Source organism: Pinus tabuliformis, chromosome Q, assembly GCF_031772625.1.
Source record: "Pinus tabuliformis cultivar Carrire ecotype Pingquan chromosome Q, CPIR1, whole genome shotgun sequence".
Lineage (NCBI taxonomy): Eukaryota > Viridiplantae > Streptophyta > Pinopsida > Pinales > Pinaceae > Pinus > Pinus tabuliformis.
The window spans coordinates 1000407467-1000551645 of NC_142296.1; the positions used below are offsets into that span (position 1 = coordinate 1000407467).

At 38.1% G+C, this 144179-nt stretch overlaps 1 protein-coding gene across 3 annotated transcripts; it reads left to right on the forward strand.

The window, feature by feature from the left end:
- The first annotated feature begins 7099 nt into the window (after positions 1–7099).
- ATG2 (autophagy 2) lies at positions 7100–105878 on the forward strand. 3 transcript variants are annotated; one of them, XR_016249447.1, is made up of 15 exons: positions 7123–7682; positions 8867–9981; positions 10147–10295; positions 12659–12945; positions 13055–16426; positions 16569–16681; positions 43292–43499; positions 44146–44259; positions 45321–45428; positions 45651–45783; positions 65204–65406; positions 104650–104846; positions 104940–105035; positions 105128–105224; positions 105374–105878. XR_016249447.1 is itself a non-coding variant. In XM_089385652.1 (13 exons), exons 1-13 carry the CDS (start codon positions 7515–7517, stop codon positions 105019–105021), a joined length of 6249 nt encoding a protein of 2082 aa, XP_089241778.1. In that variant the 5' UTR covers positions 7122–7514; the 3' UTR covers positions 105022–105040. The 3 variants fall into 3 exon arrangements, 1 of the variants encoding a protein (XP_089241778.1); XM_089385652.1 differs by lacking the exons at positions 105128–105224; positions 105374–105878 and having other exon boundaries at positions 7122–7682; positions 104940–105040; XR_016249448.1 differs by lacking the exons at positions 104650–104846; positions 104940–105035; positions 105128–105224; positions 105374–105878 and adding an exon at positions 64412–64584 and having other exon boundaries at positions 7100–7682; positions 65204–65314.
- The last annotated feature ends 38301 nt before the right edge of the window (positions 105879–144179 follow it).

Below are 144179 nucleotides of genomic sequence, written 5' to 3' on the forward strand. Positions count from 1 at the left end.
AATGGTGAACGTAAAACATGGCATCGCAAAGCATGTACCTTTTGTGGATTACGTAACCATACATTTTCAAACTGTTGGAAAAGAATAACAACACAAACAAAGATAAGGCGTGAAAGACCCTCTCAGCAGCAGGCAAAGAAACATGTTAAGCAAGTTTGGAGGAGGAAGATGTATTGTAGTCATTGCGACAAAAGTGGCCATCAAAGAGCCACATGTTGGAGGCTCCATCCAGAGTAGTGCCTTAAAGACAAAGTGTCGGTGCATGAACTAGGTGAAGCAGTTGTTCTACAAGCAAAACCACCATAAGGAGGTGACCCATTCACATTGATAAGTGAAAAATGGTTTCTAAATATGTTGTCTTGTCATGGTCATGCTTTTGTAAATCATTTGTTGCATTTTAAAATGTAAAAGTGATGATGTTTTCCATCACTTGTTCAACAAAAATTATGTTTGGTATTACTTTGAGTAGCATGATAAACTGTGAAAGTGATGTCATTTTTCCATCACTTAACAAAAGAAAAAATAGTGTTTGGCCTTATATTTGTAAATCATGTGTTGTAGTGATGAAGTGTTTTGCATCACTTGTTGAAGCAACAATGATATGTTGGCCTTGTTTTCGTAGCTAGGGTATTGCGTCCATCTTGATGTAAACTTGACCACCGAGTATGTGTTATAAACTCATGGCAAGTATGGGATGCTTGGGTCATTAGTTGGTCATGAAAGTCAAGCATGTAATTTGCAAAACAATATACTACAGGTTGCAGAGGTTGCAGGTGTCAACTCATCGCTTAAGGCTCCGAAGAACAAAGGTGAAGGAGAGGGAAGCGAGACCTTTCAGGACGATTTTGGTGCAGACAAGGTATAGAGAAGTTGCAAATTATTTTTTATGCTTTTGGAGGACCAAAATCTCCTCAGTGGGGAGGATTGATCCAGGTGGCTCCAAGGACACACAAAGGACAAAGAGGGATGATGGAAGCTCGAAAATCAGAGTGATCAGAATGCTATCAAACCAAGACCAAAGGGTAGATCTCGTCGTCCTGATCACGACGGTGTGAATGGTTCATCAATCCGAGCTCGTATGAGGGAGAACGAGCCAGTCAAAGATTTGGTTGACTTTTACTCACTGGGCAAGCTTAAGGAGGCATCATTTTGGACAAAATCCGGCCATCGGATTCCAGCCAACCTGGGCTAGATTTCGAGCGAATTTGTGGCCTGTTTAATTTGACTCCTTCGGTCAAATTTTGAAATTTTCAAAAAGGCCTTATTATTATTAAAAATTAAAAATATATATATATATATATAAAAGAGGTGGTGGGCCACCACCTCCACCACCCCACACCTCTCCATATTAAACATTTATATATGGGGTGGGTGGGCCACCTTCGATGGACCTGGCCCACACCCCCAAAAGCCATTAAACAACATGCCGTATATATCTGGGCGGCAGGAATCGATCCCACTCGGCAACATGGTTGGCTCGCACCACGAGCGGCCCAACAAACCATTAAATATACACCAACCCAAAATGGTAATGTATGTTTCAAACTTCACCACTTTCAAAACTCAAACCATTTGTAACAAAAATGTAACCATGCCTCTATTTAAAAAGGAGAGTTATGGTTAATGCGCCAGGTTTGGCATGGGCAGGATTTGATTCCCCAACCCCATGCTTTTCATTCCTATTTTTTACTATTAGGCCAGCGACCTATTCCTTGTTTAATCCGCTAGTAAAACTTATATAAACTTATCATTTGTCAATGCGCCCAAGCATGGAGGAGCAGGAGCTCGCACGAAAATCGAGGCGATAATTTTTAATTAATTTATCGCAGGGGGAACCATGATTGAGCGAAATTTCCAGGAGGGTGAAATTTTTGTAGTGTCCAAATTGGACAAACTTTATGTTGGTCTTACACCTCTCAGTGACACGAATTCGATGGGGCAGTCAATTTCCTGATCTGAGCAGCGAATTTGCAGAGGACTCGAAGGAGGTAGTCTTTTAGGAATCTAGGGGGAATCTAAAAGATTCCTTGAGCCCTAGATTTCCACTTTCTCAGAATTCAGAAATTTGACAGTCGATTTTGCACTATTCGACGCCACAAATTTGATGGTGTGTTCAGATTTTCCATTTGCTCATTTCATTTTTCGGCCACTTTTCTAAGTGGAGTACAGGTGTCAGCATTCAGCGTACGAGCAGTCATTCCATGAGATTTGACGCAACGAGGTTGATGGCACGACCAACTTCAGCAGTTTGACATCCTTTTCTTCGGATGGCCCCTGGATGTGAGGTATATGCAGTGTGTTCATGTGCTTCTTTTGCTATGCATTATGCTGCACAGATCCCTGTTTGATGTTTGATGAGGGATCTTGTTTCTTACTTGTTTTCATGATTCCTTCTTGATGTGATGCAGAATCATTTGTGGGATGTACTTGTTTTCATGATTCGTCATGTTTTATTTGAGATCCCTTTGTCGTCATGTTGATGGGATACTCATGTTGTCACCATTTATGTTTGCATTGAGATCCCTTTTATGCCATGTTGGCGGGATGCTCATTATCATCATGCATGAGTTTTATGTTATACTGATAAGAGTCCTTTGACTGTGAGTTCCTGTAGCGGAACATCTCTTGGAGCCGCTCCTGCGTGAGGGCATTTTCCTTGTATGATAGCGACATCACCTCTTATGTACATCATCACTATTGAAAACACTTAATGCAACGGCTTACACCATCTTGACACCGGGGCTTGGAGACGTAGTCCCTCCTGGACGAACTCCGTTATCAACGACTTATGTTTTCATGTGCTAATGATTGTCATGTTCCTCTTCTTGACAACATGCATATGTATTCTTTTATGTTCTTTTAAAAATGCAATTTAACACATCAAGAAAGTAAAAGGTCTTGGAAGGGTCCTCTGTTGACCAGCCTTGTAGTAGGAACGACCGTAACTGAGGAAATGATGCATTGCCGCATGACCAATACTATAGTGCTGCTGGAGGGGGCACTCATTACAGAAAATGAGGCCGACAGGCCTATGGTCAGTGCACTAAAAGGAGTGGGGATCAACATGGCTATGCTCCCTCGAGAGACGCTCTATGTTCTGCAGGATGGATTAACTGCATAATTGCGAGCTAGGGAGGGTCGCGCACTACAGGTGTTGAGTGAACAATGAATTAACATGGAACAACTAAGCCTGCAGCACGATGAGGTCGTATAACAGAATAGGCAGCTAGTGCAGGTGGTTGAAGAGGCTTGCCAGATGGTCCCTGAGTTGGCCATCCCAGCAGAGGCACTAGTAGAGGCGTGCATTCGGAGGTTAGCAACAGGCGTGCACGAGGTGCGAGAAGAAATGGCTAAGGTTCAACTGGAGCTTAACCTTTAGATAGTTGCGTTGCAGTTGAAGGCGCAACCTTCAACTCCATTAGAGGTGAGGGAACAACGCACTAGCGCCATCACAATGGGAACAAAAGAGATCAACAATGCAGTGAAGGACTGCACCAAACTTTTGGAAGAGTCGTTCGAGGTCCTCACCACTTTGCAGGAGGACCCGAACATACAACGCTTAGAAACAAAGGTGCGTGAGCTGCAACAAAGATACGATGATATAAAAGGGACCGCACATACAGTGGCCCTTACATAAAGGCTCGCGAGGATGTAACAGGGAAAAGTGCTCAAGGAGTAGGTAGACGCGACGCGACATAAGGAAGCAATTTTGAAGACGCATACAACCTTAGATCGAGGCATGCATCATTACAGCCTCGATCGAAGCCAAGCTCGCGCAGATGCAGCGAACACAGGAGCAGATGCAGGGAAGCAGTTTAGGTACTGCAGTCTCTAAACAATGCGTCCAAGAGGTACAACAGGCAGTTGCTCAATGCGCTGTCGACCTTGCAGCAGTTCGGGCAGAGTTGGGAGGTCTCCACACGAAGATATCCACACCGACAAAGTAACTCGAGGGCAAGTCACGATGTTTGTGTTGGGGGGCTGTTGGGCGCGGGATCCCCTAAGGGAAGTTTTGGGGCTTAAAGCCCAGATTTTGACTAAATCCGATGTAAAGACTCTGCGTTTTGTGGGTGCGGAGCGCGAACTTGTAAATGAGTCATAGGGTTGTTCGCCCTCATTTTTGTAATGTAATGTCGGCTTTAGAGATCTACCCATGGTCCGTGAACCATGGGATTGTATAAATAGAGTGAGGCTCTAAGTTGTAAATCAGTGAAGTAGAGTCATGAATGAAGAATGAAGAATTGAGTCTTATCTAAGTGTAGAGTCGAGTCGTTGGGTCGTAGAGTAGGAGAAGGTTCTGCAACTAAGTGTGCAGACCCTTGCAGTTGAGTGCGCAGAGGCCTAGTCGTCTGCAGCTGAGTGCGTAGGGCAGGTTGAGTTTGTAACTGATTGAAGCATTAATAAAGAAGTTTTATACCATTCCTATGTATTTATTTACTGCTTTCTGCATCAAATGTATTGGGTATAAATTACATTTCTGTTGATGTGCGAACATATATGATTGTGTTGATTAAGTGAATATAAGATAAAGTATCTGTTTACGCGAAGTTAACTAACAATTATAAGAAGATAAGTAAGATCCATGGTATAACTTGGGGAAATAGCGCAGATCGTTGCCTTAGCAGCGCGAAAGCTCCTCAACCCCTGGTTAGGGCTGTGAAGGTGATTATAACAGATCGCGAAGGCCTCGCAGGTCAGGGCAGTGTGCGAAGTGACCTGCGTGAAGCCATTCACAGTTGGACTAAATCGACCCCTCAGACATCTCAAGGGTGCGGAAACTTGGTTCCAGCATCCCCCCATATTGCTTCGAGTGAGACCTCAGTCCGCGCTCCGCGGGCTGTTGCCGAAAGGGCCAGTAGTGTAGGGATTTGTTTGGCTAATTAACTCCGAACCTGGGTCAAGCTCCCTCAAGCCAACATAAAGTGTTGAAGAACAAGTAAATAATGGTGGACAATAACTCATCATAAGTATATTTATTTACATTTGGTTATTATCCATTTTTGTATGCAAACACTTGCTTAAATTATGGTGGACAATATAAATATGTTATTTACATGAGTATGGACTATTTTTAATGATTTTAATTTTGGATGGTTTTCCTATGAAGCTTAACTATGAAAAATCACTGCACAAATATCTAAAAATAATGGAATAAATATTGCAACGGTATCCACAAATTATGGCAAAAAAATATAAAGGAGTTATCACATGGCATTATATTGTGCAAAAACTCTACTAAAACCTTCTAATCGAATGTTTGATTTTTTAAAATAATATTATAAAATAAATATTTGTTTTCCAAAATTAAATATTATAATAGAATTTACTAACTTACTTTTGTCAATGCTAAACAAATAGTAACTAATAAATAAATCAATTCCTAATATTCTATTTTAATATAAACTAATAATTATTTTAGTAAATTTAAAAAAAAAAATATATTTTTATTATAAAATTAATATTTCAATTTAAACTTAATATTGTTGTTTAGTAATCCATAAATAAATCAATTCTTAAAATCCTATTTTAACACAGACTAATAAATATTTTATTAAATTTATTTTTATTATAAAATTAATATATTTCATTATTTACAGATTAATTAAATTATTTTCAATTTAAACTTAATAACAACCATACAAATTTATTGAAAATTCTTTGGATGAAATCAAAGAACATTTTAAATACATTTTAGTAAATGATTATCTTATAAAATGTTTTACATGAAAATTGTTGGGGGTGAAATCATAAAACATTTTAAATACATTTTAGTAAACGATTATTTTATAAAAGGTTTTACATCCTAAAATATATGTAATAATTAAATTATTTTCGATTTAAACAATAATAATTATAAAATACAGTAAAAATATTTTAGTATAGATATTTTTATAGTTAAAATTTATGGAGAATTGTGTATTGTGTTTATGGATTAGTAGAAATAGTTTTAGTGAAATTAAAGAATATTTTAAATTTGTTTTAATAAAATGAATATTTTTAAGGTGATAGGAGGGGGAGAGGTATTCTATGGTTTTTAAGAGGATAAAGTGTTCACCTATTCATGGAATCTTGGTCATATGATAAATATTAAGCAGACATATATGGTCTTTACCAAGGACTTTTGTTAGCCAAAGAACATTAGGTGGACGCATTATGGTTATGGGAGATTCTCTCATAATGCCACATCATCTAGTGATAGGCTACCTCATGAAGGAGAATCCTTGAAAAAGATTATGAAAAAAATCAAGAAAATTGATGAGGATATCCATCCAAAGCATATTTCCATGTCCTAAAAGACTTCAACAAAGAAAACAAATATGTTAACAATTTCCTATTGACAAATGAAGTCTAATATTCCTATTAAACAAGAGAAACTAATTAGAAAATTTAAATAAATTAACTTTGTAATGACAAATATATTTACTACGAATTAATTACAAAATTATACCGTAAAAATACTCTTTATAATTAAAAAAAAATATTTTATAAAATATATATAACTAGGTTTTTAAAAATTTAAAAATAAAATAATTATATTAATTTATAAAAATAAATATATTATAAAATGTAAAATTTAATTCCGATTATAAAGGCAACAACTGTTTTATTTTAACCATTCGAATCCTATAATCAATATAAAAATAAATTTATACTAAAAATATCAAATTAAATTACATTAATTAAAATAAAATAAATTTATGCTTAAAATATCGAATTAAATTATATCAATTAACATAATTTAAAATATCAAATTAAAACAAAAAAATATTGTTCATAAACCCTAAGAGCCCATGCATTCTCGACCAACGATCTGCGCACTGTATGCTGTAAATGTCATGAGATCCGCTTCGCAGATGCCATGTACCGTATTAGTGTCAGAAGACGCCCATGTGTAGAAATCAATTAATATTACAATATTGCACGCATGTTAACACTGGAATCTGATCATGTATGCGTTGCTACTATTGAAGATATTTATTCCTGTCCAACGAAATTTGTTTGAAGTTACAAACCACCCAGCGTCCATAGAACCATAGTCCAACATTAATAATTTATTACCCAGGGTCATTTCAATCCGGAAGAAGACAAGAATTGACGAAGAAAAAGAGTGGAAACTGCGCCCACTTAACCTGCTAGCGGTTTACGTATTCTACCAGCAGCCTCATGGGGCCCCTCGCCCTGCTTTTCCTTGTCCCGTTCACTTTCCTTTAGTTGGATCCATTTTTCTCTTTTATTCCTCTTCCTTCCCGGAGCCCTAGCTTCCACGGTCAGATGGATGGAAGAGCGCAGAAGACTATCACAGCACCCAAAATTATCGGGTATTTACTGCAGGAAGGAACAACCGGTTTCCGGTTCGAATCGGGTGAAATTGATCAATCCTGTGGATGAAACAGACGAAGTAATCTTAAGTTTTCTCGGATTTTCAGTTTCTCCTGCTGCTGGGACGGTCTGTTCGTGGGAGTGGTTGACAGGGTTTGCAGGCTATCGGTTGTCGAATCCCCGGGCGCGTAAACATGTTTCGAGATTGGGCAGCCAAGCGCGTGTGCAAGTTCTTCCTGAAGAGGTTGTTAGGAAAATTTATACGGGGAGAGCTTGATTTGGACGGCCTCGAGGTGCAGCTAGGTGCGGGGACTGTCCAGCTGAATGGCCTTGCATTAAATACCGATTATCTCAACGAACAGGTGCGGTTGTGTGAAAACTTTGGTCTCAATTTTGTTATTTTTCATGGGAACAGTTCAATTTCTGTTGGAATTGCACAGCTTGTTCTGGTGGTTTCAATCTTGGCGAACTGAATTGTTTGGCTGAGGTTTTATGGAAACATGGTTTAAGCTAGGGTTCGTGAAGGTCGGTGATGTAAATGAAGAAATATTTTTCCTCATATTATCGGCATCAATTTTGTAACTTCCATGTAGGGATGTGAATTGTATGTTGGAATTGTTTGTGAGCTTAAGTGTAATTTAGGGTTTGTGTAAATTGGCTTAATTCAGGGCAGGATTTTCCCCCATCGTTTTATGATCGTATATGGTCTAACTCGAATCATATGGTGGAATTGGTAATAAAGTTTGTCAAACTGTTTGGTGGAATTATTAGCACAGTTTAGTCTAGTTCAAGAATTTTGGAAGCATGTTTACGTAATGAAGTGAAAATTTTATATAGGGACGGATTTTGGCATCTCATTATCTTAGTTTAGTTTTGGTAAATGCCATTAAATTTTGGCTCTGGGAACCTCCACTTTTCATGGTTTCCCGAGTGAAAGTCTAACTCCTTTTAGGTTTGGGCCTGGGCTTAGGATAGCTTGCTATGATAGGTTAGTTTTGGTGGACGTGAATTGTATGTTGGAGCTGTTTCTGAAACTGATCCAGGGCTTGCGAAAGTTGCTTCTTCATGGGTGATATTAGTGGAGGGAGGGTGGGCCCTTTTCAAGGGCTAGGCTCTGGGGGCCGGTTCTGATAGATTTGTTGGCAAATGCGAACTGGAAACTGGAACACAGTATTGATAGTTCGATGAAATAGTTAAACCCAGTAATATCAGATAGCTCAAATTGAACATAGTAATAACAGTATTATATAACATATCTTCACTTGTGTTTTTGTCTTCTTGAATATCAATATTTTTTTTGTTTGGAAAACTGCAATCCATGTTTTCTAATGACCATATTACTGGCAAATCAGAGGTATCTTGTATAAAAAACGTGTTGTATATACTTACGAACTAATCTGTGAATTCAAATTTTAAATATTTTGTTCATGTAGCAAACGCAGCCTAAGCATCCATGTTGCATTACTTTCGCTGCTTTTTGTAACAGTCTGTATAACTATATATGATATGTCTACGATACTTATTAAAGATGCTTGATCTTTGCCAGTTGGGTGTGACACCGGTGATTATCAAAGAAGGATTTATTACCAGCATATCAATCAAAATACCTTGGAAAGCACTGGCAGCTGAAAAGTGTGAGATTAATGTGGAGGACTTTGAGCTGGTTCTTGTTCCACGAACTGAGTTCAAAACATCCAGTAGTTCTGAAGAATGTTCTACTTCAGAAGTGTACCCCAGTGCGTCTCCTTCTCAGCGGAATTCAGAGCAGGTAGAGGGCTGTGGTATCCATGTAAATGGGGGTTCCACCTATCTTGGTGTTCAAGATGGGGTTAAGATGATTGCCAAGATGGTGGAAAGGCTGCTGCTTGGTCTCCATGTTAAAATAAAAAATCTTATTGTTGCATTTGAGCAGGCAACAGAGACTTGTAGTACAAACTTGGGGGTTGAAAGCAGCTGTCAGTCTCAAAGCATTCTTGTCCTTCGAGTGCTCCAAACAGAATATGGAACAGATGTGTCTGGAGATGCTTGTGAAACTGCTGGCCTTCATCCAGATGATATAACAGGACTTGTTATGTTGACAAAAGTTATAAACTTTAATGGTGTAAGCGTTGATCTCTATGATGTGATAGGCAAAGATGCAGAACCAGGATGTTTGAGACCCATTGCATCAGTCTTAAGTGGTAAGTCTGCAGGAAGTCAGCCTGGTAAGACTCCAGTGCCAGTTATAAATGGAAATGAAGGTGGCTTCTCGGGATCGGTTCAGCTAAGCATACCTTGGAAAAGTGGTTCTATGGATATTCCCAAAGTCAATGCTGAAATTCATTTTGATCCTATTAAGTTGCAATTGCAGCCATGTACAATTCAAAGGCTAATTTCTCTGTTGCACTCTATAGGTGAATGTAGAGATAAAGGCAGTGAGCCTAGTCTCCATTCTAGTAATAGGCAATCTTTTGGACAGAGTATGGGATTTGAGCGTGATTTGCATAGAAGTTCTCATCTTGAGGAATCAGTCACAAGTACAACTGATGTGATGTTTAGTGCATTTGAAGGATCATTTTTGGACTTGCCTTCAGCAACCAGGGAAGAAACAGCAAATAATACTTTGATTCCTGATTCCATGATCATATCTAATTGGGTGCAAAATGTTGACTTAGGAGAAAGGTATTTATGACAAACTGCTTACTGTATTGTAGTTTGCAGTTTCTCTGTAGTTTGGTTTGTTGTTGAAGCCTTTTTTTGTGGTTTTACTATTATTATTATCTTTCTGGATAATTTATGAGAAGCATGAAATGCTTGAATTACAAATCAAGTATTGCCATTTTGCAGCATTGACGAATTCTTTGAGTGTATGGATGGTACAAGGAGTTTGCATGCGGGTCCTGCTAATAGCGGTTTGTGGAGTTTGACTTATTCTGTGTTTGGTGCTATTACCGCTGCATCCACCCTTGCCTCTGGATCGGTGCTCATACCTTCTCGTAAGTTTTTGACATTTTATGACAAGGTCTTATCTGTGGTTGGTTGTGCTTACATAAAGCAGTGAATTTTATTCATTAAAAAAATAGATGATTCGACATGGAGAAATATATGTACATAGCACTTTGTTGCAATGCACTATAATTCATAAATAATGATATTTTTTAATTTCTTTTAACATACACACATAGTATGTGTGATTAGAATCTGTTCTCAGTTTCAAAGTGATTGATATTTATTGTTCAGAACCTGTTCCAGGGAACCTCTATATAGCATTGAAAGTAAGTATACATTGAATCCATTCCTGACATGGAAAGGTGTTGGATTCTGAGCATACAGCAATCAGATAGTTGGGTAGGCTACCTGTGGATGGGAGTATTAGTACCATCTGTATGCCATTTGTAACGAATATCCTAAACAGAGCTGACACTGTCACACTTTGAAAATTGGAGTTCCCCTTCAATGTTGAGCATCTATAGTATTAAAGGTGGAGGTCTAAGCCTTGCCAAAAATATTGAAAATGGATGCCTGTGCCCTTTTGTTTGTGTATGAACTTATAAAGTATTAACTTGCGAAAATCAAAGAGAGCTTGGAAAGCTTCTCGCTGATTTTTTAGATCACAGAAACAATATGTTGAACCATATTATGTAATTTCCATTTTTTATTCTCTGAAGGCCCGATAGATCAAAGGTGGTCTTTAGTGGATTGTAATCATCAGGCCTAAGCTTTGCCAAAAATATTGAAAATGGATGCTTGTGCTATTGTTTACTTGTATAAATGATCTGTAAACTGCTGTGAATATTCCACTGGACAGTTCGTTACAACAGATTTGAAAAAAATATACTGAAATTCGAAATCTATACTATGAGGGTTAATAACTTAATTATCCTTAGATTTCTGGATTAATTAATTTACTGTTTTCTCTGCTTATGCATGCAATAGACAAATTGTGGAAAATAGAGAACAGTGAAAAAAACACACTCCAATCACAATGAACACCAGAAATGACCTGTGAAACTCTTTTGGGAGAAAACCCAGCTGGAAGGTGAGGCTGCTCTGTTCTCTCTTTCGCTGAATGGAAATGATGCAAATACAAAAGAGTGAGGCCTATGGTCTGTAGGCTGCTACAAGAGATAAACCCTCTCTGTTCTGCCCTCTTTTTATCCACTCTCAGCTACTCTGCTCTATTATGGAACAAAATACACTCAAATAGAAATGGAACCCCTTTTTCTCCTAGCGGCCTGGTTATAAGTTATAACACAACCCTATAGCCAATAAGTGGTTAAATTTGACCTGTTCAACCCTAAATATGAGTTACAATTCAACCCTTCTAGAGTATTCTTCATAATGTCCACGTGGCTAGCCCCTTTTCCATGAGCAATGGGGGTTGACATGACATCCTCTCAAATTATGGTGGTCAATCACAATAGGTCAATTTCTGGGAAGCATAACTTTTGCGTCCGAATTCTGTTTGATGTGATTCTTGCACTGTTGGAAAGGTCCTTGAGTGTAGAATAACACCAGGGGCTGCTGTGCAAAGTTTTACCTTCAACAAACATTATTTTAAGGCCTCAAATTTGCCTCGGAAGGTTTCTAACCCAATTCTCCAAACTGGGTCCTGCCACTAAAACTGCTCCTGTAAGCTGATTTCTCTGTTTTTTCCACCCTGAAAGCCATCAAGATGGATGACAAATAATATAATGATCCAGTCCAGATCAATGAACTTATAAAGTATTAACTCACGAAAACAAAGAGAGCCTGGAAAGTTTCTTTGTGATCTTTTGATCACAGAAACAATACGTTGAAGCATATTATTTAATTTCCATTTTTTTCTTCAGGTCCAATAGATCAAAGTTGGTATTTAGTGGCTGGTAATCATCATCATCATCATCATCATGATATTAATGATTTTCTAGTTAATCTAAGTTATTCATAAGTATTTTGACAAAATATCACATCATTGCCATAACTAGTATAAGTAGGGTAAATTTATTATTATTTTTCTTACTGCTTATTTCTGCTTTTCCATATTGTTATGCCATTTTCATTGATCCTGCCATACTGTTATTGGGGCTGGTGTTTAAAATATTGTCATTTTAACATGTTGATGTTTGTGTGGCATGACTTATCGATTTGAAAAATAAGTGTGTTACTGTTTATATTTGCTGATAAATGAGGCTAAAAATTGCTTGATAGCCCCCTATTCTGAAAATAGCGAAGAGATTGGATTTATATTAATCAATTCTGGCATGTCATTTGCAAGTCTAGATTGGTTTGATCTCTATATACTTGGATATACCTTGAGTTAGAACGTGGTAGTTGAAAGGCAAATGATGGGTACATGGATTATCTTGTTCCTATGCAGGACAGCAACGGGTGGAATGCAATCTAAACGTTAGATTGGATGGTGTATCTATAGTACTTGCATTTGAAGATCACATTCAGTGTCTCAAAAATGATTGCCATGATGTTTGCACGAGGGAGTGTCCACTTCCTAGAGAATTGGATGTTTTAATGGTCAACTCTGTATCCAATCTTGTGTCACACCTGGAAAGTTCAAGGGCTGAATGCTTGCAACGGGAGACTGGCTCCTTGGATGAAGAGGAAATCTATTTAGAAGCTAATATTGAAGATTTGAGTTTTTCTGTTCAAGTAAGAAATATTACTATTCTATTTTTTTGGAGGATTCTTATTCAACTAATATAGTTAAGCAAGCTTGGAGGGAAACTGAATTTAAACTAATTGTTCTTATATTTGACAGGTCTCTGCTCAAGAAGTGAAGTTCAATACAATGGTGAAACAATTTGAAATCTTTGAATACCTTCTTGATAAAAGTGGAAAAGGCACAGAGTTTAGCTTGTCAAATTGTGGAGAGTGCAGTGAAGGCAGTATGTTTCCTATCAGACATTTACAAAGAGCAATTGAAGATGCCCTTCCCCAGTTTCCTGTATCACTTTATACTCCCGAGGAAGTAGATGAGGTCACTAACATTAGAAATATTGATGAGGTATCGCCTTGTGAGGCTATGGCTAAAAAGAGTTCCAATGAAAAGGAAAGCACATCTGGCACTTTCAAGAAGTTTGTTAAGATCAAATTATTAGTTTCTGAGTGTGACTCTGCTCATCATTGCTCTCTGAATTGTCATTTTGGTAATATGAAGTGCAATGATTCTTCGATTAGCTGCACAAAGTTTGAGGCACAGCTTCAGCCATTTGTTTTGTGGTTAGATTTCTATGTAGCAAATAAACTGTGCCAGTTAATTGAAGGCATTGAATATCCCTCCAAGAAATATAGCAAAAATTCAGATGAATCAAGAGATGGCTGTTCTTCCAGTGGCGGAAATGATGCTCCACAAGCATGTGTACAGGGTAATGTTTCTATATCTTGGGGAAGGGTTATTCTGTGCTTCCCTGTGGAAATCAACAAGGATATGAGTCCATATTTTTTAAGGGACAATTTCATTTGTGTTGATCTTTATGAGTCTGCAAGTGCACAGAAATGTCAGCAAGAAGGGCTGCTTAAAGAAGTTAAATCTTTAAAAGACTCTCATTTTCCTTCATCCAGTATTGTCAATCTGAAAATGGGAGGGGGTGCCTTATTTCTAGTTTCTCCTTCAAAGGGAACTAACGATGAGAGTATCCATGGTCATTTGGATGAACTGCATTTTTCTACTCGGAAAGTTTTCAGCATCTTAAAAGGAAAAGAAAGGGATCATTCCATCATTGGCATCCAATGGCTGAATATTCCTGGGAAAGGGCCGAGAAATGTGGAGAGAGCATGGGAAGAAGCCAATGAACATTGGACAAGAGGAGCTGGAAGTAAAAGAGTGAGTGGAAACAATTCAGAATTTCTTGGTGCAAATACCACAGGAGCCTTAGAATTTACCGATGGTTATGATCGACACGAGATGATTAGGAGCTCTGCTATATTGATTCACTTCTCGTTACCGCATGCACAACTTGATCTTTATGGCTCCGAGCACATTCTAGTAGCTAATCTTCTAAGTCTGCTCACTGATTGCATTTTTTTTAAAGGCGACAAAGAAATTTGTTTGAATTCAGAAGGAAAACCTGTGAAAGAAAGCCTTCCTTTTGCAAGTAATGGTTCTCACTCAAAGGTATCACAGTCTTCATTTCTGTTTGAGTGTAAAGCTGTTGATATTGCAGTTCATTTGAGAGAGTCAGGGAATATAAGGGCTTCCATGGAAAAGGAACTTCCTGGATCATGGGCCAGTTTTCGATTAACAGTTGGGAATTTAGAAGTCCTGTCTGTATCAAATCTTGGAGGTGTGTCTGGTGCCAGCTATTTTTGGCTAAATCACGATGAGGGGTTATTGTATGGATCATTAAGTGACAAAATGGAGCAGCCACAATCTGCTGGTAAAGTCAGAGAATTGTGTTTACTGTGCTGCAAAACTAATGTTTTAGGGCGTGGTGATGGGGGAGGTACCAATGCATTGGCTAGTGGAAATGCAGGAACAACAATTATACATCTGGATAGTCCACAACATTTGCAGAGTCTTACATCTGTTACAATCCGATGTGGTACACTTGTTGCACCTGGTGGTCGGCTTGATTGGTTGCCTTCAATCATTTCATTTTTTAGTCAGTCTGTTGATGATGAGCAACAAATTGCTGATGCTGGTCCGCAAGAAGACCTTGTCAAGGATGGGAATTCTTATACTACTTCCTTTTTGCTAGAATTATTAGATATTGCTGTGAGTTATGAGCCTTTTATCGATGCCTCAAGGGTAAGCAGTTCCTCTACAGATAGTCCCATTGAAGAAACATGTGCACCAGTGTCATGCATTTTAGCTGCAGCAGCAATGAGGCTTTCAATTAAGACAAAACCTAATACAGACAACAAAAAGTACACTATCTTGCTGGAAGATGTAGGTCTTCTTCTCTTGGATTTATCGAAGAGAAGAAACAATAAGCATGCCTATGATGCGGAATCCTTACATTCAAAAGGGTATGTGAAGATTGCTGGAGAGGCAATGATGAATCTGGAGGTTGAAATTAATTCCCAGGACAACTTACTTTGGACAGTTACCTGTACGGAAGGCAACATTTGCCTGGATACTTGCCATGATACAACTGCAGCTCTTATCCGCTTGGTTGTGCAACTTCAACAACTTTTTGCTCCTGATTATGAAGAGTCTGCTGTTCATTTACAATCAATGCGAGATATTGAAAAGCAGGTTAATTCCTTTGAGGTGAATGATGAAAATTTTGATGAGACATTGCAAATTTACAGAAATAGTGTTGTCTTTCCTGCAAACAAGGAGTATTCAGATATCCACCATACTTCTGAAACCACATCAGTTGGGTTGATGGATGTCATAGTGGAGAATGCTTTTTCTTCAGGAGATGTCGCAAGAATTAAAAATGAAAAGGCTCCAGACTCTACAGTGAATGGTCAGTCGTATTTTCTATTAAGTGAACTTATACTGGAAGAAAGCCGTGCTTTCGAAGGAAGTGTATCTGCATCTGTTTATGATGTAGATCCTTCGTTGCAAGAAAGAGCATGTTGTGAGCTTGCATCAAGCACTCGACCAGAGGATATGCATGCCCCAAGTCAACGGGAGACTTGCTTTTCATTTATAGAAGATTATTATTTTCCTGATTCATTCCCCATGTCACAAAGATTTGAAAGCAAAGAGTCAAAGGTTGGAGATTCAGTTAGCCCTAGTAATACCACCGTGGTTGTGGGTAAAGATGTTTTGGATGGAAAGGGTGGATGGTATGAGGACAGCTCATTGAGAATCTTGGAAAATCATATTTCAAACTCTGACAGAATGCAAGACAAGGTGGTTGGCTCCCATAGTAGCTCTGGAAGTTCAACTTCTGGAGGCAACAATATTCAGCCAGTTGGTCGAATTTCTCTCAAGAACATAAGGGTCACATGGAGGATGCATGCAGGTTCTGACTGGCCTGCCTGGAGAAAGTGTGATTCCATCCCAATGCAAGGTGACTCTGCAAGAAATGCAAGTGCACTTCTGGAAGTTGTGTTGTGTGGAATGCACTTCCAGTATGATACTTTCCCTGAGGGCGGGCTTTATTCATCAAAACTTGCTGTGTCAATACAAGACCTAGGGATTTCAGATCGTAGTGAACATGCCCCTTGGACAATGGTATAAATATAACTCTGGAATTATTCTGCCCTCTGGTTTTGAAAGTTTGCACTAAATAAATACAGGTTTTTTCTCCTTTTTCCTCAATATAACATGTTTACATGATACATCTAATGCATTTATTACTGTTCATTTTTCGAAGGTCTTACTTGATTATCATTCAAGAAAGCATCCGAGAGAGTCCTCTGCAAAAGCACTGAAATTAGAGCTAGAAGCTGTAAAACCTGATCCTTCAACTCCTCTTGAAGAATATAGGTCAGAAATCTTTGCTTTTTCTCTTAATGTGCTTTTTAAAAGTTTGTGATTGTGAAAATGCCTTTTTTGTTTTGAATTTTAATGGACATTTTCCATGTTTTTATTTCATGTGAAAAGTTATGGATGTAACTTCAGAGAAGTTTTGAAGTAGAAACGAAGGAATATGTTGCCATGTTACAATCTATTATCGTAAAAAATTATAATGAAAAAAAAATATAACAGTCTCCCATCAAGGAGAGATTGCTTGACAGCAATTAGCTATGGCAACTTTTGTATTTTAGCAGTTATCTCATTCAATCACAGGGAAGCTTTTGGTTCAATGTGTCTCACAAGGGATTGTTTTTCTCTTTGAAAAATGTCTACATTCCATGGCTGACTGTGTCTTAGCTTGTCTTGACCAACTATAACCTTTCTTGAGGCACCATAATCTATATTTGAAGTTAATGGCTTGAATTCCTTTTTATTTTTTCACACAAACATACTAGTCTGGGTTGAGTAACACACTTTAGGCAAGGATGAATTTGATGTTTTATTGTTTAACCTTTAGTCTATGACCTGACTGTTGTGAACAATTCTTTTCATCAGGTTTATGTTCTTGATGGAGGCTTGGTAGTTAGCATTTGAGATCATGCCTTTGTTGAAGTGCATATCATGAACCCTTAGTCAAGTTGCTGTACCTGTTGCCCTCTGTATTTCGTTGAAATGTACATGAGATAGGATAGGATATACCTTAGGCGCTCCCTTTTGCAGACCATTTTGAGCATGATTTTAAGTTATGGTCCCACTTACCATTTACACTTTTATGATTTGCACAACTTCTATCACTTTTCAGGTATTTATTTATATTATAGTTTGTTTAGTTGAATTGAGATGTTTAATCTTTTCTTGGCTATTTCTCCCTTCTCTTGTGTTCTTATTTCCTCTTGGAAAAAACCGTCACTTCTTATTCATAACAAAGACCATTTTGAGCATGATTTTAAGTTATGGTCCCACTTACCATTTACACTTTTATGATTTGCACAACTTCTATCACTTTTCAGGTATTTATTTATATTATAGTTTGTTTAGTTGAATTGAGATGTTTAATCTTTTCTTGGCTATTTCTCCCTTCTCTTATGTTCTTATTTCCTCTTGGAAAAAACCGTTACTTCTTATTCACAACAAAGAAAAAAGGTTACATTATGTATGCTACACGAGCATTTCACAAGGACTAGGAAGGTGAAATTCCCTATATTTGTTAATTTAACATAGAAATATGCCAGCAAGCACAGCTTAATTTAAGACTAAATATAAGAAAAGAGAAAACACGTTGGGTACTAAAGATGAAATAATTCCTCAGTCCCGCCCCTTCCCCTTTCTTCTATATGACCTCAATCCACCTCAATGATGAAGGTTCCATGGTGACTATCTGTAATTCAGAGGTTGAATTTCCAGAATTCATGGAAGATACTAACTGGTAGGCCAAGATGGTAACTCCCAAATTTGGATGGCTATTGCATTAATGAGAATAAGCTTATATAACATACGAGTGTGGCCTTTGGGTTTCATCTTACAAGGCCGGTTCCTATTTTAACTATTCATATTTTCTTTTATTTATATTTACAAATTATTTGCTCAATTCTGAGGATTAAGTGTCTAACATCCTCCCCTTAATCCGAAGGGGTATTTGTGAGTCCAAGCATCATTCTGAAAATTTTGAACTTTTATCTTCCAAGTGCTTTGGTGAAGATGTTTGCAATTTGCTCGTTTGTGGAATAATGTCTTAGATGAATAGTTTTGGCCTCTACATGATATCAAATCAAATGATACTTCGTGTTGATATGTTTGGTTTGATCATGGAATTTGGGATTATTGGCCAACTTAATTACAGAAGAATTGTCAATTAGAAGGGGAGTATAATTCACTTGTTTCTTTTGCAAGTCTTCCGGAATTTTCTTGAGCCACACAGTCTCCTTTGCTGCTCATGTATTTGCAACATATTCTACCTCTGTCGTGGAATCTACTGTAGTTGATTGTTTGCATGACCTCTAGGAGTTAGCTCCTGATTCAAGGCTCATAAGATAGCTTGAAGTAGACACTCCATTTTCCTTATCATTGTCAAACTATGAATCAAAATATCCAGTCAAGCTGAAGTCATCCACTTGTGAATATTTAAGTCCACAGTCTTGAGTACCTTTCAAGTACTTCAGAACTCTTTTTGCAGCAGACCAGTGTGCTTCACAAAGCTTTTGCATGGATCTGGAAAGGATTCCAACAACGAATGAAATATCTGGTCTAATGGTGGTGAGGTAGATAAGATTTCCCACAACCTGTCTATACTTAGTTGCATTCTCAAATTCATTTCCCTCTTTAGATATGAGCTTCAAATTTTGTTCCATTGGAGTAGACAATGGACTGCAGTCAGCCATGCCGAACTTGTTCAACAATTCTCCATTATACTTTTGAGAAAGGAATATATACCTTGGGTGTTGGGTTACTGCAATGCCCAAGTAGTAGTCAAGGTGTCCCAAGTCAGCCATCTCAAATCCTTTCTTTAACTCTTTCTTTATGGATGCAATATAGTTTTCATTGTTCCTTGTTATGAACAGATCATCGACATATACCACATGATAGACAACAATTTTTCCAATTTTCTTGACACACAGAGTTGTGTCATCAAGATTAAAGTGTTTGAAATTTAATTTTAGAAGATGCTCAATCAACTTCTCATACCAGGTTTGCGGCGCTTATTTTAGGCCATATAAGGATTTGATGAGTTTGCATGCTTCTTGTTCTTGTCCCTTCACAATAAAACCTTTTGGCTGAGACATGAAGACATTTTCTTTCAAATCTCCATTCAAGAAAGCAATCATCACGTCCATTTGGTGAACTTTCCATCCGTTTTGAGCTGCCAAGGCAAAGAGAGTTTGGATGGTGGCCCATTTTGCTGCGGGGGAAAAGGTCTCTTAATAAGCGACACCTTCTTTTTGTGCAAATCCTTTTTCAACAAGCCTTGCTTTGTGCTTGTCAAGTAAACCATTTGATTTGTACTTGTTCTTGTAGACCCACTTGCAACCAATTGTTTTGGCTCCAAATGGAGCGTCCACTAGCTTCCATGTCCCATTCTTTATGGGAGCTTCATACTCTGGAATTGCTTCCTTCCATTCAATCATGAGAAGCAACTCTTTAAAGGAAGTTGGTTCAAAGTTTTTTTTTTTTTTTTTTATTTATTTATTTATTTTATCTATTTATTTATTTGTTTCCAAGGAAAAATCAGCAACTTTCTATTAATAAGAGTTACATAGAGTAGATGCACAAAACATTCAAGAATTGTCCCAGGGGACCAGTGTTATGTGCTTGACATAGTAGCAAAACTACAAAAAAATAAAAAATAAAATTACAATTTTCCAGATAAACTGGACTTTTCTTTTTTGCCTTTTTTCTTTTGGACTTTTTGCCAAACCCCAAGTGATGGAGTAGTAGTAACAATTGCCAACTCGTTATTTCTTGTAATGTTTGGGGCTTCTTTATTTGAATTTGAGCTCTCAGATACGTGAGATCACTTAGTTCCTGTGCCTTGATTGTTGTTCTTTCCCTCGTTTTGGTTTTCAAGGATTGGAACTATCGCTGAGTTATTTGGATTCTCTACTTGTTTGTTCTGTTCCTCCTTCTTCTCTTCTCCCTCCTCTTGAGAGCCTTGTGGTTTTTGTGTCTCCAGATGTTGCTAGGTCTCATCCATTTCTTCGTCCTCATCATCTGATGATGGAGGGTCTGAGAATTGCCATCCTTTTTGCTTTTGCGGTCTCTTTGTTCTTTTATTTGCTTGTTTGCATGTGTTAATATGTTATGCAAGTGCCCTGTTTGATGGCAAACTCGGCATCTAAAGGCAGTGTTTTCAAAGTCTAACCACTGTGTCCACTTGAAGTCTTAAGTTGGTTCAAAATTAGTAGACAAATTCAATTCAATTCAATTCACAATCATAAGAAACATTTGTATCACTAATTGAATTAGAATTATGTACATCAGCTCCATCTTGTCTGGTGGAACTTTTGGTTCGTGTCTTTTTGACCTCATTAGGATGAACACTTAAGTGTTTTGGTGAGCCATTTTGGGGGACTTTTATGAGATGGTCCAAGTTGCTCCACCGTTTGAGATGAGGTTGCATCAAGATTCAGTGTTCCAATTCTCTCAATCACATCTCTTAAAGGGTCTTCTTGATTTGAAAAAGTGGCCAAAACTACATGAGCGGGTGACAATGCTTTGGAAGGGGATTCCACAGATTGATCCAATAAAGAGATCCTTCCTTCAAGATGTGGAATCTCGTTATCAAATTCATGATAAATTTTTGCATGATTAAATCCATCCAACGATCAAGCTGCCACTCAATAGCGTTGTTAGTCTTGGAAGATTAAAATAAAATTACATCTCTAGACAAGACAAAGTTTTTATTTACCTCATCGTAAAGATGATATGCTTTGGTGGTATCCGAATACTCCAAGAAGATGCATTTCCAACTCTTTGCATCAAGCTTGCTTCTTTGTTCCTCAGGAATTAAGGCATAGCAGGTAGAACCAAAGATCTTGAGATGCCTTACCGAAGGAATGTGGTTATACCAGATTTCATAAGGAGTCTTATTTCTGAGAGGATGAGATCAACATCTCTTTTTGACATATAGTGCACATAGAACCGCATCAACCCAAAACATCAACTTTACATTTTTGAAAAATATCATGGAGCAAATCATATCAAAAATAGTCTTGTTCATTATTTAAGCTACACCATTTTGTTAAGGATTGTATGGAACAATAGTTTGATGTTGAATCCCACGTTGGTGAATATAGTTTTCAAATTCATTAGAAGTATATTCATTTCCATTATCAATATGAAGGGAGCCAATATGTGATTGTGCATCATTCTCCATCCATGCATGAAAAGTCTAAAAAGTTTAAAAGCTTCTGATTTACTTCTCAACAAGTATACCCTACACATATTGGTGTAATCATCAATAAAAGTCATCATATCTATTTCCAATTGCCGAAGGCACAAACATAGGGCCACACAAATTAGAATGAATCAGTCGAAGTATTCTACATGCTCTAGAAGTAGAATCATGAAATGGTTGTTTACTATGTTTTCCTAGGATACAAATGTCACATTACTTTCGTTTCCTTGGAATAGTTGGCAAACCAAAAATACTATTCTTTCAACAAACAAAGATTGTCATAATTAAGATGTCCAAATATTGCATGCCATAAAACACTAAATGGAAATGCACATTCATTGTACTGAGAAAGGCATGCCGAATTCTGTGCACGAGCAGATGTTCATTGCAGCCTCGGTAGTCTTTCCTCCTCTACTCCATTCATAATAACTGTGTTGTCAGATGCTTTCCTTATCTCTACCTTATCCATCAAACATGTGAATAGAGTGTCCTTGTTGGCAAATGTGAACAAGGGACAGTAGGATTCTCTCTAGTTTTGGAAGGTGGAGTACATCATGCAAAATAAAATCAGGAAGTCTAGGCAGTTTAAGCTTGATGGTGCCAAGTTCAGATGGCTTAAGACTTGACTTGCCTGCAAAATGCACTACTCCATTTACATTACACTAAGGTCTTCAAAGATGTCTTTCCGAAAGGTCATATGGCAGGTTGCCCTTGTATCTAGTAGCCATGCATCTCTCCAAGAAGCAAATGAAGTATTAAAAAATCCTCGGTTACTCCAATATTGCAATGAACAACAATACAATGAGCAGATTCAAGCGCTTTGCCTTTAGGTGGATCTGATGTTTTACCTTTATCTTCTTTCTGGTTTCGACTATCTTTGATTTTCTCCTAGGGGATTTTGCATGTTGTCGCATTATGTCCATCTTTGTTGCAGTGAATGCAATGAAGATCAAATCTTTCTCCTTGATGGTGTTTACCCCCTGCGTCTGAAGTTCTTTCTTGCACATCTTCTTATGTTGCCACTTTTTTAGGAGAACACATGACTGAGTCTTCTCTTTTTGAGCAAGGCACAATACTTCTTTAGAGGTTGGAGTTGTTGTCTTCCTTTTCCTAAAAGCTTTCTCTCGTTCTACAAACTTCTCCACAACAGTGTCAAAAGTAATGGCCTTGAGCTGCGCACTAGCTTGTAAGGATTTAAGAATGTGAGAGTATGTAGAATAGAAGGCCTTAACAAAGACTATGAGAGGAATGCCCATTTTAACTCCAGTCCACATGTACATCATGCATGATGGCTCTAAACTCTGAGACTAGGGCCAAGAGTCATCGTTTTTCAAGTCAAGGTTGGCGAGTTTGACAATCAGCTAAACAACTTCTAATTTTCAGTGTGATTCATATAGATCGTTTAGCTTTTTCAATACACCAAAAGAACTTGTAATTGAAACAATACGATGACTCACCTCTTCACTTAGAAAAGTAGCAATTAGGGCATAGGCTTTGGTGTCCTTGTTCTTCCAAATGGCTTGCTCTTTATCTGATGTGGGTTTGGTGGGTGTATTATCATCCTTGCCTTCAGAGGCCCCGTTCCATAAGTCATTAAAAATGAGGTTATGCCTGATATTGCGTGACAATTCTTTATACTTCTCTTTGCCAGTTAGCACCACGCCAACAATGGAGATGAGGGAATGCATATTTAGCAACTACTTCCACAACAAGTTGGACACTGAGTTATAAGCACTACTAAATTGTTTTTGAAGAAACAATATGCATATATGTTGTGTAAGTACACCAAAAATTCGACACTACTTCCACCAACAATGTGCATATATGTTATGTAATTAAACCAAAAATTACTGCAATAGAATTATAGGATGAACACCATGACAATATTCCTCTCCATTAACAATTATTGCTTGATTGCATACTAAATGGAAATGGCCTCATGCACTTTTCGACGGAAAGCTACATACAAACAAAATGGAATTGCTGAGGGAAATGGCCTCATTCACTCCTTCACGAAAGCTATAACTCAGACTATAAGTAGGGGTGTTTTGTGCACTCAAGCTAATTGTGTGAGCGAATGGAAGAATATATGGTATTTTGAACCTAGATTCAAGATGTTGGAGAATGAAACATCTAAGGAATATAATGACACAGAAGCCAAGGAGACTGGGCCAAGCTTTCACTGTACACAAATCTAGTTGAATCTTCAACAAGAAGAAAACTAACCCTAAATCGAGCCACTCGGGGTAGCTAACTTCAAACTTTCTGCACTTAAGCTATTCATTGAATCTCCCATTATGGTCCTACTTGAATCAAGCAACGAACAAGGTCACACCCTTTGATCTGGTAGTGCCTCTAGTATGCTAAGTCATGTTGTCAAGCACATAACCAAAGGAGAGATTATTCTTAAGAGAAGAAATAGGCAGGCTATGGTCGCGTCCTTCGGGTAAGTGACCTTGGATCCATGGGCCACACCCTTGGTTAAGGCGAGCATGGAGCCATGGGCCCAACCCAAGCATTTGTGTAGAGGAGAAATCATGTTAGGCTAAGGCAAAGGCAGAGGTTGGACTAACACATTATGGAGAGTGTGAAGAAGGCATGGTCGAGGTTGAGACAATGATAAAGACCCAGGCCTGACCAAAACAGACAACAAGCTCGATTCACTGTGTCCTTGGCGAGAGAGAAATTGATGGGGCAAGGACAAGTAATGGATCTCAAGAGGTGCAAAACTGTGCTGATAGACAGAGGGAATATAGACAGATCTAACAAGCTAGAATGACAGAAAGATAGAGATAGATAGGTCTGAGTGGGTGGCAGAGACAGAAGAGGAGTTACATTAAGGAACAAAGGTATCTAAACTTGGCTTTATATGATGTTAGGTCATGATGGTAACTACCAAATTAGGATGGCTATTGCATTAATGAGGATAGACTTATATAACATACAAAAGTGACCTTTGGGTTTCGTATTCTAAGGTTGGTTCTCTAACGTCCTCTACGAATATAGGACGAGTGGGACGAAGTAGGCTATCAATCCCTGTAGGCTATAGTCCTCCAAAAATGGGAAAACCCCCAAAAATTCCCACTATTGGGCAAGTTTTGGGGCAACTGGGCAAAGAAACCCAAAACTGGGGCTTGGAGTAAAGATTACTCAGTCATTTCAGATGAAGAGCCCCTTTAGGAAATCTATAAATGTGAAAGGGATGAATTCTTTTTGGATCATCAAGTGGGAATCAATTTCATTGTTCTTGAGCATTAGCTCTGAAGGTTTTAATACCTCTCTCTTTGGTCAATTTCGGTGATGAAAGATCCCACCCAGTTTGACATTTTCCTAATTTTCCTCTCTAGTATTAGCAAAAAAATTCTATCTAATGTTAGACTCTCTCATAAAACAATAATAAATCCAAACATAAATTGATTAATTAAATATTCCAAGTTGGGAATTTGTGCCTAACTCTTGGGTTGTTCCTCTAAGATAGGAGTTAGTTTAGGTAACTCCTATATTGGTGTGTCTGGTGAGAAATTATCTCAACCAAAGGAGAAATTATCTCAACCAAAGATGTCCAAGATAGCACGCACTATCTTGAGACCAATATCTCTCATCTATTTATTTGTAACACTATTTCAATTATTTTGAGGTAATAATGAGAGAGAAAGAATACATGAGGCTTCAGCCTTTTTCCGTCAATATTGTGTCTTTGATTTTGTCTCTGTGATTTATATATTTTTCTGAGTTAATTGCTTTTTCAACATGTGGTATCAGAGCCAGTTTAGCTGGTTTGTTGTGAGAGGCCTGTGCTGTGAGCCATAGCTCCACCGTGGATTTATTGAGCGCTTTGCTGGAAAAGAAGCATGGTTGTGGCGATCTGCCGAGATTCGGTGTCAATTGAAGGTTTACAGTAGGAGGTAGAGTTGCTTCGACGTGAAAAGTCTGCAGTGGATGAAGCTGCTGCACGTGCTACACAGAAGCCAAGCTCGGGTGGAGTTTGGAGTTGGATTGCAGGAACTCGGATGGTTCCAAGCGTAATTCCAAGCGTGCATGCCATTTTCGTATCTGTGGATCGCTCAATTCAAGGCGGAATATCTCGGACGAGACTCCCAATCTCACTCTTTCCTTCCTCAACTTTGCACTCATACTGGATATCCACATAGGCATGAAATGAGAGGGCGTTCAGCCACACATCAATTTTCAGGCCTTTGTAGCCATAGATCTTCCCATGTTCCCCAACAAAATGTTGCATATATTCTGGGTTGAATGATAAGCTTTGATCCTCCACTCCCTCTGAATCTCGCATTTCCTCTGGGGTGCTCACAAGATGAAGTGATATGCAGTCATTTGCTTCAATTCTTGTGTCTATGGCGCACGCTACTTTCCGGCGCTTCGGCTTGCCTTCGTTTTCTCTGGTTCGATCCTCTTGACGGGAGCCATTATTTCTTATCAGAGATTTGAAGGCCGATAAAATGTCTGATATTTATCTGTTATTTATATATCGAGGCGCAAGGGGTGACGAGGGCGCGTCAGGGCGTTGCTAATAATCGATTGAATTGAGAGACGGTCGAGGGATTTGCCCAAGTTCCCACGGCCACGTTCTTGCTCACGTTGGCCCCCATCTGGTCACTGTATAGCACAGGGTCTTCCACCACTCGCTTACCGAGGGGCTCTTGAAGCTCCGGTCCGAGATCGAAAGCAGGAAGTTATTTATATATTTTTCTGCGTTAATTTCATTTTTATCGCTGTCACGTTTTTCCTGTCAGTGGGCGACTGTTGAATTGGGAGGAGAAGTTCAGTTGTGACAGTGCATAGCCCGTCCCTACATCCGTCTCAAATCTAGCGAATGTTGGATCTGTTCTTATCAATGTGATATCAAAGATACTTTGTAAAGGAAATTTCAGAACATATCGGAAAAATCTTTAAAGAAACTCAAAACTTGGAACGCTGGAAAGGTCATAAATCATCGAAGCGCTGGAGTTAAAAGGCTCACTTCAAATATCGTGCATAAGACTGCGATCATGTGCATGCTGTTGAAAAGGTACGTGCTGGAATTACATGGATGAATGTAAAGTTTAAACAAATACAACCGTAATTCACTTTTGATAAAGTGACTTTAAAACCATTAAAGTGTTTTATGGACCTTTAAAAAGGAGTATATTTTGTAATGAAGCGTGGTAATTTTTAATATATGATGAGAGATAGTAAGTGGAATGTGAGAGAATGAGTGGGGTGAGAATGATGTTTAACCCTTAATGTTTCATGAACTTTAATGGGTTAGAGTTAGTGGAGATTTTATTATGTTTGAGTTTTAAGAGGGCATGACTTAGTTAAAGTGCTTTTTGGAGAGATAAGGAGTGGATGATATTTTTCAAATTTTTGTAATGAGGTATCCTGTTTAATGTGTAAAAATGTTTTTTTTTGGAGTGCTTTGGGGAGATATAAGGAGTGACATAAGAAAGAAGCTGAGTGGATAAGGTGCATTACATTTTGTAAATTTGGAAAATATTTTGTGGAGATATAAGTGATTTTGTATTTGGAGTGATAAGGGAAAGTTGTAATTCAAAGTATTGTCGTGTCATTATCCATTCAAATTTTGAAGGCGAGTTGTTCTAAGCATTTGTCAGCTTGGCATTATCATTGCTTCAGATGTACTTCATGATTAATAAAGATATCATTTTTTGGTGTTGATGTGTCCTAGATCCGCTCGAAATTGAATAAGGGGATCTTAGGTACACGAAGAGTGTGTTGATGATGGTGCATGCTTCATGTTTTTTGCTTATGATTTGTGTCTAGTTTTGACACATAAATGATCTCATTTCATGCACACATAAAATACAAAGAGCAAGCACAACACCTATATCGAAATAATTGCAAGGAAGGATAATTAAGCTCCACACATACAACAACTCATCAAAGTTTTCAACATCGACATTCTACTTCAACAAGCAAATTCAATCAAGTTAATGCATTTGTAAACTTCACTGTTTCAAAGCAAAGTCTACATCAACATTCTTGCAAACAAATTTAAGAACTTGTGAATCAAATTCCAATTGAGTTGTACGGGTGCATTCTCGGTTAAATTCGACACCCACGTTTTGATTTGATCAGAAGTCAAGCACTTAGTCAAATTAAGACAAGTGAATTCCTTGTTTTATGTGAGTCATTAAAACCATTGTAAGCTTTTTGGGTGCATTTTCGACAGTGTTCGACACCCTTTAAAGCACAATCAAGTGAGTCCCTGAGTTTTAACTCCTTGAAACAACCATCACAGCAAACACAACAAGTTCAACTCTAACACCAATCAAGCAAGTTGAGATCAACAAATCAAGCGAGCGTGCCAGTCAAATCCCATAGCAAGCGAGCCTGTTATTCAAGTAAAGTGAAATAGTTCAAAGCACGACATCTACGACAAGAGAGCCTGACTTCAAGTGAGCAAGTTCAGATGGTGCAGCATATTCAGTTGTTAAACATTCTTCACAGTTTGATCATCTCCAGTAATGAGGACATGGTGCATGTCAGCAAAGAAACTCTTGCTGATATTTCACGGCATCTACAACAAACGCATGAAACCATTGAGTTTCTTCAGCTTGAGTCCCAACTTCAAAGGAATGAATTGCAAGAAAAGAGTGATACTTTCAAGTCCTTGAACCATCCAGATGATAAGTCATTCATCCCAACAACTTCAAGTGTCGAAGTTGTTCAAATTTCTTCCAAAGCCATCATCAAGCCCTGGGAAGAAATTCAAAATAACAAGAATAGACGTGGCTTAGGATATGTCCCTGATGACACCAACTTACAAATCCCAGATTATTCCAAGCCAATTAAGTTTGTGAGTGCAGGATTTCTTGAACCACTCACCTCAGCAGGTTCTGAGAAAGTTGTAGACAAACGAAATTGCATGCAACCTGAAGTTCATGTTCAACCGAAATGCTCTCATTGTCAAAGAGCCGGTCATATGGAAGAGCAGTGTTTTGATCTCCATCCGTGTTGCCATTGTGGCAAGCCCAATCATTCCTCAGCAAAATGTCGCAACCACCAAAAATCAGGCAGATTGAAGATACATTATGACTGGATTGATCCTTGGGAATGGTCATCCACAGTCAAACGGTTGTCTCAGTTCTACAACCGACTACAATCATACATAGTGCAGCCAGCAGTGAACGGATGATGGTACTCTCATGCAATTGAATGAGGGAGTACAGCAGTGAAACTCTCTTACACCTGAAGGGGGGGAGTTCAGATATATTTTGGCGAAGATTGTCTCTCCTTTCAGCTGACAAAGGGGGGAAAATGTCAATGAAATTGACAAGTGGTTGTCAGACTGAAAGTCTCGACAACATCAGCGAAGTAGCCAGTGGGCATCTTCATCAGCCAGTGGGCATTTGTCATCAGCAGTGAGCATCAGCAAATTCGCCAGTGGGCGATCGACAGCTAAAGCAGCAGTGAGCAGCTTTCATCATCGCAAAAGCAACATTGAGTTGTTTTTCGACATCTTCAGCCAGTGGGCAATCATCATCAAATTGTGTCAGTGGACACCGGATGCTGTTTTCAAGCAAAGGACAGTTGGATCCTTTTGCGGCTTGGCACATGATGGAGTTGTCAAGCGTCCTTCAGAGATGAATCAAGCATGCAGCTGATTCATGTTCTCTTCAGATTTGAGTTTTTTCCAGCATCCAGTTTTGGCGGTTTTTTCAGGCAATGTTTTTGAGGATCAACATGAGAACTTGGAAGATGGTTCTCGTTTTTGGATTTATCATTGAGGGGGGGAATGTTAGACTCTCTCATAAAACAATAATAAATCCAAACATAAATTGATTAATTAAATATTCCAAGTTGGGAATTTGTGCCTAACTCTTGGGTTGTTCCTCTAAGATAGGAGTTAGTTTAGGTAACTCCTATATTGGTGTGTCTGGTGAGAAATTATCTCAACCAAAGGAGAAATTATCTCAACCAAAGATGTCCAAGATAGCACGCACTATCTTGAGACCAATATCTCTCATCTATTTATTTGTAACACTATTTCAATTATTTTGAGGTAATAATGAGAGAGAAAGAATACATGAGGCTTCAGCCTTTTTCCGTCAATATTGTGTCTTTGATTTTGTCTCTGTGATTTATATATTTTTCTGAGTTAATTGCTTTTTCAACATCTAATGCATCAAGTTCTGTGAAGGTTAATCACTGTTTTAGGCCACGAATAATGTAATGAGCAATCTTTGTTTGGGTGGCGAAGTTCTCTGAGACCCTAGCTCTTGATTCTGGGCACAATAGAAGGCCACGATGGTTTCTTGTGAATTTTTTCTTTGGCGCAACACTAGCTTTGAAGGCGACGAAATTTATGGTGGGGCTGAGCTTTATCTAGCACATGGGTACCGTTTTCTGTAGTGTGTCATCACTCTTTTTGGGTCGTCAAGTAACCGAGGCATCAATAACATGGGATTTGTGAAAGTCTGCCAAGTTCGTATGCTGAGGACGAACATCGATCTGTGGATGACACCTTCTGCGTACAATAACATATGCTAGTAATCGCGGAATGATAACGGTCTACCTGTGACACGAATCTCCTTTGAGGCTCACAATCTTGCCATGGGGAGGTCCTGACGGAATTGAGATCACTGGTCCCAACCAGGATAACATCGAGAGTATATATTGTAGGTCAATCGACTAGTTAGAAGTTGGTGTGTTAAAAATTATCTTGGTTATCATACAAATTATTTTATAGTTGTGGGTATTCATAACTTGGTGGATCTGTGTTTTGTACATTTGTAGGCATTCGTGACTTTGTGGGACCGCTGTTTTCTTTTAAAAAAAACTGGACTTGACAAAATTAATGTTTGGTTGAATGTTTCATTGTGTTTTGGTTATATAAAATTTTGATTTTTACTGCATTATTGAGAAACTCTATTATCAAACAAACAAATTCTTTAATGGTAGTGAGTGAAGGAAAATATTGGAAAAACCCTAGTGTCTAAAGAAACATATGGAAAAATTATCATAACACTCTATAGTGGAATCAGAGCAAGCATCTTGCCAACTTGTGAGTGCATGAGCCTTGTATGCTTCTTGAGGATACAAGCAACATCACTGTAAGAAGAAAGAGGGGTACTCACCATTCATCCATGGGGGATAGAGAAGGGCAAGGAGAGCACGACCCTGGAATTTTGTTGAACAGATTACTCGATGGACAACATCTAATGAACCAACAATTGCAACAAGGGAAACAAATGATTCAAGGGCAATGAGAGATTGCACATGTTTTGGCTCAAGGACAACACCAACTGCTAAACTAATTGCTCATCTCATAGGACAACGAAATGTTGCTACCAACAATTGAACCACCACTGAAGGTAGTGGTAACCATAATCTCGGTCCGCCCAATAACTGAGCAAGTAGTGGAAGAAATCACCGACCATCACTTCCACAATTCACAAATAATCAAGCAATGGAAACCCAAGAAGCAGTTGAGCCAAATCAACTTCTTAATGAATATGTTCGAGATTACGCAAGATTGGAGGAAAACACTTGAGCAACCATGACCTTCAATGAATACAACAATTTCAGATATAGAAATAGACCCAGGGGACAACCAAATGCTGAATTGGCATGAAAGGTGAGTAAACTTCCTCTACCCTCATTTGATGGATCATCAAAATGTACAACAAGGATTTGGTTGCAAAAATTGGACACATCCCATGGGGGTAGCAAACGCAATCCAATTTGCCATGTTACATCTAAAAAGGGAAGCGTACAAATGGTGGTATCATGGTCTAGTAACATTGGGGCATGCCAACATCACTTCTTATGAATATTTTATGCAAACGCTGATAGAATGATTTGATCGGAAGAACCCAAAAATCCACTTTAGAGAATTGACAAATCTCAAACAGACAGGATCACAAGAAGAATTTATTGCAGAACTTGAACGAACCATTGTCATGGTAATAGATATATCTGAAGAGCGATTAGTCATGCTTATCATTGGGGCATTAGCCAAACCCTTACAAGGTTGGGTCAAGGCATTCAACCTTGCCACCCTTTAGGAGGCTATCAAGAAGACTCAGGATATGGGAAATGCGACCACTAAGTCTAAGGCTCCATCGAAGCCTTTCATTCCTCTAAAAGATAAGGAGAGAAGGAAGGAAGGAGAAGAGGCCACTCCAAGTAGCGAAGAAGAGCAACCATTGAGGAAAGCAAAAGAAGAAGAAAGGCCTAGCAGTTCCAAGGAAAGACTGTTAGTTTTTGTAGCATCAAAGTTGTTCTAGTCTCGAAACTTTGTGGAGAGGCTAAAACATAGGAGTTCACCATAACCCACAAATAGTTTTTGGAAATTCCACCTAGAAGTATCTCAATTAGATTATTAACCAATTTTTAATATTTCTTAATTGTAAACTTAGGAAATATGGTTAATTTATCAATATTAATTGAGAAAGGTGAGAATTATCGAGAAACTCACATGGATCGATCCAAAAATGATCTCAGCCATCGATTATGTTTTAATCTTCGCTGTTGGAGTCCCAACTGGAGATTATAAGATAAGGTCGATGGGTAGATGGAGAAACACACCAGTGACACTTGAGATCGATTTCCTTGGGTTGTTCGATTTTCCATAGAGTAGCAGTGGTTGCCAGAAGAGTTCGAGCCAGAGAAGGGAAGCAGAGAGGGGCAAAGACAATGAGTCCAAAGGAATTCTTCCAGTTCCAGAGAGTTAGAAAGAGGAGGCTGAGATTTTCTCGAAGAGGTTGCGCAGAGCCTCAAGAGGGAAATTCGATCCAGCAGAAGTTGAAAACGTTTTTACTTCTGGAGGCTGGGAAAGTTTTGCAAAGGGACGGAGAAGCATTTTCCTAGTCAGCAGTAGGCAGAATGGCTAGATTGGCAGCTGATTCAGGCAGAGCATTTGAGGGACTGCACTAGGGTGATGTAGGGTTTACACATAGCTAGTTGGATGACTAGCTTTTTAGAGGCAGTCAAGTGGCGAGATTTCTTGGAGAGGGTAATTTCCCTCGAAAAATCTTGCCAGTATTTCTCTTGGATAGATTCGCTAGTTTGGCGATATTTATTGTACCTAGAATTTCTCATTGTTGCTTAATAATAAAAACCCTTAGTTGCTTCATCGGTTTTCCCAAGTTGGGTTTTTTCTAAAGACTTTTGTCCAAAAATAACAGTGTTATATTTTTGTGTGTGTGTGCCAGTATTTTCGCGGTTTCCAGTTTATCTTCCATAATATTTTTATTTGTGAAAATTGTAGTGTGATTAATTCGTTGTTGCTGTAGCAATAAATTGCTAATTAATTAATAATTAGAAGAACTAATTCCAATTGTTGCAATAGTTCAAAATTTTCACAAGGACCACCAAAAGAAGTGAAAAGTGAAGAAAGGGCTAATAATAGAGAAAATAAGTCTTGTCCCTAAGTCAAGATTGCAACCCTTTCATGTAGACCAAAGTATTACACCTTCAGGGTCAGGGGAGTTGTCAAGGGGCAACACATTACAACACTAATTGATGGGGGAGCCACACACAATTTCATTGATGCAAGGATGGTGGCCAAAATAGGACTTCCCATTAAAGAGTTCGAAGGCCTAGATGTAATAGTTTCAGATGGATACAACTTGCATTTCACCCAAATGATACCAGGGTTTAATGTAATACTCGATAATTATACTTGTACTAGTGATTTTAATGTGATAGATCTTGCAGAAATTAATATGGTTTTGGGGTTCAATGGTTGTATTTGTTGGGAAAGCATGCAATAGACTACCAGGAAAATGGCGGCCCACAGGTTGTTTCAGCGAGAAGAATGGAAGCTATCTTCAAACACGGAGATGTCGCATATGCAACAAACTACAGGATCATGAGCCAAAAGATCCCTACAACGATAAACCACAATACAAGGCAGATATTCAACAAATTATAGACAAGCATGCTTCAGTGTTTGGTGACATTCCTCCAGGATTGCCTCCCAAGAGAGGATTCAAGCACACTATAGAACTATAAGAGGGAGCTAAGCCTGTGATCACGACACCTTACTGGCACCCGAAGAAATGCAAGGACGAAATAGAAAATACCATCCGGGAAATATTAGAAATGGGCCACATTAGACCTAGCTCTAGTCCCTTTGCCTCATTGGTCTTGGTAAAAAAGAAGGATGGCACACGAACACTTTGAATTTTTGGTCATGTCGTTTGGGCTAATCAACGCCCCTCGCCACGTTCCAATCCTGTATGAACAATATCTTTAGCAAGCAGCTAAGGAAGTTTTTATTATTATTCTTTGACGACCTTCTCATTGACAGCAAAACATAGGATGATCATTTGGGGCATTTGGATACAATTTTGAGCATTATGCAGGAGCAGTTTCTATATGCCAAAGCATAAAAGTGCGAGTTTGGGTTGACGAAGATTCTTTATTTGGGACACATAATCAACACAAAGGGAGTACAGGTGCATCAAGAAAGGATTCAAGCAATATTGGATTGGCCTACACCCAAGAACCTGACAGAATTGCGAGGATTCATCGAAATTTGCAATTATTACCGATAGTTTGTCAAAAGTTTCTCTCAGCTAAGCACACCCTTGACAAATCTAACCAAAAAGGGGGCATTCAGGTGGACAGGTGAATTCGACAAGACATTTAACAAGCTCAAAGAAGTGATGAGATCATGTCCTATGTTGGCCTCCCCTGACTTTAGTCAGCCATTTATATTGGAGTGTGATGCTTCAGGAGAAGGCATAGGGGCTGTCTTAATGCAAAAGTGTCACCCTATCACATTCTAAATTCGGAAGCTTCAGGACACATAGAAGCTTTATTCCATATATGACAAGCGATGCCGGTTATCATGCATGTGCTGGCAAAGTTCAGGGAATATTTGGTAGGAAACAGGTTCATAATCAGGACATACCACAACATCTTGTGTCATTCCTGGGGCAAAGGGACCTGAATGAGCAACATTAGAAATGGGTTTGCAAGATCCAAGCTTATGATTTTGATATTGAGTATGTAAAGGGAAAGAAGAATATTGTGGCCGATGCACCTTCTAAAAGACCAACAACATGTGCCCTCATGGAACTTGCTGAAGATTGGAAGGCTCGCCTTTCAGCGGAGTATGCTAAGAATCAGTTTGTTTGCGCAATTATCGACCGAATCATCGAAGACAACATGTACAAACTAGTTGACGGGGTTATTTATTATAAGGACAAAATATACATGGTTCTTGGGTCCGCACTCAAGGAGAATATTTTGAAGATCACACCTGAAATTCCATCGGCTAGACATTAGGGTTTTTTCAAGATGTACCAACAAATTCGGGAAGAGTTTTCTTCAAAGGGTCTGAAGAAAGATGTGATGAAATGCATCAAGGAAAGCATGACATTCAACAGAATAAGGTCGAGCATACACATCTTGCAGGTCTTCTCCGACCTCTACCTATTCTTGAACAAAAATAGGAGAGCATCTCAATGGATTTCATTACAGGGTTGCCCAAAGTGCAAGGTAAAGATTGCATTTACACTGTGGTTGACACATTGACCAAATTCGCACGTTTCTTTCAATCTCATTTGAATATTCGGCCATACAAGTAGTGGAACTGTTTTTCTGAGAGGTCTTCAAACTGCATGGACTGCCAAAGAATATAGTTAGTGATCACGACAATAAGTTTATGGGTGCTTTTTGGCAGGAACTCTTCAGGCTAGTTATCATCTGTAGATAGATGGTTAGACAGCGATCGTAAATAAATGGATTGAAGGGTAGCTACACAACTATGTGATGGGTCAACAAAAGGCATGCATCAAGTGGTTGTACCTTGGGGAGTATTGTTACAACACCACCTACCACTTATCCATTAGGATGTCACCATTCAGAGCGTTATATGGGTATAATGCACCATCCTTTATTGACATGGCTTTTGGAGACAACAAAGCACCTATTGCTAAGGATTGGATACAGGAAAGTCAGGAAAACATGCAGGTTTCTCAGAATCGATAAAAGTTGTACGCAGATAGACATCAGACAAAACACAGTTTTGAGATAGGAGACCTTGCCTTATTGAGATTGCAACCCTATCGATAGTCTACCCTTAAGAAGAGTGGCGCTGAAAAGCTGAAGCCTAGGTTCCATGGGTCATACAAAGTCATCCAAAAGGTTGGCAAAGTGGCTTATGAGTTAAAACTTTCGAGAGATAGTAGAATCCATAATGTATTTCATGTGTCGTGCCTCAAGAAGGTCGTGGGGTAGCAAGTCACCATATTTGTTGAACCGCAGCCCTTAGACGAAGAAGGTCAACTAGAGTTAATTCCAAAGATTATCATGGCTGTGCCGGAAAAGAAGTTAAGAGGAAGAGTAGTTCTAAAATACCTTATCAGGTGGAAGAATTTGCCAGAGAAGGATGTGACATGGGAAGGGGAACGTATTTTGCAACACCCGAATTTGCAATTGCTCGAGGGCAAGAAATTTCAGGCAGGGGGGACTGTAATGTCCTCTACGAATTGAGGACGAATGGGATGAAGTAGCGTATCAATCCTCGTAGGATATATTCCTCCAAAAAAGGGAAAAACCCTAAAAATTCCCACTACTAGGCAAGTTTTGGGGCAGCTGGGCGAAGAAACCCAAAATTGGGGCTTGGAGTAAAGATTACTCAATCATTTTAGAAGAAGTGTCCCTCTAAGAAATTTATAATTGTGAAACGGATGAATTTTTTTTGGATCATCAAGTGGGAATTAGCTTTGAAGGTTTTAAGACCTCTCTCTCTTTGGTTAATTTCGTTGGTGAAAGATTCCACCCTAGTTGACATTTTCATTTTTTTCCTCTCTGGTATTGGCACAATAATTCTATCTCAGGCATCAAGTTTTGTGAAGGTTTAATCATTGTTTTGGACCACGAACAAGTAATGGTCAATCTCTGTTTGGGTAGTGAAGCTCTCTGAGACCCTAGCTCTTGATTCTGGGCACAACAAAAGGCAGCTAGCTCTTGATTCTGGGCACAACAAAAGGCAGCAGAGTTCTTGTTGAGGATAATCTCTTGATTTGGGTACAACAAAGGTGCGCGAGGGTTTCCTATGAATTTTTGCTCTGGCGCAGCGTTAGCTCTGAAGGTAGCGAAATTTATGGTGGGGCTGAGCTTTGTCTGGCACAGGGGTGCCATTTCCTGTAGCTCGTAATCACTCTTTTTGGGTCGTCAAGTAACTGAGGCATTAATAACGTGCAATTTGTGGAAGCCTACCAAGTTTGTATGCCGAGGACAGACGTCGATCTGTGGACGACACCTTCTGTGTATAAGAACGTCTGCTAGCACTCGTGGAAAGGTCTACCTGTGACGCGAATCTCCTTTGAAGCTTGCAATCCTGCCACGGGGAGGTCCTAACGAAATTGAGATCACCGGTCCCAGCGAGGATAGCATCGATAGTAGATATTGTGGGTCAGTCGACTAGTTAGAAGTCGGCGTGTTAAAAATTATCTTGGTTATCATACAAATTATTTTATATCTGTGGGTATTCGTAACTTTGTGGGTCTGTGTTTTGTACATTTGTGGGCATTTGTGACTTTGTGGGACCGCTGTTTTCTTTTAAAAAAATTTGGACTTGACAGAATTAATGTTTGGTTGAATGTTTCATTGTGCTGTGGTTATATAAAATTCTGATTTTTACTGCATTATTGAGAAATTCTATTATCGAAAAAAAAAAATTCTTTAATGGTAGTGACTGAAGGAAAAGATTGGAAAAACCCTAGTGTGTAAAGAAACCTAGGGCAGAATTATCATAGCACTCTACATGTTCCTATTCTAATTGTTCATATTCCCTTTTATTTATATTTACAGATTATTTGCTCAATCTCAAGGATTAGGTGTCTAACACTAACCCTTCATCAGAAACAGAGGATCAGATTTATGAAGTCTCTTCATGATGAAGCATCCTTAACAACTTCCATTCCTGGAGGAGAACAAACTTTATTCTGGATTTCTTCTCTAGCCACTGAGGGGAGAGTTGTTTCCTCAACTGGTACTTCTGGACAGTGTGTACTAACCTTCTCAGAATCTGTTTTTTGCTGTTTTTATTTATGCTGATTACCTTTATCAGCAGGCATTGGTTGCTCAGGGGATTGCCTGCTTTTTGGTTTTAGCATGGTCCCCCATTTTCCTCAGAGGTTGAGATCATGCATGCGGACAAGGGTTCTGTAGATGTCCTGTTTGTTCACGGATCTGGCACTGAAATGTTGTATTTTCATAATCCAAGACCAGAGTGAATCTATCCACTGGAACAGATCTGACAAGGGAGGCCAACAACACCATTAAATCTTCATATCATCACTTTTGAGGCAATTATTAGGTGGAGTTTGGTGACCTACTGTGTTGAAACCTCCAACAGTGGCACCTCTTGTGATTTCTTCACGATATATGCAATAGGCATAGGAGAGATTGAAGCAGCTGGAGTGACATCTCACAATTTTTTCCAAGTTTAGTGAATCCACTGGTACAGATCTGATGAGGGAGGCTAATAACCATTAAATCGGCATATGATCGTATTTGAGGCATATTAAGTGGAGTTTGGTGACATCCTGTGCTGAAACCTCCAACAGTGGCATCTCTTCTGATTTGTACATGATATATGAACTAGGCATAGGAGAGATTGAGGCAGGCGTAGTGGGTGGTTTGTTGCTGACCATATCCTTAAAGGAAACTGCTTTGGATGATGAAGCCACACATTTGCCCACTGCTCCTCCACATAGGCATAAAACCAAAATGAGTGTGGAACCCTTGCATATCCTGTTCTCTGATAACAGAGCATGATCCTTGATTTGTATCCCTGCAAACAGAAGCCACTGCCTGTGCTCCAGTTTTCGCGTTAAATCTGCCACAGAATCTCCTGATTGCACCCACAGAGTCAAAGTTTTCCTGAGGGCAATTTGATAATAATTTGAAAGCATACTTGATGAACAGCCATTTCTTCAAACACTTGGACTGATCCTCAAACATTGGAAATATGATCCTCTGGAGACATCTTTCCTGACAGAACCTTGCCAGATATAATAATAAATATCCACACCAGCAGTTTGTGTATATTTATCATATTTTACCTCCCAAACCTCATTTTCAGAAAGAGACCCTGTAATCAGTCTGCTGAATGATCCAATACCTGCAAATGGAATGAGTCCTTCTTGTTGCTTAAGGTGCTGTTGCGCAAAATCTAGCAGGCCTTGGAGAGGGAAACCCTACATGGCATAAACTAGACTAAGAGATGGCAATGGGGTAGTGGCCCACTGTCACCACGGCCAAAACCCCTTGCTCTTTACGGACTTTCACTGATGGGAAGAGTCCCGATAGGAAAGAGATCACTTATGATAGGTATTCTAAGGTCAAGGTGTGAAATGATCTCACTAGGAGTTCTTTAAGAAGGACACAATTTAGGTTCAAGGCTCCACAAGGAGAAACTTTGTTTTTTATGAGACTTAGGAAAGGAGGCACAAGACCTAGGGTTTCATAAATTTGATGAGTGTTGGAGTATCCACAGGTCAAGGCAAAGAGAAATGGTTTCCTACAACAATGTATACCAGCTATCCGAAGGCTCATGAAACCTTTCAAGAAAGCCTTTAATTTGAGGCAAGGAAAACTAGGGTATCCAGAGGTCAAGGAAAATTCAAAAGAGAAAAGGTTTCCTACGATGTATACCAGCTATGCAAGGGCTCATGAAACTTTTCAAGAAAGCCCTTAAAGTTGAAGCAAGGAAAACTAGGGTTCCCCTCTTAGGCAAACAACTAGGGCAAAAATGTTTATAGATAAAATTAAAATGGATGCCCACCAAAATGATTTATTTTGTGGAAAAGACTATCCCCTTGATGTTTAGGCTCTCCAACCACCAAAACTCTACTTGCCTAGGGATTTGCACCAAGTCCTAGCTTCCTAGCTTGGCTTGAAAGGGCTGAATGAGAGAAAGATGGGAAAAAAATAGAGTTTGATCACCAACCAATTGGACCAGTCCCTTGTCCCTTGGGAATATGGAGTCTAAGATGAGAATGATTAGCCAAAATTGTTCCCAAGGAGGCTGAGATTTGATACCCTATCAACGAAATTTCAAGCATTTACGTATGTAATGGAACAATGGATTTTCATGGGAGAGCTTCTAGGGGTTCACCAATAGGACAATTCATTACATGTTATGTATGAGTAATGCATGCAATATTTATCTAGATAGCAATTAAAGTAATCTTCAACAAATTAGGATACAATTTAGCGTAACCTAGAATCAATACATTAGACATTCAAAAATGGATATTCAACAATTGAGAGCACTTACAAGATAACATGCAAGATTTCTACCCATTAGACCAAAGAATAGCTCCAAAGAATATCTAAGATCATCTCCAAATATCAAAATGCATCCAAAGATCTCAAAACATCCACAAGAAAACAAGTTTGAATTCCTCTAGTGAGGCCGAAATTCTAAAGGTGTGATGATGATCCAATAAAATGACATGTTCTCTAATTTATATGAGGCATACAATTGCCTATTTTAGCCTACAAGCCCCTCAAATAATGGGCAAACTAAAAGCAAGGTCACAAGCCGACCTTATAGCTTTTGATGAAATGGAATAATCTCCAAACAAGAGCGCTGAAATGCTGATGTCATGCTAGAAAGAGCCCTCCTAGGTCTTGTGTTGAGGGCAAATGGTGCCAAGACATGTTTAGAGGCCCTCTAAAATCACCATCTAGGGGTTGGTCCCTAGATTTCTGTCAAAATCGTCTCGTGGACCCCAATTTTGGGTTTGGGGCACAAAATGGGTCTCGTGGTGGTGTGAAAGCTTTATTTTGCTCCAATGTTGAGGGCATTGAAGATGGTGTTGGCCCTCCCATGTCTCAAGGCATGCGCCAAACCTCATATGGGCCCTAAATCAACTGGTTGACCCTGTAGTACTGCTAAGTTGGTTGGGGGCATGCTGATCCAGATGCATCATCCCATAAATGAAATAGGGCAAAGTGAAAGGACTTTGTGGGTGTTGAAGGTGCCCATGGATACAATTGATGCTATACAACTGTCTAGAGTACCATGGCTCTCAACGCATCACCTGTGGGTATCAAATATGTCCCTCTGGAGGGTCTGTACACTAGTTAAGTTGCCCAGACCTATAGATGGAACTGCCTATCAATTACACACAATATCCAATGCTACTTTCATCATTAAGTGCATTAATCATTATTGCATATATGTAAACCAAGCTTGAAAGAAATGGGAAAATTAACACTTCATATAAGGTTTCTCTTCCAAAACTGGGGCCTTAGTGATGTAATGGTGCTACCTCCCTATGTAGGAATGGTTAATAGACGATCCTATTAGGTGATCTCAACCCCCAAAGGGAAGTGACATGTCCTTGGTCCACCCTTCAATCGATAAATGCCTTGTGAATAATGATGGAACAAAGGGGAAAAACTTCATGGCCAAGTGCGATGGTCAAAGGGATTGACTATGATGGAGAACCTCATCTTGGGTGTATAAATGTGAGGAGAGAACAATCATGGATGCATGAGTTACCTCGACCTTTGTTTTTCCACCCCTCTAGTTGTCTTTTACTTTTTCTTGTTTTTTCTTTGTATTACTTCTCGTAGCTCAAGGAATGAGAGCTTGCTTTGTATGATGTATAACAATTATTACCCCCTTTAGGATGGGGCAGTTCATTGCCCATCTGGGTTTGGGACATGCAAAGGTTCCTTGTCTAAATATGTGATAGAGAAACATTGGCCCAGGAGTTGGGTGTGGCCATATGAGTGAGGTAGAGCTCATGCTTGGCTTTTCCCCATGTGCTAATTTGCAAGTCCTGACCATCTTTTGCATTTTTGTTTTTTCTTTTGTTTTTCTTGTGGACATCATATGCTCTTTATGTTTCTTTTAGCTGCATCAACCTCCCAGGGAACATTTCCAGGCCCTACCTAGGTATGAGGATATGTGGGTGCCAAATCCTAATGAACCAGTGGTTAGTTGAACCCGAATAATGGAGGTGGAATAGGGGATTGTAATGTAAGATGGGAAGTGGTAAGTATGGAAAAAGGAGAGATGGGGCTATGCTATCTCAATCATGGCTTTGCAAGTAGTGCCCCTTCCGTACCCGTTGGGCCATTATGGGAGGTCCCATTGGACTAGGATTGAAAATTAACCACCCATTTAAGGTGAGGGAACAAGATCACAGCCAAGACCCTTCTTTCTTCCAGGTTATCCCATAATCCATGTCAAAATGCTCAAATACAAACAAGCATAAGACATGATTGCAAAATGAGTAAAGTACCTTTTGATCAGACGCCCACCTTCCAACATGTGCTTTTGGCAAATGGGCAAGGAAACATGACTGATGCAAGTGGCGAAGATATGAATGGCATGTCACATCGGCCACTAGTGGCTCTTAGGGGCTGCCAACTGGAAGAGACAAATAGGTGAAAAGTTTCTCCTAGACTCTAGTGGTCACCCAATTTTGGTGGGATTACTGAACCGAAAGAGCCTTCTGCCACAAAAATATGTTCTCTTGATGAATGGACATCAATGGAATGTATGACTCAAGTGGTATTCTATGTGGTAATCCCACCAAGCCATTTGATGGGATATTGTAAAAAGGGGCATGGGGCTTTCTGTGTTCCTACCACTATGGCAGTGATGGACTCCAGAGGAAAAGCTCAGCAGCTAGTAAGAAAGCGGACCCCAGATATCCGGGGCACATGAGTGATGCCTCTGACCTTCAACCCTCTTAACCAGATTGATCTTCTAGATTTTTCCAGCACTAAAGTATTCGTACTCGAAGTTGGTCATGTTGGAAATGAGGAAGGAGAAAAGTATGAGAAGGAAAAAGAAATGGGGTTGGATCCTTTGGCTTTAAACACCATAGTGACAAACTACCACTGCACAGCAAAGGTGGAGGCAGCCGAACCCTCCAAATCATTGGGATACTATTCTGTCTTCCATTTACCCCCCGAAGACTTGCAGATGAATGTGTAAACGACCATTCTCTGCTTGATGTGAACCACAAACCTCTTAAATTCAGACTGAAACTAATGGTGGGCATTTTATGCTAGAGGGGATGCCATGGAGGCAACAATGATAGTCTGGGTTGTTATTGCTGTGCAAAACCCTAGTTTCAATCTCTCCAATTGTACAATTTTTTCCAGTACTTTCCAACCTACTTAAAGACCTAAGGAATTAGTAAAATGAAAAAGATAGGATGTGGTGTTCTTGTTCTTATCCATAAGTTCAATAAAATATATTCTATAATCTTTTGCAAAACAGTGGAGTTAAATTTCCAAATCAAGCAGTTGTAAGAAATAGTATGGTAAACATTCAACCATAATAAGCAGACATGATAGTGTGGAGAAAATGTGATGTTATATTGAACTGCAGCAAACGTACACCACAAGGCTAACTGAAGGTAGGGTGCCCATGTACGTATCACTCTCCAAAGTACATCATCTCTTGTTGGAGAAGATAAATTAGCACTACCTTTAAGTATTAATCATTTCTGTTTAGCTGTGGTTTTTCTCTGACAAACATTGTAATAGATAGATTTACATTGTAGTATTCATTTATGGCGCTGATCATTTTTTGATTGATTGCTATTTTAATATTTTTGTTTCTATTTTTCCTCTTGGGCTATCAAAGAAAGAAATGAAACATTGCTTTCAATTCTTGTTATCTTGAAGTAAGGTTTGCTTACTGTACATAATGCCCATCTCTTTTTCAGGCTCACTGTGAAGCTGCTTCCTTTACGATTACATCTTGACCAGAGCCAGCTTGACTTTTTTATTAAATTTTTTTCTCAAAAAGCATCGTCTTTGGCTCTACAAGGAGATTTATCTGGTGATAGACAATGTTCTAGCAGTGTTTCTGATGATGCTCCATATTCCAAGGAGCTTAGTGCAGCAGAGGAGGGCCTCCTTCCATTCTTTCAGGTAATACTGGTACTTGCTTATGAAAATGTCTAGTAATGTTTCTGTTGTTTTTTAAATGTTTAATTTGGTTAAAGATGTTCAGAAAATCTACTTGCATTGCTCTCTGGAATAGGAAGAATGGCAAGATTATAGAAGTTCAGTAGATAGAAGACCTTCAAGTAAACGTCTCAACATGGATAAAAACAGATATTTATATCTGGTTAAAATAATGAAGGGAAAGTATACCACTCAAAATAAACTGTATGGTAGTTTTCTAAGTTATATATTGTGAAGTTGTCATTGCTTGATATTCAGAATCAAGGGAACTTGTCACTACAGACAAGTTTTTAGGAGAGTGATTATCCCTTTTTGAAATAAGTTTCACTTGTTATTTGTTGCTCAGTAGAAAACTTGATTTGTTGCCCAACTTATGTCACTAAATCTGTAAGCTTTCGTTGCAAGTCTAAGCTCTACAATAGTGATTTAATAACACTGGTTCAAAAGCTTCTTGAGTAAGTACTGTTTTTTAATGATATTAACTAAACCATACTTTGGATAGAGATATATGATCCTCAAGCTTCTGGTTTTAAGCATTTCTTATGTAGGTTACATTGAATTTACCTGAGTTCCAAGATAGACTGAAATCAGGTTTTTTATTTCTTTCCAGAAATGTGAAATATATCCGGTGACCATCCATGTGAACTATGTTCCTCGTCGAGTGGATTTGGTTGCACTACGAGGGGGCAATTATGCTGAGCTTCTCAATCTAGTTTCCTGGAAGGTATGTGTCTTATAGCACGCTCGTTTGTTTTTTTTTGTACTCTTTTTGCTTTATGGCGCCTTGTCAACAAAATACTTGAGTTTATATGCTTTCCTCTTGTGAGATCCTCAAGAATGTAAGTTAAAGCATGCTGATGTTACAAAAATAATGATTATCAGATAAGGCCCTTAAATAATAGTGGCTTCAGTAAAGAGAGAAGTTTTGATTTTGATGTACCACAAAAAGGTAAATGTCAAAATAAAGATTCAAAGAAGCAGTAAACACACACACAGTTAATATGTATGATATGTACTATATGAAAGGAGTTCACATCAAATTATGCGCCAGAAATATTATATTTTGGTCTCCAGAGTCCAAAGTTCATTTCTATTTTTTTTGGAAATCAACATGGAATTGAGAAATTCCTTTCTCAGAGGATAACAAAGTCTCCTGGCCTTGTAATGTATGAACGTTCAAGCATAGCTGTCAATATTAATCATCCTTTATTGAAAACAGAATGTGAATGCTATTTTTAACTAACTCATTTTCAAATTTATTTGGAATAGCAGCTAAAAAAGTTTGATTCTTTGCAAGTAATTGTAAGATGCCTGATGAGAGTTTTGTTTGTTCTCCAATAGAATCATTATGTTGGTTTTGTTGTGATGGCTCTTCACCGTCAAGATTTTAATGGGCCTATTCCTTTTGCATTAGAGGGTAGTTCACGCTTTCCTTGAGGATATTTTGGTTTCTTCTTTTGAGGTCCCATGCAAGTGTATTTGGATGTGTATCCTTTATCTGAGTCCAGACTGAATATGTAATATTCTTGGTGGTTTCTGGCATTAAATTTTGCTGCAATGCTTAGGTAAGGGCTATATGAAGGCCCGCTATGTCATGGGGCACTAGGAATTCCACCCATGCAGGAAATGCAAGGTTGCAAACTTCGTAAACAAGAAATCATGCACCAGAAAAACATTTGCAAGATTGTAATTTTTGTTAAAGATAGGTCTCCAGATTACTATTTAAGCTTAGTATTAAATTTGCAAATGGAGAATTGTGAAGCCTAACACTGATATTTTCCCCAGGGCATTGATTTGCATTTGAAAGGTGTTGAGACTGGTGGAATTTCTGGTTGGAGTGGTGTTTCAGAGATTGTTGTTGGGAAATGGCTGGAAGATATTTCTCAGAACCAGGTAATCTCTCCCTTCCTTTGGTACAGGAGGAATATTCACTAAGTGGAGTCTCAACTTTATTGTTACAGTAGTTTAATTGTTTTTAGAGTTGAGTACTCATAAATTAATATTTTACTCTGATTAAGGCTGTTTTGATATTGCTTGAGAGTTTTAGGCTTTCTTATGCTCATCAACTAAGATGTATTGGATGGCTATATTATAATGAATGATTTTTAAATGCAGGTTCATAAGCTGCTAATAGGGGCTGCTCCAATCCGGTCTTTAGTTGCACTTGGTCGTGGTGCTGCTAAATTGTTTTCTCTTCCAGCTGAGCATTATAAAAAAGATCGCCGTTTACTGAAGGGCTTGCAGAAAGGTTTAGTGCAATATGCTGCGACCTTGGATTTCATTCCACTAGCATGACTCTGAATCTCTTGCTTTTTTTCTGTTTTATAAATAAGTTTTTATATTAAAAAGTTCCATGTAATCCTCTCTTTTAGCACATGCTAGTAGATTTTTTATTCACATGTCTAAGGAACTATTTTTATTTTTTATTTCTAAAGTGTCTTTGTAAATTTTTTTTTTTTTCCTAAGGAAATTCTTGTGGGGAAATCAATATTATCGGAACTGGACTGGAACAGGCCGGTCTGACCGTTTGGGTCACTGGTCTGATGGTGGCCAAGAACTGGAAAAGGCTGGTTTGGTATCGAACTGTCTGGTTTTATACAATGCAACCAAGGACTCTTCGAATGCAACTTTTTTTTAAAGAAAACAATAATTTATGACTGGGGCAGCCTAATATTCAACCCTAATGCCCTTCTAATGCTATGTAATCAATGGTAATGTTAAATTCTAGGGCCTGTTTGCACCTGAAACTACACCATGGCAAATGGCACAAAGCTAATCTAAATGAATGAAATTTCTGCCTGCAAACATAGAAGAAATGTGCCTTCACTGGTCACTACAGATTCTCCTCTCCTTTCACACTGATGCGTGCCAATTATAGGGGGTTGTCCCTGATTTGCTGTTCGCAGTGCTTGAAATTTGCAAATTTAAAACAGAGTGAAAACAACAACATAAACAGTTAATGACAGCCACTAATGTTAAAATTTAACCTACAAGTTAGTTTTCTCTTGTGGAAATTTCGTTAAATAGTTAGCCAATACTCTGATTTCAGCCTCCAATAAAAACTCCACAATCAATGCATTAACTTAAACAAATCTAATCTGATTTTAATGAGCTGAAATACACATGACTAAATTTGATTTTTTAACAGCTGAAAATGAACAGTAAACACCACACATTTGACTCACAGGATTTTGGACAAAGCCCCTGGAAAAATCCTGAAGGGAAAACCAGTGAGAAGAGGAATTTTATTAAAGAGCTCTCAGAAATTTTACAGCAGAAATTTCCAGCCAAACTGTACTTGTTGGATTTCTGTAGCTATGGTCGGTCTTCATGATTGGTCTTTACTGTCCAAAATAAAGAGAAATAACAAATATGGATTGAGGAATTTAGACTTCTGTGATCCATAATATTGTAAGAAAATCTTCGGCAAAATCACATAACCAATCTTTTGTCGACGCGTTTCGAACCAACCAGTGTGGTTCATCGTCAGGACAAGTTGAAGAACCAATCCAGCTTAGCGTGATTAAATAGAGCGTGCAGAGACTCCAACAGCTAAAAGGCTAACGGCTAATTTGACCTAGTGACCTTGGTCAAACTTACTAAAAAAGTCAATTAATATTTCTCGAATTAGGTAAATAAAGGAATCCATTTTGTAAATTTAAAATAATTAGGTGTATTATTCTTATTATCCCAAATATTAAGAGACGTACATATTTTAATTAAGATGGTCATTATATCCCATAATATATATTAATTAATCCATATTTAATTATTATTCCAACTTAAAGGTAATCAAACCTTATTATTCTAAGAATTTAGTTATACTAGATAGTTGTGTGATAATTATTTAATGGTCTTTGGTAAGTTAGATCTATATCATATTTATTATTTTAATAGATTGGTCCATTAAATTAATAAGTTATATAAATTAATAAAAGACTAATAATAATCTAAATCTTCTTGATAATTAATAGATCTAAACAAATTCTTAAACTATTATTATTCCTAGAGTTTAGTTATATTAGGTAAATATTATAACTAATATTATGGTAAATCATAATTACCTTTAAACCTAACGGTCAATAATCCATATTATTTATTCCAAGGTAAATCTATTATTACTTATAATTTAAGGTTGATATGTTTATTACTAAAACTAATATTATTGGTATCTCATAATTTATCCTTTAAACCTAAAGGTTAAATCAATATTTATTAAAAAGATTTTTATTCCAAATTTATTAAGGTTAACAATGTCAATATTATTTATTATTATTATTTATAAGTTAGGTCTATATCATATTTGTTATTTAAATAGATAGGTCCATTAAGCTATATAAAATAATAATCTAAATCTTCATGATAATTAATAGATCTAAACAAATTGTTAAACTATTATTCCTAGAGTTTAGTTATATTAGGTAAATATTATAACTAATATTATGGTAAATCATAATTACCTTTAAACCTAACGGTCCATATTATTTATTCCAAGGTAAATCTATTATTACTTATAATATAAGGTTGATATGTTTATTACTAATATTATTGGTATCTCAAAAATTTATCCTTTAAACCTAAAGGTTATATCAATATTTATTAAAAAGATTATTTATTCCAAATTTATTAAGGTTAACTATGTCAATATTATTTATTATTATTTCAAGTCGGCTTTAAAAAAAAGTAAAATTTGAATTTTTAATTTTGAATTCTGCCTCCAAAATGTAAAGTCAGCCCCAATCTGTTCATGTCGGCTCAGCCCAATGGTCACAACACTTGGGCATATTCAACTGCTATAAATAGGCCATTCGCCTTCCTCATTTGGGCAGGAAATTTGGATCACATATAAGACAAAATTCGGATCATCTGAGGCACTATTCGGATCTAGACAAGGACAAAGTTTGATGCTAATCAATATGGCATCTGAGGCACAAAGGACAAAATCTAAGGCAGATTGAATTTTCCCGAGGCAGACCAAAAATTTCTGATGCTATTCATGGGCAGTTTGACCAGGGTTTGGTTAGTGGTCAGTTTGACTTGATTTGTCTTGGAAATTCAGATTGTATTCTTTTTTGAAATGGACAAATTCTCTAAGAAAATGTTGTTGGTTTTTTCCCCTAGTTTTTGGTTTTCTCAGGCTAAATTTTGTGTCCCTTTTGTTTGGCTGTCTGTTTATGTTTCTATTGTTGTTATTGTTTTAATGTTAAAGATTTCCTTTGTATAATTGCTTAGTGATGAAGTGACACAATATAAATAATAAAAAAATCATTTGAAGTAATTATCAGTCTAGGAAATCCTGAAAAATTCAACATGATATCAATGCTAAGGTTAAAGAGCATCCCTAGAAGCCATACCTAGAAGCCAGTCCAAACCTTGATTGAAAGTAGGATGATCACTTACTAATATCTCTGTTGACTCATGTGAAGAGGAGAATTTGTTAGGCCTGTTCACATATTCAAGGAAGGTGAAGCTCATAATGTACCAACAAAATTATGAAAGGGGGCAGAAAGGCCTTAGGGCATCTATTAGTAGGACGAAAGGCCTAAGAACTAGGCCGCAACAAGGAAATACTGCAGGCAGAAGGAGGCCGAGAGAACTGGAGGAGTGATCAAGTGCATATTCATAAACTAAAGCTTGTGGTTCGATCCTAGTCTGTTTGGTATAGGGTTTTAATGATAAAATGCACATCACATAGTCTATGAAGAGGTTTGAATACTATTTATCTTATGTTCTAGCACAAGTACTCGGTACAGGTCTTCGTTTGGTTGTAATAATAACTCCATGATTGATTTGGTCTACATAGTAAATGAGTCGAATAGGAATAAGTCATCGTATGGTTGATCTTGTCATTACATTGATTGATTTAGTTGTTTTGGTCTGCGATTGTTTCGTTTGATTTGGTTCAAAATCAGTGAGGAACAATGAATGAAAACAATAGTGTTTGATTGAGACATCATTGGCACTTAACTAGGGTGTACGTTGGGCAATCTTTGCATCCGCTGGTGTGGTGGATGACCCCTCTACAGTATCACCATCATCAAAAGTGACATGCTCTAGGACTGTCTCATTAAGTTCCAAGTTGGCCAATGCTAACTCAACATCGTTGTCCAAATCCATATTATCAGGAAAGACATCCCACATCTTTGTCTTTCCCTTCAACCACTCATTCATCTGCTTGTAAATAAGACGAAGGTTGGTGTGCACATACACCATTATCTCTGCCTTGGATTGCTCAAGCTTTCTCTTCTTGACACTATAAAAATTCCCGTATGTGCTACAATTCCTCTCGCAACAAGAGGATGAAGTCACTTGAGAGATGAGCCTCATGGCTAACTGCTATAGAGGAGGGCTTGTTGCCCCATGAGTTGCCCGCCAAGAATAGGGCTTCTTAGTCCCCTGTCTCTAATCACATTATCCTGCAAATCGACCAGTGCTAGTGGAAAACTCTATAAGGTATCCGCCACCTCATCAAGGGATGCTCTATCCTGAAAATCTGCCTCAATGCATCCTTCCTACCCCCTGAAATTTCACCATCCATGTGAGGATGAAATTTTCAAGAAGGTCCACCATTCAACCACTCATGGCTGTAGTATTTTGGGTGCAATGAATGAGCCAAACAATGCAAAGGTGTGCAATTAATGTCCCATCTACTGATAAGAATATCCTGTATGGTGGGAAGAAGGCCTCTGACGATGTCTCATACTCGGGACACTCACTCTGTAAAATAATGCTCCTCATAGACTCAATCATGGAATGTCATCCATCATAAACCTCCCATAGGATGGGTTGGTCTATATCTGCAAATTGTAGCAAAGAAATGATAGGGTCCATGATCTTAATAAGTAGATCTACCCTCTCCCACCAATCATCATTTAACACTGTGTCCTTCACTTCTTTTGAGGCTGCTTGATCCGTTTTTCTCCAAAAAGACCAAAACTCTGAAATAACCATGGCCCCAAGAGCGGTCTTGACCTCCCTCAACCTCTTCACAATGATGAATGAAGAGGTAAATCGTGTATATGCAATCTTCAACAATGATAGATTGGTGTAGTCCTTGTAGATTGTGAGGGCATTTGTATGATTTGTACAAAGTGGCGGATATGTCGTGCATCCTCAATAATACTTCCAATCTAAAACACATCAGAAGCAATAGATTTAAGTGCTAAATTCAAGGAATGGACAATGCAAGGTGTCCAAAATACTTGTGGATATTTAGCTTCCACAATCATGCTAGCAGCCTTGCAAATAGGTGCATTATCTATAGTGATTTGCACACAAGAATCAACCCTTACGTCTTCAATAACTTTAATGAACAACTCACCCATATATTGTGCATCGTTGTATTGTCCAAGTGCATCCACTGATTTCAAGAAAACTGGACCATTCAAGGAAGAGACCATGAAGTTGATGAGTGGGTGGCGTGTTGGATTTGTCCAACCATCATAAACAATACTAACTCCAGATGTTGGCCATGCTGATTTAATAGGCTCAAGCATTTTTTCCACCTCTTTCTTTGCCTTAGTCAACAACGTGGTTCTAACTTTCTCTGACCCAGGAGGCACATACCCTGATGGAGCTCCTTGAGTTAGAGCTCGACACATCTCAATAAATAAGGGTGAGCGTGCAAGATTAAAGGATATGAAGTTCTGATAGAAAAAGAATGCAATGGTGAGATCAAGCTCTTCCCGTTTCTCTTTCTGAAAAATCTTGTCCATTGGACCAAGTGTCATTGCCTTTCTTTTTGCTGCTTGTCCCCCCACAAAATTCCCAAATGGAAATTTGTTGTTGCTTTTCCTCAAGAATGAAAGGCATAATCATTCTTGGGTTTTTTAGATGTTGTTGCCACCTTTTCCATACCAACATTGGCCTCTTTTTCCATTTCTTTCCTCTTAGCTAAAGACACTTGTGTACATGTTGCAATTCCACAACCTAGTAAAGCCAACAAATGAGATTTCACATGGTAATATGTGCTCATGAAATGATTGTTGCAATAGTTGCATTTCCAAGCAACATTGCTTACTCCCTTCAACTTGCTGCTTGGCCCTTGCTCTCTTGTGACATAATTCCACAAGGGATATTTGTTATCTTGAGCCTACAGTCTTCCCTCAACAATTTATGTTGTTGTTGCAGCCCCACTTCCAATAGAGGGAACACTTGCAGACCCTGATGAAATTGGAAGAGGAGGGGCATCTCCAATGGGGACATTCTTCCCCTTCCTTTGCCCCTTCCCTGCTACCCTTGATTGAGCCATGAATGGTGTAAAAAAAAAAAGAAAAAATGCACAAACTTGTAAAAAAAAATGCCCATGAAAACTGCTGTAATGAGAATGCAAAAACTTAAAAGAATGGAAACAAAATGCACTTACCTGTTGCTTGAATTGCCTCCAACATGCTCCCAAACCATTTGCTATTTGCTCCCACACGCTCACAACAAGAGAGAAAGTGAAAAGTGAGGGTGAAATGGGCCAAAACCACCCTTTATGGGCTACGTGACATGCCAAAAAAGGGACACGTGTCTCATAATGGGGACATGCTAGGACACGATTTAGAGGACACGTGTCTGACCGAGTCATGTTCGATTCGCTCGATTTGGGACACACAAAGGGTGGGGGTCGAATCCGTTTTCATAGGAGCTAATATTATCTTGTAGATACTGTAAATAATTTGTGAATATAACCTTACTAACCCTTGTGTTTATTTTTCATCTTGTAAATAATCATTGGGGGTTTTCATTTCATTTTTTTTCTAGATCTTGTGGATTGGCTCTATTTATCTTACTTGTAGGTGAAAAGGCTCAAGGATTCAAAGGCAAATTCGATGTTTGAGAGCATAAGTCCTCACCTAGCCTAGAAGACTAGGGTTTGGGCATTGTTCAACTTGAGAAGGGGCCGTCTAGCCTAAAGGAGGAGAGCTTTCACCCAAGGAGGAGGAGGAGAGCGTTCAGCCAAGGAGGGTGGATCTAGGGTCTAGAGACCTTGATCTACAAGATGCATATCACACATTTGTAATGCCTTACCTTCCAGAGGGAGGCACTAGCCATAGAGGGTTAAAATCACTGCAAAATCAACTTTTATTGGCAAAGATTTATCATCTAAGGGTTTTGCAGGCAAATTTCTTGGATTTAATCACATTCTTCTGGCTAATATTTGATTTGGTGACTCATTAAAGGTAGCCACAAGGGTTTTTAGCCTCATTAGGCTTGGCCGCAGGGTTAAGAGGGCCTAATATCCCTAGCCGCAACCCTTGTTGGTTTGATAATATTTTCATTGTTGATATTTGGCACTAACATTTGGTGTTTGCAGGCTTATTCACAAATGTTTCAAGGATTTGAAGTGGGTTCTCATTGAACATTTGTCATTGATTCATAAGGGTTTGAGTTTTCTTGGCTAATTATTGGTTTTACAGGGCTTCAATCCATTTTGAAAGAGTTTTGAGGGCTCAAGTTGAATTTTAGGCTTAGCCACAGGCCTAAGAGGCCTTTTCCACCCTAGCCGCAAGCATTTGGAGGCTTAATCCATCATTGAAATCGGTTTTAAGACTAATACGTTGTGGTTGCAGGTGTTTGGAGAAGTTTCATTGCATCCTTGAAGGCTATCCACTTCTTTTGGTGTCTCAACTTGCCATTGGACTAGGGCCTTTAGGCCTAAGGGGTTTGCTCTCATCCTATTACCTCTCATTTCCTTCACTGTCATAAATCTCAGATCTGATGTTGATCATAACAGTGGCATAATCACTTAATAAATAATTCAAGATAAGCCAAAACACCCTAAAATTCTTGTTCTCTCTTTTGTTCGTGACTGTCTTGAGGTCTGATATAAATCTTCAGAGATCTGATATAAAATTTGCGGCAGTATAATCTTTAAGACATAGTCCCTAAGCTAAGCCTTGTTAAGCCTAATAAGCTAAAGAAATATTGCATATTAACTGAAGAGTTAATAATTGTTGTTTTAGCTTATTTGCAAGTGATTTTGGGGACTGTTTTCATAGTGGCAATGGGCTGATCTGATTGGCATGAGGTCTGGTGCATCTTTTTAATGGTCATTGAATGATAAAATGTTGATCAAAAGATTGTGTTAGGCTCTCTTTGATTGTGATGATAAGCTATTACTTTGCTTTACATCACTCATCCTTGTATTCTTGCATCTTTGCATAAGCATCTTAATAATAATTAGTTGCATTTGTTAGTCTTTTCTTACACTGCTTATCACTGTTAGCAATCTCATCTTTTCTTGTGCTTATTTTAATTGGTGCTTGTTGATATTGTGCTTAAAGACACATTTTAACTCTCTATTGCCTCAGATTGTCTCATAGCATAAGCATAAGAGAACTATAATTGACACATTAATAACCACCTTAGATTATTGAGTAATTGATATTGCTAATCTTATTGATTTGAGGCTTCTGCAATCTATATTCTGTGTAGTGTTATCTTCCGGAGTCATCACATTCATGTTTGTTGGAATCGACGTTTCGAACCAACCTCTATGGTTCATCATCAGGATTAGATCCATGAGTGAATAAGTCAGAATTCAATAGGGTTAATAAATAAGGCTAGGGTTGGGATGGGAAGATTAGATCCATGAGTGAATAAGTCAGAATTCAATAGGGTTAATAAATAAGGCTAGGGTTGGGATGGGAATGAATATTAGCCGACAGGTTAGATGATGATATAATTCAGTTTAGTTATAATTTATTTATTTTTAATTTGTTAATAATTATTTTAGTTTTAGTTTTTAATTTTTAATTTAATATCTAGTTTTCTTTCTTTAAGATTAATTTTTTTTGAATGATTAAAAATAATTATGAACTCATACATAATATCAATTAGTGATTATAAACTAACTAGTAATTATCTGTATAATTAATTAATTTTATTAATTATATGAATAGAATCAATATTAATGATTTACATTTTTAATTTTGTTAATAAGTTTTTTGAATAATTTTTATTTTATTTTTGGTAATAAGTGGAATGAATTATCTTTATTTTGAGTTATAATTGAAAGATTAAAAATAATAATTAATACCTAATGACTAATGATGATTAAAAAACTAATTTAATATGATGTACACTAGATTAATTTTTATTATTAATTCCAAAAATGAATTTAATGTTTTAAATTAAATAAATTTTTTAATCCTTTAATGTTTTGTAAATGATGTTGCAAAGATTAAATGCTTAAAATTTAATTATATTTTTTTATGCTATTAATAATTAATTTATAAAGATTTTTAATTTTAGAATTGAATATGATGATTGAGATTGGATTAAATTAAACTAAAGTTATTAGATTTGTTTTTTTGGAATGAATTAAAATAGTAATTATAAAAATTATTTATTCTTGATGATTTTATGAAAATGATTTAATGAATTTAGGGCTAGTGTAATAAATGGTTTTAATGAATTGACTTTGCCTCCATGATCCTCCATTTACTACACTAGCCCTAAATTCATTAAACCATTTTCTTAAAATCATCCAGAATAAATAATTTTTATAATTACTATTTTAATTCATTCCATTTTTTTTAATCTAATAACTTTAGTTTAATTTAATCCAATCTCAATCATCATATTCAATTCTAAAATTAAAAATCTTTAGAAATTAATTATTAATAGTATACAAAAATATATTTATTATTAAGTTTATAAGTATTTAATCTTTGCAACATCATTTACAAGACATTAAAGGATTAAAACTTTTATTTAATTTAAAACATTAAATTCATGTTTGGAATTAATAATAAAAATTAATCTAGTGTGCATAATATTAAATTAGTTTTTTAATAATCATTAGTCATTAGGTATTAATTTTTTTTTTTTAACTGAAACGGGTATTTTTATTTATAGAGATGGAAGGTTGAAGCCAGATCAAGCATTACAATTCACTGTTTCAAACAATACAATTCTTTGCTTTTACAAGAACGCCTTGCCCATTTAGGGAATAGTTGCCATATTCGATGCTCCTGCATTTATGCTGATCATGCTCTTTTCTAGAGTACATCCTGTGTTTGCCAGTCTGTCTGCTTCTGTGTTTAATTCTCTGAGGATATGGAAGATTTGAGCTGAGGAGAAGTCCTTCAGAAGTCTGTTCACTCTTGTAAGCTGTTTGTTTAGCGCTGGATCCTTGAGCCCTTTCTTGTTTATTAGAGATTTTATCAGCAATTCCGAGTCTCCAAAGACTAAGATTTCCCTTGGGTTTCCTTTTCTGGCCAGTTGAAAAGCTTTTAAAAGACTGAGAACTTCGGCCTGCTTGTTGGTTTTAAGCCCAAGTCCCCAGCTGAAGTCCTCTTTTCTCCCATTCAGGAAGTAAATAACCCTCCTGCTCCTGACCTGCCTGGATTGCCTTTCGAGGCTCCGTCAAAGAAGATAGTGCATTTTCCTTGTGATTTCCACCACTTCTGGAAACTATCCAAGGTGTCTCGAATCTGCCAATTTTCCTTATGATTTGGGCGAATGATTGCTGAAGGTCTCGGCATGGGGGAGAAGCCATCCAGCCATTCCCTTCATTTCGAAGGGAGCTATCTTTGACAATGGAGTGTCTCAGAGTTTCTAATAGAAGTTTCTTGGCCTGCTCCGTTGCATTATCTGCAGTCATTTCTTTTTGGTTGAAGACAATTTCGTTCCGGGCAAGCCACAACTTCCAGCAAACATATTTTGGAGCTGCAATCCACACCTTATGCCAAAGAGATTTGTCAGCGATGTTGAAGGGGTATCGAGCTTTCCAAGACGAGAACATGTCTATGATCGAACAATGTGCTGGGGGTCTCACATTCAGACCTGTCAAGAAGCTAGTCCAGGCCTTCTGTGCATACTCACAATCGATGAACATGTGGACTGAGGTTTCCAATGCATTTTTGCAGAACACACATCAATGAGGACCAGCTATGTTTCTTCTGCACAGATTATCTCCAGTCAGGATTTTGTTGTGGAACAAAGTCCAAAAGAAGAAATTGATCTTGGGGATGCTGAAGTTTTCCCAGATCTGATTCCACACTGTTTCCGGGTGCGGAGAGTCCTTTTTGCCTTGCATCTGTAAGTATCCTTGTCTGGCTGTGTACACCCTTGTTTTTCCCCATCCCCATGAGTCTTCCTCGTCCTTATGCACAGGTGTAAAGTCTGTAATTGCATCTGTGAGAGTATTTAACTGATTTTTTAAATGCGCTGGAATGTTAGGCAATGTCCAGCACTGCCAATTGCCTTTGTTATCCCACTCTGCTATATCCTCGATTTTCCGGATTCCTTTTGAACTTAACCAAGCTCTTAAATCTACAATTTCATTAATAGCTGAAAGTGGAGGGTGACCCATGATTCGATCTCTCCACAACAATATATTTTTGCCGTTCCCTGGAATTTTATACAAATGAGTTCTAAAGAAATCGATCCCTTTACAGCAGAGCCTCCAAGCCTGCGTTCCTCTAGGAGAAAGCGCTGGATTGAAGGAGGTGATCGACTGATTTTTGAGATACTTGAGTTTTAAGAGCTGGCTGACAGGATGCGTAGGCTCGGTTAATAGCTGCCACAGAAGTTTACAGCCCAAGGCTAAATTTGCTTGCTGGGGGTCACGAATTTGGAGTCCGCCTTCGGCAATGGGACGCTTCACTGTTTCCCAATTAATTAGATGAAATCGATTGCTGTTTCCCTTCCCACCGTTCCACAGAAAATTCCGCATTAGACAGGAGATTTGATCTGCGATTTGTCTTGGAGCCATCAGCAGAGAGGCTTGGAATGTAGGCAAAGCTGAAAGCACAGATCGAATAAGAGTGAGCTTGCCGCCTGTGGTGAGCCAAACGCCACCCCACGCTGCAATCTTTTTTTTGAACTTTGAAATCACCTCCTCCCACAAGTGATTGCGGTTGGATCCCATCGTCAAAGGGAGACCGAGATACTTTATTTTGTCCCACGCTGCATAACCTTTGAACCCCAATTCGCTGGCAATCCTTTCAATTGTTTGTTGATCTGTATTCCATCCATAAACAACACTTTTCCTCTCACTGATTAACGCTCTGGAGATGCTGCAATACTTTTGGAGAATGGTCTTGAAGGAGTTAGCAATTCTCATGGAAGCACCCCCGAGCAGGAGTGAATCATCAACAAAGAGCGCGTGATTCACTGGGGCTATGCCTTGCACAATTCTTATCCCAGGTATGGAACCAATTTGTTTCTCTTGTGTCAGCTTTCTGCTTAGTGAATCAGCCATCATAATGTAGAGAAAGGGAGAAAGAGGGCAGCCTTGCCTCAGTCCCCTGGTGGCTAAAAAGAACTCTGCTGGTCTACCATTCACCATTGGGGTGATCCAGATGTTTTCAATGCAAGCTTTGATGAGGTTTATGAATTCCTGATTGAATCCAAATGCTGCAAGAACCCTGAACACTAAAGAACGATTAACTCTATCAAAAGCATTACACATATCCAATTTGATAATCATACCTTGTTCTTTCCGTGTTTGACTGGCGTGGAGGGCTTCTTGGATTTGAATGACATTGTTCAGGATTTGTCTGCCTTTCACAAATCCTCCTTGGGCCGGAGAGATGAGCTTTTGGAGAAGGGGCTTAATTTTGTTAGCCAGTAGTTTGGCCACGATCTTGTAGGATGAATTGCAGAGTGAGATCGGCCTGTATCTATCAAAGGAGCCTGGGTTTGTTTCCTTGGGGATTAAAGCGAGGAAGGTGGAGTTTATTCCTCCACCCACTTTTGCCTTCCTCAAGATTCCTCTTATCATTCTGAAGAGATCAAATTTGATTATCTCCCAACAAATTCTATAAAAATGAACTGAGAATCCGTCAGGTCCTGGAGCTTTGTCTGGTTCCATGGACTAGACTATATTAGTTATCTCTTCTTCCGTGACTGGGCTCATCAGAGAATCATTATCTTCCACGCTGACTAGTTTTGGAATGGTTGTGAGAAACGCTACTGCATCCTCCTCATTCCCATTTCTTTCCGCACTAAGGAGGTTCTGAAAATGGTTTACAACTGCTTCTTTGATTTGAGAAAATCCTTTATACACCTGACCGCTAGTGTTGGTAATTTCTGCTATATGATTACGTGAGAGGCGAGCCCTGCACTGTCTATGGAAGTATGTGGTATTTCTGTCCCCAGATTTAAGCCACAGACTTTGAGACTTTAAGCGCCAATGTTCTTCTTCATTTCTAAAAGAACAGTATGCATTCCTTTGGGCAGATTTTTCATTGGCTAAGTCTGTGGGAGAGGGATCTTTCTCCTCCATTTCGAATTGTATTCCTTCCAACTGAAGAACTACCTCCTTCCTCTGCCTAGTGGGGGTTTGCATGGATTTCTTTATCCAATCTTTAAGAGCTTTTTATGTGTTTTTCATTTTTTGTTCCCACACAAAGCTTGGGGATCCGAATACATCTATCCTCCATGCTGTTTGGACTGTTTCAAAGAACCCTTCTTTACCTGCTCAGAGAGGACTGAAACAAAATGGGAGGGGGCCTAGATCTTCTTCTTCTTTTAGGCATAAAAGGATTAGCTTATGGTTCGATGTGAGCTTTGGGAGAATCTTGGAAAAAACTATTCTGTTGTCCATCGTTAAAGAGCTGCTGATGAGAAATCTATCCAGCCTAGCAGAGATTTTATTTTCTCCTGTTCTATTGTTAGTCTAGGTGTATTTGCCTTTCACGGGTTTGAAGTCAACTAAGTCCCACTGCAGTATCAGATTTCCCACTGTATTGATGAAAGGATCCCTAGAGTAAATCCCTCCTCTTTTTTCTTTGGGATCTAGAATTATATTCAGATCACCGCCTATGACTATATTTGTGGGGTTGATCTGCTCTATATAATCCAAGAGTGTCCTCCAGCACTCTCTCTTTTCTTCATAATGAACAGGGACGTACAAGTTAAACAGAGCAAGGGGGAGGTTGCTTGCAGTGTGGTGCAGTTCTGTGAAGATCCATTGTTGGGTCTCAGAGAATCATTCTAATGAGAAGGAGTTTTTTGACCAAAATGTGCCTATTCTTCTGGCCGAGCCCCTTGCACTGACAGCCTTTCCTGAATCGTATTTCCATTTCATAATGCTAGTGTTTAGAAGGGTTTCCCCTTCTATTTTGGTCTCTTGGAGCATAAGGATGTCCGCGGTTTCCATCTTCAATAAGTCTTTGATAGCCTCTGCCTTATTGGGATTACCCAGTCCCCTACAGTTCCAAGAGACCAGCTGCATCATTTACCACTTGATGGGGTGGGGCCTCCTCCCTTGGGCGCCCTTGGTCTTGTATTTCTCCCGATGGTCATTTCAATGGTAGTTTGACTGCCTAGGGTTTTCTGCCGTTCTGATTCTTCTTCCCTAGTTTCCTTGTTTGTTCTTCTTCCCACTTTTTTTGATGGCCTTTCAAAGGTTTCCTCATCAGATGAGCCCGTGTTTTCTAGGTTCTTCTTCTTTTGTTTTATGATGTCAGCATAAGAAGGAGAAGAAGTATTGCTAGAGTTCGGATTTGGGATGTTACCTGGCTCTTGATTGTCTGCATTATTCATCTGTGGTAGATCTTCCTGCTCGGCCTCTGGAGGATCTGACGGTGGTGTAAGAGATTCGAAGGGGTTTTTGTCTCCTGCAATGCTGTTAGCTTCCCTGCTTCCACTGTTTTGATTACTTGCGTCTTCTTGCCTTGTTTTGTTCCCTGTCTCTTTTGCTTTGCTTTTGTTGTTCTGCCTGCTGCTTGTTGTTCTCTTTGCTTGCTTCCACTGCTCGCCTTTTTCTTTCTCTGCTATTTCCTCGTTTTTTTTTAACAATATCTTGCAAAATGCCCATATTCATGGCAATGTCGACATTTAAATGGCAGTTGTTCGTAATCTAGCTCTTGAATGTGCGACCAGTCTGCCACCGAAAGTTTGATGGCTTCAGGGAGCCCGACCTCCAGATCAACTTCCACATAGATGCGTGCGCATGAGAATTGATCCTTCCTCGGGGCCTAATCAATATACCTGCCTAGGGCATTGCCAATGGATTGCAGCGAGCTCTGACTCCAGCAGTGGAGAGGGAGGTGCGGGAGGAGCACCCAAACAGGAACGGCTGTGGGCACATCTTGAGCAGGGTCAAAATCTGGAGACCATTTGTTCAAATATAACCCTTGAGGGCCCATGAAATAAGGCCCGCTTCTGAAGATCAAGCTTCGGTCTTCCCTGCTGTCAAACACGAAGACGAAGAACCCTTTGCCTACGAAATGGCTTTTTATTCCTTCCTTAACCAGTGGGATCCAGTTTCGTTTGACCCAATCATCTACTGCCTTCGGGGATGGCCATAGCCCTGTGAACTGGCCGATGAGGCCCCTTTCGGCAAGGTTTAGCGCTGTTCTACAAGCATCATCTACCGGTAGAGACACCGTAGGGATGTTGTCCAACTTTTTAACGAACTTTTGTTGCGAGACCGAGGTCGGCCGCTTATCAGCTGCAGCAACAAGGGATTAGAATGCATCTAGATCTGAAGGTGGAAGGGATTCACCTCCATTCGTCATGGTCGGGGATTGAGGGGCGGGGGTCAAAGCAGGGACCCCATACACCAACTCAGATCAACCCTCACCAATCCAGAACGCCCTGCACACCAAAGGCCTCTCCGGCGACGCAGAGCTCCACGCCCAGATCGGGCAGGGCAGAGCTGAGCCCAAGAGATGCAGAGCGAGCGGAAAATTTTCAAGTGGGCGGTTGAAGCGTTAAATTATTAATTCTTATTTTTAATCATCCAACTATAACTCAAAATAAAGATAATTCATTCCACTTATTACCAAAAATAAAATAAAAATTATTCATAATACTTATTAACAAAATAAAAAATGTAAATCATTAATATTCATTCTATTCATATAATTAATAAAATTGATTAATTATACAGATAATTACTAGTTAGTTTATAATCACTAATTGATATTAAGTATGAGTTGCTTGCGAAATCTATTGTGGCTTGGGTTCTTTGCTATACTACTTGTGTATTCAATAAAGAGTATCACCATTTCATAGTTTGATGAACATTGCACAACTGTTATGAAATACAATTCATGGCTGATTGAAAACCCTAGCTCATCATTGCACCCTAAGGGTAATATCCCCAAGAGGGATATTACAAAATACTACTCAACACTAGAAGTAGAGGAGGGAGTGGAGCTATCATTGTCCTCATTAATCATTGTGAAAGAGCCAATGTAGACCCTGATAATCTCCTCTATGGAGTGCTTCATGTTGAGTAGGCTTGGTTGGGTGATCTTGGGAGGGGCCATACATTGGTCAAACAAAAGATCTCCCAACATTTATGATTGCAGGAATAGGGTTGTGAAAGCATTGTGTACATTGATAGTATGAGAGGATGTGTGTTGTGTCATTGACCTAATGTCATCCGCATTTATGGTTGGGGAATTTTCAAGATGCTTAGTTCCACCATTTGCCTAGATAGGTTGGAAGAACGATGTTATCAACCTAGTAGGATAGAGTTTGGATAAGTGCCACTGGATTTGTTGTGTGTGAGTGATCATGTCTCATATGTGAAGAGCTAAACATCTTAGATCTGAATAGTGGAAGGAAGTAGCAAGGGACTCACTAAAATCACATTATAGACAATAGTTACCCTTGGATCTCATAATATATGGGCACTTGAAGATGAAGTACTCAATCATAGTATTTTGCAAAGAACAATTTGGAAAACCCTCTCTATTTGTAGGATTGTGGTGATCAAACTCAAGGTGTAGTTGGCAAGAACAAATCCTCAACTAGATAAGTGAAATCTTGAGGCCATGTGACCATGGATGTTGATTGTAGTTAGGATGTACAATGAGGTCATCTTTCAATTGCAAAAAATGCTAACAATAGGAAGCCATCTTAGGGCCAAGAGCTTGGGTGTGAAAAATTAAAGTGAACTTGCATTCATTATTGTACTTACCGCCATTAGCTAATGGATATTGTACTTACCGCCATTAGTTAATGGGACAACTAGACGGGGTTGAACAAAATTTTCATGGTGGATGGTTTGGGGGTAGGAACCAAAGGTGTCTTAGAGGTTTGATAATAAATTGTATTTAGTTGTGGTTGTATTGAAAGAAGAAAAACAAAACAATGCAAGATAATTTGGGAGAGGCAAAAAACATAAGCACTGATGTTGAAATGATTTATTGGACGTGGGTATTCATACAATCTTGGAGGAGATGGGAAAGAGGAATATCTAGGAGGGTGAAGTCTAGGTAGGCATGGTTGACAAGGGAGTGGGTGAGAAAAAGAGATTGCAGATATGGGTTAGAAAGTCCTATCTAGCCATAGCATAGTCAACCACAATAGCCTAGGGATTGATTTGCCTAGAGAAGAGTATTGAGAAATATTTTTATACATCAAGGGGTCACCATCAAATTGAAGCAGATAGCTTAAAGACTTGGGAGCAATAATAAATGACAACAAAAGTTCCGAGAGGTAGGGTGGTTTGGGCCCCTTCGAATCTGAATCCTCATATCTAGATGCATGTTAGAGGCGAATACTAACCATCCGTATCGGAGATAGTTGTGAATAAGGTAAGCTCCACCCATGGAGCCATGTTAGATCTCGGCATCTTGTGCCTAAATGTTGAAACCCAATGATACCTGACAAATAGGTGGTAGTGTTGTCTTATGCTGTTAGCATCTTAATGAGTAAAATAAAATGTCATGTGGAAAGCATTTCCTAGAAAGTCTCTGGAGAGGACCAGACATAGGTGTCTTGGTGCCACCATGCAATAGAGATAGTAGTTGTTCTAGGATCGATGTCTCTAAAATGCTAGTGCATGTGTTGAGTTTGCCTGGAAGAATGATATCCTTGGAGAAGAACACTGAGAGATCACTAGCAATGAAAACATCCTTGTGGGCCAGGTCTTGTTGAGCCTGAATCCACATTTATCTAGCATGCCTGTTAGAATCCAATATTGACACACTAGATCAGACAAAGTGACAAATGAGGCAAGCAAAATCCCACATCCATGAACTCCACCAGATCTCTGCTTCTTGTATCTCTATTCTGAAGCCCAATGTGCCTTGTAACAGATGGGGGGGGAAGGGGTTCTCTAAAAATTACTTATTATGATTGGAAGTGAAGAGTAAATTTGAAAGAGTGTTGAGTTGACAAGAAATGATTGTAATGTAGCAGATTGAATCTAGAAACTGAAGAATTAACGGGGGCAAAGTTCTAGGCAGTCTCTTGGATGATTTGGAGGAATGGCAATGAGATCTGGCACCCATGCGCCTTGCCACATCAATTTTTGCATAGAAAGATGTACAGGGAAGCTTTCAATGAAGAATCTTCCCTGCTGCATTTTGGGGGAGTTACTGATCTTTAAAAAGTAAAAGCAGCAACTCAAATTACAGCTAGAATATAGATTTTTAGTGAAAGGTAGTAACTTATTAAAATTGGGGGTTAAGGCTGACATGTAAGCTCTTCTTGCCTATTTTGGGGGAGGAACCCACATGAGACATTATCTATGTCTCGAGTGACCTACTGAAGAGCATTGTAATATAATATGTACTTGCTCAAAAAAGGAAAATGAATAAAAAAGAAATCTGTTTTCTGGTGTCTTATGACCCAAGAGTTGGCTTTGGTTCCTTAGATGAACCAAATAAAGATTATTTTCCTTTAGGAGGTGCATGCTTGCACTCTAGATTATCCCATTTGTTTTTGTATGGTGGTTAAATTTTACGTGGGAATATGCAAATTTTTAATGGTCAAGACTCAAAATCTGAATCTGAAATTCAAGTGAATTTCTTTTATATAACTGATGCAAAGAAGTTTTGATAAATTGCAATGAGAATTATCTTCTAATTATCTCTACTATTTTTGTTTAATATGTGTCCTTTATCTTTCCGAGGATTGCCATCAACTATATAAGACTGATGCTTAGAGAATCAGGGTAAAATTTCTCTTTGCAGATGAAGCAGAATCTATGTGATACATCCACAAAATGAGTCTGAAAAGAAGAAATGATGTTTTGGACAACTTTGATGCTAAAGCTAGTTTCTTAAATATTGGCATTCTTTAATATTTGAAAGGTGGACAAAACCTACTTTTGGATACCTAGACACCTGGAGATGACAGAGACATGGTAAGCAAAATGGCTTTCAGCTAGATGGAATAAAGAGATCTGGTTATTCTCGATCAAGTAACCTTTTGAAATGCTGCATACACAATAGATCCATAACACATTTCAATGAAAAAGAAGACTAGTCTGCCCCAAAGAAGAACTGGACCACTAGTATGCATTCGTGTAGGAAAGGTCATTTTAAAAAACAATAAGTAATGCAGATCATGAGGAGGGGGTTCCTAGAAGGTATGGTTTAGCTAATTATTGAGTGAAGCTAATTGATCATTAAGAATGAAGTGACTAAAGTGTGGCTATCCAAGAAATTAAGTAAGACTAAGGAAATACTCATTCAATCCGAAACTTATGTCTGTTGGAGTAGTGGTTTAACATGGTTAAGTGCTGCTTAGTGCTTCTATCTTTCTTTTGCTGTCTTTTTCTAAAATTCCCTTTTGTACATTTCTTTTATACACGCAATTACCCTTTTCTTCAAAATTCTGGTGATCAATTGTGGTTTGCTTTAAGCTTCTGGTGAATGATGTCTGTACACATTTCTATTTATTTACAAGTTTGGGACTTCATTTTTTTCCCAACAACAGAAGAAAATCAGGTTCTGACTATTTGGTGCTGTGGAATTCTCTAGGGGTGATTGCATTCCTCCGAAGCATCTCACTTGAAGCTGTAGGGTGTGGGGTTCATTTGGCAGCAGGAGCTCATGGAATCCTTATTCATACAGAATCTGCATTAGGCGGCATTCCACCATCATTTTCACTTACGTCAAGAGATAATTTAGAGGTAGCAGGGAAAATTAATCAACCGGGAGATGCACGTCAGGGGCTACGCCAGGTACCATATATTCTTATAAAATTATTTAGTACAATAAAATAACCCATGCTTACATTCCTTGGTCAGATTATCTATGCTTTTAATAAGACAGGAAATGAGTTCTTTTCCACTTATGGTTCCATCATGTAGCATTGTTGGTATGGTAGTTTAGAATCTAGATTGGACAAGTTACTGGTTTCGCGCTCTCAGCTTGCATTGGAGAAGTTGCATTAGTTCACAAATTATTACTTTTTAGCCAAGTTACCAGGATCTGAGTATGGATTTGCCATATTTTTGAAAAGCCACGATCTGGATATGACAGGGAAACAGCAAGTACTTTTATTATTTACAGTTTTCTATAATTAAAAAAAATTAGAGTAAAGAGTGACAACATTATAAATGATAATCTGATAATCATCATCAGTAATATATAAATATGAAGACTGAAAGTGCGTTGCACATGGCAAGGACTCAAGTATGGCGTATGGTAAAGCTTAAATTTAAAGGGAACAGCCTACAGGTAAAGGTAACACTGTAACAAGTAACAGGTGAAAGGTCAATAGTCCATCCAATAATGGCTAATCATAATACTAACAGTGAAACAGTGAACATGGTTAAGAACAAAAGGCCTCAGTGACTAAATCTTTTGAGGGTGTTAGATGTGCACATCTATTCCCAATATAACTGTTGTGTACAGTTTGACAAGTAGTTATTAGACTACAGATATGATTGGAAACAAATTTTGTAGTCATCTTATGGTATTGTTTCTAAACATGAAATTCCTCAGCTTCATTAACTAATAGAAATCGTAAATGTCAAAAGATGCTGTACTGCTATCCGCATTACCAGTGAGTTTGTGGTTAAAATCTAGAAAATATTTGAACCAACAAATATCTGAAATGCATTAGAAGTATGTGGAGTCTTGCGTTGGTTCTAAACATGAACTTCCTCATCTTTATTAACTAATATAAATCATAAATGTCAAAAGAAGCTGTACAGCTATCCGCATTACCACTGAGTTTGTGGTTAAAATCTAGAAAATAGTTTGAAACAAAAAATGAACGAACACATATCTGAAATACATTAGAAGGATGTGGAGTCTGGACATGTTTTAGTATACAGGTAAGAGCCTTAATGAGAAATAGCAAAGGTTCACAATCCATCAAGTAAAAACAAGCATTGTCCATATTGCTGAGCAGCTTAAGGACTAACAGTCTTATAGTCCATACTCTACAGGAACAAACAGACCTGAGACAACAGACAGTGAAGTTTGAGTACTGAACAACATCAAACCTGTAGGCTGTAACTAACGTCTAGACTTTAATGAAGTGACTGCATCATTAATCTTTGATATAGCTTTGATTATTTGTTCCAAATCTTAGAAGCAAGCACCAAATTCTTCACACACTGCACAAGCTTGACTCCCTACAACAACTGAAGCTTCAAAACTTTCAACCTCACTGTTCAGGAGTCACGGTGTTATTTTGCTCACTGCTCACTGAAGATTCACTTCCTATGATAGGCTTTGGAAGGGAGGAGGTGTCTTCTTACTGATATCACTGCCCTTGGGGTTTCACCAAGTGGCAGTAATCCTTAAAAATTATTTTTGATTGGGATCCATGCATGATGGTGGCCTCAATGATGTCGGATATGTTTCATATTTTAGGGATCTGACGGTCTTTTTCAGGATCTATTTCTAGGTCGCAGGGATTTTCTATTGCAGTTTTATGCATATTTTAGCCATAAAACTCACTTGCATACCCCAAACCTTGCATGCCTAATTGATGGATTTGTTCCTTTATTGATCCATCATTGTAAGACTATTTCTTCTAGCTGTTATATGACATTGCATGCCATATCATTGAATATCTATCAAACGTTCACTTATAACAGCTCTCTAACCCATTTAAGTGGTCTAAGCATAAAGTAGTTGAACCTTGATAAAGAGTATCTTAGGCTTGTTGGTTCCGCTAGTACCTTATCCCAATCACTTGACCTTGCATCACCTTAAACCCTTCTTGTTGAATACCCTTTAGGTGATCTATACAGGGAAGCCTCCCTTGTGATTTAATCTGCCACTAAATAGCTGGAGAAGGTGACATTGTTGGCCGATCTCTTGTTGCCATAAGGTCTGGATCTGCTTAGTGGGGCTTCACACTAGACTTGCTGTAATAGGTACTTTTAAATGAAATCCTCTTAAGGTGTCTTTCTTTGGGCCTAGGTTTGGGGTGAGGAAAGCCCTTTAGCTTTAGATCAATAAAGGCTAGATGTCCCTTGCTCCCCGCGAGTGCTAATGCTTTCAGAACCATGTTCAGGACATGTCATCTAGGGTAGATTGCATGGACAATGTTATCAGACCCATAGTGCTAAACAATTGTGAGATTTGGGGTCCTATTCTACTTGAGTTGAGTTGGGCCATGACAGAGAGAGTTTAATGCCTCATGCTTCATTGTATCATGAGATGCAAGATGACAGTTTCCCAAGATATTATTTAGACCGAGATTTTGGCCCACCCTTGTAGGATTGAAATTGTATTTGGTCTGGTCACCCTTCTGCATTGGGTCCAGGGCTATGTTGAGTTGCTAGCCGATAGAGATTGCTACCCTTATCTTGCTTACGCTACTTCAAAGGCCATAGCTACTTCTAGCACTTTTTGTTGGGCTCATTGTTGGTTTGCAGAGGTAACCTATCTACTTTAGTTAGTTGCTATGTTGTAGGAAATGACCCCCAACTCAATGTACTCATACCTGTAGCATCTAGAAATATTGAGGCACCATTGAAATGCTGCTGGCTATATTGTACAATGTTTCACAATTTGAAAACACCATATGGTACAAGTGATGGACTTTTAACACAAATGGTACAACTGATGGCCCCAAGAAGGGTGTGGGGCCCTTCTATGGCCAAAAAAATCTTAATCTACTATTAAAATTGATCTCTAATCACTGTCAAACTTACATTCATTTAAAAAAAGAATTTAGAAGTCGCTAGAAACCATAACAGCTTCCTTACCATAAAAAGCACTTCATTCAATCATTGCTCGCACATTATTCAACAAGAGGAGCTTCCTACAACAACAACAAGCATTTTACTTGTGTTTTAGTCTTTAGAGCATTGAGAGCAAGCTTTGGTGCATTTCTGTTACTTGTCTGTAGCTCATGTTTCATTTCATTACCAGTAAATATGACCTCATGTACAAAGTATGGGTTTAGATGCATAGCCTCATGTATGAAGTTTGATTTTGGAATCTTGGATGTTTACCCTCATCTATAAAGGTTAATTTTGGATTTTGCATCATGCAATCATCTATGTGAGTTATTGTATGATGAAATCATCTATGAAGTTTGATGTATGAAGTTTGATTTTGGAATCTTGGATGTTTACCCTCATCTATAAAGGTTAATTTTGGATTTTGCATCATGAAATCTTCTATGTGAGTTATTGTAGAGATGGTTTTCCTTAAAAAATGTCATTCATGTTTATCATTCTTATCTTCTCTTGCAAGAGAATGTGTTATTTGTGTGTGTGTGTGTGAGCGTGTGATGGTTCTTTCAACGTTTCCATTTGTTTGAGGGGGAAGCGGAGGGATTGTCATGTTTCCAGGTGTTCCTGTCGGAAACTTCTAGATGTTTCATCATTGGTATCTTGATGGATTGCCTCCTCCCTTTCAGATACTCTTAATGCCTCTACTTGACCTTATTGACCAAGCACAGGTTGAATAAGATTGTTAGAGAGGACATATTTATACAATTTGTCTAGGTTACACATGCCAATCTACCAAAGGGATATCCCAAGATGGCCTCCTATGCAAAGCACTTGATGAAGTTGAGGGGCAACCTAATTTTTTTGCCCTCTTACACTCTTACTCATTGGATAAATGCTCTTAAGATCCCTCTTGGGTAGTTTTGGGCGGGTTCTCGTCAATGTTTTGTTGAAATTGATCATCGTATCACATAGGGGGATAAAATTTTCTAGCCTTGCCACTTCGGTGAAGGCAGAGGAGCACTTCATTTGTTGAGTTTCCCATCTATTAAGAGATCATAGTTTAATTTCATTGTCCTTTCAAGGAGTCAAAGAACAATTTGTCTACCTTCTTTTAGTTTTTTGACTAGAGATGCTTGGTCCTATACTTGAGGGAGGCCCTCCTATACTTGAGGGAGGCCCTTAGCTTGAGCCCTGACTCACTTTGATCACCCCTACTCAAAATTGACACCTGCAAGCTCGTTACCTCTTTCTTTTGTGTGCTCTCGATAGACAAATGCACTAAGAGGTAGGGAGACAAAATAACTTTATTAACTGTTAGATTTGTGAGACCTTGGCAGAGCATCTGGGCTTTAGCTAGTGATTCCCTTATGGGAGTTTCATATTAGATATTGAAACAAATCTCATGACACCAACAAAATTACAAATAGGAGACTTCCACCAAATCTCAAGAAAACAGACATATCTCAAACTAGACTCCCCATTGCTTCTATATCTTCTTTTTAGATGCTTCATTAATCATTTATCTTGGGTTCCTTTTTAGATGCTTCATTAAGCCTAAATCTTAGGAGATATAAATTTGGGGGTTGTTGACCAGTGCCCCCTAGGTGTCACAATATTGAATAGAGCTTTTGTTATTGGGTTTTGAGTTCTTGGATGTTCTTGTGTTGCCACTTTGCTTCTCAATTTCATGTTCTTAGACCATATATCTTATCTAGTGTAGCAAAGTTTAGGTATGCTTTTGTCATGCTTTTATAGGAGTGACCTTTGCATTTCCACTTTATATACCACATTGTTGTACTTAACACTACCTTTAACCTATTTGTGGTCAATAGTTGGACATCGATAGAATTATCTTATCTTAGAGGAGTGACCTTTGCGCTTCCACTTTGTATCCCATACTCTTGTACATAGTACATAGTAGTGCTTTTGACCTATTTGTGGTCAATGGTTTGGACGTTTATAAAATTATCTTAAGCTTAATCTATCTTTCTCTACTTTCAAGTGTCATCATCAAAAGGAAGATTCTTCCATTTGATTAAATACTCAGTGACGATATTGTGACATTGCTGCAGGCTTCAAGTGTTTATAATTGATTCTAGCTCCAAAATGAGGTTGCCTTCATCTAACTTAGGGAATGTTGTCTGAACTTTAACATGCCACCCAATGAACTTAAACTTGGAAGATATTGTGCATGTGTGAAGATGTTGGTATGTTTAAGGCATATGCCACTTCCCCAATACTGTTGACTATCTTTGCGCCGAGAGGTGCTCTCTAGCCTAGTATGGAATAGATGTTGTAATGTCTTGTTTTGTCCTATTATGTAAACATTTTAACTCGGTCAAATTACATAAAAATAAATAAATAAATAAATAAATAAATAAAAAATTTAGAAAAAAATAAAAATTAATAATTAAAATAAAATTGAAGTAAAATAGTCAATTTTTGTTGGCAGTTTTTGGGCTCTAGGTTTTGACAACCCATGGTTTTTCAAATGGTCTCTCTCTCTCTCTGTGTATATATATATAAAATGTAAATCTATGAAATTCTGATCTGCTATAGTAAACAACCTGAAAACTACATTTTTTTCATATAGACACATAATTTCTCTACTAATTTTGCAGCGAAATAGAACAGAAATAAATACACAATTTACACAAGAGAACACAACAATTTTTCTAGGGAACCCAACTTTGGGAAAACCCTCTGCTTGATGAGAATTTTAATGAGAACAAAAACTAAGCAATTGATCTCTTATAAAATACAATTGTTTCAATTTGAAAGACACACTTGTCGTTCCTGCTTGATCTAAGCTTGAAACCTGTGTAAGACTGCTTATCTCTACTGCCCTCTGCCAACCTATGCACAAGCCTCACCTGCACACTCTTTTCTCTTACAAGCTCACACACAAACAAACCTGTGCAACCAAACCCGTCAGCACTATTATCTTGTCTCACCAACTCATGCTCACAAGATAATAAATAAATTGCGCCTTCCATTAGAGGAAATTTCAGCCTAAAAGTTTCCATGAAATTTTCACGTAATTTCCATGTCATAATATGTAAACCAATCAAAATCATTTAAATTTAAAAAGTACGTGTCTTACATAATTTTAAATTGTTTAATTTGGGTATCCGTGAAATATTATATTATTAATTTTGGGTATTGATGAAATATTTTATTATTAATTTGGATATTTGTGAAATATTTTATTAATGTTATTTACCCATAGCCATATGAATTAGAATATAAAAAAAGTTATTAATGCAATGTAAATCTTGATATTAGTGAAAAATTAAAAATTAAAAATGCAGGCCCATTTGACATTAATAAACATGCCCAAAAAAAAACACCAAAAAAATTAGTTAAAAATAATATATATATAAAACACCAAAAAAATAGTTAAATATAAAATATATAGCTAAATATAAAATAGTTAAATAGTTTAAAACAGTTAAATATAAAATAACTAAATAGTTAAAAAACGTATTCCAAAAAGGACAAATTACTAGATTCCAGCCAAAAATATAAAAGATATATAAAATAGTTAAATAGTTAAAAAACATATTCCATAAAAGACAAATTACCGGATGCCAACAAATGTATTTCAGGGGAAATTGTGGCCTTGGTAGACCACCGTATAAAAAACAGCAAAAAGGTAATTATATATCTATATATTTGTTTTTTTAATTAATTTTTTATTTTATTTTTTAACTTTTTTAATAAATGTGTCATATATAGAGGGATTTCGATAAAAGTAAAAAATTAGAAATAGTATATTAATTTTTTTAATTAAATCTCGTGCTAATAAATATTGTTGAACATAGATAAAAGTAAAGTAATATTAAAAAATTGTCTATATGGCATTTTTTTTATTAATCTCTCGATTTTTCCTTTAGGGTGAAATTTCGTCTAATGGTTCCCCCTTTTAAAGCCATTTGAATGGCTAAGCTTAGTGAGTTTCTAATTAAGGAGTTTGGTTTTGTGACTGATTTAGCATGCATGAGTTAACTACTCATGCAACTTGTCCTATCTCAAGTCAAGGATTTGAGACTCAAACACACATTCTTTTCCTCAATTAACTCGCATTAGAACTCTAATAACTTGACCTTCCACTTTAACACATAAGTTAATTGCAAAAATAACCCGTTCTAATTTTTAGGGACACTCCTAAATTTTAGGAACTCGAGCATGCACAAGAAGGAGCTCAAATTTGTCTCCTTGAATCAAGGCACAAATCAGGGAATCAATTTCTCGCTACTGTTTTCAACATTAAACTAACCTAGATCCATCTTAACTCCGGATCTACCAAGCACCAAGAGGGATCAAATCTCATTCCACTCTAAAAGAGGTTTTTCACCTCAAGAGATTTGATCCCTCTTCATTGGTAGATCCAAAGTTAAGATGGATCCTAGGATATTGTAGAGTCCATAAAGCTTTTGTAATGACTTTTGGCTACATTTTTTCTTGATGGATCCTTGTTTTAAAGGTTGAAGGCGAGATGGTAAATCAAATCACCCTTGTCAAATTGTCACTTTGAACGATTCTTATTTGTTTTTTGTTTCATTTGGTTACGTGACAGTGTAAGATTTGTTGAAGAATGTAACTAGTGTCGGTCTTCATAATTGTATTTGAGTCATGATGTAATGTATTTGTCAAAAGAAAGAAATAAATTTTATTATAAAATAAATCGACTTATTAAAGCATGGGTTTCATGCTTGGGTCAATGGTTCTTAGGTCAAAGCCTCCATTGTGGGATTTTAGGGTTTATGTCAGGCGTCCTTGTCCATGTCCATGTCATGTAAAAGACTCTTCTTGGGTTTCATCTATCAAGAAAGGAAAAGAAATTTGTTCTAATGTAAAATAGGTATTTTAGGTCTCCTCCACTGAGTCGACCTCAAGAATGACAAGTCAACCTCATCAAGGGAATTTGACCTCACACAAACAATATATGAAGGCAACAATTCAACTCATTTGGAGGCAGAAAATGGTAGTGAAGTTTATGGAGAAGGATTGAAGAATCTGGAAGACCAAAATTGAGTTCTTGGGCAATCTATCTCTCACACGTGTGAAGTTTCTAGATTATAGCTGGGCCAAAATTTTGAAGTTGCTGGGGTCGAAGTTTCTAGATTATAGCTGGACCAAAATTTTGAAGTGGTTGGGGTCAAGGTTCTGGATTGTAGCTGGGCCAAAATTCTGAAGTTGCTAGGTGTCAAAAGTTTGGGTTGTTGCTGGGCTATAGCTGCTGGACAAGAAGAGACCACTGAATTTTGCTGAATCATATTGCAACACTGACTTGGTGGAGAAGGAAGGTCTTTTAGGTCTAAGGTCTTGGTCTATCTCAATTTGATTTACTAATGGAAGAGTTTGATCGGGTTTTCCCCTATAGAGGGGTTTTAGCCTTGGCTGAGTGCCTACATTTGGTGTCGTCGATCTTCATGATTTGTTATGATGATTGCTTGATGAAGCTTAAGATAAAAGGAGAACATAAGAGAAGATAATAAAAGTACAATAATATCACAAGTAATTATCAACATAAGAAAATCTTTTTGCCTTTCAGATTTTCCAACATGGTATCAAAGCTAAGGTGAAGAAGGAAGAAAGAGATAGCTTGAAGATCTATTGAGGAAAAGGGGATCAAAGGAAGGTCATTAAGGAAAAGGACTATACAAGGAGAATACTATCTATTGGAACTATGTCAACTACAATGAAGGGAGAAAACAAGCTAGAAGGATCCTCCAACTACAGGGAATGGAAAAAGAGGATAGATCTCGCCCTCGCTAAGCATCAAGTTTTGGACCTTGTTCAAGGAAAAGTCAAGAAACCTATAGATGATGCAGAGAAGGAGAAGTTCAAAGAAGCTAAAATCTTGGCCATGAATCTGATAGTATATCGAGTAAAGGACAACCTAATTCCATACATATCCAACATAGACTCCGCTCAAGAAATGTATGAAGCTCTTTCCAAATTATTCACCATCAAGAACATTGGTCAAATAGCAAGCCTCAAGAATGAACTAAGGACAATAAGGATGACAAGAGACGATATTGTATCATCATACTTTGTAAGGATATCTAGAATAAGAGATGAACTCCAAGCAATAGATGAAGTTGTACCAAAAAAGGAGCTTGTAATTGCTACTCTTCTAGGACTACCAAAATCTTGGAGTGCTTTTGCATCAGGAATTAGCAGTTGGAAGGATACTCCAACATTCGAACAAATGTGGAATGCATGCAGTCAAGAAGAAGTTAGAATATTATTAGTAAACAACAAGGAGGATGAAGAAGAAAACACCTCTAATGCCTATTTTGCTCATCACAAGAAGAAGGGAACCTTCAAGAAGTTCAAAGGACCAAAGAAGAAAGTTGACCTATCCAAGATTGAATGCTACAATTGTCATAAGATGGGTCATTACAAAAATCAATGTCTTGAGAATCCAAGGAATAAGAAGAGAGATAGGGTACAAACAAATATCACTGATGAAGCTCCACTTAAGAAGAACAAGACTGAAGAACCGAAAGTCAAAGACATACTACTAAGTGCTCTCTTACATATCCTTAGTCTTCTATTCTAAGTTTTGTATTGTTTTCCTTTATGTTTTGATTTCTAGAGTTTGTAGGTCTAATATGTCTTGTTAGAACATTTTTCAATTATTTTGATAAGTTGTAGTCGTCCCTCATAAAGATTAGGTTAAGAGGGAGCCTTCCACCATTTTACCAAAAGATAAGCATTTTCTTCTTTGTTTCATCTTTACATGTTTGGTTTCTTCCTCACATCAAGATTTGTTCGTATTATATGCTAATAACCTTTTATATTTTGCTTGGTTAAGAAAGATTGCAAAATACACAAAGGTTATGGAGGGGACTTCAAAGGATAAACTTGAAGCATGGAAGAAGTTATGTTGCAAAGGAAGCCCTTCAAGAATTGATATCCTACAAGGTTTGTTAAAGAACAATTCAAGGTATGTCTTAAACTACAAGTTTTGTTACAAGGTTCTCTTCATAGAAAATGTATGTTCATTCTCTTTTGAAATTTGCTTTACATTACTGACATTGTTATGTCTAAGATTTTGAATCTTAAAGATTCTTTTTAGGGTGATTAATCATTGGATTGAATCTACCCTCGTTATACTATCATTTTGATCATTCTTGTGAAACCCTAACCTTTAGGGTTCACTGTAAAACCCTAGCCTCTTAATGCTAAGGGTATGCCAATGTTAATAATGAAACCCTAAGTCTTCTTAGGGTTTGTCTAGAACATATGATGAAATCCTATTCTTTTGAAATTTAGGGTTTTGGTATTGTTATGATAAAACCCTAGTCCTTTAGGGTTTGCAGTTAATGTCTAGGTAATATAATGAAACCCTAGATTTTTAGGGTTTGGTGATTTAGGGTTCATGAACAAAACCTTTATAATAAGATCCTAGGAATGAAACCCTTGGTGTATATTCGTTTGTATGATCGAAACCCTAGTCTGAATAAAATTGTTTGTCTATACACACGTATAATAACTTAAGATTTAGTTTGTGAAATCTAGGGTTTGTAACAGAACCCTAGTAAAAATTGATATTCTAGGATATTGTTTTCGATATGATTTAGTTTTGATGATAAAATACTAGGGTTTGCAACAAACCCTAGTAGAGTCTGACATGTAATTCTAAAAACTTATTGTTGAAACCTTAGATATATTGTACTATGATTGGATTGTTATTGAATTGCTGATATCTAAGGCTTTATGTCTCGAAGATGAAGTCTAGGGTTTATGACAAAAGCCTAGTAAGAAGTTGAAGACTAGTATATAAAAAGATGTGTCTCTTGCTGATTATGAACCTAACTAGGTTTAGGTATTTGATGTCTAAAGTTTGAATGTTTTGATGCTTCCATTGTAATGACATGATAAACATATTATAGTTGTCTTCATGCTTCTGTATATTTGTATTTGGTTGTACTTACTGTTGAAGATTTGCAGGTACATAATCTTCAAGATATTCATAAGTTGAAGATGATAATGATGAGCATGATGAAGGAAGCTATCAGAGGGATGATGATCAAGATAACCTTGATGCCATGAATGAAGTCTTGAAAGAATGAAGTTTCTCCGAAGTTATGAAGTTGTTGATCTCCCCAAGTTGAGAGGGAGCCTGGATAGAAGAAAGGGTATATCTCTCCAGTTGAGAGGGAGGGCATATTATGACAATCATAATGAATACCTTGAAGTAAGAATGAAACTGAATGAATGAAAGTACTACAGATGAATGTTCGTGATTCATGAAGTTATAAACAAAAGACTTGAGAAGTATTGAGACTGTATTTGGTGTTGCTGAAGAAATGGAAAAGGAAAACTTCCAATAAGATTGAAGATGATATAAGCAACATCAGAATGATTGAGGACCCCGAAGGTTTGTGTTTACTTGTATATATACATTTGAAAGTTTATTACTGATTGGGGTTGTGATTGTGCAGGATCTCTCCATAAAAGATTGAACGTTTGAAGCATGCTTGGATTGGTGGATATATCTGATTTAGTTGATTAGGAGAGATAAAGCATCTTATGGGAATATGCTCGAGAGAACATGTGGTCGACCTATGTGTTGATGTCTAGATCTTGAAGCAGGGAGGGTAGCGTTGGTCATGGAGCTTTGACCTCGGATACACACCTATATCCCTGGGTTGGTGGTAGAGCTTAAAACTCTGATGGTACCTATAGTGGCTAAAGCTTGAGTCCACCTAATTCCACCTGATTAGAATACCTTGGCAAGTTTCTAATCAGAGCACTATGTGTGCAGTAACTCTTCATAGAGTATATCATTTGAAATCTTCCATGTACATTTGTATATATGTAATTATGAATATCTCCCTAGTTAAGAGGGAGTGTTGAGGAATGTAACTAGTGTCAGTCTTCATAATTGTATTTGAGTCATGATGATGTAATGTATTTGTTAAAAGAAGAAAAATAAATTTTATTATAAAAGAAATTGACTTATTAAAGCATGGGTTTCGTGCTTGAGTCAATGGTTCTTAGGTCAAAATCTCCATTGTAGGCTTCTAGGGTTTATGTCAAGCATCCTTGTCCATGTCATAATGTAAAAGATCCTTCTTGGGCTTCATCTATCAAGAAAGAAATTTATTTTAATGCAAAATAGGTATTTTAGGTCTCCTCCACTGAGTCGGCCTCAAGAAGGACAAGTCGACCTCATCAAGGGAATTTGACCTCACACAAACACTATATAAAGGCAACAACTCTATTCATTTGGAGAACACTCACTAAACAGGTTTGATCTATAGTTGCTAGAGGCAAAAAAAGATAACGAAGTTGCTGGAGAAGGATTGAAGAAGCTGGAAGACCAAAATGGAGTTCTTGAGCAATCTATCTCTCACACGTGCGAAGTTTCTCGATTATAGCTAGGCCGAAATTCTCAAGTTGTTGGTGTTGAAGTTTCTGGATTATAGCTGGCCTAAAGTTGTTGGGGTCGAAGTTCTGGATTGTAGCTGGCTTGAAATTTTGAAGTTGTTGGGGTCAAAATTTTGGCTTGTTGTAGCTGTTGGACAAGAAGAGACTACTAAAGCTTGCTGAATCATATTGGAAGGCTGACTTGGTGGAGGAGGAAGGTCTTTTAGGTCTAAGGTCTTGGTCCATCTCAATTTGATTGACGAGTGGAGAGTTTGACTGGGTTTTCCCCTATAGAGGGGTTTTAGCCTTGGTTGAGTGCCTACATTTGGTGTTGTTAATCTTCATGCTTTGTTTTGATGATTCCTTGATGAAGCTAAGATAAAATAAGAACATAAGAGAATATAAACTACAATAATATCACCAGTAATTATCAACATAGGAAATCTTTCTGCCTTTCCGATTTTCTAACAAGATTGTCCCTTAGGAGTTTAGGGTTTTTGAAAGCTATGAGCTTTGATTGCTTGAATCTTTAGATATAGAAGGAATGCATGTGTCAAAGGCTTGGTGGAGGATAGCTATAAAGTGCTTCTAAAGGAGCTGTCTTCAATGATTCATGGTTTGAGGTGTTATGCCTCTATTTTGCTAAAGGTAGCCTTTCAGACCATTGGGATTGTTTGTTTGTAGTGAGCAATGAAGGCAACCTTTTGGGCACTTGTTCAAAATCTTAATTTGGCCTTATGCTTGTCAATGAGAAGTAGATCTCGATTAATGTCACGGTTTAGGACATTCCTGAAATTTTGTGAATAACCTAAAGGAAAATGTCTTCAATTTTTCTAGCTTTGGTAGTGGAACAAAATGTTTAGAATTGGGCATTCTAGATACGTTTGCCAACAATCAAGATGGTATCTTTTCCTTCTAATTTGGAAAGTCTTGTAATGAAATCCATGGAAATTTCTTCCCAACCTAGATGTTGAATGCGTAGGTGGCTAAGCAAACTAAGGGATTTTATAGTTTCCCCTTTATTGTGCAGGTGAGTCTCACAAAATATAAATTACATACATCACCCTTAAAACCATTTCAAAAGGAGAGTTTGACTCTATGATATATTTTTAAAAATCCTAAATGACTTGCTGCAAGTAAGGCTTGGGATTCAAATCAACTTTGTTGTTTGGAACTAGAATTTGGGATAAAAGAGATATGGTTTTTATACCTCAAAATGTCTACATTCCAGGGGTAATGTTGTAGAGGTTGGAACCATCCTGAAGTTGGTGTATCAACTACTATTTGGATGGGTTCGTATGTTAGCTAGTCTCGATCTCTTCTATCCATCGTGTCAAAAAGAGGGGATAAAAATGTCATGTACATGGGGTGTATTTGTACACTGTTTAGAAAGTTCAATTGCAATGCTAGCCTTTCCCTTTCTGTATATGATGTCAAAGTCGTAAGCCTCGATTTTAGCTACCCACTTTTATTGTTTTTGGGAAGAAGTTTGTTGCTCAAAAAGATATCCAAGGCTAGAGTTATCAATGTTAACCTTGAGATGTTGCCCAATGGATGTTGACGCCATTTCTTAACTACATGCAAGATGGGCAACATTTGCGGCTTATAGGTGGACTTGGAGAGTTTTCTACCTTTGAGGTGCTTAATTTCAAAGGAAGTGAGTCTATCCTTCTATAGCAACAATGCATCAAGACTTGTTCTTGAAGCGTCATGTTTAATGATGATACCTCAATAAATTTTGGCGTTGACAAAACATGGGTATGTGTTAGAGTTACACAAACCTGGATGGTCTCATTGAAGGATTGAAATGAATTCTTTCTAAGAAAGGGTTGTGAGTGGGGCAATAATTTTGACATAGTCCTAGGCAATTTTGGTATAGTAGTAAATTATGTGCTTAAATAATTCAACTTCCTTATTGACTAAAAGTGCCTACATATATTTGTTATAATATTTGGAGAACTTTATATAAATGAGAAAATGTGGTCAGATCAAGAAATATTGCTTCATAATGTCATCAACAAAGACAAGAGCACACCTCTGCAAGTGAGGCTTGAAGATATAATTCATGAAGCTTTAAAAAGTAAAGTAGAGGGAGCATTGATTAATGACATAACCATGAACTCATAGGGCCCTCATGTGTTTGGAAAATTGTTTTGTGAACATTTTCTCTCAGATATAGAATTGGTTTTAACTAGAATGAAGATAAAGTTTGGAAAAGGATGTAGCAACACACAAAGTTCATCCATTAGATCATCAATTGTAGGAATGTGAAAGTTGTCTTTGACTGTAATTTTATTTCATCCTTTTATTTGATACACAGGTGTACAAAAGTCACTGTGACTGGATCTATTGAATTGCACATCCAACAATTCTTGAATTAGGTGTTCAATCTCAATTTTTTTTACTGTTAAGGATTGTGATATGACCTAACTGGTTGGGATGCTGCTTTCAATCAAGTCTATGGTGTGTTCATGGTCATATGATGGGATGAAGCTTGTTGGAGGCTCTTGATATACTTAAGCATGCTTATTTGTAATTGTGTAACTTAGTTGAGGAATACTAGAATTACCCTTTATGGAAATGCCATAGAAATAGCCAATAACGCACTTGGAACATTTTTTGAATGGTTTTCTTGTCTTATGAGAGGAAATGATTTGATTAAGGGGACTATTGATCCCACAAAGTATATAAGTGCATTCAACTTGCTGGAATTACATGAATAACTTAGAATTCATAGAAATTATTTTATAGTGCGAGGCCATTTGACCCTAGAACATTATTGTTTTTGCTTGAGTTAGTAATATAAATGAGGTGGAGACTTGATAAACAAACATGCTTAGCTTGACACATTCCATATTCCATTGCAAGAAATTGTACTAAGTTCTAACATTGCCAATCATGAAGAAATGTGCTAATATTTGCAATCATGACTTGAAACTTTTGACTAGGTATTGAAAATAATGAAGTTGTGTAGCTATCTTATGGTTAATGAAGTTGTAGGGGCCTAAGTGAGGCTCTTGAAATTCTCAAGCATGTTGTTTTGTAACGATGTGTGACTTCCATTGAGTAATATTAACATTCCCCAATTTAGAAACACCCTAGAGATGAGCAAATGATCAAGAAATGATCTGATGTGGGGGAGTATTCATACCAAACGAGTGAATAAGTGTGATCATCTTTGCTAGAATTGCATGAATAACTCGTTATAATTCATAGAAATATTGTAAGAGTGTGAAGGCGTTGGAATTTTAGAACAACATCAGTGTTGTCTGAACCAACAAAATACATAGGATGGAGAGTTGATAATCAAGCATGCTTGTATTGACATTATTACAATAGTGTATTACAAGAAATTGTATTGATTGGCAATTGCAGCCTAATTATTGTGACAAGGTATGGAAAAAGTTGATTTGTGTAACTAATTTATGGTTAATGAAATTGTAGGTGTTGCTAAAATCAACAAGTAGTCAATGCTTCTTAGTGCATATTTCTATTTGCAATTATTATAAGGTGGCTACACCAGTTAGAGCATGCATGGCAATTGTGTGGATCTCTTGTCCAACCCACTCTACTTCCTCAATGGGAAATAGGCTCTATTTTTGTTAGGTGCTTGCAATGTTCTCGAGAAGCTAATTGTCCAAAGGACAAAATAACCTATCAATCCCCATAGGCTATAGTCCTCCATAAAGGGAAAACCCCAAAATACCCAATGTCAGGGCTAGTTTTGGGCCAGTTGGGGAAGAAACCCAAAATTGGGGTTTGGAGTAAAGTTTACTCAATCATTTAAAAATAAGAGACCCCTATTAGAAATATATAAATAAAAGAAAGCTGAATTCATTTTGGAGCATCATTGTGGATCAATTTCATTTGTTTCTTGAGCATTAGCTCTGAGGGTTTAAAGACCCCTTTTCTCTTGTTAATTTCAATGGTGAAAGATTCCACCCTAGTTGACACCATTCTCTTTTTCTCTCTATTTTGGCACAAGACTATTTTCTGTAGGAGGAGCAAAATTCTTTGTTGGATTCATCTTTGTTCTGGGCACATGAATGTTGAAGAATGTAACTAGTGTCGGTCTTCATAATGTGAAAATTTCTAACTCGAAATTCTACTGCAACAATTGATTTATTTTACCTACTTATTCTTCATAATAAGTTATTTACGATATCCCTTCAACAAACATTAAAATAAATTCTACTGCAGTTATCCCATAATTACACAGAGAAGATAACAACGATATACATGCACAAGAACCAATCACATCAATACAGTTGTTTTTGGACAATTGTCCTCGGAAAAACCGAATGTGGGAAAACTGGTGTAGCAGATGAGGGTTTTATTAATCTTTGATAACAATCGCTTTACAAGGAATGATTTTACAGATAAATTGAAAGAAAACACTTGAGACTTTCCCCTGAAAACTTTTTGACACCCTGGAGACCCTTCTCCCCACTTCTGCATCACTTTTGCGTCACTCTGCGTTATTTTGCGTCAGTGTGCGTGAGGGTTGTGTCTCCCCTGGATTGCGTCTACCTCTACGCTGTCTCTCAATGCCCCTGCGTGCCCTCCTCTTCCTCTACCCTGCAACTCCCCCCTGAAATCGATCTCCTTCTCTTTGAGAATCGATTTTCCTTGGGAAACTGAGTATTTGCCGATGTTTCTCCAAATGATCTTCAAGTCTTCTCTTATACTTTTCCCATTGACGAATCAATGACCGAGATTAAGTCTCTAATCAACGGCTAAGATTAAAACAGACTTGATCCTTATCTCTTAGAAGCTTCTCAGCCTTATCTTTATTAATACCTATTAATATTTTTATTTTCCTAAGTTTAGACTTAGGAACCCTTTAAAAATATTAATTATTTTAATAGCTCCTCATCTGGGTGGAATTTCTCCAAACGATTTTTGGGTCTTGGAGATCTCATGTGCCTTAGCCTCTCCACCAAATTTCAAGGCTAGAGCACATTCGATGCCACCCAAAATCAACACTCCCTCTTAGCGAGGAATGTGCTCTAGCAACGCTTCACCATAGAAGCATCCCACTGATCCTCTGCATCGGTCCTCTGTGTTGATGTTTGGCCTACTGCCCCACATTCACTACACTGTTGCTTCATGTACTGCTTCCCATGACACTGCCACTGCTACATCTGAACTACAGCTCCCTCTTAACATGCTGCATCATACTGCCCAAAGCATTGCCATTGCTAACTGCTGCACTGCAACTCCTGGTACTTATCCATTTGTGCTACTGAAATGGATTCTTCACCATCCCCATCTTCTCCCTAAAATAAACAAAGTATGTTCTTCCTAGAGCCTTGATGAGGATGTCTGCCACCTGTTCTCCTGTAGGAGTGTACCTCAACTGTACTGCCCCTCGTTGAGCACAGCCTCTGACAAAGTGACACTTGATATCAATGGGCTTCGACTGATCATGAAATACTAAATTCTCAGAGAGCTTGATGCAACTCTGGTTATCACACAAAATCCTGGTCGCTTCCATCCTTCTCTTGAATAGATTCACAAGCAATTTCCTAAGCCATATGGCTTTGCATGAAGCTGTGCTAGGTGCCGTATATTCTGCTTCAGCTGAGCTCAAAGCCAAGGATTTCTGTTTTCTACTACACCAGGAGGTCATTCTTGATCCAATGTTGAAACAATAACCAATTGTAGTTTTCTGATCTACTGAACTTCCAGCCCAATCTGCGTCAGTGAACTCACTCAGCCTGATGTCATTGCCTTGGGTGTACAATAGTCCATGTTCGACTGTTCTTTTTATATACCTGAGAACATGTTTGGCTGTTGCCAAGTGTGCCCTCTTGGGTTCCCATGAATTGACTGAGGGTGACAGCGTAACAAATGTCTGGCCTGATATTGACTAGATACATCAGGGACCCTATACGCTGCCTGTACAAGGTGGGATCAACATATTTATCTTCTGATGCATCAATCTTCTTCTAATTGGTGATCATTGGAGTAGCCATAGGTCTACAACCCTGCATCTTCAATCTCTTCAAGGTCTTTGTAGCATATCTCCCTTTTCCAAGGAAGATCTCACCCTTCTGCTGCCAAACTTCCAACTCCAGGAAATAATGCATCTGTCCCAAATCCTTCATGTCAAATTCTATGGCTACGTTCTTCTTGCAGTCTTTGATGAGCTTGGATGATCTTGTCAAGAAAAGATCATCCACATATAACACCAAGATTAGAGGCTCATTCTCTACGATAAGATAGTAGAGATTTGGATCTACATCACTCTTGACGAACCCCATCTTCTGCAAGTAGCCATCAATTCGACTGTACCATACTCTAGGTGCCTATTTAAGCCCATGCAAGGCTTTCTTTAATCTGCATACATGAGATTTCTTCTCATGTGTCTCAAAATCCTCTGGTTGTTCAATGTATACTTCTTCTATCACCCCGTTCAAGAACGCCGTCTTGACATCCATCTGGTGAATCTCCCTCCCCATTTGTGTTGCAAGGGATATCACGGTTCTAATAGAAGTATACCTGGCTACTTGAGCGAAGGTTTCTTCGTAGTCTATCCCTTTCTTCTGAGCATACCCCTTAACCACAAACCTGGCTTTGTATTTCTCCACATTGCCTTCTGCAACATATTTGACCTTGTAGATCCATCTCGAACCTACACTGACCTGTCCTGAGGCCTAGGTACCACTTCCAGACATCATTGACCATTATAGAACTATATTCCTCCACCATAGTATTGATGCTGGATGGCCTCCTGAAATCTAGAGGGTTCCCCAACCTGAGCTACCAGGGCCTGGTATTTGTCTGGCTGTCTTCGCTCCCTTTTATCTTTTCTGGGTGCACCAATGAAGTCCTCTGCATCCCGTAGAATTTGTCAGAGTTCTCGGTTCGTTCTTCCACTGGAAGTGGGTACATCTATCAGCTCTTCCTCTTCCTGAGATTCCTCCTATTCTGAAGCTTTGGATTTAGGAGAATTGCTGGTACTAGTTTCTGCTGGTCGAAGTGGTTGGACTGATGGATCGTCTTTTGACTGCTCCTTGGAAGGCATTTCTTGGGATTTCCTGAAAGCTCTGTCTTCCATGAACTTTACATCCCGCCAAAGTACTACCTTCCTACTCCCTGGAAGATAGACTCTATATGCCTTATCATTCTCGCTACATCCCATAAGGTATCCTTTCTTAGTTGTTTGATCTAATTTCTTTCTCTTTTCTTCGGGTATACGACAATACGCCAAACTTCCAAATATCCTGAAATCACTGACTTCAAGTTTCTTCCCAGTGAAGACCCTTACCGGAGTGATTTTGCCCAATTCCCAGTGTGGAGTCCTGTTCTGGACATAAACTGCCATGCTGCATGCTTCTACCCACAGGAATTTGGGCATATCCTGATCATACAACATTGCCCTAGTTGCTTCCACAATAGTCCCGTTTTTCCTTTCTGCTACTTCATTCTACTTCGGATTGTAGGGAGCTGTCCACTCTCTTCTGATGCCTTCCCTAGCGCAAAAGTCGGTGAAGTCCTTGTCAACATACTCTCCACCATTGTTTGAGCGCAACACTTTTATCTTCTTTCCTGTCAGATTCTCTACTAGAGCCTTGAACTATTTGAATTGACCAAAAACCTCATCCTTGGTTTTCAGAATGTAGATCCAAGTCCTTCCTGGAATGGTCATCGATGAAGGTGACGAAGTATTCGGCACCACTTAGAGATTTTGGGGACATAGGTCCACAAATGTCTGTGTATCAATCTTAGAACACCCCGAGCTCTATTGTTACTTCTGGAAAACACTGCTTTGGCATACTTGCCTAGAGCACACCCTCTGCATACGTCATCTCGTTCAATACTTAATTCTGGAACACCTGATATTATTTTTCTGAGAATTCTCAGAGCCCCATGGTGTAAATGTCCCATCCTTCTATGCCATGTTCTATTCAAATCTTTATCTCCATTGCTGCCTATCAGCGCCATTGGAGATTCTAGTTGTAATCTATACAACCTGTTACTTCTGATTTCAATCTGGGCCTTCCTTTTCCAACTCGGGTGTTTGCCATATACTTTCTCCTTAATGAAGAAAATATCATAGCCCTTATTTTGAAGTTAATATACGATGAGTAAGTTCATCCCCAATCCTGGCACATGCAGCACATTGGTTGCTCGAAGCCGCTCTCCTGCTTTGGTTTGAAAGACTACAATACCTCTTCCTACGAGGGTACACTTTGACTTATTTCCCATGGTGATCTGAAAATTCATCCTTTCTTCTTGATAATTTCAAAAAAATTCTTGAATTCCTATCATATTAAGGAATTTAGACTTTTGTGATCCATAACATTGTTTAGATAATCTTCCTATCATATGCCAGGAAGCTCCACTATCTATATACCAAACCTCAGAGGAGGCAAAGCTTGCTAGGCAAGCGACTTCTTCTTCCAATCTGGAAGCTAACATAGAATTATCGTGATCCATGTCCCTCGTGCTTTCTTCTTGAGTCCCTTTGAGTTGATGTCTCTGCGTCATGCTCCTGACCCATAGTCGATTCTTCTCTCTTGTCGCTGGAATTCTGCTCTGATAGCATGTGAAAATTTCTAACCTGAAATTCTACTGCAACAACTAATTTATTTCACCTACTTATTCTTCATAATAAGTTATTTACGAAATCCCTTTAGCAAACATTAAAATAAATTCTACTGCAATTATCACGTAATTACAGAGAGAAAATAACATCGATATACATGCACAAGAACCAATAACATCAACACAATTGTTTTGGGACAATTGTCCTTGGAAAAACCCAATGTGGGAAAACCGGTGCAGCAGATGAGGGTTTTATTAATCTTCAACAACAATCGCTTTACAAGGAATGATTTTATAGAGAAACTGAGAGAAAACGCCTGAGACTTTCCCTTGGAAACTTTCTGACACCCTAGAGACCCTTCTCCCACTTCTGCATGGTTCTGCGTCACTCTGCGTCTATGTTGCAGGAAACGTGGGGGGGGGGCCCGTTTCCGGCTGGAAACTGGGACAAAACGCGGAAACGCGTTTGGTACGGCCAGGAAACGCGTTTTCGGCCGTACTGCCACGTTTCCCGAAGCGGAAACGTGGTAGTACGGCCGGAAACGCGTTTCCCTGCCGTACAGCCCGCGTTTCCCAATTGAATTGTGTTTTTTTTTTAATTTTTTTTTTCAAATTTGTTTTTAAATTTTCTAGATGGGTGTCTAAAGTTATAAAAGTGAATTTTTGCCCTAGTGTTGATATGCAGTTCATGGTAATGTTAAATTTTTAAAGTAAAAGTGATATTCTCCTTTATTTTTCATTTTCATCCTTTTACTTAAATTTTTAACATTACCATGAAATGACTCAGGATGTTTGAGAGTGGTTTCGCCCTCATTGGATTTCATATGGAGAAAGTAGAATTTTAGATCTCATTCAAAATCCAGCAGACTTATTTGTTTTTCAGGATTTCAGGATTGGGGGGATTGCAATGTTTCCATTGGATTTTATCATGTACTAGGGTATGGAACTTGTATTTAATCAAGAAAACCAAGCCCTCTATGCAGGGGAAACTCCCAATAATCAAGATCATGTAGGGTACTAGGGTATGAAACGTGTATTTAATCAAGAGCACTAAGGTCGTTCGGCTATGTAGAAGGAGACTCCCAATACAACAGTGGTCCCTCTAAAAAATGGGATGTGGATGCAGAAAATCCTGATTTGGATCTCTCTCTTGCAACCTTATAGTCTTTATTGTACTTGCAGCCTCATATATTAATATAAATAAAGGCTGATTTTGAGATTTGGATATCTAATAAAGGTTGCTTTTGGATATTCCGATATTTTTATTTTCATTATGTGATCATTCATGAGTAAATGTGATGTAAATTAAATCGTAATGTTTAAGTGTAATAAATTATAATGTATCATTTATGCTTTATGATTGCACACACACACACACACACATATATATATTTAAATATTTTCTCTCTCTCTATATATATATATTCGCGTTTCCCCGTTTCCAAAATTTGGGGAGGTCGCGTTTCGTATCGCTTCCCGTTTCGGAAACTCGTACCCGTTTCCCCGTTTCGTGCAACTTAGCTCTGCGTGGTTTTGCGTCAGCCTACGTCTCCCCTGTACCGTGTCTCCCTCTGCGCTGTCTCTCAATGCCCTTGCATCACCTCCTCTTGGTCACTGATTGCTGTTGATGCCCTCCTCTTCCTCCACCCTGCAATTCTCCCTCTAAAATCGATCTCCTTCTCTTTGAGAATCGATTTTCCTTGGGATACTGAGTATCTACCAGTGTGTCTCCAAATGATCCTCAAGTCTTCTCTTATACTTTTCCTGTTGATGAATCAATCACCGAGATTAAGTCTCTAATCAACGGCTAAGATTAAAACAGAGTTGATCCTCATCTCTTAGAAGCTTCTCACCCTTATCTTTATTAATACTCATTAATATTTTTATTTTCCTAAGTTTAGACTTAGGAACCCATTAAAAATATTAATTATTTTAATAACTCCTCATTTGGGTGGAATTTCTCCAAACGATTTCTGGGTCTTGGAGATATCTTGTGCCTTAGCCTCTCCAACACATTTCAAGGCTAGAGCACATCCGATACTACCCAAAATCAACACATAATCGTATTGATCAAAAGTAAGAATTTTTTTTTATTATTAAAAAAATTAACTTATTAAAACATTGGTTTCATGCTTGGTCAATGTTCAAGTAGGTGAAGCCTCAATTGTAGGCTTCTAGGATTATGTTTATTGTCATTATTATTTTACTTTAGACCCTTCCTGGGCTCATTATGTCAAGGAAAGAAAATTATTTCATGTAAAAGTCCTCCACCATCAAGTTGGTCTCTAGTAGATGTCAAATTGGCCTCAACATTTGTCTAATAGTCCTCATGAAGGAGGTACAACCACTATATATATAGAAGAAGCACTTCGACCTTGTGGCATAATGATCACTCACTAAATTTGCATTTTAGACGATTTAGAGAATAAGAAGGCTAACGAAGGGAAAGAGACCATTGTCGAGAAAAGGAGAACAAGTTTCTATCCATTGTCACTCATGCAAAGTTGAGGAAAGTTGTAGGATGAAAATATTGCAGGCCAAAAATTTCTGAAGTAGAAGGAAGAAATAGATCTCTACCATGAAGACTTTGACCTTGAATTTTGTTGATGTTGATTGAAGATTGAAGACGCTGACTTGATGGAGTGGAGGAGGTTGTTGTATTGGTCTTGGTTTTCTCACTTTGATTTGAATCTACTAAGGAAGAGCTTGACTGGGATTTTCCCTTGTTAGGGGTTTTGGCCCTGACTGTGTGCCTATCTCTAGTGTCCTACTTTGTAATCTTCTTGTTTGGCATTTGTCTTGAAGATGTAAAGAACTCTAATATAATAAAGACGAACTAAATAATATCACAAGAACTTCTCAAAGTAAGAGAAATCAAGCTAAAGGAAAACCTAATCATTCTGTCCTAGACTTGTCAACATGGTATCAGACTTTGGTTCTTTTGCATCAGGGCAGTAAGAAGGTCACTAAGGTCTCAAGACAAGAAGAGGAAGCTAAGTCATCTAGGACGGAGCTCCTAAAAGAGACAAAAGCAAAATTTGGGCACATCAATAAGTCCTCTACACAATCAATAGGTCAGAATAAGTACAAGAGAATAACAACACTGTTTCATAGATTCAAATAGATGAGAAGACAACTCCCTCAAGGTCGAGCTCCTTGAGCTAAAGATCGAAGTCCTGGGCATCATTCTTAATTTGCTTCAAAAGGATCCAAATTCTGTGCATCTTCAAAAATTCAAAATATTGTGCCACCTCCTTGAATACATAACTCAGTGACTGAGTTCTTCAAAGGCCGACAACGTATCTCCACTTGAAACAATCCAAAAACTTAATTCGTTGAAAGTATTAAAGGCTTTATTGGAAGGCCTATCATAAGGTTACAATTATCTTAAAAAGGAGCCGAGACTCCTACTGCAGTCCTGGGCATGGATAGTAGTCCAAAAATTATGTAATCTCAGAAATCCGAAGTATATCTTTATGGGTAATCACATCAAGGAATACAATATCACTTGAGGACTAGACAAGCAACTAAGAAAGGTTTATAGGTCGAAGCTACAATCACTACAAGAAAGCGCTGTGAGTACTATGCAATAAGGCGAGAATTAGTATATTTATATTGTATGAGCCTAAACAATGATATAAAAAGCCGACTTAGATGGAAGATATTAAGATAGGTTTTGAAGTTTAATCTACAAGCCTAGACCTAGCCAAGTCCCTTGTGAATCTAAATGAACCTCTGTATAAAATTAAGACCTCAAATAGTCTCAAAAGGGATCTAAAATTCTATGCAACAAGTCTAGACAAGGCCTTTAGCAATTGTAACACGCTGAAGAATATCAAGTTATTAAAGATAGAGAAAGGAAGATTTTATATACTTGTAGCAACTTTCACATCATGCTTTATCCAGAAGTTGAGAAGAACAATCTTTGAAGAAATTCTTGCAACAACTTTTCTTGAAAGCCTTTTATACGATCAAAGAAAGCTTTTAACATTTGGATCAACATTCAACAACTTTTCTTGAAAGTCTTCTCTATGGTGAAAGAAATCACCTAAATCAAGTAAGTAATAATGTTATTCTCTATGTTTTAATTATCTAACAATTGGCTTTAGTTTGCAAAGGGAAAGAAGCTCAATGGAACATCAAAGTCAAAGGTATGTAATTGTAAGGGTTTGTAGGTAATCTAAGGTATATAGCAAACCCTAGTGATGATTGAAGTAGAAGATATTTTGATTTTTAGATCAAGAGTTTGTACTTGGAAACCCTAGTATTCCATCCTCCATTGTTGCTTAGAAACCCTAGATTGACAAATTGAGATCATTCTTTTGGTATCATATATTTTGCTTCGTTGTACTGGTTAATGAGTTTTTACATGCATAAAAATTATGGCTAAATTCAGAGGAAGCACTTCAATGAGTTTTTACATGCATAAAAATTATGGCTAAATTCAGAGGAAGCACTTCAATAAGGGAAACCCCATAATGTTTGTAAAAAGAGTAATTGCAGGTATGTCTAAAATCATACAATTTGTAGAAAAATTTCTTCATAAAAATCACTGTGAAATTTGCCTTGTATTACTAACTTTCTTGTGTTTATGGTTTTGAATCATAAGGATTCTTGTTAAGGTGATTAATCATTAGATTGAATCTACCCTTGTCATACTATCTCTTGTTTGATCATTTTTGGTGAAACCCTAACCTTTAGGGTTCACTATAAATCCGTAGCCTCTTGATGCTTAGTGTATGTTGACATTGAAACCCTAAGTCTACTTAGGGTTTGTTGATAAAATCTAGAAATGAAATTTTACTCTTAATGTTTATGACTTGTTGATGTTATAAAACCCTAACCTTTTAGGGTTTTTTGTGATATCTAGAGACCCTAGTTTTCTTAGGGTTTCGTAGATTAGGGTTTATGACAAAACCCTTGTAATAATCAATATAAAACCCTAGAAATGGATCTCTGGGTGTATGTGCTTCCATATAATTGAAACCCTAACTTGGTCAAAATTTTGTTGTATATCTAATTTTGGAGTCTGATGATTGTATCTAGGGTTTATGATAAAACCCTAGTATGAGAATGATATTTTTCTAGGAAATAATAATGGAACCCTAGAGATGAAATGCCGATATGCTAATTTGATTGTTGATATTCATGATTTAGTTTTTGAAATCTAGGGTTTGTAACAAAACCCTAGTAGAGATTGATATTCTAGGGCATGATAATGAAACCCTAGAAGTATAATGTTTTCAATTATTGATATGATTTAGGGTTTGTGACGAAATTGTTGCAAGAAGTCTAATGGATGAAACTCTTGACTTATTATAAAACCTAACTAGCCTTGAATGTCTAAAATTTGATTTATTATGCTCCTATTATAATGACATGCTTGACTTCATGCTCTTGTACATATATATTTGTGTTTGGTTGTACTTGTTGGTTTACAGGTACATAGTCTTCAAGATGATGAAGATGCTTACCTCATATTTGATGATAATTTGATGATGATGTGGAGCATGATGGAAAGAGGGAGTTGTGAGAACCTCGATGACATCAAAGTTCGATAGATGGTCCTGTTACCATGTGGAGGAATGACGAACTTTTGGAAGATCTAAATTCTCCGATGAATTATTGATGCAAAAGGTAGAGCCTGTATGCCTAGAAGAATAAGATAGTTGATGGACTTGTCCTTGGATAAAGGAAAGTGTATATCTCCCTAGTTGAGAGGGAGCTTAAAGAAAAGTGAATGACTTGATGAAAAAGGCAATGAGGATTTTTGAAATCAGAGAATAGTTGAAGCACTATCAATGGTTATTCATGATCGATAAAGTTGTGAACAAAACATGGATGTTTTTGAAAAAAGTGTTGAGGCTGAGTTGGGTGTTGTTGAAGATGTTATGATGTTGACCAAAGCAACATCAAAATATTTGAAAATCCCAGAGGTTTGTGTTAACTTGTATATATATATATATATATATAATTGAAATTTTGTTGCTAATTGGCATTGTGATTGTACATGATCTTTCCATAAGAAGGTTGAATGTTTGAAGCATGCTTGAATTGGTGGATATATCCGGTTTAGTTGATAGGGAGACATGAAGCATCTTGGGGCGATAAGATGCTTGGGAGGACTTTTGCCGACCTATGATGATGTCTAGATCCAGAAGTAGGGAGGGTTGCGTTGGTCTTGGAACTTTGACCTTGGATACACACCTAGACCCCTGGGTTGGTGTTAGAGCTAAAGCTTGATGGTACCTAGAATGGCTAAAGCTTAGAACATACCTTAGTCCCACCTGGTTAGATACCATGGTCAAGTATCTAATCTGTAGCACTGTGTGTGCTGAAACTCTTCGTAGAGCATATCATTTTTGAGATCTTCCATGTACCTATATATATATATGTAATTATGAATACCTCCTTAGTTAAGAGGAAGTGTTGAAGAATGTAACTATTGTCGATCTTCATAATCGTATTGATCAAAAGAAAGCAAAATAATTTTTTAATATTCAAAAGAAATTAACTTATTAAAGCATGGGTTTCATGCTTGGTTCATGGTCAAATAGGTCAAGCCTCCATTGTAGGCTTCTAGGATTATGTATTGAGTCATTATCATTATTATTTTACTTTAGACCCTTCTTGGTCTCATTATGTCAAGGAAATTTATTTATTTCATTAAAAACTCCTCCACCATCAAGTTGGCCTCTAGTCGCTGTCAAGTCGACCTCCAGCATATCAAGTCGGTCTCAACATTTGTCTAGCCGGCCTCATGAAAGAGGTACAACCACTATATATAGAAGAAGCACTCCAACCTTGTGGCATAATGATCACTCGCTGAATCTGCAATTTAGACGATGTGAAGAATAAGAAGGCTAACGAAGGAAAGAGAGACCATTGGTGAGAAAAGGAGAACGAGTTTCTATCCATTGTCACTCATGCAAAGTTGAGGAAAGTTGCAGGACGAAAATATTACAGACCGAAATTTTTTGAAGAGAAGAGATCTTTATCATGAAGACTTTGACCTTGAATTTCGTTGATGTTGATTGAAGATTGCAGAGGCTGACTTGATGGAGTGGAGGAGGTCGTTGTATTGGTCTTGGTTGTCTCACTTTGATTTGAATCTACCAAGGAAGAGTTTGACTGGGTTTTCCCCTTGTTAGGGGTTTTGGCATTGGATGTTCTTATCTCTGGTGGCCTTCTTTGTGATCTTTGTGTTTGGCATTTGTCTTGGTGATGGAAAGAACTCTAATATAATAAAGAAGGACTAATTAATATCACAAGAACTTGTCAAAGTAAGAGAAATCAAGCTAAAGGAAAACCTAATCATTTTTCCCTAGATTTCTGAACAAGGAAAACTATGGAAGACAATGAATTTTGTTAGGGTTTTTGGTTCTTGATCTTGGCACAATAAACAACATCTAGGAGAGCGAGGTTTTCTTGTAGTTTCGTTCTGGGATTTGAGGGCAACGAAATTTCCCGTACTTTTGTTTGGGCCTAGGGACAAAATTCTAAGGGACAACAAATACTATTTCCATTGATTTTGAAGTGTCTTGGTATTGATCTACAAAGGAAGTCCGGGCTCAGCTCAATGAACTATCCATTAAGCTAGAGTCCCAAGTGAGGGTTTCCCCTAAAGTAATTCGGAGCTCCTGAGGGCATAAAATAGAGAAAAAATCGGCTTTCACAGTTCTAGACAATTCACACTCTAATTCCCTGAAGCAGACTCTATCTGAAATGACCAACGAGTAAGATATTGAGTCCATAGTGGATTAGAAAAATTGTTTCCCGGGCAAGTTGAAAAAAAGAGGCCGGCCTGTGGGCATCCGTGACTCATGATTTGTGCTGTGATATGAGTGAGAGTTTGTGGCAGACAGAGAGACCTTGAGGTCATCCAAATGCAAATTGAACAGACTAGCGAGGGTGTTCGTCTATCATTTGTTGTTGTCTTGCTGCAAGATAGGCAAAGTTTGGTCAGATAAGAGGGTTGCTTGGTCAGGCAATAGCAAGGAGACTGAGACCATACTACATAGTTGGCTCGGAAATTTGGTACATAGGCCTTGCAGATTTATTTACTTCAAGTCTGTAATCTTTGGTTAGATTCAGTGGATTCATAGTTTTATCATGGTGGAATTGAAGTTCTTGGAGTGGATTATGTGCTCATAATTTTGCATCGCTGGGTTTGAATATTATTGAATAATATTTCTCTGTCAAATATAGTGTATTTTTATTTAAAAAAAAAGAAGTTGAATTGTTGAATGGTGCATTACTTCCTGTATCATTGAAAAAGGAAAAAAGACAGATTGGCAAGCGTATTAAATTAACTATTGTACTAGAAAAAAGGATTAGTGCTATAGGAAACCCTAGGGAAAAATTACCCTATTATAGTGCTATTTAGCAAAATTTCTGCCAGCTTGGATGGTAATTAAAAGTGGAACCATTGGAAGCAATTTTTTGGCAAAGGTGTGTTGGGAATCACAATTGCCAGTAGACCAAAACCCTCACATGTTAGTCAACGATTGCATCGCCAAAGATAAGGATCCACGAGAGGCAGTTAGTCCATGTCGCGAAACACACCGGGAGCATTGGTTTATCCAATGTCCAACAATCTCCTCCCCAACACGAGCCGAGTGTGTATCGAACTCGTGACCTTCGCTCTGATACCACTTGTTGGGATTCACGATTGCCATAAGACCAAAACCCGTAGGTGTAGTCAACTATTGCATCGCCAAAGATAAGGATCCATGAGAGGCGGTTAGTCCATGTCGCGAAACACACGGGGAGCGTTGGTTTATCCAATGTCCAACACAACAAGCAGAGACTTTGAGGAAGATGGAAGAGCATCAAGTGGAAAATACCAATAGGCTGCACGAATGGAACAAAAGATTAGAAGAATTTAACAAAATGCCGCAACAACTAAGAAAAATGAAATGGAATGACTTTGGGAATAGTGGCAAGGAAAAAAGTGAAACGATATTGATCATAAGCCCAAGCTTGAAAAACATGGTATAAGAAAGGTTGAAGCAAAGACGAAAGCATGGACATGGCTGTATCCCCCGAAAGAGAAGGTATGCGATCAGCCAGATCCAATATTGGGAGAAATAAATGAAGACCATGCAGGGAAATGTGCAACAGAGGCTACTTAGCAGGATGCTTTCTTATCAGAAATGCAAGAACCATCAACATCCTCATTGGATGAGAACTGCAATGAAAACACAGGAAACTATGCTGCTGGGAAGGATGCTGTGATAGCTAACTTGCAAGGATGTCCAAGACCATTGGTGGATGAACATATTGAGAATAGTAGCTTTGAGGATTCTTCACAGGCTTCTCAGAAGTCACATGAATCAATAGAAGCACAAGGGATCTTAGAATCACTATTGGATAGAATCACTGAGACTGCAATGGTTCTACATGCAGAGGTTCCACCGACGGACTTTCAGGGAACGTCGTAATTTATATTAGCTAAAATGAAAGTTGAAAACACAGAACAGTGGGATGCAAACCCTTCAATGGAGGTTGACATTCAAGGAATGGCAAGAATTCCATCAGAAGAAGTCACTGACAAAAATATGGAACAACTCGCCACAAACACTTTTATGGAGGTTGATGTTCAGGAACCAAGGATGACAGACAAAATAACATGTTGCAGACACTTGTACAGAGGTTGATATGCCAGACAAAATCCAAGACATGCCATATCCATTGCAGAGTACAAAAAATAGTAACGTTTGGGATCATACTGATCTTGAAATAGTTAACCAACAAAATATTGGGGAACTAAAACAAATATCATATTTGATGAGGGCTGAAATTAGTCAGTGTAATGCAGAGAAGCATGCCATTTATGTTTCTTGCAAGGACATTATGTTATTAGAAAAGCAAGGAATTCCAGATTCTTCATGGGAGGAAGGTCATGAGCATGGTGGACGGAAACATTTCGTTGAGGCATTACCTGAGAGTCTTTTACAGGCCTGTGATGATGAGCAAGCAAAGAATGGAGGTATGGAAAGCACGCTGGGCAGTGATAAACTTCTACAGGAAACTAGTGTGCCTTTACAAGAAAATGACCATGAGCAGAAAGAAAATGGCCCAAAAATTGAAGAAAACTGTTCGGGTGAAAACTTAATTAGAACTTGGAGCAAAGGATTAACAACTGTAGGTGCCGAGTCAGACAATCAGGTTAAAGATTCAGAGGGGCTGGTGATGACCTTGGGGCTTGATTCCTCCCATATAGTAGCGTCTAATGCACCATCTATCCACATTGATCATACTTCATCTGACATAAAATTAACTGTTGAAAAGGGGAGCACTCCAGTAATGCAACATAAAAATGCTGAAACTCAAGTTGGTGAATCTGTCAGCCCTGTTTGCTTTCAAGATGATCAAAATCAGAATGTTTCATTGGTCAATCCTGTGGAGAAACTTGTCCATGATGTAACAGGCAGCCCAGGTGAAAACGGTCTGGAGAAGTGCTTGGAAGCTATTAGTGATGTGACTCAAAATCATCTTGTGGATGTGCAAGGAATTGGAAGTCAAGTGTCTCATGATCTTGAAATTCTATCTTCTGTTGAGGGTTGTGAAGACCAAGAAAATGAAGGAAGAGATGCATTAATAATATCCCTTTTACCAAAAAAGACATTGAAAACCTGATCAAAGCTTCTTCATCCCCAGAAGGAAAAGACATTCTTCTTTTTTCTTATGCTGGGGATGAAACTGATGGATGTAACTTTGGGGCCACCTCCATTCAAGGCCCTACTCAATCTCCACTGCCAGCAGACCGGCCTATGATTGGTACATCACAACAGGCATCAGAGTCCAAGTCAGAGTCCGACAACAAGCACACTAATCAAATGAATCTAGAATTTGGAAGGAATGTTAAAGAAGATAATACCTTTGTTGGTATCAAAGTGCAGGATGAAGGGAAGACAGCACCATGCCTTCTTCAGGTGGACAACAGTCTATGCCAATACCTGACTCAGGTCATAGCACTAACCAAACTATGGTGGAAGTGTCACAATCGGATATTCCTGAAGAGAATGTTATTTGGGAAGCACAAAAACTTGGGCAAGAGGTTTATAATGTGACTATAGAAGTGCCTGCGAAAGAGACAGAAGAGCTTGGAAAAGACAAAGGCAAGGCCGAAGCAATGGAGGTCAGTTTAGAAGTTGGAATCTCATTAGAATATGATAATATATCTCCTGCAACAGATAAAAGAGGATAATCATTTGCAGAGTTGTTTGCCCCTTTTGAATGTTGATGGGCTTTCTGTTGAAAATAGTGATCTTGTCCAGTCTGTAAAATTGTCTTTTGTTTCCAATAAGGGGGATGATAAAGTGGAAAAGGTTTGGACCAAATCTGGAGATTTAGAAGCCAAGTCTGTCTCAAATTAGTGATACTTTCACATTTGGGATTGGAACCAAGAATGTTCCCACTGGAGGGGTATTAATGGCTCAGTGACTTTCACCCAGTCTGGTAAGATAGACAAAAATGTTGGGTGCTAGAAACCCTTTCAAACTTGCCAACCAAGTGAAGTGATTCAGAACAAGACTTCTGTGGCATGGCAAATTGGGAAAAATGAAGCTGAAATGTGTCAAAAAACGTGCAAATGATAATGTTAATTCTACAGCCCATAATATTGTTTTCACTGATAGTCAATTACCACCAGAAAATATAGAGTTCGTTGATGGAGCGATAAAAGGAACGATGAAAACCATAAAACATGCTCTAAAGGAAGAAATTAAAGAAGTCACAATGAACTTGTCATTGCTTGAGGACAAACAATGTCGGGAAGGGGGGACTGTAATGTTCCTGAGAAATTAATTGTCCAAGGGATGAAATAGCCTATCAATCCCCATAGGGTATAGTTGTTCACAAAGGGGAAAACCCCAAAATACTGTATGTCTAGGCAACTTTTGGGGCAGCTGAGTGAAGAAACCCAAAATTGGGGTTTGGTGTAAAGTTTACTCAATCTTTTAAAAAGAAGAGACCCCTCTAGGAAATCTATAAATAGAAGAACGTTTAATTCATTTTGGAGCATCATCGTGGATCAATTTCATTTGTTTCTTGAGCATTAACTTTGAGGGTTTTAAGACCCCTTTCTTCTTGTCAATTTTAGTGGTTAAAGATTCCACCCTAGTTGACACTATTCTCTTTTTCTCTCTATTTTGGCACAGGACTATTTTGTGCAGGAGGAGTGAAATTCTTTGTTGGATTGATCTTTGTTCCGGGCACAGGAAAACTATTGGAAGACAATGAATTTTGTTAGGGTTTTTGGTTCTTGATCTTGGCACAATAAATGTCATATAGGACAGCGATATTTTCCTGTAATTGTGTTCTAACATCTGAAGGTAGCGGAATTTCCTGTACTTCTGTTTGGGCACAGGGACAAAAATCTAAGGGATAGCGAAGATTATTTCCATTGATTCTGAAGTGTCTTGGTACTGATCTACAAAGGGAGTCCAGGCCCAGCTCAACGAACTATCTATTAAGCTAGAGTCCCATGCGAGGGTTTATCCTGAACTATTTCAAATTTCAGACCTTATAAGGGCATAAAGCATAGAAAAATTCGGGCTTCCACAGTTCTGGACAATTCACACCCTAATTCCCTGAAGCAAACTATATCTGAAATGACCAGCGAGTAAGAGATCGAGTCCATAGTGGTTTAGAAAAATTGTTTCCTAGGAAAGCAAAAAAAAGAGGCCAGCTCATGGGCATCTGTGACTCATGATCTATGTTGTGATATCAGTGAGTCTGTGGCAGGAAGATAGATCCCGATGTCATCCAAACTTGGACTGAACAGGCTAGCAAGGGTGTTCATCTATCATTTGTTGTTGTCTTGCAGCCGGATAGGCAGAGTTTGGTCAGATAAGAGGATTGATTTGTCTGGCAATAGCAAGGAGATTGAGACCAAGGTTGGCTTGGAAATCTGGTACATAGGCCTCATAGATTTATTTACTTCAAGTCTGTAATCTCTGGTTAGATTCGGTGGATTCATGGCTTTATCATGGTGTAATTGAAGTAATTGGAGTGGATTACGTGCTCATAATTTTGCATTGCTGGGTTTGAATATTGTTGAATAATGTTTCTGTCAAATATACTGTATTGTTATTTTCCAAAAAAAAAGGTTGAATTGTTGAATGGTACTTTACTTCCTGTATCATTGAAAATGGAAAAAAGACAGATTGGCAAGCTATTAAATTAACTATTGTACTAGAAAAAATGATTACTGCTACAGGAAATCCTAGGTTAAAATTACCCCATCACACTACAGTGCTCCTCTTCCACTTCTTGGTTATCTTTGAGACTGAAGAAGTTGGGTTGCTCTATGCTCTAAGTCACAGGACACGTCCTCCAAGGTCCCATGTCCCGTATTTTACGTGTCGGACATGAAAATGGCCCTAAAACGTGTTGAAAACTTTTTTCATCGTGTCCTGTAAAATGTAAAACGTATTCGCCGGTTTTCGTCATGTCCTGCATCTGAAAAATGCGTATTCCATTGATAGAAAACGTTGCCTGCATAAGCTGCAATTTTTTTTGAAAGAAACAAATAATTTTTGAGTGGGGCAGCTTAATGATCAAGTCTAGGCCCTAGTATTGATATGCTATTCATGGTAATGTTAAATTCTTTTACTTAAATTTTTAACATTACCATGAAATGACTCAGGATGTTTGAGAGTGGTTCCGGCCTCATTGGATTTCATATGGAGAAATTAGAATTTTAGATTTCATTCAAAATGCAGCAGACTTATCAGTTTTTCAGGATTTCAGGATTGGGAGATTGTAATGTTTCCAGGTGACACCACCTGCCCGGGCTACCCCTGACACCAGTAGAGGACGTGGCCTACCTCCTATAGCTCCTACTTCTAGTTCTTCAGCTTCTAGAGCATAGCAAACTCCACTGCTAACTCCACCAGCACCAGCATCTACATCTAGAGGGAAAGGGAAAGCTGTGGCATTTTCTCGCAAGAGGGGCAGAGGAAATCAATAGGATTAGACTTTAGTTATTTTCTTATGTGCTTGTAAGTTGTACATGAACAATGAACATTGAATATTCAAGAATCAAGACCAAGCATATCACATTCTAATTTCTAAATAGTAAATTTTGATTCTATTTATTTTTTTAAAGTGAACTATGACCTTTGAGAAGTAATTATATTTTAATTTGATTAGATAAGCTGCAACCTGCAATTTAATATGGATATAAAACTATATTTCGGTATGTATATATATATATATATTTATTAAATATATATAAAACGTGTCCCTCGTGTCCTGTTTCTAGGTCGTTGCGTTTCGTATTGAATACTCGTATTTACGTGTCCTCCGTGTCTCGTGTCCTCGTGTCATGTGACTTAGATGCTCATTTATGCCCTTTAAACTACTACTTGTTACATTGAAAGCAAACGAAAAATAAACATTGTTCTTCTACATCTTTAGGAGTAATTTTGATTGTGGAAGGTGCAAAATAAACAATGTGGGCCTTGGCTTTGTCAATATCAGAGTATGGTGGATAATAAACAATATAATTTGTGGCCTCAATCTATTGAGCCAATTTTATTGCTATAGAAGTGTCCACATATTGATAAATTTTAACCTAATCTTCGACGTCATTGTGGAGCTCTCTAATATCAAGCCCAAGAAGTTTTTCAGTTTTGGGACCAGTCACATGAGTGGCTAGCTTCTATTAGTGTAATGTGTAGGCTTTGTCAAGATCATCTACGGTGTAGAGCTAACTAGGAGGGTTCTTATTTTTCCAAGTTGTATATGGTAAAATTCGGTATATCAAACAAAGAATATATTCATAAACTTCAAAAATATACCCTACTTCAAATATATCCATACATTCATTATGAACAACACAAGAATATGGAGAGAAGAATCCTTAAGGTAGGGTGATGCCATCAAATACTCCTTATGGAAGGAATCACTTCACAAGCCATGCTTGCTATAACACAATACAATCCAATACATATTCAATACAATGATAAAATGATCTTTATATATTTATAGTTTCTCATGAGTATTCCCTAGGGGTATATGCAAACTACTCATTATTATATTGTTCCTTTTATTTACACAATTGGCCTATTTCCTTATTATGGCTGCATTACATTCATTATCCCTTTGGGCACCTCCCTAGGTACCTAAGGGGAAATCACAACCAAGATCAAGGAAGAAAGGCCACAACTGGACCCTATGCCCAGATTTGACTAGGTTGGATGGGAGGTACCCAAGGAGAAACATAATCAAGTTCGAGGAGGAAGGCGATAGTTGGACCCCATGTCCACATTTCGTTGGGATGGATGGATGCTTGTGTATGGTACCCACTATCGCCCAAATTGTACTTGTGTGATAAAAGCCCAATCCATAATGGAAAATCCAAGGGGAACCTTTAGGAAGGTCACCCATTGTCACCTCAATAACTTGTCCTCTGGGTTTAGGTTGATTGTCCTCCTATTCAATGGGGGCTTGATGTCAATGGTAGGCCTAGTGAAACTTATTATTGGATATTTGTAGGGTTTTTTTGTAAAAAGGAGAAAAAAGGTGATGGAGGGATATGAAGATCAATGCCATTATCCTATTAGGATTATGGATTCAAGAGGAATCAAATGGCAAGATGAGATTATGAAAGACACGCCTCTTAAGTTTGTTGCTCGATGCTTATGGATTGGGGCAAGAGATTAGAATCTAATATTTAAATTAACTCTTGGGCTAATCAATGAAAATCATGAAGTCATGACCCCTACTAGAAGGGATCCCTTCGAGGGGAAAGCCTTCAACCACAAGATTGACTATGGCGTGAAGTAGAGTGAAACTATGTTGCACAGAACTTCAAAGAACCTGGCGTTTTGGGCCATACCCGTACTCGAAACTTTGAAACTTGGCCGAAACTCGACCATCATGTAATCATTGATTAGGGTTAATATAGACTTGTTTTTCCTTTTAAATTGTCATCCAAGGATCTTATTCCCTTTTTTCTTGCAAGAGAATGTGTTATTCACTTATTTATTTATATATATATTTTTATATATACATATATGATGTTTCGGCAGGCGTTTCCAATTTTGGGAGGTGACATTTCTAAACGTACTTGTTTCGAAACGTTTCTGCTTTTCGTGCAAGTTAGGAGTGAAAAACCCTTGCCTAGGAACTTTTGAGTATGTCCTAGCAAGGGGGATTAATTTTACTGCAAACCAACAAAGGGAGAGTGTGTGAGAAGAGCCTCTAGACATCCTCCCTCCAATTGATAAAGTTGCCCTTCAAATGGATTGATATTTGTAGCCTTATGGTAAGTCTTGAACAATCACAATAATGCCTTTAACGATGTACAAGAAATAACCAAGAAAGAATAACTTCGGAGTCAAAAACATTCACCACACAGATAAGCACTTAAAAGTTAAAAGACAAAATTGCTCCCACAAAGGTATTTCCATTAAACTCCAAGGAGATGAGTGCTCTCACAATCCAAGCATGAGTACAAATGAGGAAGCTCTCCTTTATTTATATAGTGATATCTACTCCCCTTACAATAAAATAACATTATTTGATTTAATTCCTTAGATCTAGCCTAAGAAAACTAAATCCAACGAACTACTAAAATCAAGAAAACTATTACAACATAAAAATAAAGTGGTTAAGCGACATGTACAATGATTTGATGAGTAAAACCCTCAAACCACCCAAGAAGAGAACAAATTGTCCAAGATGCCAATGCCTAGCCTCCAAAGGCTCCTTGAATGGTGCAAGTGGTCAACACTCGATTGAAGATGCCCCAAGAATGGTCCATAGTCGATGTGCATAGTCCATGGTCAATTGTTAAAGCATGGTGAAGTAACTTCCTAGTGAAAAAACTCCAACATTCCTCCCTTTCAAGTGCAATGACCTCATGAAAGTGTGGCAATTCTCCATCAAAGGGGTCGACATCATGCTAACGACTCCAAAATTTAAGTGATATAATGGTCAAACACCTCCAATTAATGCTCTAAACGAAGGCCCATCGTCATCCCTTGGTTCAAGGCACTTCTGAAGCATGGAAGATGCTTCTACAAGTCAAAATTTGGGCTATAAAACCCCCATAGAGCCAATTCACCTCAAATATAATGAAGTCAATCTCCACCCTAGCTTGCTTACTCTTCAAGATACTTCAACCAAGCTATGCCCACATCATCTAGGGTGCAACAAGGGATTGACACATTACCTAAATCATCCAAGTCAAGCTGCCCACATCATCAAATTATCCCAATGGATGCCACAAGTGCTGTAGGTGCAAATTGGCCCTTAAAATAAGAACAAATCAACTCATAAAGTGACAAATAGGACAACGCTCAAGGATCTTCCACATGGCATGCATAGGAAAGGTCCAAGTGTCCATGAATAGCCCCAAAACTACCTTGGGCCGTGTGACCAACGCCTTGATATCTGTGAGATGCCTCGAACAATGTGAACTGCCTTGGGAAACAAGAAAGTGCCCAAAAATCAGAATGCAACTAGATCATAGATTACCCCTAGTATGTTGCCAAATTTTTTCAGGGTACCCTTCCTGAAAGGAAGGGTAACAGTACCCTTTGACAACATTGCTTATGAGGTCATGTTATATGGCTTGTTCCCATCTTTCGGGGGTGCGTAACAGTGGCATTCTATGTCCTTGAGCTGTAATATAGCTTGTACCAGTCGCTTTCTACTTTTCTTTGAAACCTTTTGGCCCCCCAAACTCAATGTTGGGGAATAAACTCATGGCTTCAGTCTATTGTGCAATGAATTGGGCCTGGGCTTCTGTCTGTTGTGTGATGTGTTGGGTTACAGTTTATTGTGCAAGTTGTGGAATTTTGCTCCACTGTCCAGCGTGTGTGCAATTCATGGAACAAAAGTTGGAGTGTGGATATGTCATCAGAGGCAGCACGAAGGAGAGAAGTAACATGGGAAGTCAAGTCAGTCAGGGAGATTAGGGTTATGGTTTACCTAGGCGATTTTTTTCTTTATAAATCAGGAAAAATGGCTTTAGGACGAATTTAACTGGGCTTGATGCCAGGGTTCAGCGTTTTTAATTATTGAATTCATCTTTAGATTAGATTTGAAAGTGTCCGATCTGTTTTGGCATTTAGGATCAGTGAACCTCGACTAACTTAAAAAATCTCTTTAAAAACAACAAACTCAAAAATTCAACCATTAAATTTGCTCAACACTGTGACTTAGCGTGTATTACAATGCATATGGTACTTTGTTGATATCTTTATCCCGTAACTTTCTGTTCTTTGTGTTTATTTTTCTGTTATCATGGATTTTATGATGGCCTTCTGTAAGGGCAAGAGAATGTTAAATACTCTGGAGCTAATTTATTGAATATGACAGGCCTGTGAAAGCCTTACTCGTGGATTGGAGAGGACAGCTACTTCTCTTATAGGCAATCCAATAAAGTCGTATGTCCGTGGGGAAGGTGCAGGGCATGCACTTCTAACTGCCGTTCAAGCTGCACCATCAGCTGCTCTTGCACCGGCATCTGCTGCTGCTGGTGCTGTACATCGCGCTCTTTTGGGAGTAAGAAACAGGTATAATTTCTGGTGAATAAAAGAGGGTAGGCTGAGTTTAAATTTCAGTGGAAGTTTGAGACTTTTATCCTGATGTTTTTTTCTCGGCTGTAGTCTCGATCATGACCATAAGAAAGAATCTGAGGAGAAGCACTATGGAAAATTTCCTGTTCTAATATTGACTGACGACATTTGAGCCAATGCGTGGAGGTATTTTTCAAAATCCTCAAGTTTGTTGTCTTTCCTTGGTTAAAATTTTTATGTAAGCATTCTGATGACTTTCTAATTTTTTCCCCTTCCAGAGATTGAAAAGACCTCTATGGTTTGTGGAGAAATCAGTTTTCTGTGCAATATATTCAATTGGAGAGCTTTTGTTTTCCCAATTTACTTTACATTAAGGTAATATTTCATTAGACTTTTCTCCTCCTGGTTCCTTTTAGACCCTATGTTCTAGCTTATAAACCATCTAGTCATAACAACCGTCTTTTACAAATAATCAGTGCCATTCTGTTATGTTCATCTTTAATGGAATAAATTCTTATGTGCAGCTGTACAGTTCTTCCCATTCAATTCTTTGGAAAGATTCAAAATAAAAAAAGGCACAGACTACTGATGTTCATGTAATGTTATAGTGATTGTAAAAAAAGCTTCTTGTTAGCAGCTTCTAGTTCTGGCCTGCGGAAAGGCTTTTCTGCATCAGTAGTCCATTTGTTGGTGGTCCAAGAAGTGGATCACAATTGAAGTTACCTTTTCTGTAACATGTAATTTTGGAGATTGTCAATTGTTATAGAAAGTTTGCACCGAGTCATAACATTCTCCTTGTATTATGCTGTAAAGTTCCTTCTCATTTCAGAAGGAAAAGCTCATTCTTTGTTTTCTGCTTTTTTTCTGCTTACATGTGAGGAAATCCTACAGTATGTAAGTTTTTCTGCAAAACGGCTATTGCTGGGAAATGGTGTGACTGTGTCTCTTTTCACATTTGGCATACTTCTGTATGCCTAATCATCATGTGCATCAATTTATTTTTTGCGAATGTGTAATAATTTTATGCTATGTTCTCAACAATATATGATGGTTTATATGTTGACATTGTGTTAATCTGGAGGCTGCGTGCGTGAAGGATAAAAAGCAAAATAGCACTGGAGCCTGAAAGGTGTTGGAAAATGATTGGCAATGGATGTCTCAGATAACCTTTTGACAATAATTTCTTCTGCTGTCATGTCTTAGTGAACTTTTAAAATCCTTATATATCTTTGAACAGGAGTAATGTTACATTAAAAAAGTTATTGTTGAACAGCTAGAGTGGACCTAATGGTTAAGTCTTAAGAGCATGTGTTTCCTCTTAAGAGGTTACATGTTTAAATCCAGAGGGTGGTTAAGAGCATGTGTTTCCTCTTAAGAGGTTACATGTTTAAATCCAGAGGGTGTTTAAGAGCATGTGTTTCCTCTTAAGAGGTTACATGTACAAATCCAGAGGGGTTTGAGTATTTACATCTCTGTAGAGTTTAGCAGTCTAATCATTGCGCAGAAGTGGGTCCTTTGTCCTACAAACAAGGGGTGGTCTCATACAGAAATTTGGTGTCTGACTTGGCCATGACCTTCAAATTAGATTATTATTATTATAATGTTGATCTGGTAAATTATTATTATTATAATGTTGATTTGGTAAAGAGGGTTTTGAGGGTAAAGAGGCCACATTGTGTATATATCTGAAATGTGCAATAGTATTCAAGGATAATAGAATAACTGTGACAGTTATAAATAAGATAATTCAATTTCATTAAGACATTATAAATAACTCCATGTGTTGCACTCAAGGCTGGCATAGAGATTGAGCAATGGTTGTAATTTTACCTGTTGCATTACAGCTCACTAGAATACACAGCCTATTCCTTGTTGCTTGGCTTATGGGCTCTCCAAAGGCAGTTTCTTAGTTTTTTGAATATATTTCACACTTGCATTTCTAACAGGTGGAATGGGCCACGATTAAAATGGAGCTTTTGGGACAGCAATGGCTTCATGGAGAGATTAGGACATTAACCGCTCTAGAGTATGAGGCAATGCAAACCACAATTTTTAGTGGGTTGTTGACATGCTACTGTATGGTGTTTGGTGTGAACAGTGACTGCTTCCAGAAAATCTGTTGATGAGGCAGCATTTATTACGTGTTTAAGCCCATGTTGGTTGTTTTTCTATTGAAATTGGAAATGGAGAAAATGTTTCATCTTTTTTTTTTACTATAAACCTGTTTGCTTTGAGGGTTTGTAGTTGATATATTAATATTGGGATTACCGGAATGGTGGCTGTTGGATCTTGCTGTAGGGTGTGTTCCTCAGAGTGCACGACAAACAGTGGAAAGGATGACAACCTAGAAAACCACCACAAAGAGATGAGGCCATAAATCGTTTTTTTTTTCAAGTATTATTTTTGGTTGTGTTGGATATCTCGAGTAAACTCTATCTCATGGAGGCAATTATTAGACCCACAGTTCGTTATGGGACCAAGCTTGTTGTAGACATATTGGACTACGTTGGAGAGAGTCTAGACCTCGTTTCTCAGGTGCATCATGAGATATAAGCAGATTATTCCACAACCCATCATCTAGGTAGAGTTCAGCATCCACCCTTTTTGCCTTGTGGTCATTTCTCTTGCCATTGGGAGAGAAAGGTATCCCTGCCTTGCTCTTTGCTTCACGAAGGCTTTTGCTTTAGATCCTCCCTTAGGTCGAGCTCGAGGTTGGTTCCTAGAGATGTCTCGACTTCTCAAGTTGATTACTCTCTCCCCAAAGTGCCTAGCCCTGTTTGGATTCTCCCTTGATGTGCTACGCTGTAATATCCCAAATATATAAATTTCTAACGATTCAAGGATATTATAAAATGTTCTGTTTATTTCAACTCTCTTGGTTTTCAAAATTTACAACGATGACAGTTTTCACAAAATTGCAGAAATAATTGGAATAAGAAACACTGCAAATATAGAAAAACAGAGCAAATACTGGAAAATTAGCTTTATTTATATCATATATGCTATTACAATAGAAATAGTTGAGATAGAACAAGAAGAAATGAAGCACCAATTGAGAATCTGAATGATCCTCCCTCCAGTATTGCTAAAGCTTTGTGAAATCTGGATGAAGTTTCCTCAAGGAGTGTTGGGGTTTCATCCAACACACTCAATGGAAACCCAAGGGTTTTCGTCATAGGGTTTGTTGACGCTGGGAACTCCGTTCTCCAAACCTGACTATATACCAAATGATCAACTAAATCAAGATGTCCCAAATGTTCTTATCCTCCTCCTTTTAAAGGTTCGATAGATAGATCTTCAATCTTATAGATGTATTTTATCTTGATTATTTTAGTATTATTACAAAAGGAACCTCATTGACTTCGTCTAAGTCACTTTTGGGCTTGTTCTTTCAATTAATCAATTCTCCTTCTTTTATTTAATCAAGTGATTAATTAAAACCACTTTTTAATCCGGGAAAATGACAAATCGCCCACCAGACTTTCTCTAGCTACGCGAAGTCACTTCTCATCATCCCATCATGTAAATCTTCTTGTTTCGGTTCAAATGAGCTATTACACTAAGGTGTTCCATCAATGTTCCTTCCAAAATGCCAACTGATCTGAAAATCACTCGTGAATGATCTTAGTTAATTAATGAAGGTATTACAGACTCATGTGCTGGGGTGTGTCTATGTTATTTTAAGCAACGGATCGATAAGATTGTGAAATACACACACTTGAAACAATAAGAGAAACACAGTAAGCAAACACAGAACACAACAAATGTAATAAGGAGTTCACCCAATTCTCCCGGGCTACGTCTCTTGGTCTAGCTTCAGTGGTGGTCTTTTCTATTGTGTCTTAAAGCAGAGATTTTACAATAAGGAGTTCAATTTGAGTCTCACTTAACAAATGATGATCAATAGGGCAGTACTTGGATCCCCCAAGCTTCTAGAGTACACAGACTCTCCCTCATTGTATCTCGACCTTGACTAATCTCAGTGGTATGAGTCCAATTTGGTACTCAATACCTGACAGGTCTACACAGAGGAGTTGCTTGAACCTCTCAAGCCTTCACTGAGTTCACAGACTCTCGGACTCTGTTTTATCTTGTCGATGTTGCCTTTGCTCTGTAGGTTAGCTCGGCTTCTTTGTTCTTTGCAATTCACTTCCTTCTCTACTTCTGTTTGCCCCCTTCTGTTCTTTGTCTATTCGTGGCTTAAAGCCAATTTGCTCCTTGACTGTTCATTTCCTCTTCCCGGCTCTCTAGATTACCTGCCTCTGTCCGCTGGAATTCCCCCGCTCTGCGTCGTCATCGCTGTGTAATGCTGCACAGAGAGGTGGCCACTTGTCGCCTTACAGACTAAGTGTCAGTTTTCTTTTGAACAATTGTTATTTCCATTACTCTAGGATTTGCCTGCGAAACTTATTCTTCTGCCAGCTCATCGGTCATGTCGGACCTCAAATCTTTATGTGCCTCAGTCTATTCCTCGTCGAATCCGGTCATCCATCGGGTTGATTCTTCGCCGTTGATCTGGAGCTTCCAGATCCTACGGTCTCCGTCTATATCGCGCGGGTAAGTTGCTAGACCATTACTCATGCGATGTAAGCGGGTTTTCTCTCTCATCCGCTGGACACGCGTCGCCCAGTGTATGGCATTGCGCTGAACTCGGCCAAACCCGCTTATTGCTTGAAGTGCACGCGATATCCTGCCGAACCCGCCTTTTGACGTTTTCCACACTGTTTCCTGTTTTTCCTCGTGACTGAGTGCTTGGGGCTTTCCTTCTCTGAGGGTTTTGTCTTGAGATACGTGATTTGTGCTAATCGCGTATCAGAAACTGCCTCTGTTTGTGGATCCGGGCTTCTGATTGACAATTTGCGTCCATGCGCGGTCTCCATGGGCCAATGGTTAGCGCGCTTTGACCGAGGGTCCTCGCTGTTCTGTTCTGGCCACAATTGCCATTGTCCAGAGGTCATTTCTGATAAGCCTGGTTATTCATAAGATTTTGAACCCTGTCATAATTTGAAACAGTCATGAAAATGTTTAAGGATCCAATTCGGATCACAGCCTTCCCACTGAAAAAGCTTTTGGATCACCAAAAGTTGGTTTTTAAGAATTGACTAAGTGAGGGTATAACTGTCTCACTTGTCCAATCTCTATCCATTTTGCACTGCTTGGCTTTGAACCCTTGAGTCCAATCTTGAGGTACTCAACATCTCCCTTGTGCATCGTCCTCACCTTCCCGTCCAGAATTGTGTTTTCCTGCAATTCATTGAGATATTCAGGTAATAGGTCATCAATAAAAGGCAATTGACTTTGCTCTTCGGGATCTTCAATTAATGAAGGTTCAAATAGTCTCATGTTGTCTGCATTAACGACTGAGTAGATGTGCATGTAAGTTGGTAAATCAAGGTGAAAATCATTCTCACCAATTTTCTCAAGTATCTTGAAAGGTCCATACCTTATTGGCTTTAGCTTTTTATTTTCACCTTGCATTCTGTCTTTGCTGATATACAGTCAGACCTGATCACCAACTTGGAAACTATGCTCCATCCGATGCTTGTCATGCCTTGCCTTGTATTTAGCTTGGCTCTTTTCCAGCTGTTCCTGTACTGCCTGGTGAATCTCTTAAATTTGTTCAATGAACTTGGTTGCCTTGTCTACATCACTGTGTCCATCAACTGCTATGTCTTTGCTAAAGACAAAATCCAAGGGAGACCTTGGTGTGAAACCAAAACAGGTCTCAAAAGGAGATCTCTGTGTAGAAGAATGTTTTGCTCGACTGTAAGCATGCTGCACATAACACAAATGTTCATCCTAAAGCTTGGGATGCTTGCTGCAATAGCCTCTAAGCAACTGGATCACTGTCTTGTTGACCACTTCTGTCTGACCATCTGTCTGTGGATGAAAGGCTGTGCTTTTCTTTAGTTTAGTGTCCATCAGTTTTCATAGACTCGACCAAAACTTCCCAACAAATCGGGTGTCTCGATCAGATACAATGGAAGTGGGTAATCCAAAATGAACCCATACATGCTAAAAGAACAACTTTGCAGTTTGTTCAGCTGTAATCTGTTTGTTATAAGGTATCAAAATACACATTTTGCTGAACCTATCCACAACAACATATAAATAGTCATGACCTTTCCTAGATTTAGGCAGTCCTCCAACAAAGTCCATGGAAATACTTTTCCAAGGATGAGAAGGAACTAGCAGTGGAGTGTACAAGCCTAGTTTTCTATTGTTGGGCTTGCTTTTAGCACACATGGTACACCCTCTTACATATCTAGAAACTGTCTCATTCATTTTTGGCCAATAACAAAATCTTTGCAGTTGTGCAACCATTTTATTGACCCCAAAGTGATCTGATATTAGAGAAGTGTGTGCTTCTCGAATTATCTTTATTCTTTTAGTTTGCGGAATGCATAGCTTCCCACAATGATACAAGAGTCGGTCCTTAACATGGTAATCCAATTCTTCTACTCATTTGCCTTGACTTAAAGTTGCATATACATCTTTGAAATCTATATCTTGTGCATATTGTTCAATGTAGCTCTCATGCAGTATTGAATTATGCTCAATTATAGTGGATGCATTTATAATAGGTCTAGATAACATATCTGCAACTTTATTGTGTATGCCCTTTTTATATCTGATGAATAAATGAAACTGTTGTAGAAAACCCATCCACCTATAGTGTCTTGATTGCTGCAACTTAGTTTGGGAGTGTAGATATTGAAGTGGTTGATGATTAGTATGTATGACTGAATCTTTGCCCATTAAGTAATGTTTCCACTTTTTCAGACTCTGTACTAATGCATACAATTCTTTATCATATGTTGGATAGCTAACTACTGCAGAATTAAATGTCTCAGAATGATAACATATGGGTTTACCGTGTTGTATCGACACTGCTCTCATGGCATAGTCACTGGCATCTGTTTGGATCTCAAATGGTCTTTGAAGATCGGGCAGTGCTAGTACTGGTGCTGTACTAATCTTTTCTTTCAAGGTGTTGAAGGCTTTCTGCTGTTTGCCTCCCCACTAAAACACCTTGTTCAATCCTGTCAAAGCATGTAAGGGAGTTGCAATTAAGGAAAAGTTAGAAATGAACTTTCTCCAATATTGTGCTGCTCCTTAGAAGCTTCTCACTTCTGTAGTAGATTTGGGTTTACGCCATTTTATAATGACTGCAACTTTAGAGGGATCTATCTTCAATTCACCACCCCCTACTATATGTCCCAAATAATTCAAAGATGTTTTGCCAAATTCACATTTTGAGTGTTTAACATAAATTTTTTTCCTTTTCAAAACATCTAGTGTCTGCTTAACATGCTCTAAATGTTCTTCCCACGTTTTGCTAAATATAAGAATGTCATCTAGATATACAATAACAAAATCATCAAGAAAAGGTCTGAGTACATCATTCATTATTCTCATGAAAGTAGCAGGAGCATTAGTTAAGCCCAAAGGCATAACTAGCCACTCATACAATCCCTGCTTTGTTTTGAAAGCAATGTTCCATGCATCTTGTTCTGCAACTCTGACCTGATGATATCCACTATGCAAGTCTAACTTGGAAAAATAAATAGCTTCTTTTAACTGATCTAGTAGATCATCTATGCGAGGAAGGGGATAACAATTTTTGATTGTTATCTTATTCAGTGCTCGGTAATCAATGCACATTCTCCACGAGCCATCTTTCTTTCTCACCAAAACGATTGGTGACCCACATGGTGATGTGCTAGGTCTGATGAACCCCTTCTCGAGCAACTCCTGCACCTGTTTCTTGATTTTTGCATTCTCTAAAGCAGACAACCTGTACATCTCAATGTTAGGCAATGGAGCATCTTGCTGCACTTTTGGGTGGTAGATCTTTAGGTTCTTGAAACAAGATATCATACTCTGAAACAACTTTTTCTAAATCAGCTTGCTGTTTAGCATCACAACCCTCAATTACATTGGTTTTATCAGGTTTCTTTTCTTTTACAACCATTAGTAAAAATTGTTTGCATGAATTTACAATTTGTTTCATCTGCCTTGAGTTTATGAGAGTATAATTATTCTTTAGCTTATGAGCTCTTACAAAGTATTCGATTCCATCTTTAACAAGTAGATACTTGTTCTTAGCTCTATAGAAAATAGTTTTTCTATCATACAAGTAAGGACTTCCTAAAACAATTCCACATATATGTAGAGGAATTATATCTAACTCAACCTCATTTCCAAATGCAGACCCAAAAGAAAACTTAAGTTTACATTGTCTAGTCACTTGTAGTTGTGCTTTATCACTTAACCAACCTAATGGGTATGGTTTCTTGTGAGGTGTAGTCAGTAATCCCAACTTCTTTACAATCGTTTCAGAAATTAAATTTACTTGTGAACCACTATCAAACAAAGTATCAATCTTTTGATATTTATAAACAACTTGAATATGGAAAAGTTCATGTCTTTTTCTCTCATTTTCTTCATCATGAATAGATTGTGTAGAATTACTAGTAGATGCTTAAGAATTTTTACCTTTTATACCTATGGCTGCAATGGTTGTTTCATCTCCTGAGACCGACCCCAAATCTTTTTGAATAGCTGCAGCAATTTTCTTCTTCTTGCCCTCGAACTTCTTAGGTCTCAGCTCCGGATGCAGAATCCAACAGTGCTCATCATCATGCCCATCCTTTTTACAGTGAGTGCATGAAGACTTTGCCTTTTGTGTAGTATTGGCCTTCCTTTCTTTCCATTTCAGTTTTCTTTTCTCCTTATTCTTGCTTGCAATGAGTTTGGATGATCCCCCAACTTCTGGGTTCCCATTCTTTCCTTTAGCTTTTAGATGCGTAGCTTGAATAAATACCTCATCTATATTAGTGGGATTAAACATGAGGATATTGTGCCTCATGTAGCTGTGTAGACCCCCTGTGTACTTCAACAGAGTCTCAGGTGAGTCTAATGAAATTCCTAGAATCAAAGCTCTCTTTTTAAATTCTTGAGTGTAACCCTATACACTTTTCCCTTTCAATTGGTGAAGAGTTTGCCAGCTCATCATGGCTTGCTGCATGTAAGCTAGTGGATAGAACTGTTTTTTGATTGCAGAAACAAATTCACTGCAGACAGAAAGAATCTTACCATGTTTCTTCATGTCAGCTTGTGCCCTGCCTTCCCACCATACCAAGGCAATGCCTCCGAGGCATAGGCTGGCCAGTTGAATCTTACTCTTGTTTGAGTCGATACTCTGCACTCTGCAATACACATCAATTTGTCTGATCCAATTATCCAGCTTCTGTGCATTCAGCGCTCCATCATATATTGGTAAATCAAATTTAACATCTAATTTAATCAAAGATGCCTTCTTTTTATGTTCAGGGCTATTAGGAGGTGTGAGAGTTTTCTTATTTCCCTTTGCCTTTTGAGTGGTCATGGAGGAGGGATTTTTCTTCTCCTTTATCTTGTTTGGAGCCTAATGAATCCTCATCTTTATGTTTCCTAAATTCTTTATACATTTCCTCTACCATGGACCTCATGGCCAAGAAACTATCTATAAGTTGAGGGTCTTGCCCCAAGGGACTTTCTTCTGAGGATAGACTCTTCCAACCTCCGGGTTAGTTTTGACCAGCTCTCCTTCTCCTAATTTAAGCTTTGATCTAGTTAGCATTCAACAACAAAATCCAGCACAAGCTTGTCTAACCTTAAACAACCTAGGAGCTCGGATACCACTTGATCTGAAAATCACTCGTGAATGATCTTAGTTAATTAATGAAGGTATTACAGACTCATGCGCTGGGGTGTGTCTATGTTATTTTAAGCAACGGATCGATAAGATTGCGAAATACACACACTTGAAATAGTAAGAGAAACATAGTGAGCAAACATAGAACACAACAAATTTAATAAGGAGTTCACCCAATCCTCCCGAGCTACGTCTCCTGGTCCAACTTCAGTGGTGGTCTTTTTTATTGTGTCTTAAAGCAGAGATTTTACAATAAGGAGCTCAATTTGAGTCTCACTTAAGAGAGGATGATCAGTAGGGCGGTACTTGAATCCACCAAGCCTCTAGAGTATACAGAGTCCCCCTCACTGTATCTCGACCTTGACTGGTCTCAGTGGTATGAGTCCAATTTGGTACTCAATACCTAATAGGTCTACACAGAGGAGTTGCTTGAACCTCTCAAGCCCTCATTGGAGTTCACAGACTCTCAGACTCTCTCTATTCTGTTTGCTCGATGCTGCCTTTGCTCTGTAGGTCAGCTCAGCTTCTTTGTTCTCTGCAATTCACTTCCTTCTCTACTTCTGTTTCCCCCCTTATGTTCTTTGTCTGTTCGTGGCTTAAAGCCAATCTACTCCCTGACTGTTCGTTTCCTCTTCACGGCTCTCTGGATTGCCTGCCTCTGTCCGTTGGAATTCCCTTGCTCTACGTTGTCATCGCTGTGTAACGCTGCACAGAGAAGTGGCCACTTGTCGCCTTACGGACTGAGTGTCAGTTTTCTTTTGAATGGTCGTTATTTCTGTTACTCCAGGATTTGCCCGTGAAACTGATTCTTCTGCTAGCTCATCGGTCATGCCGGACCTGAAATCTTTATGTACCTCAGTCTATTCCCCGTCGAATCCGATCATCCATTGGGTTGATTCCTGCCGTTGATCTGAAGCCTCCAGATCCTACGGTCTCCGTCTATATCGCGCGGGTAAGTTGCTCGATTGTTACTCATGCGATGTAAGCGGTTTTTCTCTCTCATCCACTGGACACGCGTCACCTAGTGTATGGCATCGTGCTGAACTCGGCCAAACCCGCTTACCGCTCGAAGTGCACGCGATATCCTGCCGGTTTTGGGTGCGAGACCCGCCTTCTGACGTTTTCCACACGATTTCCTGTTTTCCCTCGTGAGTGAGTGCTCGGGGCTTTCCTTCTTTGAGGGTTTTGTCCTGCCTCTGTTTCTGGATCCGAGCTTCCGATTGGAAAATTGCGTTCATGCGCGGTCTCCATGGGCCAACGGTCAACGCGCTTTGACCGAGGGTCCTCGTTGTTCCGTTTTGGCCACAATTGCCATTGTCCAGAGGTCATTTCTGATAAGCCTGCTATTCATAAGATTTTGAACCCTGTCATAATTTGAAACAGTCATGAAAATATTTAAGGATCCAATTCGCATCACCAACTTAAGCATAATTAATTAAATTAGGCTTAATAACAACCCGATTTTACAGGAATTATCATAATACATCGGAACCAAAATCAAATTTTGTGGAACTGACATAGATGATGGAATATGTCAAACGTCGTCGGACCCCATAAAAATCCTCAAAACTTCCCCGAGACTTCTGATGATGTAATCCTACTCCTATGACTTGGCCATCACATACCCTGGAAATCCATCTTGGTTGTAATATAGAGGAAACTGAAAATGGGGACATTACAAGTCATCCCGCTCCAAGATTGCTTGCCCTCAAACAATCCATATTTGTCCACAACAGAGGCATCCACATAATGATATCGGGATCCCATATGAACCACTGGGCTATACCATACTTTCGTGCCACCTAAGTATAAACAGATCCCTTAATACCTAGATCCCAAACAAACCTCTGTCCAATCTTGCCATCAATAGATCTGCTTGGATCTCCAATGCCACCTAGGCCCAGAGACCTTGGGTTATGATACAACTTTGGCCCTCCAACACTCTCCAGGCCCAAGGGCTCATGCTATGATATTCCCCCGACTAAGAATATCCTTCTAAGAATCATCCCATCAATAGAGTATCAACCCATAATCTCCCGCCAATCCATCCAGTGGGAAGGATCGAATGCATGAATACCTGCACATGGAACAAGTATACTACGCTGATGCTGCTCGATTTCCTACTCATGTTGATCTACCTAGTCAACCAACACACTCTTAGAAATTTTTTCCCCTTTCTACAATGTACAAAGGTGGGTTGATAGTGTTGCAAAGCCCTTTTGATGTATTTTTGAAGAGGGCTACTCTGAAACTCCCAAGTGTACTTCTCTTATTGCGTTGCTAGGATCCACAACCCTCCCTCAACGCTAGATAGCTTGTCTGCTGACTCCACACACTTCATTCTAAGCTCCAATGTTATTGTTCTGCTGCGAGATGGTGCCTCAGATTGTTTGGATTTTTTGCTTCGACGCCATAAGGTTTGCCTTGAAATGTTCAATTTTCTTTTGGCGGCTACTATCTAAAAGTGTTGTAGCCCTATTGGCCGTGTCTACATTTATTTGCATCCCATTGATGGGTGGACTCAAAGATGGGTGCTCAACCACCTCTACGATGTCTCCAACTTGAACCTTCAACTGGCTCTCCAAGGATGACTCATCAGGTTCATCATGCATATCATCCTCCTCATGCCCATGCATCTCTGCGTGATTTGCATGCTAGTTCATCAATGGCGTCTCATCCCAAAAGTCTCCTTGAATATCTTCTCCTTGACTCGCTTCTTCAATGTGCTCCTTATCATACTCATCCATTAAACATGGATGCATATCAGGGTTGCTGTCAACATCTCCACACCACTGCTGATGCTCCTCAAAGGCGTCCTCGGGAAAATCAATGGACTCGACTATAAAAGAAGAATCCTCATCAGAAGGGTCAGATGGAATCTCCTCTTGATCCACCTCCGTCATCTCCTCTGTATCAGTGAGGCATGAGTTGTTAGGCCCCCAAGGTCTCTTGCAAATAAAGCAAAGCCCTTTCCTCGAGTCTTATTGCTGCCGGCTCGAGTCTTCTCATCCTTGTGTTCACTACAAATTCGCATTCTCCTTAGCTCTTCCTTGGTCAGTTGCCCTTTGAATAGTTTCATATTTGCTCAATCAACCTTTTTGTGAATTCATGAGCAGCAAGTGAGACATTCTGTTCCTTCCTCCAAATGGCCAACAACCTGGACTGCATCAGTTTGTAGATGGCCCCAAGATCACCCAAAACTCCAGTCACAATCTCTAAGATCTTGAGCTTCTTTCCAAAGGTAGGGCTAACGATGTCATGCAATCCCTGAATTTTTTTATCTATCAGCTGGAAAACATCCCTTATAATGTCATCATTGTAAGGGAGCATAGGTGAAGTTATTCTAATAATCTCATTAAGACAAGAGGCAATTGTAAGTTTGACACTTTCACAGGTGTGTTCCAAGAATATCTGCTGGATCAAGGCAATCATTGTTGGTTTGAGTGCCCAATTTAGAACTCTGTAATCTGATGGGCTCACCTTAGAGAGATGTGTGTCCTATTTCTCCAGATGAAGTGGAGTTTTTGTGGTCATCCTCATGTTGTTCAAATCTGATTGGAGTGCATAAAGCCAATTTCCTACCTCCAATTCTTTCTGCAAGTCCCTTATTTGCTTTTGTTGTAGAATAGCATGTACCCCTTTTCAAAAGGGTCTGGTGTTTTGCTTTGTACTTTGGGCTTCGCAGTTTAAAGAACCACATGACCTTGGATTGTTGCTGGTTCAAACTCCTTTTTAAACTATTCAAGGTATTTAGTATGGCTTCCCAATCAACCATTTTCAATCTAACAATGACCAATACATAAGGCTGATGACTATGACAGCTACGACTCTTTTTACAATGCTTTACATGAAGTACATGGTAATGTTACAAGGCTTAGCATGACACCTTTCTTTCAGTCTCTCTACATGCATTGATATGGCAACATGCAACTCTCAAGGTATTTAGTATGGCTTCCCAATCAACCATTTTCAATCTAACAATTACCAATACATAAGGCAGATGACTATGACAGCTATGACTCTTTTTACAATGCTTTACATGAAGTACATGGTAATGTTACAAGGCTTAGCATGACACCTTTCTTTCAGTCTCTCTACGTGCATTGATATGGCAACATGCAACTCTCAGCCCTTCAATAATGCAATGACCATGGATACAAATGAAACCACTTGACACACCTTAGCAGTATACAAACTCAGAATAATCTTTTGCTTAGCTGACTTAAATATGATCCCGTTTCATGATATTCCCAGGCTCACCTAATTCATTAGACAACAAGACTTATAATGTCTTTACAGGGCTTTAAAGTAAATATAGGGCAGTATACATATGTTACAACATACATTTCAATGAACTGTGTTGAACCTCTCCAAACAATTATAATGAAACAAACATTTTTCTTGCAAATCTTAAGCAATGATTAAGGAACTTGCAACAATCATATGTCATGCAAAGTAAGAGAACAATATAGAAGACCTGGGAACACACTTCTGGCAATAATCTGGAAATGATAAGCTTAAAAAAGTAACCTTGTCCTTGAGAATTCTCCAATCAAAATTTCGACCTTCAATGTATAGCTCGGCCTCCATACATCAGCTTCACTGGATATGCAAATTAATGTCAGTCTCTGCCTCATGAATTTAGATCAGAAATGACTATGAGATTCAGGCTTGCTGGAGAAGTGATTTGTACAAAATACTGGAGCCACGAATCTTGGTTTTAACCTTGGATAGTTTTTTCTCCCGATAACTCTGCGAATGGTCAAAATCGGCCTCTGAATTCTCTGATCAATACAGTTCTTGGACTATAGTCTTGGTCCCTCAAGAAATCTCGATAGCTTGGTCTGCAATGAGGGAAACGGATCTGCCTTCCAATAGCTGGTGTTTTTCGTCCTCCTTTGGCAATAGGAGTTTCCCCAGAGAAATCTGCCCGAGGATGAAGATACTTGACCTTGCTACAGCATGCTGAATTAGCTCCTCTGAAACTAGGTAATTCGACCCACCAATCATGATATGGTGAACAATCTCCTACAACTAATCTCAGAAAACTGAGTTCGACTTTCAGGGATGCTGATGGATCTTTAACCAATTAGTGACTCAATTAAGGCTTTCGCTCCAGTGGATCTGATGGCTTGGACAAACAATTCGGCCTTCTGAGTTTGGCAAAGATCAATTCCTGTGAAAGAATATTCTTGTATTAGTTCTCTTGTGAAGCTACAGGAATGCAATACACATAAGGATGGCAGCCTTGATACACCTTTGTCCCCACGCTGCTGCAGAAAATAGTATGAGTGCCCAGTCAACAAAGGGAATTTGACCTGGTTCTTTGACTGATATATACGCCCAGAAAATGCATCAACAGAGTCCACTTGACCTCTATGAAGTCAACTCGACCGTTGACACCAGGGATTTCTTCCTACAATAGTCTCGGTCAGCAAGGAGATCTTTGGCATTTTTAGTGACTGATATCAGTTCTCAAGGCTTATGATTCAGTCAACATAATGATGAATACTCGGTCCTCACAAATACTCATTCGACCAGCAAGCTAAGAGATAAATCGGCCCTCAAAAATACTGGAAAATCTTTGCCAATTAAGAGACATAAAGAGGGCTCTCGCTCCAGCAGATCAAGAGTTTACCCAACAACAATAATCTTCTATAAATTCGTGCCTCCCTGGTTGACGTATTCGACCCTTTCAAAAATAGAATTTTTAATTTATTATGATGGGATCATCAGAGATCAGACGCCTTTCAAATATCTGCCAGTGCAAAGGAAGGTGGGAATAACCTTCAATTTATCGTCTCCTTAAGCTAAGCGAATGACCACAAAAATTCGACCTCTGGACTTGTAATTGGGCTCCTTGATATTGACTTATTCGACCTCCCTAGAATTTTAATTGCGGCCTCTGGTTTGAGAGATAAAAATGCGGCCCTTGGATAATTGAATAATCTTTGACTCCTAGTGGAATCAATTTGGCACTTGGATGGAACACAATCTGAAATTTGTCTCCTTGATAAAAGTAGTGATGCCTATAGCAACTCGATCCCTTAACAATTAATTTGAACGACAACTCGGCCCTCAATGAGTTGGCAACATAATAGCATACGACCTCCCGGAAATAATGCTAATCTCTAGAAGAACTCGGCCTCCATGATATTATGAATTCGACTCTCTGTTTCATCAGTGAAATGGCCGCTTCTGATGGAGTTTCTTCAAGAAATGACCTCTAATAAATCTAAGATAATGAGGTGGAATGATGTCTGAAATCGGCTCCTCTTCCAAGACAAAATTTGACCTTTCGTGCACTGGAACTTGGACCTTAGAACAGAGAGAATTCGACCTCCAAAAGTACGTTAATCTACTGCTCTTATATCTTCAGAATTTGTCTTCGAAAATGCCTTCAATTCTCAGTCAATAATGATGGTTCTCAGTCAATAATGAAGGAGAATAATTCGGCCTTCAGATTTGAAAAAACAAGCAACTCAACCTCAAACCCTTGAGAATTTGATCTGCTAATGGTAGGTCTCAGCTTCCTGTAAACACAATATTATGGCAAGTAGATTTCCTCTATGGTACTGGAAAGTCTTTTGCAAATTATCATGATAATAAGCCAACTAGGGTGGCTATAGTGAACCACCGAAACTGACCTGGTTCTAGCTAAGGTGATTATGGGAGATCACTCTCTGTGCCTAAGGGCTCATGCTGGAGAAAATTGATGGCATCATTGCCCACCCCCTTATACATGCAAACGTTGGATGCGCTTGCTCAAGATCCCTTCGGGACAACTTCAGGTTGGCTTTCGTGGACTCCGGATAGAGACATATCACTGTATACCTCAATCTGATAGGCTCTGCCAGAGATGGAGATAGCACTTTATTTTGAGGTGTCTCCTATACTATGAGATTACAGGACATTATTATTCCATTTATAGGGACTCGAGAGGCTCCCTCTCTACTTTCTTCAAGTATAAAGACTAGAGACACTGAGCCCTCCTCATCAAGGAATTCTTTTGCCATAGATGTGTCCTCATCAAGGAATTCTTTTGCCATAGATGTCAACACTTGCATGCAATGCCTTGCCTTGCGATGACCAAAACGAGTACGTCATGTTTCCCTGTTGACCCATCAAATCGAAGCAACAAATGATAGGCATAGTTCGAGAGTGCACTAGACAATAGAATGGTGAGACCTCAGTTTTCTCCTCCCTCTCCCCTCAGCGAGGCCAATTGATCTTATTGAATGCGGCTCATCGGTGTTGGTCCATACAATAAGCCACACATTCTCAAAGTGCTAGAGAGATAAGCTTCAGACGGTCTCAAAGTGGAGTACCTCTTGCCCATCACATTGCCTCCCAGCGCCAAAGGAGCCGCTAGAGATCCATTTAGAATTTCCTACTTTCGACCTCAGATGTCAAGAGTATCCCTTGCTCGTACATTTCACCTTGGATCATATAGTCAAACACCTCACTGGTTTCAAATGACTGATAATGAGCTAGTGCCCTCTTCAACCCCTTCGCTCTTGGCCATTAGACTTGGGAGATCTTGACATCATCATCCTCATTGACCATTCTCTCTTTACAGGTTTTTGAGTTGTCCAAACTCGGTATTTTGTAACACCATACGTTTGTCATGGTTATATATATATATATACACTGATGTTATGTCTATGTGGGTTTATTTTTTCTTATTATTTTTTACATTTTTAGGAGTTGCATTTGCACTCCCACATTGTATCCATACCGATTATATTTTTTTAGTCCCACTGGTTTACTTTTGTGGTCATTTGTTGCACATTAATATAATTATCTTTATTTTGCATTTTTAGGAGTTGCATTTGCACTTCCACATTGTATCCATACCGATTATATTCTTTAGTCCCATTGGTTTACTTTTGTGGTCATTTGTTGCACATTATCTTCTCTAAAGATACTTGTCTAAAGATAATTATCTTCTCTAAAGATACTTGTATCAAGGCTTCCATAATAGGCTTCATAGGTTACCCCAAGATCCTTTGTTTATAATTTGCTTTCTTCCTCTTTCTTTTCTTTTTCTTTTTTTTGGTTTGTTTGTCATTTTGAGGTTTGTGTTTTTGGTGTTTTGAAATGTTCGTTTTTCTAATGCTTAAAAAAAATAGTCAGTTATTGACCGGATGATTATTGTTGGGATGTTAAACAAATTTAAAATTTATTTTTATCTGGTCAAAAATATTAATATATCCTTGAACCAAAAAATGGTCTAATTGGCATTATATTTATTATTAATTTTTGTGATTATGATTTTAAAAATTTATAATGTTAGTAATAATTTTTTTAAAATCAACCTCAATATTAATTTTTGTGATTATGATTTATAAAATTTATAATGTTATTAATATTTTTTTTTAAATCAACCTCAAAATTAAATAGTGGTATCAATGCTTCTTTATTATTATTATTATTTTTTTTTTGTTATGAATTTTAAAATTTATAATGTTATTAATAATTTTTTTAAATCAACCTCAAAATTAAATAGTAGTATCAATGCTTCTCTATGTATTTTGAGGTTAAAATAACAATGTCTAAATGATGAATTTATTAATTGATTCCATTGTAACCAAAATTTTAAAATTAAAAAAATGGTATTACCAAGAATACTTTTTATTTTTGAAATTATGGTTTTAATTATCAATGTTATTCTAATTAACATTTTAAAATTAATAATCAAATAGAAAAGTAGTCTAGCTATTAGGAATACAATTATTTTAATGAATATGTTTTTAAAACTGTAACCTTTGACACCATGATCTTAAGAATTGGTATAGTTGTGACTACCATTTTAAAAATAATCTTTAATATATTTACTTATACAATTTTTTTTTGGGTTAATAAGTTTAATACTGCAGCATTTTTGAAATCACAATCTAAAAATTTAATATTGTTACAAATCAAACTATAAAATCAATGTTAAATGTTCATTCTAAAGTTGATTTATCACTTTAAACACATAATCTTAAAATAATACATATTTTATTACAGTTTAGATTTAATAGAGAACTGTGTCTATGTTTACATTTATTAAAAAATTTGAAAAAGTAACAAATTAATTTTTTTTGGGGAAAAGAAAATAAAAAGAAGTTGAAAATAAATTACTCTCAATGTACTTCAAAAAACATGTAATATTGTTAATGAAAAACTTTAAATTCAATATTCAAATTGAAAAATATTATTACCAATAAATACATATATATATATATATGAGCTTGTTTGAATGGTGGATTAAACAACCAACAATGTTGTAATCAAAACTTTAAAATTAAGCTCCATTCAAAAGTGGTGCTAGTTATATAAATTTTTTTCTTTGGGCTAAAATTGTAATATTTTTGAAAGCATGTGCTTAACAACTAATTTTGTTGCAATCATCATTTGAATAAAAATATGTATTCTTAGTTTTTAATTTTAATTTTAATTTTTGATTGACACATGACCATAATAGTCTATATTGTTGAGGCTAACATCTTAAAGTTAATCCCTTAATTGAAAGTGTAGCTATTAGAGGCATTTTGTTTAAAGCTTAAAATTACCACATTGCCACAATCTAAAAAAATCAATATTGTCATAAACAAAGCCATAAAGCCTCATGTTCACTCTTTAAGACTAATTAATCACATTAAAATAAAAATAGAAGAAAATTACAATTTTGGTCATTACATATATTTGTATAAATACACCCATTTTTTGTTTCTTCTTAAAATAAAAATAAAAAATATCCCCAAAAAGGCTTACACTTTTCCCTATCGGAGTTCTGGACCCTCCTTCCCTAAGTAAACTCGATTTTTTCCTATCGGAGTTGCTTACATTTAATACAAATATGATTGTTAAATATATCTAAATTATTTTTAAAATATAAAAATTAAAAAAATAATCTTTACCTACTTACTCTTCTCTTCAATGTTGCTTTCTTTCAAAAATCAAACCAAAAAAATAATGATTTTCTATTTTCTATTTTCTATTTTTATTTTTTATTATCAGAAGTGAAAAAACATCCAACAAATAAATATAAAGGAAAAAAGGAGGAAAAAAAATAATTAAATTAAAAAAATGAATTTGGGAGGAAGGGTGAGTGTAAGCATCCACATGTGGGTGGCAATAGGCACTTTGTCTAATTGGTTAATGTAGAAGTAGAAGGTTGCAAGGTTAAATGATGCTTTTGTGATAAATGAATGGAGTCATGAACCATGTGTAGTTGCCTTAAATGACTTTGGATTCCTGGGGTGCATGAAATTATTGGATGTGCGGACCTAAGGGGCTCAATGGTCCATTGTTGTTAGGTAGATTGCAAGTTGTGTCTATTTTGGACATGGAATGAATTTTAGGATGTCTTAAAGAAGACAAAGGCAAGACATGCTTAATATATTAGGAGGAGGAAATAAAAAAAGATGAAGTTTGGTCATTCATACAAGAGTGGACAATGAGCTCTATGATTGTGTTGTTGAGAAATTTAGGGGGCAACAAGTGTAGGTGATTTTTCTTACTTTGATAACTATTTGTGATGTTTTTTTACTTGATTAACTTCTTCTTTCCTTTATTATTATTAATGTTATCTATCATCAAACAACCACCAAATCATAAAGAATAATGAGGCAATAGGACACAAGATATAGGCGATCAGCTAGGGCCAAACCTCTCCAACTGAGAGGAAAACTCACAAGAATCTTTCTCTTCTTATAGATCTTTAATTGACGAATTCCAAGACCTATGACCCTTGACCAAGACCCTCTAAGACCAAGTCATCCTTCCTTCTTGATGAGCTTTCCTTAGACAACTTCCAATGACAAACTTCGACCTTTAAGCAACTTCGACCCCAACAACGGTTTTTGCAACTTCAACCTAGCAGCTTCAACAACTTTGACCTAGAAGCTTCACAATTTCGACCTTGATGCAGCTTCAACAACTTCGACCTAGAAACTTCACAACTTCGATCTATAGGTAGCTTCACAAGTTCGACCTTGCAACTTCACAACTTTGACTTTGCAGCGTCACAACTTCGTTGCAGCTTCAAAATTCCGTCTAGCCCATAAACTGTAGAAAGCCCAACGAAAGAGAGAGAGAGAGAGAGAGAGAGAGAGAGAGGCCCAAAAACTTCGATCTTTATCTTCTTCTTTGTCCTTTTCTAGTTTCTATCTTGAGGATATCGAACATGCTTGAGTGAGTGTGTAATTGAGCCCAACTTCCTTCTTATTTATAGGCTTGTGAGGGCTACAAATTGCTATCTTGAGGCCAACTTGTCCCTTCATGTTGGCTGATTTGACATTTGTGCCATGACGAGGTCTTAGAGGGTCTTTTGACTCTATTTTGACTTTATGACAAACCTAGAAGAACTCAATGGGTGCTTGACCTAAAAATAAATTTCCCTTGAGCATGAAACCCATGCCTCAAAAACACAAATAATAAATTTATTTTTCTCTTTTCATTATATAAATAAAATCACGATTACATATGCCATGACGAAGATCTAACCTAGTTACATATTTCAACACTCCCTCTTAACATGGAGGTATTCATAATCCATACAAGGTACTTGGACATTCTCAATCTGAAGAATTCTCATAAGAGAGTTAGATTGGTAACCCATTTGTATAACATCAAATAATCTAACATTGTCACATAACAAGGCCTTGACTAGTAGCTCTATCTCTCCACAAGATTAGAGCACAATGTTGGCGAGACCAATGATTTGTAGACACCCTCATCATTGTCTCTCTTTAAACATACCCCACCCTGGTTCTCTCAGAGTATGTTCCACCAGGGCTATTATTATCTTGGATTCCCAGTGCTCAAAGAATATCGGTCCTCTACGACTACCCTTATCTTGGATGCCCTACCATATCCTCAAAGAGTATCAGATGCTAGATGCTTAGCCAATCCTCCATTCTTTCTTCCTAAGTGAAGACAAGAATGATGTGTTTACCTGTCACTCTCGGCTAGGGGGGATATACCCATTCCAATGAAGGAATGCACCCATCCCTATAAAAGGAATGCACCCAAGCTCCCTCTTAACCAGGGACTTGCTTCCAATAACTCTTTAGGTGGATATCATGGGACAACTAGCTGCTTGTAGGACTCCCTCTTGCGATGTCATGAATTTCTTATTTGTTATGGAGCCTACATCTTTTGGGACTTCTTCGTAGGGCATCGATCATCCATCACTTTCATTCATGAATCATGTCATTCATGTCATCCCTTCTTTCATCGAAAAGTGATTCACTAATCCATATCTTGCTTTCCTTCATACAACTGTTGGCATTATGTCTAATGTGTTTCCCTTGATGACAACGTATTTGAAAAAGATGTCAACATTATGATAACATGATGTTTATACATAGTGATTCAAATGCCACCGCTGGTATGAACAGAGAAAGGACAATTTAGTGACGGATGGATGACAAAGACAAAGTTTGAGAAATTATACATAGGTCCTATGAAGAAAGGTCACATACATACACATGTATTAAGAAGTAAAGTTGCATACATAATCCACACCATGGTAATTTGCATACCAGGGGTCTTTACCATGGTATTGGACCATAGTAATAGGCACATCAATGATTGTTTGATCCCGTCAAAAAATGCCAATGACATTACTAAGGGACTGGCTAAGGAAGAATCTATATAAGGATATGGAGATCTAAGTGTTATGTGTGCAATTTATGGATTATTAATGTTTAATCTGATCTGAAACATGTGTGCACCAAGGAGCATGGAAGAGGCTCAAATCTGAAAGAATAGTGAAGACTAATGAATATGCTTGCTTGATCTGTTTGTGATCATAACTAACAATGATAAATCTGTGGTGATAATGATGCTCTGATATAAATGTGTGACAATAAAGTTTGCAATGTATGTGTTGTGGTTGCAACGAAAGTATGATTCAGTGATTTCAAATATGTATGGTGGTTTTCCTCTGTAAAGTCGCGTACATACGCAGATGTGCTTCTGGGTAGTCGCGTATATATTTTGTGAAGTCTTGTCAGTGTGTTCAGAAGCTGTATGCGGGTGTTATGCATGGTTGTTGCGTATATACGCTGATATGTTTTATGGAAGTCACATATGTCTTTTAGGGTTTTGCAGTATGGCTTGTTGATAACATTTGATCAGTTCTGTTATGTTTGTTGCTATATGTCGATGTTGTCTCTATCATGATAATTTGTGTTTGACAGTATTGGCTGGTTTGAGTTGGTTATGGAATGGAATGTTGATTAGTAAATATGCTACTGTGTTGTGATATGTAATTGGCTCAACGATCTGCGATTGATTCAATATTTGGTTTAGTGGTTGTTTCAGTATAACAATGATTCAGATTAAATTGTCAGTATATCGAGATATGTAGGCAGGGCTTCTTCAGAGGAATCACATACATACACAGGTGTTCTTCATAGAAGTAGTGTATACTTTCTGACATGTGTTTGATCAAGGTTTGCAGTGATGACTATTGGTTTCTATGATGAACAATATATGGTTGGTATACTTATGAATGGATGTGCATTGATATGATATGATATGAATTGGTTTGATCTAGTTGCATTGGTTGACTAAGTTTCAGTGATTGATTTGATAATTCAGTTGGTTCAATGATTGGATGATTTGATTCAGTGTTGGTTTCAGAATTGTTACTTGGTTTGAGCTTAATGATGGAAGTGGGTCTAGTATGAAAACATGATGAAAGGTGGCCTACAAGTTTGATGTTTTAAGTAAGGTGGATCCAGTGTGAAATATTATGAAACGTGGTCCACAAGAGGTATTGAGGGTTAGAGCCTTCAGTGAGGGAGTCAAAGCTTCTTTCCAGTAGTCGCTGGGGAATTTGTGCAGGGGGTAGGAGCCCCCTTCCGGTAGGAGCTGGTAAACGAGATCAAGGGGTTTGAGCTCCCTTACAATGGGCGCTGGAGAACGAGAAAAGGTTGTAGCCTTCTATAGGTGGGTGTCTGCATATTGGTATGAGTATGCACTAATACAATATTGTAATATGTTTTCCTTTATAATAAAAGAAGAAGACAAAGACAATGACAATAATGATTTTCTCCCACATTGGGTTTCCACCTAAAAATCTTGGTGTTCATGTGTGTTGATGATCTATCTGTTATTTACTGCTCATAGTTTCTGCTTAATAAATGAATAATGACATAATGATGCACTGGTTAAAGATGAATAGTTGATGGAACATATGAAAAGTTAGTTAGCTAAATATATGCGGTTTTACTTCGCAGAAGTCGTGTACATACTTTGGTTGCATAAATGACAGTAGTTCAAAAAATGTAGAATAAGAAATGAAAAGTTTGAAGTAAATTAAAATACTGATTCACTCCATCCCCTTTCCTCCCGCCCCCCCCCCCCCCAAAGAAAATATATTTTTCCTGGTAATTGGCTTAAGAGCAGGTCACTCCAGCGGAAGCTTAACCGCTTGAACCAGATCAGGGACAATGGGAAGGAAGCAAAAGAACAAAACAACTTGAAGGAAGAAGTCAATTTAGGAGAACAATGATAGTGATGCATATGATGCTATAGAAATATTTGTATTTATGGGTCAAGAACAATCAACAACAAAAAAACAAGGCAAGTCAGAAACCATGGAAAATAAAGGTTTGTTTATGCTAAGTGATGATAACTATCAGGGATGGAAAGAAAAGATGAAGTATCAATTAATAAATCTAGGATCTGATGTTTGGAATTTAGTATATAATGGTTGCAGTAACACTCCTCCATCAAATGAAGATTTACACAAGAATAATGTTGCTTTAAATGAAATCTTTGGTAACATACCTTATTCAGAATTAGGAAAGGTTATGCACTATGAAACTGTAAAAGAAGTATGGGATAATTTGCAGGTCATTCATGAAGGAAAAGCAAAGGAAGATTGTTCATCAGAACCCACAGGAAATCATGTTTCTAAAGAAAATAATGATGTATCAAAAAATGAGTATGTTATGTTAGATAGAGTTACTAATTCAAAAGAAGACATGTTAGAAGAAGTTTTTAATATTAGAAGAAAACTTGATTTTGCTTTGTAAAGGATTATCAATCTTAAGGATAAGTCTCAGGCATATGATAACAAGGATAATATCAAATTAGTAAATGATGCAGTAGAATCTAAGCAATATTGTGAAGGCCTTGAAGCTGAGATCGTCTCTTTAAGGGAAGATATTGAAAAGTCAAACAAGTGAAATAAAGAGCTACTTCAAGAATTTAAAGAACAAGAGGATGGATTGAAGGAAGAGATTATCAAATTAAAGGAGCAATTGGAAGAAGGAAGAAAGTTTGAAGAATGAATGAGGAAACAATATCTAGAAAAGGAAGAACAATACCACAAAATGGAAGTTGAGGTAAACATCCTAAGAGGTAAAATAGAATGATAAAGATATGAAATTTCAAAATAGTATTAATATTTTGGATAACATTCTTAGTAGTCAAAGGTCTCACTCCATTAAATCTAGTCTTGATTTTCATGAAACTGTAAAAGGAGAATCTAGCTCACAAGCTTGTGCAAGGATCTTGAAGGATAACAATACGAAATCTGAAATTCATGTAAAAGAGATAAAAAGTCAACCAGATCAACAACCAGGAAGATGAATTTTCAAAACAAATAATTTGCTCCCAATAATAGAAACATTAATCGATTCTATCCTTTGGTAAATAATGTTGAATGCTTTATATGTCATAATTATGGACATGTCGCAGACACTTGCAGAAGCAAATTGTTTCGATCTCAAGAAAATAACCACTTCACAGGAAAGTCATCAGTTCCCAGGTACTCAGGTTTTTTTAAGGAATATTGGTTTGCTTGCAACATATTTGGCCACAAATATATTGATTGCAATAGAAGGAATATGAAACAAAAATATTATAATTTCTTTGCTCCCTTTTCTGGTCATATAAGATGTTATACTTGTAACAAGTTTGGGCATGTAGCAAAAGAATGCAGGAACAAGTCAATGGACCTCCACATATGACATGACAAACAGTTAGATAAGAATATTGTTTCCAAAATACCTGAGAAGAATGGATCCACCAACACTTCTTTTAATAATCCCAAAAAAGGAGAACAAACAAGGTGTGGTCTTGCTCTGTGCTCATTTGAAGATGAAGAAGAATGGTACATAGATAATGGATGCTCTCATCACATGACTAGAGATAAGGACAAGTTTGAGTTTCTTAAGAAAAACAAAGATGGTAAGGTGATTCTTGGAAATAGTGCTCCAACAAAAGTTACGGGAAAAGGTAGAATCAAACTTGAGAAGCATGCAAAAGAAGTTGATGCATTATTAGTTCAAGGGATAAAGCAGGATGTTCTAAGTGTAGGTCAAATGGTTGGCAAAGGACGTATAATTGTATTTACATGAACTAAATGGAAAATTATAGATAAAGAAATTGAAAAGGTTATAGCAAGAGGATACATAAATCTAGACAAATTATATGCGCTGGCATAGAAGAATTCAGGCATAAATAAGAGGTATAGTTCCTCTTCTTCTTCATATTTAGAACAAAAGAATATAGTTCCCACTTCACTCTATTTTGTTTAAAGCATACTTCTAACAATGACTACAAAAGTTATGTGAGAGTAGGTGATGATTATCAGGTTCGCAGGATCGGTAGTTGTTGGCTTATATGGGCTTGACCCAGGTTCGGAAGAATTATTTAGCCAAACAAATCCCGCAGCTACCGACCCTTTCGGTAACAGCCCGCGAAGCGTGGATTGAGGTCTCACCCCAGGTAGCAGGGGAGGGCGTTGGAACTAGGTTTCCGCACCCTGGGGATGTATTGGATGTGGTTTGGGGCTTGCACGCTGTTCTGCAGCCTCGCGCTACGCCAGATCCGCGCAGATTGGAATACCCTTATCGCGCTTATTATAGATGGAATCACTTCTTACTAGTTTGATCTAGTTAAAACGGTCTTTAAGCAAAGATTTATTACTTTTAGTTACTTTGCGCATCAAGATTAATCTAGTTCACATGAATTTCAACTGTAGCAAGTGCAGAAATCATAACAGTTCATTTATCATAAAAGAGTAAAGTCGCAACCAACATAGAATTTAGAAGAAACCTATATTTATTATCAATCTTCTACCATACATCTAGATCCACCCTGCGCACTCAGCTATAGGGGTCTGCGCACACAAATGCGGACTTTCCAGGCCTCTGCGCGCACCGCTGCAGAGCTTCTACCTTCTACCTACCCCCTTGACTCGGACTTACAACTGCTCTTCGACTATTCACCCATTACATCATAGAATAAAAAATCCAAAACTGAACTGCCTTTCCCTCATAGAACCTCACTCTATTTATACTTTCCCTTGGCCCGCGATCCCACTGCAGGCTGACTCTATTACTACTTCTTTACAATATTTTCGGGCGGACTACCCTTTGCCTCAACCTCCTATAGCTCGCGCTCTGCACTTTCTGCAGAGTCTTTTTCCCTAATATTACCCAATATTCCAGGCTTCGCACCCCATACTTGTTCCGCGGGGCTTTCGCTACTCAACAGTCCCCCAACACAATTATCGTGACTCGTCTCGAGTCACTGAGCTAGTGCGTCCATCTTTGCGCGAAGATCAGTCAACAACTTTCGTGCATCGCTGGTACTAGCAAAAAATTCTTCCATCATGTGCTGCATCCGTTCCACCTGTGGTATCGATATTTCTACCCCTATCTCGGCTGTATCCATCCTAGCACATTCGGCCTTCATGTGTGCTACCTTATGCTCTATGGTGGTTGAAACTACAAATGCCTCGTCCAACCATGGATGGATACAAGCTTTCACCACGATTTCCTTCTGTCTTACGGCTTCTGCTTGGATTTTCATGTCTTGAACCTCCCTCATCTTAGACAACCGTTTCGAGATAACAACAGTCTGTGCGGTTCCCCGGAGCTGATCGTAGGCGTGCTGAAGTTCCCGGGCCTCTGCTTCCAACCTGCGGAGTGTGGGATCTTCCTGAAGGACAGTGAGCATATCAATCGACTGAGTTAAAAACTCAGTACATTCTTCGAGTGACCGTGCAAGCATTGCATGCCCCATATCAATAATGTTCTTGCATTGTACTATGACCTCTGGGGGCGTTGGTGGTGGGACCTGCAATTTCAACTTGGCGATCTGCGCGGTGAGTTCGAGCTGCAGTCGTGCAACCTCCTCTTTTGTCCTTCGGAACTCCGTAGCCAATGTACGAATTTGTGCTTCAACAGGAAAGTCCCCTGTAATATCTAATGCCTGAGCACTCAAACAGGCTTCGAATACTACCTTTTCCATTTGCTGTTTTTGTGTGACTGCTTCATCGCGTTAGAGCCATAGCTGTTCAATATTAATTTTCTACTCTTGGAGTATCTGGTCGATGCGGCTGGCCCTTGCGCGAAGTTCGATTGTGATGCTGTCGTGGAGTTGTTGCAAACTATCGTGTGGGAGTGCAACCACATTCAGTCCCAATCCAGTAAGGCATTCTAGTATTGCTCGTTCTTCCGGTTGGTTGGTGACCAACGTGCCTGCCGAGATCGGAGTAGACTGAGCAACTTGGGCTCTAAGTAATGGTTTTGTAGCTGTCATACCGGAGGCTTCTGTAGAAATGCTAGGCCCTACCTGCGCAATTCTTGATCCCAATTCACGTAACTGTGTCCGGAGCTCCCCCAACACAATGTGCTGCTCCGACATAGCCTCATCGACTGCCTCTCGAGTACCTTCACGAACGATATTTTTGATGTCATTTAGATTGCCCTCTATTAGGGTGGTAACTTCACTATCGGTCTTAGATGCTTTTGCTTTCTTTCGTGCCTTCGGTTGCTCTGGTGTGGCTGAGCGCTTTAGTGGGGTACCCGTAGTAGTGGACGACATATCCATTGCGGCCAGCTGAGCGGTTTCCTTCTGAGTGCCTTTGTTCGTTGCGGATGTCTGTGCGTCTGGTACTAGTTTTCCTGTTGCTGCGAGTTTCGCCTCTCGCGCTGCCTTAACCTCTGCAGCATACTGTTCATTCCTCTTTTTTTGTGCGGCGTGCTTGGCTGCCTCTTTTTGCTTCTGAATAGCGGCCTCGTCTCATTCCACTACCGCAGGTCCTCGCCAAGCCGCGGGCCAAGCCTCGACAATCTTGTGAACAACGTCATTAGTGACAATGAACCAGAGAGGGGTCCATGTATGGGCTGGGTCCTTTTGCGCTCGGATGTAGACATGATGCATATCTGTTTTGAATTTCGCAATGTGCTTCATACTCTCATAAACTTCATTTGTTAAGCGTGGTAACGTATTGATCCACTGACGCACAGTCGTGTCCATTAATACCCAAAAGATCTTAATTCCCTGAATTCTGCTTGCGTCCTTGGTCGCCCAGAGGGACGCATACTACGCAGCTTCCGGCCATTCTGGGGTTAAAACAGGAAACTGGCTGTTGTCAGGCAACTAGCATGAGGGACAGTAGCAGTCACACATAATAGAACGGTTTGCCTTCTTCCTGGACTTCGCGACAATTGGCTAGAAATTATTCACAAAGAAACTGTGACCAATTGAATCGGACACCAGCGGCACATTCTTCAACCAGTGCAATAACTACGGCGGATACCTCAGAGCTCTGACATTTCCTCATTACTTTTCCTGCTAGCAACTGGCCAGTCGGATTGCGTTGTCGGAGATACTGTCAATGACGTACCCTCGCGTTCCCTTGGCGAGCTTATATGTCTTCTTTAGTCGTTCTATCATTCCCACATTGTTACTTTTGGCCGTAATTTCCCGAGGGTTCCGTCCGGCGCAGGGTAGATGCGAGACCCGGTGAACAAGTTCTGCTGTGATACAGATGGGTTTACCGACCCATAGTGTATCTTCGTGCACTAGATAGAGAAACTTCTTAATGACTATCATAGTAATAGGGGGCCGGAGAAAGTGTGGAATTTCCAGGAGACAAAGTAATCCAACTTCATCCACCTTTCGCAGCCACTCCTTTGGCTATAGAGTGGTCACCATGCCTTCTATTGTATGGTCCATTAAGGCATCCGTCGCTAGATGGGGAAATTTTGTTCGATCTGAAAGGTCGTAATTGTCGAATTGTAATCGTGGTGACACGACCAACCACCGAATTTTCCACTGGGACATCTTTTGGGAGAGAGGGGGTAGTGATTATACTGCTGAATTCGTCCAGGTTTGTGGGTACCTTGTTCGTCCCCTTACTTGGAGGCATATACTTGGGTCGTCGCACCGGTTGTACAGGGTCTTCCTCAGAGATGTCCTCTTCGATCCTCATGGGAGACTCTTCTGTTTCTTCCTCGCTATCGATGATAACAGTTTTACCTTTTTCCTTCATTATGGACTTGCCAACCTGTAGGTGTCGTGGCAACCGCCGAATTGATTCTGGGAGTGGAGGTTTCTTCTTGGTCTTTGGCGTCCGTGGGGATTTAGAGTGTTCTGCTTCCTGCGGCGACTCTGGCTGTGGACTATTGGCGGTAGGCCTTTGAGCTTTCAAGATGACATCTTTGTATTGCTGTGGAAATGCCAGAAACCACGGACTGTTTTCAACTTCCTCGTTGCTCATGACGTAGGTCATACGGGCCGATTTTCTTTTTGGATAGTACGACGTGGTGGTGTGACCTTTGCGCTATTTATATATCGATTGAACTCGAAAAACAACGGCTTATTCTTGTGATAGCTCATAAATTGATTTGGATGGTTATGATTTTGCCTTAATGGCCCGCCACTTGCTTCAAGGTGCTTTAAATGCGCCATCATACCTGGGTCAAGCCCATATAAGCCAACAAATCCCGTAGCTACCGGCCCTTTCGGCAACAGCCCACGAAGCACAAACTGAGGTCTCACCCGAGGTAGCAGGGGAGGGTGCTGGAACCAGGTTTCCGTACCCTAGGGATGTCTTGGATGTGGTTTGGGGCTCGCGCGCTGTTTTGCAGCCTCGTGCTACGCCAGATCCGTGCAGATTGGAATACCCTTATCGCGCTTATTACAGATGGAATCACTTATTACTGGTTTGATCCAGTTAAAATGGTCTTTAAGCAAACATTTATTACTTTTGGTTACTTTGCGCATCAAGATTAATCCAGTTCACACAAATTCAACCGTGGCAAGTGCAGAAATCATAACAATTCATTTATCATAAAAGAGTAAAGTCGCAACCAACATAGAATTTAGAAGAAACTTATCTTTATTATCAGTCTTCCACCATACATCTAGATCCACCCTGCGCACTCAGTTGCAGGGGTCCGCGCACATAGCGGCGGACTTTCCAGGCCTCTGCACACATAGCTGCAGAGCCTCTACCTTCTACTCTATTCCCTTGACTTGGACTTATAACTTCTCTCCGACTATTCACCCATTACATCATAGAATCAAAAATCCAAAACTGATCTGCCTTTCCCTCACAGAGCCTCGCTCTATTTATACTTTCCCTTGGCTCGCGATCCCACTGCGGGCTGACTCTATTACTATTTCTTTACAATATTTTCGGGCGGACTACCCTTTGACTCAACCTACTATAGCTTGCGCTCCGCCCTTTCTGCGGAGTCTTTTTCCCTAATATTACCCAAAATTCCGGGCTTCGCACCCCATACTCGTTCCGCGGTGCTTTCGCTACCCAACAGTAGTATATGATCACAAGGGGAGTTATGCATGAGTATCTTTGTGATATTTCTATAGCTTGATTTGATATTCATTTGGTGATGATTACACTTATAACATTGCATTGATGAGATAACAATGAACACAAACATGTATGATATGTTCAGGGGGAGCTGTTGTCATGAAAAGTTCAACATTTTACTTTCTATACATGGATACTATGAAGGACACTTGCATATATACGTGAGTATTGATTTGGACAGTCGCGTATGTTTCTCTGAGTTGAAGAAAAAATGGGACATACTCAGAGGGAGTTTCTGATATGCTTCAATCAATTATTATTGGTTTCTAGTTTTGACATTGATTAGTTACAATTTGTTGATGATGCTCAAACGCTGCTTAGAAATGATGTTGGTTTATGAGTTACCGCAAAATGTCATTGCTGCTTTAGTTTTTTTTTATGGATGTGATGATTGATGAGTTGGATATAATCAAATTTGATAATAATAAGTTGGCACAAGTTCAAGGGGAGCATCTGTTATGCTTCTAATAGGGCATTGTTGGCATTATGATTTCTTGAGCATTCCTTGTTGCATGATGTTCATGATAAGTATATATCATTGGTGATGTATAGTTGTTGCTGCTAAAGACACATATGCTATTGTTATTCTATCATTAGTAATGATGAAGTCTTGGATGATGACTATATATTGCTCAAGTTGCACTTAGTGAAGTTGATCCTACGTGATACACTTGATGAAGAGGATGTGCATGCTATGGTCCTTATTGACATTGGTTGATGAAGATGAGTTTATGATTCACTCATTGTTTGTTGACATTTATATGTTGTTGTCATTATGTCTTCAATGATGCATAGGTTTCATATGGTGAAGTTATGGATAATGCCTATATATTGCGGGTTATGAGCTACATGTGAAAAGTTGTTATGACGTTGTTGCATAGTTTTATGTGATATTATTGGTTCTCACATATGTTGTTGATGCATGGAAAGGTATGCTTCTTATGGTGTTATGTTGCCTTTGATATTCGTGGATTGTGGTTTTTCCTACAAAGACCATGTTGACTTTGATGATATGAGATCAAGGAGATGAGTTACTAACAGAGCTTGATTGCACAATCTTATGTTGCGATTGGTTGATGATGATGAGTCCTTGATTTACTCACTGTTGTTGGCATCTCTCATTTATGAGAAGATATATACAAATTGTTGTCACTACGTTATGGATGATTACTTGAGTTGCATTTTGGTGAAGATGTTTATGATGTGATAATTCTACTTGATACACTTGATGAAGTATATGCTATGATCATCATTGATGTTGAAGGTTCTCCTTGTCTTTGATGGATGCTTGAAGAAAAAGATTGATATTGCTGCCTATGGATTATAGCTCTTCCTATATGTGGAAAAAACATGTTACATGAAGTCAAGAGGATGTTTATTGATATGTTGTTGCTTCAACTGATTGGTGATGCTTGGAGACAATGCATTCTTGGTCACAAGTTAATGATATTGGAGCTACATTGTCGTATCTTACATATTGATGATGAGGATGTTCATGCTGCTATCTATGTTGCTGCAATCATATGTTCATGTTGTAGGTTCCTATATGGTGTATGATGGTTGCTGATGACTATCATGGTCTTGCTACCTCATGAGCGAGGTTCTTGGTTTTGGTTAAAAATGTCATATATGTCTCTTGATGTAAAGGTCATATAAAGACCCATGTTGTAAATCATTGTAAAATTTAGTCATGTATGGGATATTGGGGTCAAGTCATGTAATCCCATTATGTTGGGACATTGATGTAATGTTGGGTCAAATATGTAACCCCACTGTGTTGGGTGATTGATGTAATCATGAGTCATTGGTGATAGGAAATGTCATATTTGATTGAGTCATAAAGTCTTGTGCTCAGGGTAAGCATGGTCAACATATATATTCAACATATCATATCTATAACAATCCTTTCTACAAAAGGGTAGAGAAGCCTTAATTCAGCATGGTTATGCCTTTGCCCTTGATGTCAAAGGGGGAGAGAAGATTGGTGTTTGGAGTAGAATGCTTGGTGAGAAGTCTTGGGAGAGAATCTTGGTGTTTAGCTTGGTTTTTTCAAATGTATTTTCAATTGTTTACAGGTGGTGACCAAACACCAAAGTGGTTGCCATCAAGTCCAAAGGGGAAGATTGTTGGCATTATGGATAATGTGCTGTCCTTGATGGAAACCTATTTGATAAAGATGTCAAAATTGTGATAATAGGATGTTTATACAGAGTGATATAGATTCTACAGCTGGTATGAACAAAGAAATGAAAATTTAGTAACAGATGAATGACAAAGACAAAGTTTGAGAAAGTATACGTGGGTCCTATGAAGAAATGTCACGTACATATGAAGGTATTAAGAAGAAAATTCACGTACAAAATTCGCACCATGGTAATTTTTATAATAGGGGCCTTTACCATGGTATTGGCCCATAGTAATAGGTGCATCAACAGTTGTTTGATCTAGTCAAAGAATACCAACGACATTACTAAGGGATTGACCTAAGGTATTGGCTAAGGCAAAAGCTATATAAGGAGATGGAGATCAAAGTGTTACACGTGCAAGTTATGGATTATTAATGTGTAATATGATCTAAAACATGTGTGCACCAAGGAGCATGGAAGAGGCTCATATTTGATAGATCTAAAAGAATATTGAAGACTAATGAATATGCTTGCTTGATCTGTTTGTGATCATAGCTAACAATGATAGATCTATGGTGATAATGATACTCTGATATGAATGTGTGACAATAAAGTTTGCGAAGTATGTGTTGTGGTTGCAGTGAAAGTATGATTTAGTGATTTCAGATATGTACATTGGTTTTCCTCTGTAAGGTCGTGCACATACGTTGATTTTCTTCTGGGTAGTCGCGTATATATCCTGCGAAGTCTTTTCAGTGTGTTCAAAATCTGTATGCAGGTGTTATGCATGGTTGTTGCATACATACACTGATATTTTTTATGGAAGTCACGTATGTCTTCTAGGGTTTTGCAGTATGGCTTGTTGATGACATTTGATCAATTTTGTTATGTTTGCTGCTGTTTGTCGATGATGTCTCTATTATGATAATCTGTGTTTGACAATACTAGTTGGGTTAAGTTGGTTATGGAATGGAATGTTGATTAGTAAAGATTCTACTGTGTTGTGATCTGTAATTGACTTAGTGATATGTGATTTATTCAATATTTGGTTTAGTGGTTGTTTTAGTGTAATAGTGATCTAGATTCAACTGTCAGTGTATTGAGATTTGTACGCAAGTCTTGTTCAGAGAAATCACATACATATGCAAGTGTGCTTCATAGAAGTAACATTTACATTTTAACATGTGTTTGATTAGGGTTTGCAGTGATAACTAATGGTTTCTGTGATGAAAAATATATGGTCTGGCATATTTATGAGTGGTTTTTGATTGATATGATATGATATGAATTCATTTGATCTAGTTACATTAGTTGACTAAGATTAAGTGATTGGTTTCAAAATCATTACTTGGTTTGAGATTAATAATGGAAGTGGATCCAGTCTGAAAATATGATGAAAGGTGGCCTACAGGTTTGATGTTTTGAGATGAATAATTGATGGAACATATGAAAAGTTAGTTAGATGAACATACACTTTTTTACTTCACAGAAGTCACGTACATACACGGGTTTCATAAATGACAGTAGCGTACGGAATGTAGAATAAGAAATGTAAAGTTTGAAGTAAATTAAAATACTAATTCACCTCCCCCTCAGTGTTTTTCCTAATAATAACTACCTTCTCCACATCATGTTTTTTTCAGGATCTTATCATCCCACCACATGAGTATCAATTGTAGATTACATCTACAAATCTTCCTTTGGTAGCCCTGCATTAACCCATTTAGATATTGTTCAAATATAAAAAATGAACATCAAATTACCTTTGTGATGGTCTTACATCATGACATCTGCGTGTTGTATCAACATCCTGCATTCATATTGACACATCTTCAAAAATATATTAAATGTCAAGGGTCATTATCCTTTCCATACTTCTTCAGAGTCTTCATACCTTTTCCACGAAGATGTCATGGTCAATTCTTCTAGTTATCAGATGTTGATTTCCTTTCTATGTGACAATAGTTTCATCTTTCATGATCTATCCTTACTTTCTTCACATATTGCTTCTTATGCACTTCCATTCGTAGTTCCTTCATTTTTATCAACCACCTCATATTCCATATGAGGACTGATTATGTTTATTTCATCTAGTCAATTTGTGAACCATGCCTTTATGCATCCTTCCAAAGGAGAAGATCTCTTTCTCTTGATCATGCTCATGGGGTGGAGCATTTATCCATGCTATCTGATACTATATGACATGACTCAATTTTATCAAATACAAGCATACATACCTCATATCTTCTTTTTGGTCATCTAGACTCCCTTCAATATATTCTTTGATTGAAAGAAATTCAATCACCTTGACCCGCTTCACTTCTTTTGACATCATACTATCATTCCATGAATCCCACACAAGGTGGAATTATCAGCAAGACACTTTCTTCTTCCAGTAGGTGAACCTTCCAATGAAGGTTCCAATGGGGGATCTTGATCGTCCTCATCCTGTAAATGCTCCTTTTTTAATGGTGTATGATGAACTCTATACTCGATGACTTTATTTTTCCCATAAGTAATACGTATGCTTCTAATGAGGTTACCAAGAGCTAGATACTTTTATAGGTGACAACCATAGACTTCTATTTCAACTATCTTTCATGCTTCTTTATGATGATGTCACGAGAACTTGCTTTCAATTGTATGCTTCTATGATTCCATCTCCTAACAAGATGCATCCTATCATGCTTCAAATGATTCCTACCATGATAGTTATACTTTAAAACAGAAAACTTGAAACAAAAACTTGAATAGAACTAGGTGAGGAAGACTATCTCAATCATAGTAGAGGTATTTTACTTCCTCCTCCTTGGATTTCTTCTTTTCAGCTTCTTCCACTTCTTTAGTGGTATGCGCTTCTTCCATTCCTCTTTTGTTGTTGTACTTATTGAGCTTTGGACAATCTCTCTTGTAGTGACCATATTCATGACAACCATATCATTGAATCTTTGTCATGTTTTTTTTTCGAGGACCAATCTTCCCATTGCTCGCTTGATCCTACATCGATTTTTTCCTTCAGCTTGGTTTCTTCGATTTTGCACAATGACCATATTTCATTGAATGGAGTAGCTTTCTTATTCCCATAGATGCTTGATGTGAAGTTGCCCCATTCCTCTGGTAGCACATTGAGCACTATGGTAGTAATTTCCTTGTCAGACATTATTTCTCCAAACTCTTGGAGTTAGTCTCTTATTTATGACACCCTCATAAAGTATGAGGATATTCCTTCTTCTTTCGATATCTTCAACTTGTAGAGCTTGAGGTTCTTCTTTTGGCGGTTCGCCTATTAAACCCTTAACATGACTAATGAATTCATTTTCTATGAGAATCAAATCTATCCTCTTCTTCCATGCAAGAAAGTTTGACAGCCCAACCAATTTGTTCCTCTCCTTCCAATATGAAGTAATTTTTACATATTCAAATATAGATATAAAAATACTTACTTGTGAAGTGAAGATACTCCTACATGATGAAATCTTCAACTTGAGGCCTTCTTTATTTTGATGGTGATGTAGATAATACAAGATGTCTTCTTGGTGAAGATGTCTTTCTTCAAAAGTGATCCTTGGCTCAAAGGGAGATCAAATTGATTCCTTGATGATGATGAAAACACTTGTTCCTTCTTTTCATCCTTCAAGGAAACTCTAGTTAAACTTGTTTTACAACCTCAAATTTCAACCCTTCTTCAAAATTTCGGCTTGTTGTAGTAGTTATGATATTTCAACCTTTTCTATAATAACCCTAGTTTACATGTGGCTAGAAGAAGGAAAAATTTGCCTCCTTTCTACTTCGCTTGACTTGACTTATTTTTATTGTTATTTCGGATTTCAAAGGAGACCTTTCTTGGCACAAAACATAATCCTTGATAGTGGTTGCAATTCGATAATTGCTCCCGCAGAAGGATGTCTTAATACTTCACACATGTGGAGAATATAGCCCAGAAAAGCAGACCCAAAAGTGCTTCTCTCTTCCTTCCTCGTGATAATGATTGTAGAATGTGTGAGTTTCCCAAGAATGCTTCAAGTGTGGAACCCTTGTTTGGATGAACTAGGGTTTTGAGGTCTTCTGTGATGGTCTTAATTATTCCCTTTCAATATAATGAGAGGGTTAGTCCTTCTTGATGATTTATGCTCTTGATGTTTCCAAGATGATCTCTTTATACTTCGGCCCTAGAGTATCCTTCTTTGTGTTGCCCTTCATTGATGTAGTCGCCTTAGATCTGATACCATGGTGAGATATCTAGGGGGCAAGAAGTGTAGATGATTTCTCTTACTTTGATTTGTCTAAGAGTAGCCTAACAAGTGTCCCAACACACTTTAGAGTGCATTTTAACCAAGTTAAGATGCACACAAAAATCTTAGATGATGCATTTTGGACTATCTTAGGTTCAAGTGTAATTGAGATTGGACATTCCCCCACATACCTTTTGAAGATGATAGTGCTTGACTCCCATTAGCAAAGCACTTTAGACATAGGTAAAACTTTTCTTGATTCTTGTTGCAATTCATTTCCATTAACAAGTTGAATGAAATTGGACTTAATGCAGATGGAGGGAGAAGCCCTTCCTAGTGGAGTGTTTGCAAACATTAGGTTCCTTGGTTGGAAACTAAGGACAAAAGCTAAATCAACTTTGTTATTTAGACTTGGTTGTGTTTGGAAGGATAATGTTGGCTTTGGTGGATTTAACTACCTCACATAACTTCTCAAAGGAGTTGGTAGGTGAACTCAAAATTAGAGTTGGAATCTATGGTGCTTCAGTGAAGGTAGTCAATTTCAAGACTAAGGTGATTACTTTGGTTACATCCACAATTGACATACATTTGGATAAATGGAATGATTGCACACACACAATATTGCAATCATTGTTAGTAGGAGTTTTAAGGAGATTGTAGTGAATTATCATGCCATTTGTGATGCTTGATGGATGGAAGACTTGCATTATGCACACAACAACAAGGAAATAATTATAATGGTGTGGATAGTATCTATACTAAGCATGAGAGGGCGACCAAGTGCCTATAATTTTAGCCTTTTGGAGCATTGATATGAGAAGTGGATGAAGGTGGAGTGGAGATGCTCATTTTGCTAACACTTGCTAATGTATTAGATGAGTTTCTAGAAAAGATGCCTAACTTTTTTAATAAAGTGATCCTCCCCAGGCACACCATCAACCATTATAATAAGCTTGAATTATGATTACAACCTTTGATTAGAGCTCCTTATCAATTTTTTGGATTTGAGTTGCAAGAATTGATTTAGCAAATCCCTACACTAATTGACACCAACTTCATCAAGCCTTCTAGGTCCCTATAGGGTTAACTTTTCCTATTCCAAAAGAATAAATGGATTATAGAATTAATGATTTTCTTGTAAAATTATCCATCGAAAAAAAAAACCATCAAAACCTAGTTCCCCATAGCTTTGGCAATGGATTGTTTTGCCAAGTCGGCTAAGGAAAATGTTTTCTCAATGCTATAATTGAGGCAAGAATAATACCAAGCAAGGATATGGAAAAAGATGAACCAAGACAACTTGTGTGACAAGGTATGGCACTTTTTAATATTTTTTTTTATGCCTTTTGGGTTGTGCAATGCCCTTGCTACCTTTGCATCTTATGACTGATGTATTCTAATAATTATTGGACAAGTATGTGGCTATCTACTTAGATGACATTGTGGTTCTTTTTTGATCCATATTTATGAAGGAACGAAAGGAAATACATATTTAACCAAAAACATAGAGGTACATCAAAACAAAAATTCAATTAATAAATAATAAATGCTGAAAATTGTTTACATGTAGGAAGGAAAAAACTAGCTCGGAGAATGGTAGCTTATCTATGAGAAGAGATGTGACAGATTCAT

What these genes read in the sequence shown, in the direction of transcription:
- ATG2 (XM_089385652.1), top strand. Translation starts at nt 7,515, where the DNA reads ATGTTTCGAGATTGGGCAGCCAAGCGCGTGTGCAAGTTCTTCCTGAAG. An exon ending in CCGATTATCTCAACGAACAG is followed by an intron (nt 7,683 to 8,866) that starts GTGCGGTTGTGT and finishes GATCTTTGCCAG; the next exon opens with TTGGGTGTGACACCGGTGAT. An exon ending in ACTGAAGGGCTTGCAGAAAG is followed by an intron (nt 45,784 to 65,203) that starts GTTTAGTGCAAT and finishes GGAATTCTCTAG; the next exon opens with GGGTGATTGCATTCCTCCGA.